Genomic DNA, 144,179 nt, shown 5'->3' with positions numbered 1-144,179 from the left:
GTCAAACCTGGGGATTTGTCTTCTGTAGGCATGTCACTCATTTGGGTTGTTCCATTCACTTGACAGCAGTGATTATAATTTTGCTGTGGAAAATGGATGTGATAATAATGCTGTTCACTAGACATAATCTCTTGGGGGCATATTTTATCTGCATGCATAATAGCATAGAGGTTAATAGTATTGGCTTTGAATCATAGAGTATAGGTTTAAATCTTGACTCTAACCCTCAGTAGCTCAGAAATATCTGCCAAGCTGCTTAACATCTCTGAGTCATTATCCCAGGGTTGTCATGTTAAATTATTATATGTACCAAGAATTTAGAACTCTGCTTGACACAAACCATGTGTTCACAAAAAAGTAGATATTAATTTATTTAGTTCTGGGACATCTTGGAGGGTTGTGGGAAGATAATGTTTTTGTTAGTGATTGTACAAGGTGGGGCAAAAGTAGGTTTACAGTTGTGAGTACACAAAATAGTTTATTCTTGTGTAACACAAGAATATGAACAACTATAAACCTACTTTTGTCCCACCCTGTATACAAAAATAGGACTAAAAATGTATGTTCAGGAAAGGTTTTTGGGGGGTTCTGATATGCAAAGACATCATTTCAAACATTTTCATCCTAGGCTTATTGGGGGGAATTTTGCAACGAAGTAAATTGTTCAAAAAATTGGACATTTAATTTTCCTCAAAATGTTTTATTTAAAATAATATCTAAACTACTAAAGATATTTGATAACTTTGTGATTTATATATGTGAATGATTATTGCAAGTGATATCATCACCCAAATTAAATAGAGAAAGCCATATCCTTAGAGAATTGTCACTATTTGACCTATCTGGCAAAACACACCAAGGTGCATTCTCTTATTGGCTTTATTAGCTCTGACCCTAAGCCCTGTCTGTAGAACAGCCCTAATCATTTGGGCATATTTTGAAAACAATCCATGGCAATTGTTTAATATTGCAGCTACCTCAACTAAACTAGACCTAACAAGATGTTGGGGGAAAAAAATAACAGAAAGATAAACTAAAAAATGAGATATCTAATGGGGCTTTAGAAACTTTCTATGTATTTTTGGGGATAGAAAATTTCCACATGCATATTCAGTGCTTTCCTATATGCCCCGGAGTGGTCCTCATTTCTCACATCTGTGTGACCGGAGGCTCCGCACCACCAGAAAGGTAAGATTAAAGCAGAGTTGTAAACTGCCAGGGGGAGCATTAGAAACATATACATAGCACTGTAAAAAGGGTGGTAGACTTTTTGTTTCAAGAAATGTAAGGAACTCTCTGTTTAAAGATTACTTACAGACTTGACAGAATTATCTGAGGAAAGTCATTACATAACCAGTAGTAACAAACCTGGGGCTGGTTTGACTGGCACATTTTATATGTTTAAACTGTCCAGTTAAAAAGTGCACATGAGAGGAACAAAGAATCAGAGAAGTATGCCACACACATTAGGGGAAAAAAACAGTAAAAATAAGCTGTTCCTAAGGAAAAAAATATTTTGGAACTATTAATAATTTACTTAAAAATCATCTATTATATCCCGGCCAGTGTGGCTCAGTGGTTAAGGGTCAACCGCCCAGTGGGAGGCATGTAGGAGGTGGCCAACTGATGTTCTCTCTAAAATCAATAAAGAAAAAATAATCTACTATAAATATATGAAAAGAAATAAATGAATCATGTTGGAATAACTATGGGAAGTTTAAGATGATGTCACACCAAATACAAAATAAAAAAAGAGACATATTACAAACAAATCCTGGAGTTGGAAATTAAAATAAATTCATTAGAGAGCCTCAACTGCACATCACAACTGAAAGAAGAACCAGTGAAGACAGGACAATTGAGATGAAGTCTTCTGAGGAACAGAAAAATAAGCAGAACCCTGAGACCCATCAGTCCTATCAGCTTTCCCAGAATGAGAAGAGAAAGTTAGAGGCCTAGAAATATTTGAAAAAGTAGTGGCCCCACATTTGATGAAAAAAAAACAAAAAACTTTGGTAACCAAAGAAGCTCAACCAATTCAAAGTACTATAAAATTAAAGAAACACGCTGTCAGATACATCATAGTCAAACTGTTAAAAACCCAAGATAGGATCTTGAAAGAAGCAAAAGAGAAGTGGTTTATCACATACAAAGTATCTTCAATATATTAATAACTACCTTCATGTCAAGAACTATAGAGGCCAAAAGGCAGTTGGGTAACATACAGTTCTCTGAGTAAGAAAGACTGTCAACAAAGACAATTCAAAAGTAAAAGAAATTAAGCAAATTTGTCACTAGAAAATCTACAAAAAATATTAAACAAGTCCATCAGACTGAAATGAAACATAAAGCACTGCTAAAAGTAACTACATAGTAAATATAAAACAGCAAAAATGTTTTTTTGGTTACAAAAAAGTAGTAACAATAACTAAACAATTATTTATCTGATGAAAAAGAAAAATGCATAGAACAATAAAAGTACAATTGCGTAAAATGTACGAAGATGTAGTTTTTATCATAACCAAATTATAGAAAAGGGGAAAAGAACAGAGTTAATATTGGAGCATAAGTTTTTGTGTACTATTGAAATTTACTTGATATTAACTTCAATTAAATGCTTTGAAGTTTCTTGTAATTCCTAAAAGTAACAATGAAGAACATAACTAAAAAATACAATAAAAGGAACAGGAAAAATTAAAATGTAATACTAAAAATATTTAACACAAAAGAAGGCATTAATGGAAGAGTAGAGAAATTTAAAACAATATATAGAAAACATCATAGCAAATGGAATACATAAAACCTCCTTAATCAGTAATATATTCAATAAAAATTACATAATTCATATTGTGTGTAAAAAAAAAAGTACAGCAACTTATCCAACTATATGTTCTGTATGAAAGTCATACTTCAGACTCAAATGCACTAATAGGGTGAAAGCTTGGAAAAGGTAAACTATGCAAATAATATCCAAAAGAAAATGCAGTGTTGTTATGAATATGAGAAAGTCAACTTGAGACAAAACTTGTTAAAGAAATAAAAAATGTAACATTATAATTAAAATGACAAGAGGTAAGGACAATGAGAGAATCTTAAAGCAGCAAGAGAAAACCAACTTGTTACATATAATGGAACTTTCATACATCTTTCAGCAGAAATGTTGCAGGCCAGAAGGGAGTGACATGATCTATTTAAAGTATTAAAAGAAAAAGCTGTCCTTCAAAATTGAAAGAGAGATAAGGAGTTCATCACCACGGAGTGGTCTTAAATGTTAAAGGGACTTCTTACAGCTGAAGCATAGGACACTACTGATAAAAAGTGAACATATGAAAGTATAAATCTCACTAGTAAGCATATATATATGTACAGTAAAACTCAGAATAATTTAATGTTGTAAAATTGGTGGGTTAAATACTTAAGCCAATATAAATATTAAAGACAGAAGTAGTAAAAGTAACGAAGTAGTTTTTAAAGGAATATACAGAATAAAAATGTGAGTTACAACATCAAAATAGGAGGGTAGTGAGATATAGGACTTCAGAATGGATTCAAATTTAAGTTGTTATCAATTTAAAATGGACTGATATATATTTTGTTTTTCTAAGCATACCCCTAGAGAAAATCATCAAATTCTGAGAGCAGAGAAGGAGGAAGTAACAAGGAATTATTAAACAGTCAGAATACAATGAACAAAAAGGCAGTAAGTAAATAGTTCATTTTTAAAATTATTATTTGTAGCTATCTATTCTAACCAAAAGGCATAAAGTGGCTGAATAGATAAAAACATAAGATCCATCTATATGCTACCCATGACATACTCACTTCAGATGTAAGCATACATACAGACTGAAGGTGATAGCATAGAAAAATATATTTCATTAGAATGCAGACAAAAACAAAACTGAGTTACCTATACTTATATAAGACTTTAAGGCAAAGACTGTTCTAAGAGGCAAAGCAGGTCATTCAGGTATCAATACAGTAAGATGATATAACATTTGTAAATATTTATGCACACAAAATTGGAACAAATAACTATATCAAGTAAATATTAATATAAATAAGAAGAAAAATAAACAGTATTACAATAATAGTAGAGGACTTTTCTATACCATTTACACCAATGGATAAAGAAACATTGACCTTAAAGAACACAATAGACATATACCAAACATTGGTCAAAGAGAAACAGAATGCACTTTCTTCTCAAGTGCACATGGGACATTCTTCATGTTAGGCCACAAAACAAGTTCTAATAAAATAAGAAGATTAAAATCATATCAAGGATATTTTTCAACAACAAAACTAGAAAATTTGAACATAAACAACATGCCACTCTACAAACAATAGGTCGAAGAAGATACTTTAAAAATTTAAGTACCATAAGATGAATGAAAAATGCTATACAACATACTAAAACTTAAGATGTAGCTAAATCAATTCTAAGAGGAAAGTTCATAGCAATAAACAACCTAATATTAGAAAAGAAGTTAGAAAAAGATCAATGAAACCAAGAACTTAAAAAAAAAAAAATCGACAAAACTTTAGCTAGACTAAGAACATTCACCAAAAAAAAAAAAATCAGAACTGAAAGAGGGTACATTAAAACTGATACCCCAGTACTACAACAAATCAGACACCTCAAAAGAGATGGATAAATTCCAAGACTGTTATCATGAAAAAAAAAATTAACAGAACAATTACTATTAAGGAGATTAAGTCAATAATTGAAAACTCTAACCAACAAACAAGTCTAGGACAAGAGTGCTTCACTGGTGAATTCTACCAAACATTTAACGAATACCAACCCTCTCAAACTTCCAAACTCAATTTAGGAGGCCTGAATTACCCCAACAGCAAAACCACAGACAAGTTACAGGCTATTATCCCTGAAAGACATAGATGCAAAAATACTCAACAGAGTATTAGCAAATTGAATTTAACAATACTTTAAAAGGATCCCGGTCAGGGCACATGCCCAGCTTGTGGGCCCGATCCCTAGTGGGGGGCGTGTAGGAGACGGCCAATCAATGTTCTCGCTCATCAATGTTTCTCTCTCCCCCTCTCCCTTCCCCTCTCTCTAAAATCAATAAAGAAAAAAAATAATACAAATAAATAAATTTGAAACTGCTTAATCCCTGACCCACATTCCCCAAATCCTCTATTTAAAAAAATAAATAAATAAAAGGATCCTACATCATGATCTAGTGGGATTTATTCCAAGGGTACAAGAATGGTTTGACATCCACAAATCTATTAATGTGATATACCACATTAACAAAAGGCAAAAAAGAAATCATACGATCATCTCAATAGATGCCCTAAAATGTTTGACAAAATTAACATCAATTTATGATTAAAAAAAACAACTCTCAATAAAGTGGATATAGAGAAAATGTAACAATGGCTGTATATGACAGCTCCACAGCTAACATCATATATAACATTATAAAAGGTAGAAGGTATTTCCTCTAAGATCAGTATCAAGACAAGGATGTCCACTTTCACTGCTTTTACTTCAAGTATTGTAAAGCCTAGCCTGAACCATCAGGCAAGAAGTAGTAGTAAAACTTCACTATTTGTAGGTGACATAATTATATATTAAAAAAACCCCATATATTCCACTGAAAAACTATTAAAAGTAAATAAATACAGTAAAATTGTGGGGTATAAAATCACTATAAAAATTTGTGTGGTTTTGTTCACTAAGAATGAACTATTAGAAATAAACATTTTTTTAAAATTCCCATTTACAATTTCAACAAAAATAATAAAACACCTAGGAATAAATTTAAACAAGCGGGTAAAAGTCCTGTACACTGAGAACTATAAGACATTGTTGAAAGAAAGAAATGGGGAAATATCCCATGCTGATAATTAGAAGAATTAACAGTGTTAAAATGTCCATGTTACCTAGAGCAACACATATATTCAGTGCATTCTCTATCAAAATCCCAATGGCATTTTTCACAAAAATAGAAAAAACAATCCTAAAATTTGCAGGGAGTCACCAGACCCTGAATAACCAAAGCAGTCCTGAGGGGGAAAAAGAATAAAGCCTTTGGAGGGATCACAGTCCTTGTGGATCAAACAATACTACAACAGTATGGTACAGGCAGAAAAACACAGAGAGATGGTACAAAAGTGAGAACCCACAAATAAACTCACACATATGTGAATAACTAAATATGACAAAGGAACAAAGAACATAAATAGAGGGAGGAAATTCTCTTCTTTAAACAGTGCCAATAAACTAGACAGCCATATGAAAAGTAAGACTAGAGCTACCATATTACCCAGCTATTCCACTTTGTGCATTTGTCCAAAGATTATGAACACACTAATTCAAAAAGATATATGCACCCCTGTGTTCATTGTAGTATTATTTACTATAGTCAAGATATGAAAGCAACCTAAGTGCCCATTGATAGATGCATGGATAATCAGGTTTTAAACATACACACAAAATTGAATACTATTCAGCCATTAAAAATATGAAATCTTACTCTCAAGTTCCATCCATGTATTGTAAATGGTATTATGCTAAGTGAAAACAACAGAGAAAGACAAATTCTGTATGATTGCACTCATGTGACAAAAACAGACAGCATATTGGTGATTACCAGAGGGTGATACGGGTAAAGAGGGTCAATTATATAGGGATGGATAGAAAGTAGACTTTTCATGGTGAGCACAATGTAATATATACAAATGTTACCTCAACCAAAATAATATTAATAGTAATAAATACTCAAAGTTCATCATTTTATAATTTTACTATTTTATCTCCATAAAAAAGATACTGTATATCTCTACTTAACTCTGCACTGGTTGGCATCATAATGTTAAATTTAAACTGGACTCCGCTGGAATATTTGCATCATGGGAACTGGTAAATATTACAAAGACTCTTTTGTGTTGATTTTTTAGGCTTAAGAAGGTGATGAATAAAATATTAATTCATATTACATTGAAACTGGTGTCATATCTGTAATAACCACATTGTGATTATCACAAAATAATGAGGACATATTATTTTAGTACATGGAAAGTATCAGATTTTCTAATTTACACACTACTGTAAATTTTGCAGATAAGAAGACTGAGACCTAGAGCAGTAAGTCACATGGGCTATGAATAACATCGAGAAGATTTGAACTTCAATCCCTAAATCATAATACATTTTTTTCAGCCTTCTTTTAAAGGACAAGCAAGCACAGACTGTGATTGAGGGGCAGGCATGCATATAAGAGCCAAGAAAGGATCACTTCAGTGACTTCTGAATTAATATCTGAATTATTAGAAATATAACCAATGAACATCTGATGCAACACAGAAGTCACTTAAGTCACTGATGAATAAATAAAATTCCAAAGTACATGAGTTGTTTCATGCTTATCTTACTAATTAATGTCAAAGAAAATATTCATGCTGCTAGGGCACTGGATCAGCATTTGCAACCATGAGTTACCAACAAATACAAGGTTTTGGCAAAAAGCAACAAAACAATTGTTTGAGAATCAACAGTCTATAGGCAGTTCACAATCAAGAAAATGGTATGCTTTAGTACTATCTAAAAGTTGTAGAGTATACATAATTTATAATAAATTTTGTCTTTTGAAGATTTACCAACATGCTGCCCTCCCCTCAGTACTGCCTAAATACAGCAAAGTTGCTTTCTTCCATTGTCTCTCTCTGTGTAGCTTTCTATGTTGATAGCTTCTCACTGTTTGACTCTTATTAACACTGGTCCCTCCCCCTGCAGTCTTTCTATAAACCCATACCTGCTGACCCAGACTAGCAATTGTTTCATTAATTTCTCCCTATGTTCCATTCTGCACAGGAGCTAGATTGTCCCTTTCTAATTAAAAATCAGACTCATCACTTCCTGTATACAATGTTCTATTGTCTTCTCTTTACACTTAAAATAAAATCCAAACTCTTCCCTGGGCTCACAGGGCTCAGCATAATGTCGTTCCTACTTTTCCAGCCATATCTTGTTTTTCTTCTCCCCTTATCACATCCAGTGTTGTTTTCCTGTTCAGTCACACAGGGCTCTGTGCTCAGAAAGACTTCAGTTTGGTTGAATCACCAGCTGTTGCTGTCTTGGCAGACTTAATAGTTTTAAACAAGGGGCTCTATATTTTCATTTTACTCCAAGACCTGCTAATTATGAATGTGGCCTTTCCTCCAATGGAGCACTCTTTTCCACCTTAGAATAATTGCCATCCACCTTCACACTCCCTAGAAAGCTTTTCCCTCGGCCATATGCCAAATTGTTTATTCTTATCATTCAAATCTCAGTTCCCTGTCAACACTTTTGTGAGGTCTTACCTAAACAAGCAGCTCCTTAGTATGCATCCTCCATGACTCACTTTTTATTGTCTCCATAACACTAATCCTTTGCCAAAATAGTTTTCTTGCTTATTATTTATCCTTCTTCATTTGAATTTTAACTGAGTAAGAGCAGTTTTAGCTATGGAATTTCACACTCTACTAGCAGAAGCTCGAACTCTAGGAAGCACATAGCAGTCATTCAATAAATAGCTGCCCAATAAATGAATCTATTCTGTTCTATCGACACAACTCTAGGTGCCTCATCTGGAAACCTTCCATTTGTGACATCATCAGACTTCTCTCACATCAGTCCTTGAGCTGAGCCTTCAGTGTCTGTTATCGTTTTGGGTTCTTGTTTGTAATGTACATTTTTTTCTGTCCAGTCAAAAGCACTTTTCTTAGTGATGTTATCAGACACTATAGAAGGCAGTTTGCCACAGTTTTTTGTAGAGCAGGAATGACATTCAAATCTTGGTTTTCCCACCTATAGCTCTTGTAACAGTGGGCACATTATGTTATTTAACTGTTCCAGGCTCCAGTTTCTTTAGCCATAAAACATTTTAGTGTTGAAATTATATGAGAAAAATGTGTGCAAAGAACTTAGGAGAGTCCTGGCCAGTGTGGCTCAGTAGGTTGGGTGTCATCCCATGCACTTGAGGGTTGCAAGTTCAATTCCTGGTTAAGGGCAATGCCCTGATTGCTGGCTCTGTCACCTTTTGGGGGCGGCATGCAATTGATATTTGCTCTCTCATTGATGTTTCTCTCTCTAAAAGTAAATAAAATATTCTTAAAAAAAAAACTTAAAAAATTAGTGGACAGAAACTCCTCACTACATATTAACCTTGATTCTTACTACAATTTTTATTTCAATTACTAGAATCAAAGCTGTCAATGGGAGGTGCATGTCCTTACTCATCCATAAGGTGTATCTAACTGTGGCCTCACTAAATTGTTTGGTTAACTACAAATAAAATTATGCATATATAAATAATATGTATGTAGAAATACATTATCTCTACATATATATATACACACACACACTACCTTGTTAATGTTGAACTATTTGTTTATATTTTGTTAGTATGTTCATAGATATATGTACAAATGATATTATAATTCTGAGAAGTTTAAACAGCATTCGGCTCCAATATTGCTTGCTGTCATTCCACTTTTGTAGCACACTAAAGAGTGACAGAATTGTTTCATATTAGACCTAATTATATTTGCAAACCTTCTGTAAGTAACAATAATATTCTGTAGAGACATTTTTAGATCTCTTCTATTTTTGAAACAAACTTTTTCATCACTAAGGAAAAAACAAAGAAGTAAAAACAAAAACATCAACTGGGTTTTCTGGCAATGCTTATTGACAAAGATGCCATAACATGTTTTAAATGGAGTTGAAGAGCCGAGTTGAAATGCTGAGAACATAGTTTACTGTAAGTGCCTGAATCAAAGCAGACAATCAGTGAAAGGTCAACATAACAGCCCATTGATCTGTACAAGCACATTTGCTAAACCTGGTAATAAATCCCTTCAACAGCCACAGCAGCAATTCCTTCAGATATTTGTGTTATATTTTTGTATGAGGCAGCTGACCAGAAGTAGAGCAGAATTTGCCCTTTATCAGTGTTAGCACAATGTCAGTAAACTATGGGCCACCATAAGGATTTTTTATTCCTAGCCATTTAATTTTATTGAACTCACATTTTGAGCACATGTCAGTCAATGATCTGTGCCCTGTGGAAACAGTAACTAACAATACCATTAGTAATATATTGTTCCTGTCATTCAGGAGTTCAGTCTATCCAGGTAGAAATTATGTGATGATGTGACAATTGCTACACTAGATGTATATAGACTGTTATTGGAAAACTTGGGTAATCTCTGCATTTTCCTCTTTTTATGGTGATGGATTTGTGTAGCTTGTAGAAAATTTTACAGAAGAAATTACTTTTGAGTTTTCTTTGAAGTATAAGTAGGAAAAATGCAGAAATAAACCTGACCCAAAAGAGGGTAGGACACTGAATAAAGAAGACAAAATAAAGGTGCACTGTCAAGAAAATGGAGGGCTTACTTAGAGAATAGCGATGGAGCAAGACCGCAGAACTCCCGCGGCCCGTGCTATCCCTTTCCCCCGTTATTAAGCTGTTCAGTAACATTAAATAAGCAGTAGCAAATGAATAAACATGTGAAAGCCAACAACAAGAAACAAAGTCTCAACCCTTTACTACCCAAGAGTGAACTATTTCGGTTATCTCACTGAGCTCTCTTTTATTCTCATCTCTAGTGCACCTGATCATTACTCAATGCTTTCTATCTAAGGTAAAGATTTTACCATGTTTTAAATATATGGTATATCTTTATTATTAGTGGTAGGGTTGCCATATAAAATATAGGACATGGTTAACTTTGAATTTCAGTGAATTTTCTTTCAGTTCTCAGTATGTCCCATATGTTGTCTAAACTCAGGTATCCTATAGGTAATCTTATATTTTTATTCCTCTAGCTGCTTTTAATAATTTCTCTCACCACAGTGTTCTATAATTTGATTATGATGTACTTGGAGTGATTTATGTTTATTATAGTTTACTTCAGATATTCTCTATGCCTTCAAATTCACTGTTCCTTCTACTGTGTCTCATCTGTGTGCCCTGCACAGTATATTTTAGAGATTGTATTTTTACCTCTAAAAATATGAGGATAAAAGATATGAATATCCAGAAAGTATCAGGAAGGAATTAGGGTGTATTTTTAACACCACACAAACTGGTTTCTATATATTATGAATATTCATTATTACAGAATCCTAGTCATTAAATCACAAAGCACTTTGCCAGATAATTATGCCATGCTCCTCACAGCATAATGTAAACCTCTATGAAGATTTTTAACAAACAATGCACAAAGTGTGGGTATATATTTATGCACATACAGACACAACCATACATATGTGCATACCCAGTTCTGAGGCTCTATCTAGAGGCCAATCAGTTCTAGTCTTAAAAGGCCAGTTAAGTCATACCGCCCTTTTTTCTCACTCTCCAGGACACTATAGAGCTGGCCCAATCCCCGGGACCCCTACTAGGGGCAGCCCTATGCTTCCAAATTAGAATCAAACATTTATTAACTAGTGTCACCCCAATAAATACGATAAAAAGAAAAAAAAGAGAAACAATCATAAACCTGCTTGCCTAGCCTCACCCTTTCCTCCCTGAAAAACCATAATAAAAGCACTTGTCCACATCCCCCCCTTTCCCTCTGCCTGTCTCCAGCCCTGTGCTTATCTGGGTGTCTCTCTGTGTGTCATCTTGGGTTGTCCTTAGGCAACCACGGGCATAACAAAACTGTCAAAGTCTTCCCAGTTTCTCCCTCTTGATCTGCATCTGGTCTCACCGTACCTCAACCAAGGCCACGTGCCATGTGGGATCTCTGTCCTAAGCCTTGATCCTCAGAACCAGGCAAATGACCAGACTTCCAAACCTTGAGATCATAATTTTAATCAAACAATGACAAATGGAATGTGCTTATAAAATTTCTTACTTCCGGTGTTTTCCCCTGCATATTAAACATGAGGGTATTTGTAACAAAGATAAGTAGGCATGACTTTCCCTTATCTACAGGAGAAAAATTACTATTTTCAGAATCTCTAAATGACAAATTTCACTATAAGATAAATCAAGAATGCAGTCTAGTTTGTTAGATAGAACAGGACTGAATCTAGATTTAAAGCAGATAGAATTTACATCAGAATATTAGAGGCTTGCAAAACTTTAGAGGCACAGCAGTAGTGAAGATAAAAGTAAAGAAAGTAATATCTAGCATTCAGCAATTTATAAAAAGTAGAAATCACTTCTGATGAACTCAAGTCTCTGTAGTACCAAAGTGCATATTTGCCACAGGCTGTTCAAAGCTACTTGCGAAAAAAAAAAAAAAAAATGTTTATAGTGCCTACTGAAGCTGTCATATTCTTGCCAATGCTATAGCAGAAATAATAGTTTCTGCTTGTCTTTTATTTTTCAGATCTTGTAGGGAATGCTTTTCATTGGCAGTTTTGAATTTGAAACCTTAATAGCAGAGTTTCTGAAATATGCAGTTTCTTAACATCTAATCCCTGTGATAGGAGAGCATTGAAGACACTCTGGCCAATTCACCCCTTTCCCTGTCAAGCATCTCACAGTCTCTTATCAATATTTAATTTTTAAAAAATGGCAAATAGAGTGTTTTTCTTTACAACAAAATTATACATTGAATAAATTAAGATACATTCACCTTCTCCCTGGAAAAGGTGAGCCCATAGCACAATCAATAACTTTCCATTTAAAAATGTTGTTCACTTCACTCATTTTTCAGTCAAAATCTTCCTTTGGTTATCTAGAAGACTTATTATTTGAACTTGCACTAGCATAGCTCATATACAATAGTTTGGGGAAGAGGAGGAGAATAAAGGAGTTAATATATATACAAATGAATGCAGAAAAACATAGAAGACAATATGCTTGGTTATTATAGACCTTGTTTTAAATAGTTAATGAGGCCATGATTGTTAATAATTGCTTTATTCTATTACCCCACCTACCTGATTTTGGTTCATTATTTTAGTAGATGATAAAAAAAAACTCATTCTTGGAGAATCTGAGTCAAGGTCAAAATTCTTTTCTTCATTACTTCCTACCTATTTATAATTCTAGTAATTACTAATGCCATTACTTCCATTAATATAAGCTATGGGACTGTGAAAAGGTGTCCTGTCTAGATTTCAGACCTACCCCTCATCATCATTATGCAGCAGTGCCCATACTTTCACTTGATAACCAGGCTTAATACTCGGAAGTCACAGCATTTTGTCCCTTATTTCAATGGCATAAAGAGAGAAAGACTGTCTAGTTATAGCTCTGGCCAGTGTGGCTCAGTTGGTTGGACCATCATCCCATACACTGAAAGGCTGTGGGTTTGATTCCCAGTCAAGGCACATACCTACATTGTAGGTTCTGTTCCCAGTCAGTGCATATGTGAGAGGCAACTAGTCAATGTTTCTCTCTCTTCTCTCTCTAAAAAATAATTAAAACACATCCTTGGGTGAGGATTACAAAACAAGGGGGGGGATTATCTAGTTGTTAGTGTCATATTCCAATTTAATAGAAATAATGTATGCATTATGGTGGAAGCAATTCTATGCCTACAATTACTAGCATGAATTAACAGAGTTGAGGATGAAAGGAACATATTAGTGATTGTGTTATTGGGCAATAATTCAGGGAACCAAATTTTAGTCTCTAATTCAACAAAGAATAGATATCATATATTGGTCACTATTTAAAACATAATACATCTTGAAGGACAGCACCACAAACTTTCAAGTCATCAACTCCTTGTGGGTTCCATTCATAAGACTTGAGTATTATATTACATCCTTCTCACAGGTTAGATGTTTCTCCATGATTTGTAATATAGCAATATTAGTGAATTCTATTGGTGCATTTATATTGATTCAATATTTTGGTAGTAAAATGTATTTCTTGGTCAAAATTAAAGTATTTAAAATCATGATAGTGACTAAAGCATTCTATAAGAACACAGATTTTGGTGTCTGGTGGAATTTTGTATGACAGTCAAGAAAGGCAAATTCATATTTAGAATAATTAAAAGTTCTAATGACAAACTGCTATCATCTAATTCACAGACATGAGTACTGCTGACTGACCAGTTTAAAGTCTATTTTGTCTGCTATCAATATTATAGTTCAGACCCTGCCTTTTTTGTTTGTTCGTTTCCGTTTGCTTGAAATATCTTTTCCATCCCTTCACTCTAAGTCTACGTATGTCTTTAAGGCCAAAGTTAGTCTCTGGTAGGCAGCATATCTTTGGGTCTTGATTTTTTTTCCCCCTTCACTCTTCCATTCTAGGTTTTATTTCACTGGAAAATTAATCCATTTATGTTTAAAGAAATTACTGATAGGCAAAGACCTACTTTAGCCATATTGTTGTTTTATGGCTCTTTTTTAGATCTACCATGCTTCTTATCCTGCTGTATTTTTTTGTGTATTTTGATACGTCTTGATATTTTGGCTTCTTAATCATATATATTTAAAAATAATCATTACAGGTTTTTCCCTTGTGGTACCACATGGATTACAATAAAAATAAATAACACCCTATTTTAAACTAATAGCAACTAAAGTTTGAAAACATTCCTGAATTTTACATTTACTTCTCCTCGACCTTACATTTTAGGTTAGTGACATTACAGCTTACTTTTTATTTAATGTTGTGTATCCAATAAAATACTATTATAGTTATGATTATTTTTACACATATATTGTTTTAAACATTTAAACTACAGTTTTAAATAAATTTCATACTACAGAATCTAACTTTGATTATTTATTTACCATTACTATTGAGATTTACATTACTGGTAATGGTAAATAGACTTTAAATGACAAATGGGGCAATATATCAAGATGATATAATAATTGTAAATATTTATGCACCCAACATTGGAGCACTTAAATATATAAAGCAAAAAGTAATAGAGTTAAAAGGAGAAATAAACAGTAATATAAAAATAGTTGGGGACATTAAAACCCCATGCTCAATGATGAATAGATCACCCAGATAGGTAGTCAAAAAGGGAACAGGAGAAAGACAAGTATCACATGATCTCACTTATTTGTAGAATATAATGAATAAAATAGACCCAGAAACATAGAAGTAGGGTTCAGACTGACAAACTTCAAAAGAAGGTAGTGTCAATTGGCGAAAAAGGAGCAATATCTGTAACAAAAATAAATTGTTTAAATAAATTAAAAAAAAAAGAAAAACACCATAACCCAAATGAACTTAACACACATATACAAAACATTCTACCTGACAACAGAAAATCACATATTCTTCTCAAGCACATGTGGAACATTTTCTAGGATAGACCATATGGTAAGCCACAAAACAAGTCTTAGCAAATTAAAGAATACTAAGCCCAATTGGTTAGAGCATCGTCCTGATACTCAATGCTGTGGGTTAGATCCCTAGTAAGGGCACATACAAGAATCAACCAATGAATACAAATATAAGTAGAATAACAAATCATGTTTCTCTCTCTCTAAAATCAATCAATAAATACAAAATTAACAATGAAAAAGTTAAAATCATTCCAGGTATCTTCTCTAACCATTGTGATATGAAATTACAATTCATGATTATTAATGGTAAATAATAATCAAAATTAGATTCTGTAGTAAGAAATAACAGGAAGAAAACTAGAAATTTAAAAATACATGGAAATTAAACAACACTTCCCTGAACAAATGATGAGTTAAATGAGAAACTAAAGGGAAGATAAAGAAGTATTTTGAGACAGACAAAAATGAAAATACAACATACCAAAACCTATGGAATGCAGCAAAAGAGTTTTCATTATGGAAAACAATACAAAAGCGCTTCAAAAAATTAAAAATAGAACTACTATTGACCTAGTAGTCCCACTTCTGTGTATATCCCTGAAGAAAATGAATAAAACTATGTCAATGAATTATCTGCACTCCTTGTTCAAGCAGCATTATTTATGATAGCCAAGACATGCAAACAACCTAAGTGCCCTTTAGAGATTCTGAAAATAGTTATAAGATAAATAAGAGCTGGGGATATAATGTATAACATGACTATAGCTAACACTGCTCAATGATATATATGAAAGTTGTTCAGAGATTTTAAGAGTTCTTATCACACACATATATATGTTACCATGTAATGATTTTGATCATCATCCTCCATATATGCAGTACTACACTTGTTAAAATTTTTTTGATTGAGAACAACTCACATGCTTTAACTGATCATTGCTAATTTAACTCTGAATCAGGAAAGAACATGGATATCCTACAATATGCTGAGTATTTATATGGCCATATGAATCCTGTTCCTAGAGTAATAATCAAAGCATATTAAAAAACCCACTGAGCTGAATTTTGAGTGGGCTCAGCAGCATTCCATTTGTCACTGATGTCCATAACCCCCACACCGATAGATCTCAATTATAACCTCTGCAAATATGCATATTATTTCCTTCCCTTAATAACCATCCAACAAATTGCTACAGATCACGATTTACAAGTCTAGGAGAATATTTAAGGTAAGTATTTATTAAAATATTTTAGGGTCTCCCTTTAGGAATACCGGTCTCCTCTTTATTAAGAGGCTCTGAATCTATAGACTTAGTTCTAGGAAATTGTTTAAATTCCATGGCCTACTTTTAGAATAGGTAAATGATCTCTTCCTAAGATCCAGAAGATATTTTTAAAAACTTGATCACAGATCAAGTAAGAATTTAGAACACCATCATCAAACACTCCACAAATCACATACTATGGTTCTACTCCAGTTCTTCAATATAGTTACAATGTATTTCTTGTCTCTGGGGTCTGAGAGCCATGGCCTTACTGTTGCCCCTCTGGGATATTATCATTTCCATTGAATCAGGGTCATGCAGTACCTCCTAGTATAATTGACATGCAGTAGAGCCTTAGAATAGTTTAATGATGATGTTCTCCTGAATACAACGTACTACAATATCTTGGTGAAAATAGTTGAAGGCTAAGGTAAAACCCCCCTTTGGGCAAAATCACTCCTTTACTGTATACTGGTACAAAATAAGAAATAACACTAATAAAGGGCAATAACAATCCAGAATTCATAAAATATACCTACAATGTTCAATATTCAATTACATTTGCAAATCATATAAAGACACAGATGTATTGAACAGAGAAAATTTTAAAGCAGCTATTATGTATATGTTTAAGAATTAGTTAACATAATAAAATAATTAAAGGTGAACAATTTTGCCCTGTCCGGTTTTGCTCCGTGGTTAGAGCATCAGCCTGCGGTCCAGAGGGACCCGGGTTCAGTTCCCGCTAAGGGCACATACCTCGGTTGCAGTTTGTCCCCGGCCCTGGTTGGTCGTGCAGGTGGCAGCCACTCAATGTGTCCCTTTCGCATGGATGTTTCTCTCTCTCTCTCTCTTTCTCTCTCTCCCTCCCACGCTATCTGAACAAAAAATAGAAAAAAAAAATGTCCTTGGTGAGGATAAGAAAAAAAAGGTAAACAATTTTAACTAGCATACAGATTGGGAATTTTTTTTTCTTTTCTTTTCTTTTTTAATGTGCCCCTAGCAGGAACTGAACCTGGGACTCTCTGGTCCTCAGGCCGACGCTCCAATTACTAAGCCAAACAGGCAGGACTAGATTGGGAATTTGAGCAGAAGAAAAAAACACAATTGAAATTCAAAAGTAAATTATAAAATTCTGGAAACCTAATGTTTAGCATGGCGACTACAGTTAATAATTATATATTTGAAATTTTCTTCCAGAGTACATAGTAAGTTGGCTGACCACATAAATCAATCAATCAATCAATCAATCAATCAATCAATAGATAAATAAATGGATAATAACTATGGGAAGCGATGAATATGCTAGTTTGATTGAAGTGATCATTCCACAATGGTACATATACCAAAACATCACATTGTGCAGTGCAAATATGTAGAATTTTTAATTTGTCAAAAATAAAAATATTTTTTATAAAACTACCACTTTACTTCTCCACAGTCACTTTTGCTCTTCTCTGCTTTACTTTTTCTCTCTAGTTACCCTTTACTACTGACACATTGCTTATATACCTTATTGCTTTGACTCTCTTCTACCCTAGAATGGAAAAATTTCATAGTGGTAGGAATTTTTGTACTTTTCTATTCATTACTTTATTCCCAGCATTTATATCAGTATCTGCTAATATACTAAGTACTCAGTAATTATTTATGAAATAAAAATTAGAATTAGAGCCCTGGCCAGTTTGGCTCAGTGGTTAGAACATTGACCCACGAACCAGAAAGTCCTGGGTTCTGTTCCTGCTAAGGGCACATACCTCGGTTGTAGTTTGTCCCCAGCCCTGGCCCCGGTTGGGGTTGTGTGGGTGTCAACCACTTGATGTGTCTCTCTCACAATGATGTTTCTCTCTCTATCCTCCTCCCTCTTTCCCTCCCATTCTATCTGAAGATAAATGCAAAAATGTCCTCAGTTAAGGAAAAAAAAAAAATATATATATATATATATATATATATATTAGATAACAGAAAGTTATGGTAAAAAATTTAAAGGTCACTGAGAAGAGCAGTGGGAAGCCAGAGCCTGAGAGAGATTGGTGGGATCTAGCTGCCCATCCATGGGACCTGCAGGGTGTGGAGGCACAAGAGAGGCATGTGTGACCCTGCAGAGACTGTGCGATCCAGTTACCCACAGGACCTGTAGGGTGCAGAAGCACCAGAGTCCTATGTGACCCAGCAGGGACTGTGCCATCCAATTACCCATAGGATATGCAGATTGCTGGAGCACCAGAGAGGCTGTGCACCCAGCAGGGACTGCACAGTCTAGTTACCCATGGAATCTGCGGGGTGCTGAAGCACCAGAGAGCCTGTGCAACCCAGCAGCCCATGACAGGCATAGAGTCTGGACCCCAAAGGGACTATGCCATTAGGTTACCCATGGGACCTGCAGGCCTGTGTGACCCAGCTGCGCACAAGACAGGCTTAGGGGATGTGAAAATGGAGGTGGAATAAATAGAAGCTACACAGACTATTTCCCAGGACAAAATGGGAATTACAACTAAAATAAACACAAATCCTCGGAAAAAAAGCAACAGAAAAGCAGCAAGACAGGACCATATAACCAGGGACACTGATAGAATCTGCTGAGGGGTGAGAGGGTGGTGGGCTGGGAACCCACAAACAGCAGCAGTCTTAGTTGTGAGCAGCGCCCTTGGGGAATAAAGACCAAGACAGCTCCACAGCACAGAGAGCAGAGACAGAGCTCTAAAATAGCCACAGCCACTCACCTGGGGGCTATTGCAGAGGGAAGGCAGATTGGGCTGGAACTCTGTGGAGACAACCGGGATTTGGAGGACACTCAATATTTGCTGAGTTGCGGCCATAGACAACTGTGGCCAGTGTGCTCCTTCCCAGAGCTGTGGGAAAAACCAGCAGCATTCTCCGCCCCTCAGAGACTCAGTTTTTCCACGGTGAGGCAAAAAAATGCAAATTGAGGCTCATTAACAACCAGCATCTATCCCAAACTCTGGATATCCTCTTATGCACAACACCAGGGCTACATTCCAAGGCACTGAGTAATTGAGACTACTATCCTCCAGGAAAAAGCTAGAGGATAACTGAACCTTACCTGGGCTTGCAAATCTACTTAGGAAAGTAAGACTTGACAGTGGTGTTTAATGTGGGACCTCCTGGGCCCATCCAAACCCAGTAGAGGGAGCCCCAGTAGTGGGAACACCAGCACCCACGGGGAAAATTTTGCAGGCTCCAAAGTCCACTGAGATAGCCAAAATGGTGAAACAAAGAAACAAATCCCAAATTAAAGAACAAGAAAACTCTATCAAAGATGAGATCAATGAAATGCAGTTAAGCAAATTATTAGAGGTAAAGTTCAAAGCCATGATCTTGAAGCTCAACAGCATGAGTAAGGACATCAGCACCATGAGTAAAGATATAGAAACTCTGAGTAAAGATATAGAAACAACCAAGTGGAAATGAAGAATGACATAGGAGAAATAAAGAATACATTGGAAGGACTAAGCAGCAGACTAGAGGAAGCTGAGGACCGGGTCAGTGAATTAGAAGACAGGGTAAAAGAAAAAATCAACCAATCAGAAAACCAAAAGAAAAAAGAAAAAAAAAAAATAATTAAAAAACAGGAAGATAGCTTAAGAGAACTGTGGGACAACTGGAAACGTAATAATATTTGCATCATAGGAGTCCATGAAGAGGAAGAAAATGGGCAAGGGTTAGAAGATATATTTGAAGAAACAGTGACAGAAAATTTTGTAACTTTGTGAAGGAACAAAACATTCAAGTTCAAGAAGCACAGAGAGCCCCAAGGAAGAAGAACCCAAACAGGCCCACACCAAGGCACATAGGAATTAAAATGCCAAAAATTAAAGACAAAGAGAGAATCCTAAAGGCAGCAAGACATAAGTAACATGTTACCTACAAAGGAAACTCCATAAGGCTCTAAGCTGACTTCTCAACAGAAACACTACAGGCCAGAAGGGAATGGCATGAAGTAATCAAAGTCATGAAAAACAAGGCTCTGAATCCAAGACTACTCTACCCAGCAAGGCTATCATTCAAAACAGAAGGTCAAATAAAGAGCTTTCCAAACAAAAACAGGCTAAGGGAATATATTAACATGAAACCAGCACTGCAAGATATGCTAAAAGGATTGTTGTAACTAGTAGAAGAAATAGGAAGAAAAATATAACCACACTAATCAAAAATGGCAATAAATAAGTACATAGCAATTATCACCTTAAATGTGAATGGTTTGAATGCTCTGATAAAAAGACACAGAGTAGCTGACTGGTTAAGAAAGCATGACTCACATATATGTTGTTTAAAAGAGACCCACCTCACAACAAAAGACTCACATAGGTTGGAAGTGAAGGGATGGAAAAAAATCTTCCAAGCAAACGGAAAGCAAAAAAAAGCTGAGGTAGAAATACTCCTATCTGATAAAGTAGATTTCAAAATGAAGGCCATAACTAGAGACAAAGAAGGCCACTACATAATATTGAAAGGATCTATCCAACAGGAAGATATAACCTTGGAAAACACACATGCACCCAATATAGGAGCACCAACATACATTAAATATCTTTTGGAGGACTATACAGGAGAAATCGACAGCAATACAATCATAGCAGGGGATTTCAACACCCCGCTGACATCACTGGATAGATCATGTAGACAAAAAAATTAACAAAGAAACACAGACTCTAAATGAAGTGCTAGATCAAATGGATTTAATAGATATCTACAGAGAATTACACCCCAAAACTGCAGAATTCACATTCATCTCAAGTGCACATGGGACATTCTCAAAGATAGACCACATGTTAGGGCACAAACTAAGTCTCTACAAGTTCAAGAAGATTGAAATCATATCAAGCATCTTCTCAGATCACAATGGCATGCAAGTAGAAATCAATTGCAACAAGAACATACAAAGACATTTGAAAACATGGAGGCTAAGTAGCATGTTATTGAACAATGAATGAGTTACCATGAAGATCAAGGAAAAAATTAAAAACTACCTGGAAACCAATGAAAACGAACACACAACAACACAGAAACTATGGGATGCAGTGAAAGCAGTTCTGAGAGGGAAGTTCATAGCACTACAGGCCTACCTCAAAAACAAGAAAAAATTTCTAATAGATTATGTAACCTCACAACTTAAAGAACTAGAAAGCAAACAGAAAGAAAACCACAGACCAAGTGGAAGAAAGGAAATATTAAAGATCAGAGCAGAAATAAATGACATGGAGACCAAAAAAATCAGTTCAAAGGATCAATAAACAAGAAGCTGGTTCTTTGAAAAGATAAACAAGAATGATGGACCCTTAGCTAGACTCATCAACAAACAGAGAGAACCCTAATACACAAAATCAGAAATGAAAGAGGAGGAATAATCACTGACACCATAGAAATACAAAGAATCGTTAACAAATATTATGAACAATTATACAGCAACAAATTGGACAATCTAAGCAAAATGGACAAATTTCTAGAAATGCATAGTCTCCCAAAACTGAACCAGGAAGAGATAGAAAACTTGAACAGACTAATAACAACAAAAGAAATTAAAGATGTAATCAAGATTCTCCCAGCAAACAAAAGCCCAGGCCTGGATGGCTTCACGGGGGAATTTTACCGAACATTCAAAGAAGAACTAATAACCATTCTCTTCAAACTATTTCAAAAAATTTAAGAATATGGAAGACTTCCAAACTTGTTTTATGAGGCCAGCATAATTCTTATTCCAAAACCAGAAAATGACACTACAAAGAGAGAAAACTATAAGCCAATATCCCTGTTGAACATAGATACCAAAATCCTGAACAAAATACTAGCAAATCGATTCCAACAATACATCAAAACAACTTATTCACCATGACCAAGTGGGATTCATCTTAGGGATACAAGTCTGGTACAATATTCACAAATCTATAAATGTGATACACCACATAAACAAAATAAAAGATAAAAATGATATGATCATATCAATAGATGCTGAGAAAGCATTCAACAAAATCCAGCACCCTTTTTCCAATAAAAACACTCTGCAATCTGGAAACAGAGGGATCATATCTTGACATAATAAAGGCCATATATGAAAGACCAACAGAAAACATCATACTCAATGGGCAAAAACTAAAAAAAAATCCCCTTAAGAACAGGAACAAGACAAGGATGCCCATTTCCGGCACTCTTATTTAACATAGTACCGGAAGTCTTAGCCACAGCAATCAGACAGGAGAAAAAAATAAAAGAGATCCAAATTGGAAAGGAGGACGTGAAACTGTCATTATTTGCAGATGACATGATACTATACATAGAAAACACCAAAGACTCCATCAAAAATTTACTAGACTTAATAAATAAATTTGGCAAAGTAGCAGGGTACAAAATTAACCTTAAGAAATTGACGGCATTCTTATACATCAATGATGAACTCACAGAAAGAGAAAATATAAAAAACAATCCCATTTACTATTGTGGAAAATAAATTAAGATACCTAGGAATAAACTTAACCAAAGTAATAAAGGATCTATTCACAGAAAACTACAGGTCATTGAAAAATGAAATAGAGGAAGATAAAAAAAGTGGAAGCACATACCTTGTTCATGGATTGAAATAATTAACATCATTAAAATGTCCATACTACCCAAAGCAATATATAGATTCAATGTAATCTGTATCAAAATACCAATGAAATTCTTCACAGAACTAGAACAAATACTTTAAAAGTTCATATGGAACCAAAAAAGACCCTGAATAGCCACAGAAATCTCAAAAAAAGCAGAACAAAGTAGGAGGGATCACATTACCAGATTTCAGGTTGTACTACAAAGCCACTGTAATCAAAACAGCCTGGTACTGGCACAGGAACAGGGAGATAGATCAATGGAACAGAATAGAGAACCCAGAAATGACCCAAGACAATATGCTCAATTAATATTTGACAAAGGTGGCAAGAGCATACAGTGGAGTAAAGACAGCCTCTTTACTAAATGGTGGTGAAAAAATTGGACACCTATATGCAAAAAAATTAAACTACATCATCAATTTACACCATACATAAGAATAAAGTCAAAATGAATAAAATACTTAAATGTGACTCATGAATTCAAAAAAATCCTAGAAGAAACTGTAGGCAGCAAAATTTCAGACATCATACGCAGCAGAATTTTCACTGATATATCACCTAAGGCAACAGAAACAAAGAAGAAAATGAACACTTAGGACTACATCAAACTCAAAAGCTTCTGCATAGCAAAAGAAACCACCACCAAAATGCAAAGGCAACCCACTCTACGGGAGAGCATAATTTATAATGATATATCAGATAAGGGGTTAATTTCCAATATATACAGAGTGCTCATACAGCTCAACAAAAGGAAGACAAAGAACCCAATTGAAAAATGGGCAGAGGACCTAAATAGACACCTCTCCAAACAGACATACAAATGGCCAAGAGACATATGAAAAAATGCTCAATGCTACTAATAATCAGAGACGCAAATTAAAACAACAATGAAGTATCACCTCACACCTGTCAGAATGGCCGCCATCAACAAATCATCATACAACAAGTGTTGGTGAGGGTGTGGAGAAAAGGGGATTTTAGTACACAGGTGGTGGGAATGCACACTGCTGCAGCCACTATGGAAAACAATATGGTGTTACCTCAAAAATTTAAAAATTGAATTGCCATTTGACCCAGGGATTCTACTTTTAGGAATATACCCTAAGAAGCCTGAAACACCAATCACAAAGAATATATGTACCCTCATGTTTGTGGCAGCACTATTTACAATAGCTAAGATCTGGAAACAGCCCAAATGTCCATCAGTAGACGAATGGATAAAAAAGCTGTGGTACATATACATAATGCAGTACTATGCAGCTGTAAGAAAGAAAGATCTCTTATCCTTTAAGATGACATGGAGGGACCTGGAGAGTATTATCCTAAGCAAAACAGGCCAAGCATAGAAAGACAAATATCACATGATCTATCTTATTTGTGGAATATAATGAACATAACAGTCTGAGGAACGAGGTAGTCCCAGAGATGTGGAAGTGGGGTACAGACGGACAGTCCCCTGAAGAGGGGGTGGGTGGGGAGAGATAAACTATAGAATTTATATGCATGTATGTATGAACAGTGGACATGGACAACAAAGCTGGGGACAGGGCGGGGAGGGTGTGGGAGGGGGTCTCAGTGGAGGGAAAAAGGAAAAATATCTGTAAGAAAAATAAATTAATTAATTAAATTAAAATAAATAAATAAATAAATGGTCACTGGAAAATTAGTAGCAGATAGGACCTGGTAAATATCAGTCAACTTGAAGACAATTTTAAAAAAATTATCCAATTTAAGAAAAACAGGAAAATAAATAGTCTCAGAGATTTGTGGGAAATAAACAAAATGTTCATTATTTATTATGGGATTCTTAGAATTATAAGAGAATGATATTGAAGTAAAATAATAAGAAAAGCTAGAACCTTATAAGATTTGATGAAATAGACAAAATTATTGATTCAAAATTATCAGTGAACCCCAATCTGAATAAATATAAAGTGAACCAAAGCTAATCACATCACAGTACAACTTGTGGACAATAGAGAAAATAAACAATTTGACAGGCTACAAGAATTATAGTGTCTTATTTCTATCCCAGAAACAATGATCTATAACAAATTTTCTATCTGTAATAGTACTTTGGGATTGTGGCTAAAACCAAAAGACTTCAGTGTTTTTATTTTTCCAATTTGGTGTATGGGGTTGGATTGGAAAACTCCCTAAGGCATAGCTTGGCCAAATTTTGAGACAGAGTATGGGAGACAACTCCAGAAATTAGAAAGAGAGTAGAGTATATGTGTGTCTAATAATATTCAGGCTGGATTTCTGTAATTTAAAAATATAATAATAACTAATTTTTATTTATTTGGGGAATGAAAAGAATTTTACTGTCTTATCAGAAACAAGGAGACCAGAAAGGAAACAAAGGAATGGCACATTTACAGAGATGAATTTCTTTTTTAATCTCAAAATCTATATCCAGTGAATGTATCCTTCAAAAATTAGGTTGGAGTAAAAACATTTTCAGATATATAAATACTGAGAGAATTTGTTGTCAACATGGTTATACTACAAGAAAAAATAAAAGGTGCCTTATAACAAATGAGAACATGAATGTACTACAGGGGGTGAAGAAGCAGAATTAATAAATGTGAGCAAATATAAAAATTCTTGGTGCTTACTCATTTCAAATTTCAAGTATTTCAACATTAAATGATAGTTTCTAACCTAAAATAAAGTGCTATAAAGCTACTTTCATACATTTTTTACTTTATACTTAGCCTATTGCTTAAAATAGATCTGCCAAGATTATGAACTTGAGATCAGAGAAAAATAATCATTATATTATGTTCAATTTGGTGATCCAACTTGCTAAATCAAAGATGGAAATTTAAATACACATACTACATCAAAAGTAGATTTAAAGATTGTTTTTATAAAATGTTATATGGTTCTTTAAAACAAATTGTTTTTTATAATTGTCACTCATTACTTTCAGGTAAAAAAAGAAAATAATTTTCATTTGCTATTTGTTTATGTACTCTTGACAATTACAAGCTGTGGGTAAAATGTGCTTTACTCCCATTAAATACAAAATATACCTTGAAATAATTACTGTATTTTCTATTTAAAATTGGATTTTAAAGTGCTAGAGACATTTGCATGCTCTATGTAAAATGTTTTGATTAGATAAATGTGATTTACAGAGCTGGAAAATGTGAATTACCTCACTCACATACCTTACTTGTTTTATTTTAATATTAAAACCCACCATGCTTTCTATCTATACTGGAGAGACTCAAAATTACATATGGGTCCAAAATCTGACAGTATTTAGCAGATTGGTAAAGGCCAGTCCTTAGAGCCCACTTCCCCTGCAGTAGTAATGGAACAGAAAATATTCAGTGAAGATTGCTTTACTTATCAAATGTTGGTGTTTAGCACACACCGGATCCTGGTGATATTCCCTTTGAACTAATCTTTGATTCAAATGCCTGTCATTATTTAATTGGCAGATGACAGAGAATGCTACTTGTGCTTTTAGCTCTAACATGAAGAGGTAATAAATAGGTGCAAATACTCTCAAGGGAAGGAAATAGATGAGAACCTCATGCTTTAGTAGTGGGTGTTTGATGGTAGAAGTTAGGAAAAAAAATAAATAAAAACTGTTCTTACAATAGAATTTTGGAGAAATTGGAAAGACAGGGAAAACATTCAACACTGCCCCAGCAAACACTTTCTTGATGTTCAATTTGATCACCACTATCCCTTCTTTTCTTTACTATTTAAACAGAATGGGAATCATCCCGGGATTCCTGGAGTAAAGGTGGGTATGTGCAATCCATTATCATCATCGCTGGCATAATATGCATTAGCATCTTCATCAATATTTACTTTAAAAAATATGTGTAATATATAGGACTTATGAAGTTAGATTGTTTCATACACATTGATATTTGATATGATGCAGTAGTAATTGCAACATACTTTATAGATAAATATACTTCATTGGTATTTTGTAGTTAGGATCTATAATAAGACAAATTATTGTGGTCAAATAATGCAGGTCTACCATTATTTGACCACAATAATACCATTATTTGGCTGCAAAATATAAAGAATATTACTAATGACAATGGTAAGTACCTCTTTTCAAGAATCCATCTTTTTTAAAGAATATTTTCTATATTTTAAATTTTACCTATTTTTGCCTTTCTTTCAATCTTAATTTCTTTTTTACTTTCCAAATATTACCCTTTGTGTTTAAACACTTTCTTCAGCACCTCTCTGTGATTTATTTGAGTTTTGCATGCTGTTCATGAATATAATACTTTATCCATCATGCAGAAAAATGTTCTTTTATCTTAACATCAGACAGTTAAGGGATGCCTTGCCTTCACTCTTCGGTTGGATCAATGTTTAGACTAAAATCAAACTCTTGATTATACATGTATTTTTGCAACATAAACTTTTAGTTTTCCAACTTAATTTATTTTTTCAACTTCGGTTTGTTTTTGATATTGTCACTATGTTACTTTTATGTCCTGTTCTTGTGGTCTACGTGTCTAATTTCCACACATTGAATATTTAATTCTATTGTTTAATATTTTCTTTTGAAATAGTTGTGCTTTTACTATTATTAATCTGCTTTCTTTGCTCTTTGTTCTCCCGTCAGTGGAGTTTGAAAGCTGAAGGCACCTTTTATCATCACAGCTGCTCTTGCATACCTCTTGTTTGTCAAAGAGTAAGTATTTGTTAAGAACGTCAGGAATTTATTCAGGTAATATTAATAATTATAGCTAGAATTTATTGGCAGTTTAATATGTTCTGGATGTGATGCCAGTCATTTTATGGGCAATTTCTCACTTAACCCTTAAAGTATTATGAAGTTTTACTATAGGCATTTAGAAGTGAGGAAATACTCTGGGTGTGTTGTACAGCCAATGTTTGTTTTGTTTTGTTTTCATCAAATTGTTTGATTTTTGTTTCTGAGCACAGAGGAAGTCTTTGTTACCCAATATTCCTTCTAGATTATAGGCATATAACTGGGTTCTGACAATGAGATATGAGCAGGGGTCATCAATGTCATTCTAGATCAGTCATAATTTCCTGAGGGTTTTTATTATAAATATTTTCCTTTTACAATGACCTCAAAGGCCACGTAATATAAAGGCAATACCATAAAATGAAAAATGCCTGGATTTCTAAGCCCTCATTTGGAAAAGTGTTCCTTGATAAACATGAAACAGAAGTTAATAATGTTAAGCTGTTGAATTTTCAACTGTTTAAATTGCTGAAGTCTATTCTGACTACTAGCAAGTGAGAGTCCAGTTCCAGGTAAACAAACAAACAAAAAACTATGTGAAATCATTCATGACTAACCATAGGCAACTGCCTCATGGGACAGCTGCTCTCACCACAGGTGTGGATCACGCTGGTCCATTGTGCACAGTACTGAAGGGAGTTTCAGTTAAAAGACTCAGTCCCCCTGGGAAGCCATGATCAGACCCATATCTGTATCCCAGCTCAGTCACCTATATCCAGAGATTCCTTATCAGGGGCTTCCGCTCAGGTACTCTCAGGAGACCTCCTTATCAGGGGGTCTTGCCTAAAACACGTATTCATTCTGACTCAGCACTTTCCCACTCCTAGCCTTTCACCTCCGCCTCCCCTTTTCTTCAGCCTCCTCAGAACTGAGACAAGTTCCTCCATCTGCACTGATCCACCTGACCCTCACCTGGTGCCCTTCCATGAGGGGAAATGGAACACTGTGCAGTCAGTGCCACTTTTTGCCTCTTGCTTACACTGTCATAGTAAGTGAATAAAATCTTGGTTCTTATTTTCAGTCTTCTCACTGTACTTTTTGGATCACCTGAACACCTAGCTAACCAGCAGGGACAGGTTAACTAGTTCTTAAGGGCCAAAGTTGTGTCATGAATACCCCAACCCTAATTCTATAACCATATTTTCCTTAACAACTTCTTATTCTTTACTCTCCATAAAATGAAGTGTTAAGTCTGGGTAAGAATTAGAGATACACTAATTTAACAGTTGCTCCTATGGTTGTCAGAGTTGAAAATTTATGTAGATTTGGGCTTTGAAAATTCCTAACAGGATAAATGTCTGTAGCCACCTAAGATGTTCTTATCACTTTGTTGATAACTTGCTTTTTTAACAGTTTTAGAATGCATGGATTAGGATGGCTACATGATAAACAAGCACCCATTTTATTTAAAACAAGACAGCTGTTTAATATTTATTTTCCTCAAAATGAACACATTTAACTCTATGAATCACTGGAAATATAAATACTATTAAAGTTCCAAAGGAGAAAGTTGGAATATTCATATAAATGCTTTTATTCTTTCAAAATAAAAATTCATCAGGTAGTGATTACTCTCTGATTGACTTCCCATTCTGTGCTGTCCCCTGTAGGCAGTGCCGATGGTTATACCATTCTGTGGTAGAAAAGAAAGTTCAATAATGTTGTCTTACATTTCTTCTAAAACAAAACTCATGCTAACACTGTAAAAGGAGCAAAAATAATTTTATTTCAACCCACACAGTTTATTGTGTTACGGACACTAGGAAATATTTAGATTAGGTAAACGTTCTGCTTAAAATGAAAGAACTAGTTAGACTCGTACCAAAGTGTCAAATGCAGCTTTTAGTGTTGTGAACCACATTTAATTCTGCAATAACATGACCTCAGTCTGAACAACATCCTCCCACTTACGACCTTTTTTGTGTACGTGTGCAACACAATTGCAGCTGTAGCCATAAGAGAGGTGATCCAGAGAGAAAAACAAATAGTGGACCAAACACAAGTCATCTCAATAAGTAGTCTACTATGGCTTACTAGAGTGCTCTTTCTCAGAAAACCTCTTAAAATGCCACATTAATCACTGAAATCAACATTCCCAGAGATTTACTCAAGTGACATGTACCTTAAACTGGACCTGATACTTTAGACATCAGAGGAGAGGGACAGAGAAAGAACAGGAATATATGAGGGAGACTTATTGGTTTGGTTGAACTCTCCTGTAATCAAGGATTTAACACATTGGCCATAACTCTAGAAGACAATGCTAACATATTCTTGTAGACTGAGTTATCTTTGAAGGAGGTCTCAAGATGGGATTTAGAGTATAACATTTTTATTACATGGTGCTCTTCAGATCAACACTTGTGGAAGGAAAGAGAAAAAAGCAATATTTGGCAGAAGAAGAAGACAGGTCTGTACCAGCGCTCAGCTGACATCCTATGGAGCTCCTGAATAAAGTGACTGTGGGGTTATCACAAGTTAGGGAAAAATGGCTGGACCATTGTACCACAAAGTCATTCAATGTGAACTAGCCTAGGAAAAGACATACTTTTAAGCAAGATGGCTTTCTGCATCTGAAGCAATCCCTACAGTGGGTGACTGCTAAACTATGCTTGCTGACAGTGCTCCCAGAATCTGTGGTCTGTTCCTTCTTAAAGGGGTATCTGGATTGTATACCATCATATGCATAACGGTCAACTCTTTGCTCTGCTTGGACCCATTTCTTAATATATTTTCAAGAAGTAGCTGTTCCATTGTTCACGTGGTCATCAGTCCCTGGGACAATCTGAAAAGAAGAAAAGTGGGGAAAACTACAACCACTTCTGCTGCAACTGGTCTCAGGTTTCTGCAGAAGCTCATTATTTTCCTCCTCTCCTATTCAGCTTAGATTCGCTTTCGTTGCCTAGGTAAATATTCCTGACACATGCCCTCTGGTCACCATACCTCTCTCATACCTGGTTACTGCACTTGCCTATTCACCATCACAATTGGTCAAAGTAGTACCAAAGGCACCTGACTGGATCCACCTGGGTGTCATCCATACTCAACCCTTTCTTGATTATGTAGCATAGCCCTGTAATCTTCTGATGATCAGAACACAAATGATATGTCTAGGCCATCATCATATCTTTTAATTGATTCAGAATCTTATTTTTTTCCATAGCAGAAATATTTCACGTTTTGAACCTGGACTTCTAACCCTGCACAGTGCAGAGTTTCAAGAACAGTGCAGAGTTTCAAGAACAAGATCTACTCAGGTAGATCACTGCAGTGACAGTGAATGCCCAACCTGGCTTCCTGGAACCATGTGTTTACACTTAGAGACATAGCAGTGTACACAACTTATAAAATAGTTTCTATGCCCGTTGTAATATATTACCAAAAGCTTAGTGGCTTAAACAACTTACATTTGCTCTTTTACAGTTTCACAGGCCAGAAGTCTGAAATTTGTGTCATTGGGCTGAAATCGAGGTTCAAGCAGGACTATGTTAGCTGCCTCTGGCAGCTGTAGAGAACAGAGTTTGGTGCCTGCAGGCATTCATTGGCCTGTGGCTCCATCAGCCTCATCTTTAACTCCAGCCTCTTTGAATCTCTCCCCGCTCTGCCTTCTCTTCTGGGTGTGAGTCATCTTCTTTGGCAGGCCTCTTATAAGGACATATATGATTGCATTGAGGGCCTACTGAATAATTCTGGTTGATCTCTTGATTGCAAAATGCTGTATTTAATTATATATACAATGATACTTTTTACAAATAAAGTACCATTTAGCAATTCTAGTTATTAGAGGGCATAGTGGTGGGATTCTGCTCATTGTGAGCCCTCCCAGACCACAAGGAGCCTGAGCCACACAGTGGCAATGGGCATCCAGCCAGCACCAGAAAGAAAACGGGAGGCCAAAGGAAAAAAAAAAGAAATGCTTTTTTATTAGTCCCATTCGCATGTCAGCTTTGCTCGGCATCCCCTTCATGACATGGGTAATGAGGGTGCCCCAAAAACATGTGTATAAGTATATCCACAGACTCACTGTGAGAATCTGGCTCTTAGTGAAAAATGACAACATGAAGAAGTGAGGGAATGAGGGTTAAAGGCAGAAAAGTGTATCACAGAGGAGGCTGGAGATGAATCTCCTCTGGGTCAGAGCATGCTGACTAGTAGTTCCAGCTATGCAGCTAAGGCAGAGTGAACTAGGGAATGCAGGGACTGCAAATTTAGAGTTCAGCTTAGAAAGAGTTGCTCCTACCTCTTGAATTGATAAGTAACCTGCAGTTTCCTCCAGTGTGTGTGTGTGTGTTCAGTCTAGGTGCCTGAAAAAAAACTGTTACATAAGGATAACAAATCAGAAAAACTGTATCAAAAGTATGAACCTAGGAGGAAAAAACCAAAACTATCCATCACCCTGGCTGGTGCTCAGTGGTTAGAGCATCGGTCAACGGACCAATGAGTTGTGGGTTCAATTCTGGTCAAGGGCACATACCTCCACTGCCCTGGTCGGGGTCATTCAGGAGGCAACCACTCGCTATATCCCTCTCACGTCCATGTTTCTTTCTGTTTCTCTACTCTCCCTTCCTCCTTCTCTATCTGAAGATAAATGGAAAAGTATCCTCAGGTGAGGATTAAAAAAAAAACAAAAACTTTATGCATCCAAGAATGTTTGGAAAAAATCATGATAATCAAACAGAAATAGAAATCTGGTTTTCTGTGTTTGTTTTTTTTTCAGGTCAAATATAGTTAAATTTGGGATTTATCATTTTCATTGATTAGAAATGGGCAGATATGCTGTGTCATCTGGCTTTGATGGGTTTTGTTGTATGGGGTGAAGTGAGTCACTTCATCTTTCTAAAGCTGATCTCATTAGAAGAATTAAATAAATTTTAAAGTTATTTTCAACCAGACATCCAGCAACTTATTTTGCTATTTCTGATATAGTGAATACAAATGAATAATGAAAGCTGTTGTTTTTCTCGCCATATCCTCCTCACACATTTATAAAATGGCTATAACCTGAAATAAATGCTAATTATACTGCTGTTAATTCTGAACAACACAGGAAAGAGAAATATATGCTGAAGACATGGGAGAGTACAGGAAAGAAGTACCTTATAAAACTACAAAAAAGAAAAATCAGAATTCACACAAAAGCCTCTAAGTAGGTTCACATCACATTCCTTTATAATGATTAAACTGAAAGAACCATAATCTTTAATGGTTAATTCAAAAGCCAGACAACATCACAATTTTGTACTGAAATAAAAAAATTGCATATGTAGGAAATCATTGTAGCTAGTGCAAAATCATTCTGCATAAATATCACTTGATAAATAAAATTCTATAAATCACCCTAACATTTTGGATAACTACCATCCAGGTTTTCTTCTCATTCTCCAGATATATGCTGTCCAATATGTGCCTATTAAAACTTGTTAAAATAAATGTGAAACCTCAGGTTCATAGTTATATTAGCTGTATGTTCGTTGTTATCATGGCTACTGGCCACCACATGGACAGCACGTTCCTGTCACTGGCAAACTTGTTATTGACCACACTGCTCTAGATTATTAAAAGTAGTGACTTGTCTATCCTGACCTCATTCTTCCAAATAAATCATTTGGGAAAGAGACCCACTTACGCCTTCATTGATCTATATTAACTAGAATTATAAGTTTTATAGGTAATAAAGCAAATTTTTGCAGAATTATAGTGCAAAGACTGCTCGCTTTTAGCACGTATCAAAAACAATAACAAAGGAACATAGTTTTAAATAGTTAAAAATATAACTGCTACATGTCTCAGTGATTCCTCTTCTGAGTATTTATCTGACAAACTCTAAAACACTAATTCAAAAAGATATATGCACCCTTATGTTCATTGCAGCATTCTTATAGCCAAGATTTGGAAGCAACCTAAGTGTCAGTTAATGGACAGGTAAGTAAAGAGGGCATAGTACATATGGAATATTACTTGGCTATAAAAAAGAATGAAGTCTTACCATTTGTGACATGGATGGACCTCGAGGGTATTATGCTAAGTGAAATAAGTCAGGCACAGAAATACAACTACCACATGAATTCACTTATATGTGGAATCTAAAGAACAAAATAAATGAACAAACAAAACATAAACTTACACAGAAAACAAACTGGTTCTTGCCAGAGGGGCGGGGGTTTAAGAGGATGGGTAAAAAAGGTAAAAGGGATTGAAATACAATTTGCCATATATTAAAATAGTCACAGGGATGTAAAATATAGCATAGGTAATGCAGTCAATAACATTGTAATAACTATGTATGGTGTCGTCTGGGTACTAGATTTCCTGGGATGATCATTTCATAAGGTATGCACATTTCTATTCACTATGTTGTTCATGTGAAACTAATATAGATTGTATGTCAACTGTCACTGAAAGATAAATTTTAAAAACGACATAAAAAAAGTAACACTGGCATACAATATTAACTGTAAAAAGACATTTGAAATGTTCAATGTGATTTTAAGTTTTCAGTGCCTGGAGATTTGGTGTATCCTTTATAATAAAAAATCTGAGATTTATTAGAGGGGTAGTTAATACTATTGTTGTTACATATCTAAGAAGTCAAGAAAACTAAAGGACCCAATCAGCTCTTAGGTGGTTAATCACCTGGGCAGGTGACATACACTGAGAACTCAGGAAAACACAGCATATGCTTAGATCAGTGCCACTAATTGACAATTGGCAAGGAGATAAATTTTCTATCTGTAAAGTTTGTTCTATGTCACTGACACTATTATGCAATTTTCCAGAAAGCCTGTCAAATTAAACTGTAAACATAAGATGTGTTGTAGAAACTGAAGTCATGAGCATGTTACGTGGTACAGTGACATAGACAAACAGACCTGCGTGTCAATGTGCTCCTTTGCTTTCCCTTCTCATTCTCCCAATTAGTGACTTACAAATGAAATGAGATGCAGTGGTGTAGATGTGAGCACTGATTCCATCATGACAACTTCAGGATAACAGAAGTGTGGAATCTGCATCTCCACCAAGCAAAGAAGGGAGTACGAACTTCTAAAATAATACACTAATTTAGAGGGCAAAGGAGAAAGTATTTTGGGAGACATTCTATAGGCAGATTGCTATTTGAGAACATATAAGAGAAACTACCCAAATGTGATAAGGTGAATTAGGTCTGTAGTTCCAGTCTTTCCTTATCATGGCTGAGGCCGAGATTTTTTAAATTAAAATTTTATTTTTTAGGATTAATGAAACAATAATTTTACAGTTTTCAGGAATAACTGAAATGTCTCTTTTACATCTGAAAGAGTGTTTTGTCAATATTTTCAGAATATATTACTTATGTGAAGATGCGTATTCCTGAGATGCATTTGTGTAACTGATACAGGGTATCAAATATCACTCGCTTTGGACCTACTTCTTTCTCTTCTGTATATTATATTTGATATTTACTAGTATATAATAATTATGTTGGGAAAAAATAAATTACTTAATTCAGACTAATATGTTAGGTATTAAGAATAAATTATCCCATTATTCAAGGGAATAAACTTGAGTAAGATGGACCAGTAAGTACTAGGTCCACTAATATTAAAATTGGTAACTGTGCCCTGGCTAGTTTGGCTCAGTGGTTAGAGCATTAGCCCACGGTCCAGAGAGTCCTGGGTTTGGTTCCCACTAAGGGCACGTACCTCAGTTGCAGTTCGTCCCCGGCCCCGGCTGGGGTCGTGTGGGTGGCAGCCAGATGATGTGTCTCTCTCACATCGATGTTTCTCTCTCTCTCTTCCTCCCTCCCTCTTGCTCTATCTGAAGATAAATGCCAAAATGTCCTCGGGTGAGGATAACAACAAAAATTGACAACTGGAATTAATGGACTTACTTGGGAGAGTTCCATTTATATTCTACATATATATTTTCTGAATAATGCCCCAAAGTCTATATGATCCCACCTCTCTAGAATTCTTCCTCTTTTGACAATGAAGTCTGATAAATGATCTTATGATATAGGAAGAGCAATTTACACAATATCCACCTTCTTTTTTTTTTTTTTTTTTCCATAGAATTCAATAGTATCATATCCTGGGATCAGGGTTTGCTAAAAGGAAGCTGGGTGTAGCTTTCTCCCCCAAGACCTACAAATGAATGTTTTTTTCTGCCATGACAGCCTGGGTATAGTCAGTATTTAGTTTCTTCTCAATGAGTGGTTTACGGAAAAAGAATAAATAACATGTTTTGACAATGTATGTTAATACTTCCTTGAATTCTTTACCCAGCCCAGAATAAGCTAAAGGATATTGGCTAGGTCTGGCAAATGTTAACCAAAAACAAAAAGATGCAGTGGAAATTGTCACTGGGGAAATGAGAGTCATTAGTACCTGAGCTTTTCTAAGAGGGGTTTGGATTTTTCATGTATATCATGCATCATCTCTCAGTAAGTGACTTAAACCACAACTCTAAATAACGATGTCCTCTGAACCAAGCATTCTATCTCACGTGTATCTATGTTTTACATTTACTTACCTCTCGAGCAAATTGGTACCAGATGCGGAGTAGGATACACTTCAACAGACAGTTGAAAATAAGTGGGTTATTTAATACAGAATCTGTCAAAGCAAGGTGAACTGTGTTAGTTTCTTTTTGATCCTAAAGAAAAAGCTGTCAATAGCTCACCATATTTAAATAAGTAGCTAGACTGTGATTAGTGAAAAAAAAGTATAAAATCAAGAATCATACATAAAAATTCTGTATGTTAAGTTTGAATTGAAATTGGCCCTGACTGGGTGGCTCAGTTGATTGGAGCTCTGTTCTGTACACCAAAAGGTTGAGGGTTCAATTCCTGGTCAGGGCACATACCTAGGTTGTGGATTTGATCCCTGTTTGGGGCACATATGGGAGGCAATTGATTAATGTGTCTCTCTCATATCTATGTTTCTCTCTTTCCTCCTTCCTCTCTCTAAAACCAATAAATATATCTTCAGGTGAGATAATAAAAATATGAACTGAAATGGTATGAATTCATGATTTCCTTTCTTTAAAAAAATGTGTATAGTATTCCCATTTCTTTAAAAATAGCTAGAAATGACTGACAACTCCACAATGATAATCACCTCTATTGCCCAGATTGTGGTATGTAAATACTATTTCACACCATAAAAAACTAGAGTCGGTTGAAAATATGGTTAATTAAAAGTCTGAGAAGATATGCAGTATATGCCTGAGAATGCTTGTGTTAGAAAGCAAGGGTATGAAATTCTATAAAACAAAAACAGAAGTCAACATGAAAAAGTATGGTGTAAGATGGGACAATTTAATGATTTCAATTTATAAAACATAAAAAATATGTAAACCCATATAATTTAAAACTTAAAAAAAAATCCTCATTGTTCACTAATAAATGTGGCTAGGCTAAAATTTGAGACAATAGGAAAGGAATCGAGTATGTACTTTATATTAGTATAAAATGATATTTCAAAGAAACATAATAATTGATGAGGAAGCCCTGGCTGGTTTGGCTCAGCCTTTAGGGCCTCTGCCCGCGGACAAGATTATCCTGGATTCAGTTCCTGCTAAGGGCATATACCTTGGTTGCAGTTTGTCCTCAACCCTGATTGGGGCCATGTGGGTGGCAACCAGTTGATGTGTCTCTCTCATATTGATGTTTCTCTTTCTCCTTCTCTCCCTCCCACTCTATCTGAAGATAAATGCAAAAATGTCCTCAGGTGAGGATAAAAAAAATTGATGAGGAAAGTCCTTAAAGAAAATGTTAGTTAAGGTAAAAGAAAAGATAAAACTAAAAAACTTTTCTGTTCACTCTTGAACAGAACCTGGCAGTAATCATTAATGGATAATAAAGCTATTACACAAAAGTTGATAAGGAACTTTATAGTAAATGGATCTGCTGATGGTATCTAAATCCTGTGATCAATTTTACCATTAATATGAGAGGGAGAGAGTAATGTTCTCAAGATGATGACATAGGTCCTTCCTGACTTCCATTGTTCTAACAAGAAGACAACTAGGAACTCTCCATAGTTCTTTTTTTTTATCCTCACCCAAGGACATTTTTACATTTATCTTCAGATAGAGTGGGAGGGACAGAGGGGAGAAGAGGGAGAGAAGCATCAGCGTGAGAGAGACACATTGACTGGCTGCCACCCACACAACGCCAACCAGGGCGGGGACAGACTGCAACCGAGGTACGTGCCCCTAGCGGGAACCGAACCCAGGACTCTCTGGTCCACAGGCTGATGCTCCAACCGCTGAGCCAAACTGGCCAGGGCAGAACTCTCCATAGTTCTAATCCCAGAACCTGAGAGCGAGGCCCAGGTACCCCTGGGCACCACAGAGACTGAGAAGGACGATAATGGGAAATTAAGAGGAACAGCTACACTCTGACCACATTACCTTACCTGAGTGAATGCCTTACCAAATGAAAGCCCCTGAGCTTATGGGCTTTCCAGTAAGAAAAAGAGCCTAAGGTAAATACACAGCTCCCCCAGCATTGTGAGGCTCGTTTGGGTCTCGCTTCACAGGAATTACTGGGTAGTCCATAGTACTTCATCACTGAAGATCAGATAGAAATACGAAAGGTTTATAGCAACGAGTGCTCAAATCAGCGTTCTTCCTTGCACCTGCACCTAAGCAGAGATCACAGCCAGCATCTCCACACAAGAAGTTCAATGGCAAGTTCTGCCTGGTACAGATGACCAGCCAGTGAGATATGCTGGCTGTGGATCTTATTTTATAGCCCTCCCTGGCCAGGGAAACACATCTGAAGCCCCACCTACTGTTAAATATAACACGCAGCCCTGCCAGACCAGTGCATCTGGGCTGATGTGTAGCCCACCTGATAGCCATTCTTGCATCATGATGCACCTGAGCAGAGATCTTCACCAGTGGCCCTATCTGGTCAGGGCACCTGTTGGGCAGTTCTGCCTGATTCAGGTCCGCAACTGACAGACCACACAGGCTACAGAACCTGCTCTACATCTACACAGAGGCAGGAAAACACATTCGAGGCCTTGCTGAGCTGCTCAGTATAGCCTTCAATTCTGCCCAACCAGGAAGCCTGAGCAGATAGTCTGGATAGCCACGGAGTGCATCCTATAGCCACACTTGGCAGGGAACCAAGCCAGCAGTACTGCCCAACTGTGAGGTACAGCCAGTGCGCCTGCATAACCAGGGAGCCTTAACAATGACTCCAAATAGCCTCAGAATACATCCTAGGGTACCACCACCCAGGCAAGAGGCTCACTTACAGCCATTCCAGCATATGACCATACCCAACTACCGAGGCCTTGCCCAGATAGGAAGTCCAGCCAATGACCAAGTCCAATGTCAGAGCATAGCCTGTAGTCCCACCCTATGAGGATTCCCAGACAGTGGCCCTGCCCAACTGCAGAGCACAGTCTTTTGACTCACCCAAGTGAAGGATTGAGGATGTAGGCCTCCCCTGACCAAAAAGTCCAGCCAATGACCTTGTCCAACAGCAGTGTACAGCCAGTGGCCTACATGAAGTTGAACCCCAGCCTGCAGCTTCACTCAAATTCAGAGCATAGTCTGTGTCCCCACCTGATTGCATAGCACACAGTGAGTCCCTGTTCAATGTGAAGTCCTGCCTGGAGCTCTGCCCGAACACACAGTCTAGCCAGAGGCACCATCCAGTCAGGGATCACAGACTGAGAGTACAGCCAACCAGGAATGATTGTGGAGCCAAGCCTGTAGCACTGCCAAAATGATAGCCCATCAGTGGCACCACCCTGCCAGGGACCACAGTCAGCAAACTCGCCCAACCAGAGTTTACTGTAGAGTCCTGTAAAGGCTCCACCTGACCACAGAAAACTGGGAGCAATTCTACCCTATTCCACCCACAGGCCTATTTGAATGTGGCGCTCAACCTATAGGCCCACTCAAGCGAAGAGACTACAACATGAGCAGTGACTGTGCCCAGATAAAGACCTGACAACAAGTCTTACCTGTGCAAGGCTGCTACCAGCTGAGCCATCCAGAAGCCCAAGCTGAGCCAACATATGAAGGACTACCCCTGCCAAAGAGAATCTGTAACCTTGGAAAAGGAGAGTCCTTACTCAAATTTCACAGATACCAGCACAAAAAATAAAGGGGCATGAAAAATTAGGCAATATTATACCACCAAAAGGAAACTGCAGGCTAATATCACTTAATAAATATACAAAAAATCTAAAAAAAATTAGGAAACAGAACTTAGCAGCACATTGAAAGGGTCACATACTACAGATGTGATTCATCCCTGGGATGCAATGCTGTGTTAAAATATGCAAATCCGTAAATGTGATACATCACATTAATGAAATGAAAGATGAAAATCACATCATATTAATAGATGCAGGAAAAACAGTTGACAAAAGTTGACATTTATTTGTGATAAAATTCTCAACAAATTGGTTATTGAGGGAATGTACATCACCATCTTGAGACCACACAACAAGCCCGAAGCTAATGTTATACTCGACAGTGGACGTTTGAAACGTTTTCATCTAAGATGGGAAACAAGAGTGACCATTCTCATCACTCCTACTCAACATGGCACTTCAAGTCTAAAATCCTAGCCAAAAAAGAAATAAAAGGCATTAGAACAAGAAAAGAAGAAGTAAAATTGTCTCTGTTTGTAGATAACATGATCTTACAGATCTTCCTCAAACCATGCACTGATTAAAGAAATTGGAGAAGAAACACACGGCAAAAAAATTAAAAACTTTCTTGTTTCAGGATTGGAAGAATAAATATTGTAAAAATAACCACACCATGAAAGGCAAGCTATAGATTTTTTTTTTTTTTTGTCTTTTAACCATTTTGAGTTTATTTTTGTGTATGCTGTAAGTTGGTGGTCTAGTTTAATTTTCTATTTTTATTTTATTTTTTTGTTAATTTGTTTTTGTTACAGATGTTTTTCCTTTTACCCCATTGACACCCTCCTCCCTATTTCCCCCACCCCATCCCCAGCTTTGCTGTCTATGTCCATAGGTCATGCACACACGCATATAAGTTCTGTGGTTTATCTGTTGCCCTCCAATCCTCCCTCCTCTGAGGCTTGAGAGTCTGTACCCGACCTCTATGTCTCTGGGTCAATTTTGTTCATCAGTTTGTTTAGGTCATTATATTCCACAAATAAGTGAGATCATGTGATATTTGTCTTTCTCTGCTTGGCTTGTTTCGCATAGCATAATAATCTCCAGATCCCTCCATGTCATCTCAAAGGATAAAAAAATCTTTCTTTCTTATAGCTGCATAGTATTCCATTGTGTACATATACCACTGCTCTTTTTTTTTTTTTTTTTTAATAATGAATTTTTATTTATTTTTTTGTTACAGATATTTTACCTTTTTACCCCATTGGCACCCCACACCCCACACCCCCTCCACCCTGTCCCCGGCTTAGTTGTCCATGTCCATTGGTCATGCATATATGCATATAAGTTCTGTGGTTTATCTCTTCCCACCCTCCCCACCCCCCATCCCCTCTTCTGAGGGATGTCAGTCTGTGCCCTACTTCCATGTGTCTGGGTCTACTGTATTCCTCAGACTGTTAAGTTCATTATATTCCGTATAAAAGTGAGATCATGTGGTATTTGTCTTTTTCTGTTTGGCTTCTTTCACTTAGGATAATACTTTCCAGGTCCCTCCATGTCGTCTCAAAGGATAAGAGATCTTTCTTTCTTACCGCTGCATAGTACTCCATTATGTATATGTACCACAGCTTTTTTATCCATTCGTCTACTGGTGGACACTTGGGCTGTTTCCAGATCTTAGCTATTGTAAATAGTGCTGCTATGAACATGGGGGTACATATATTCTTCCTGATTGGTGTTTCAGGCTTCTTAGGGTATATTCCCAGCAATGGGATCACTGGGTCAAATGGAAGATCAATTTTTAATTTTTTGAGGTAGCACCATATTGTTTTCCATAGCGGCTGCACCAGTCTGCATTCCCACCAGCAGTGTATTAGAGTTCCCTTTTCTCCACACCCTTGCCAACACTTGTTGTTTGATGATTTGTTGATGGCGGCCATTCTGACACGTGTGAGGTGATACCTCATTGTTGTTTTAATTTGCATCTCTCTGATGATTAGTGATGTTGAGCATTTCTTCATATGTCTCTTGGCCATTTATATGTCCTGTTTGGAGAGGTGTCTATTCAGCTCCTCTACCCATTTTTTAATTGGGTTCTTTGTCTTCCTTTTGTGGACTTGTATGAGCACTCTATATATATTGGAAATTAACCCCTTATCTGATACATAATTGGCAATGATGTTCTCCCATAGAGTGGGTTGCCTTTCCATTTTGATGAGTGTTTCTTTTGCTGTGCAGAAGCTTTTTAGTTTGATGTAGTCCCATGTGTTCATTTTCTCCTTTATTTCTGTTGCCTTAGGTGATGTATCAGTGAAAATTCTGCTCCGTATGATGTCCGAAATTTTGTTGCCTACATTTTCTTCTAGAATTTTTATGGATTCACGGGTCACATTTAAGTCTTTTATCCATTTTGAGTTTATTTTGGTGTATGGTGTAAGTTGATGGTCTAGTTTCATTTTTTTGCATGTAGCTGTCCAATTTTCCCAACACCATTTATTAAAGAGGCTGTCTTTATTCCACTGTATGCTCTTGCCACCTTTGTCAAATATTAATTGAGCGTATTGCCTTGGGTCCATTTCTGGGTTTTCAGTTCTGTTCCACTGGTCTATATGCCTGTTCTTGTGCCAGTACCAGTCTGTTTTGGTTACAGTCGCTTTGTAGTATAACCTGATATCTGGTATTGTGATCCCACCTACTTTGTTCTTCTTTTTCAAGATTGCTGTGGCTATTCGGGGTCTTTTTTGGTTCCATATGAACTTTTGAAGTATTTGTTCTAGTTCTGTGAAATATGTCGTTGGTATTTTGATGGGGATTGCATTGAATCTACACATCGCTTTGGGTAGTATGGACATTTTAATGATGTTAATTCTTCCAATCCATGAACAGGGTATGTGCTTCCACTTTTTTATATCTTCCTCTATTTCTTTTTTCAATGACCTGTAGTTTTCTGCAAATAGGTCCTTTACTTCTTTGGTTAAGTTTATTCCTAGGTATCGTATTTTTTTTGGAGCAATGGTAAATGGGATTGTTTTTTCAGTTTCTCTTTCTGTGAGTTCATCATTGATGTACAAGAATGCCGTCGATTTCTTGACGTTAATTTTGTATCCTGCTACTTTGCCAAATTCATTTATTAAGTCTAATAGATTTTTGATGGAGTCTTTAGGGTTTTCTATGTACAATATCATGTCATCTGCAAATAATGACAGTTTCACTTCCTCCTTTCCAATTTGGATCCCTTTTATTTTTTCTTCATGTCTGATTGCTGTGGCTAAGACTTCCAGTACAATGATAAATAAGAGTGGCGAAAGTGGACATCCCTGTCTTGTTCCTGTTCTTAATGGAAATGTTTTTAGTTTCTGTCCATTGAGTATGATGTTGGCTGTAGCTCTTTCATATATGGCCTTTATTATGTCGAGATATGATCCCTCTATTCCTACATTGCTGAGCGTTTTTATCAGAAATGGATGCTGAATTTTGTCGAATGCCTTTTCAGCATCTATTGATATGATCATGTGGTTTTTATTCTTCATTTTGTTTATGTGGTGTATCACGTTTATTGATTTTCGAATATTGTACCAGCCTTGCATCCCTGGAATGAATCCCACTTGGTCATGGTGAATAATTTTTTTGATGTATTTGTGGATCCGATTTGCTAATATTTTGTTCAGGATTTTGGCGTCTATGTTCATCAGGGATATTGGCCTGTAGTTTTGTTTCTTCGTAGTGTCTTTTTCTGGTTTTGGAATTAGAATTATGCTGGCCTCATAGAACATGTTTGGAAGTCTTCCTTCTTCTTGAATTTTTTGAAATAGTTTGAGGAGAATGGGTTTTAGTTCTTTTTTGAATGTTCGGTAAAACTCCCCCGTGAAACCATCTGGGCCTGGGCTTTTGTATGCTGGGAGAGTCTTGATTACCTCTTCAATTTCCTTAGTTGTTATTGGTCTGTTCAAGTTTTCTATCTCTTCCGGGAATAGTTTTGGGAGACTGTGTGTTTCTAGAAATTTGTCCATTTCGCTTAGATTGTCGAATTTGTTGCCATATAGTTGTTCATAGTAGTTGTTAATGATCTTTTGTATTTCCATGGTATTGGTTGTCACTTCTCCTCTTTCATTTCTGATTTTGTGTATTTGGGTTCTCTCTCTTTGTTTCTTGGTGAGTCTAGCTAAGGCTCCATCAATCTTGTTTATCTTTTCGAAAAACCAGCTCTTTGTTTCATTGATCCTTTGAATTGTTTTTTTGGTCTCTATGTCATTTATTTCTGCTCTGATCTTTACTATTTCCTTCCTTCTACCTGCTCTGGGGTTTTCTTTTTGTTTGCTTTCTAATTCTTTAAGTTGTGAGGTTAGACAGTCAATTAGAAATTTTTCTTGTTTTTTGAGGTAGGCCTGTAGTGCTATGAACTTCCCTCTCAGAACTGCTTTCGCAGCATCCCATAGATTTTGTGTTGTTGTGTGTTCATTTTCATTGGTTTCCAGGAAGTTTTTGATTTCTTCCTTGATTTCCTCGGTGACCCATTCATTGTTTAATAACATGCTATTCAGCCTCCATGTGTTGAAATGTCTTTGCATGTTCTTGTTGCAATTGATTTCTAGTTTCATGCCATTGTGATCTGAGAAGATGCTTGATATGATTTCAATCTTCTTGAACTTGTAGAGATTTAGTTTGTGTCCTATCATGTGGTCTATCTTTGAGAATGTCCCATGTGCACTTGAGAAGAATGTGTATTCTGTATTTTTGGGGTGTTATTCTCTGTAGATATCTATTAAATCCATTTGGTCTAGTGCTTCATTTAGAGTCTCTGTTTCCTTGCTAATTTTTTGCCTAGAGGATCTATCCAGTGCTGTCAACGGGGTGTTGAAGTCCCCTGGTATGATTGTATTGTTGTCGATTTCTCCTTGGAAGTCCTCCAGAAGATTTTTAATATATTTTGGTGCTCCTATATTGGGTGCATATATGTTTATCAAGGTTATATCTTCCTGTTGGATAGATCCTTTCAATATTATGTAGTGGCCGTCTTTGTCTCTAGTTATGGTCTTCATTTTGAAATCTATTTTATCAGATATGAGAATTGCTACCCCAGCTTTTTTTTCCTTTCCATTTGCTTGGACAATTTTTTTCCATCCCTTCACTTTCAACCTATGTGAGTCTTTTGTTGAGAGGTGGGTCTCTTGTAAACAACATATAGATGAGTCATGCTTTCTTATCCAATCAGCTACTCTGTGTCTCTTTATGGGAGCATTCAATCCATTTACGTTTAAGGTGATTATTGATATGTAGTTATTTATTGCCATTTTTGTTTAGTGTGGTTCTATATTTCTTTCCATTTCTACTGCTAATTACAGCAGTCCTTTTAACATTTCTTGCAGTGATGGTTTGGTACTAATGTATTCCCTTAGCCTTTTTTTGTCTGGGAAGCTCTTTATTTGATCTTCTATTTTGAATGATAGCCTTGCTGGGTAGAGTAGTCTTGGATTCAGATTCTTGTTTTTCATGACTTTGATTACTTCATGCCATTCTCTTCTGGCCTGTAGTGTTTCTTGTGAGAAGTCAGCTGAGAGCCTTATGGGGTTCCCTTTGTAGGTAACCTGTTGCTTCTCTCTTGCTGCCTTTAGGATTCTCTCATTGTCTTTAATTTGTGGCATTTTAAGTACTATGTGTCTTGGTGTGGGCCTGTTTGGGTTCTTCTTACCACAGCTCTTTTATCCACTCATTTACTGATGGACACTTTGGTTGTTTCCAGATCTTACCTATCAGAAATAGTGCTGCTATGAACATAAGGGAACATATATTCTTTCTGATTGGTGTTTCAGGATTCTTAGGGTATATTCCTAGAAGTGGGATCACTGGGTCATATGGAAGTTCAATGTTTAACTTTTTGAGGAAACACCATAGTGTTTTCCACAGTAGCTGCACCAGTCTGCATTCCCACCAGCAGTGTACTAGAGTTCTCTTTTCTCCACACCCTCGCCAACACTTGTTGTTTGATTTGCTGATGGCAGCCATTGTGACAGGTGTGAGGTGATACCTTATTGTTGTTTTAATTTGCATCTATCTGATGATTAGTGATGTTGAGCATTTCTTCATATGTCTCTTGGTCATTTGTATGTACTTTTTGGAGAGGTGTCTATTTAGTTCCTCTGCCCATTTTTTAATTTGGTTCTTTGTCTTCCTTTTGTTGAGTTGTATGAGCACTCTGTATATTTTGGATATTATCCCCTTATCTGATGTATCATTGGCATTTATGGCCTCCCATATAGTGGGATCCCTTTCCATTTTAATGGTTGTTTCTTTTGCTGTGCAGAAGCTTTTGAGTTTGATGTAGTCTCATGTGTTCATTTTTTCCTTTGTTCCTTTTGCCTTAGGTGTTGTATCAGTGAAAATTTTGTTGCATATGATGTCTGAAATTTTGTTGCCTGCATTTTCTTCTAAGATTTCTATAAATTCATGAGTCACATTTAAGTCTTTTATCCATTTTCAGTTTATTCTTGTGTATGGTGTAAGTTGGTGGTCTAGCTTCATTTTTTGCAAGTAGCTGTCCAATTTTCCCAACACCATTTATTAAAGAGGTTATATTTACTCCACTGTATGCTCTTGCTACCTTTGTCAAATATTAATTGAGCATACTTTCCTGGGTCAATTTCTGGGTTTTCTTTTCTGTTCCATTGATCTAGCTGCCTATTCTCGTGCCAGAACCAGGATGTTTTGATTACAGTGGCTTTGTAGTATAAAATGAAATCTGGTAATGTGATCCCTCCTACTTTGTTCTTTTTCAAGATTGCTGTGGCTATTTGAGGTCTTTTTTGGTTCCATATGAACTTTTTGAATGTTTGTTCTAGTTCTATGAAATATATCATTGGTATTTTGATGAGGATTGCATTGAATCTATAGATTGCTTTGGGTAATATGGACATTTTAATTATGTTAATTCTTCCAATCCATGAACAAGGTATATGCTTTAACTTTTTTATATGTTCCTCTAATTCTTTTCTCAATGAACTGTAGTTTTCTGCAAATAGGTCCTTTACTTCTTTGATTAAGTTAATTCCTAGATATCTTAATTTTTTTGCCGTGATGATAAATGGGATTGTTTTTAGTTTCTCTTTCTGTGATTTCATCATTGGTGTATAAGAATGCCATCAATTTCTTGATGTTAATTTTGTATCTTGCTACTTTGCCAAATTTATTTATCAAGTGTAGTAGGTTTCTGACGGAGTCTTTAGGGTTTTCTACGTATAATATCATGTCATCTGCAAATAATGATAGTTTCACTTTCTCCTTTTTAATTTGGATCCCATTTATTTTTTCCTCCTATCTGATTGCTGTGGCTAAGACTTCCAGTAGTATGTTAAATAAGAGTGGTCAAAGTGAACATCCCTGTCTTGTTCCCATTCTTAAGGGGAATGCTTAATTTTTTTCCAATTGAGTATGATAGCAGCTATAGGTTTTCATATATGGCCTTTATTATGTTGAGATATAATCCCTCTATTTCCACATTGCTGAGCATTTTTATCAGAAATCGGTGCTGGATTTTGTCTAATGCTTTTTCAGCATCTATTAATATGATCATATGGTTTTTATCTTTCCTTTACTTATATGGTGGAGCACATTTATTGATTTGCGAATATTGTACCACCCTTGCATACCTGGGATGAAACCCACTTGGTCATGATTAGCTTATATTTTGTTAAGGATTTTGGCATCTGAGTTCATCAGGGATATTGGCCTGTAGTTTTCTTTCTTTGTGGTGTCTTATCCGGTTTTGGAGTTAGGATTTTGCTGACCTCATAAAATGAGTTTGGAAGTATTCCATCTTCTTGCATTTTTGGCCTAGTTTGAGAAGAATGGGTATTAGATCTTCTTTGAATGTTTGGTAAAACTCTCCCCTGAATCCATTTGGGCCTGGGCTTTTGTTTGCTGGGAGTTTCTTAATTACTGCTTCAATTTTCTTTGTTTTTATTGGTCTGCTCAAGTTTTATCTCTTCCTGGTTCAGTCTTGGGAGGCTGTGTATTTCTAGAAATTTGTCCATTTCTCCTAGATGTCCAATTTGTTGGTGTACGATTGTTCATAGTATATTTCGATGATTCTTTGTATTTCTGTGGTGTCAGTTTTTACTTTTCCTCTTTCATTTCTGATTTTATTTATTTGGTTTCTCTCTTTTTATTTCTTGGTTGAGTCTGGCTAAAGGTCTATCAATCTTGTTTATCTTTTAAAGAACCAGCTTTTTGTTTCATTGATCTTTTAAATTGTTTTTTTAGTCTCTATGTCACTTTTTTCCGCTCTGAACTTTACTATTTTCTTCCTCCTACTAGCTCTGAGTATTTCTTTTTGTTTACTTTCTAGTTCTTTAAGTCATAGGGTTAGAAAGTCAATTAGGAATTTTTCTTGTTTCTTGAGGTAGGCCTGTAGTGCTATGAACTTCTCTCTCAGGACTGCTTTCGCTGTGTTTTATAGATTTTGTGTTGTGTGTTCATTTTCTTTGGTTTCCAGAAAGTTTTAATTGCTTCCTTGATCTCGTTAGTAACCCATTTGTTGTTTAATAACATGCTATTTAGCCTCCAATTGTTTGAATGTTTTTGTGTGTTTTTATTGTAATTGAGTTCTAGTTTCATGCCACTGTAATCTGAGAAGATGCTGATATGATTTCAATTTTTTTGAATTTGTAGAGACCTGTTTTGTGTCCTAACATGTGGTCTATCTTTGAGAATGTCCCATGTGCACTTGAGAAGTAGGTATATTCTGAAGCTTTTGGGGTGAAATGTTCTGTAAAATCAATGAAGTCCAACTGATCTAGTTTGTCTTCTAAAGACTCTATGTCTTTGTTAATTTTTTGTCTAGAAGATCTATCCAATAGTGTCAGTGGTGTGTTAAAGTCACCCACTATGATTGTGTTGCTGTTGATCTCTCCCTTGAAGTCCTCCAGAAGTTTTTCAATATATTTTGGTGCTCCCGTATTTGGTGCATATATGTTTATCAGGGTCATATCCTCTTGTTGAATTACTCCTTTTAATATTATGTAGTAACCTTCTCTGTCTCTTATTATTGCCCTTGTTTTGAAGTCTATCTTGTCAGATATAAGTATTGCTACACCAGCTTTTTTTCCATTTCTATTTGCTTGAAAATTTTTTTTCCATCCTTTCACTTTCATCCTGTGTGAGTCTTTTGTTGGAGGTGGGTCTCTTGTACACAGCATATATATGAATCATGTTTCCTTATCCAATTGGCTACCCTATGTCTTGATTGGAACATTTAAGCCATTTACATTTAAGGTAATTATTGATAGTTATTAGTTGGCATTTTAATTTTATGCCTGTGTCTCCCCCCTCCCCCCCATCTTCTTCTTCTTCCAACAGTCCTTTCATCATTTCTTGCAGTTCTGGTTTGGTGGTGGTAAATTCCTTTAGCTTTATTTATTTATTTATTTTATTTGTGAAGCTCTTTATTTCTCCTTCAATTTTGAATGATAACCTTGCTGGATAGAGTAGTCTTGGATTCAGACCCTTGTCTTGCATTACTTTGTACACTTCATGCCACTGGCCTGCATCATTTCTATTGAGAAATCAGCTGACAGTCTAATGGGAGCTCCCTTGTAGGTAACTTTCTGTTTCTCTCTTGCTTTCTTTAAGATTATTTCTTTGTCGTTAATGTTTGCCATTTTTATTATGATGTGTGTAGCTGTGCGTCTTCTGGGGTTCATCTTGCTTGGGACTCTCTGTGCTTCCCAGACTAGTGTGACTTTTTCCTTTTCCAGTTTAGGGAAGTTTTCTGTCATTATTTCTTCAAACAGGGTCTCTATTCCTTCCTCTGATTCTTCTCCTTCCAGTATCCCTATAATGCGAATGTTGTTACATTTTGTACTGTCCCACAGCTCCCTTAAACTTTCCTCCTGTTTAAAAAAATTTTTTTTTCCATTTGCTGCTCTATTTGGGAGTTTTTCTCTGCCTTTTCATACTTTTAGTCTACTATTGAACCCTTCTAAGGTATTTTTTTTTATAACAGCTATGTCATTCTTTATTTCCTCTTGATTTTCATGCATAGCTTCTACCTCTTTTTTTTTTTTTTTTTTTTTTTTAGCTGAAGTAGTTCCCAGTGAGCTCTTCATAATTCTTATTAAGTTGCTTGTAGTTCTCACCAAATTGTTTGAGCACCCTTAAAATCATTGCTTTGAATTCTTTATCTGACAAATTGCTGTCTTCCATTTCCTATAGTTCTTTTTCTGGTGATTTCTCTTTTTCTTTTATTTGGGTGTTCTTTGTCCTCTCATTTTAACCATCTTGTAGCTCTAGACCCAGTGAGGGATATTTGGAGGTGTAGGCAGTTCACTGAATATCAAATAAGTCTACTTTGCCTCCCAGGCTGTTTTGTTGTATGTTGCCTCTTGCCTGCTGTGGATCCTGGAGGATTGACTACTGGGGGCTGGTATTGGTATGTCCTGGTAAGTGCTGCTGCTGGATCATGTAGGCCCTTCTGGAGCTGTGTTCCCAGCTGGTCTCTGGTGCCACCTGTAGCTGTACAGCATAGTTAGTCCCTGTTGGAGCCGTGCTCCCTGTCCCTACTATGGGCAGCTGGGTTGTACAGGCCCTATTGGGGCCCCCACTTCTGCTGATCTCATGGGAAGCTGGTTTGCATAGTCCCTTCTGGAGACCTGACTCCATGCCTATCTTGTGGGCAACTGGATCACACAGGCCTCTCTGGTGCCCCAGCACCCCACAGATCCCGTGGGCAGCTAGATCATATCAGTCCCTCTGGAGCCCTGGCTTCCCAACACTCTTGTGGGCTGCTGGGCCATACAGGCCTCTGTGGAGCCCCATGTCCCACCACTGGCAGCTGGGGAGTGCTGCTGCCCCATGGGGCTCAACTCCTGCTCAGCTTCTCCTATAGTTTTAGCGGATGGGTCTCATCTGCTAGTCTGTGTTTATGTTGCCTGGGAATGGATGTCTGCTCCCCAGCTTCTGTTGCTGGGGTTATATCTTGACTCTGTTCAGGCTGCTACTGTGGGGGATGGTGCTGGGTTCTCAGCCACTTTTGGCTTCCGCAGCAGGCACCTTGACAGCGGTGCTACTGTGCACTGCTCTGTGTTGACTCAGAGGTGTCCACTGGTCCAACAATGCACTGGTGGGCTTAGGTAACTGGGACCTATATGCTCCTGCTGTCTCCTCCCAGAGAAGACCAGGGATCTTCTAAAATGGTGGGGCCTCCCCACTGCACCCTGAAGAGCAGCTTACTGAAGTGGCCAGCTGCTCCCCATCCATAGCACAGGAACCTTTTGCTTCACATTTCTGCACTGCACAAATTTTGTTGTCCACCCTCACATCCACTCACTGTCTCACACACTAGCTCTCTCACACCCTCACCCTCCCTCCAGTCCTGCCTGCTGCCATCTTCCCTGCCTGCATGCTATTGATTTAATGCAATCCCTACCAAGATTGCAAAGGCATTTTTTTCAAAAACAGAAAAAATATCCTATAATTTATATTAAATCACAAAAGAACTTGTATAGCCAGAGCAATCCTGAAAAAAAAGCTATATTGCAAAGCTGCAGTAATCAAAAGAGGATGGTACTGGCAGAAAAACAGACACATAGACCAACAGAAACGAATTGAGAGCCCAGAAATGAACCCATGCATATATGGTCAACTAATACCTGAAAAGGGAGCCATAAATACTCAATGGGGGTAAGATTGTCTCTTCAATTAATGGTTATGGCAAAACTGGATATTCAAAAGCAAAAGAATGAAACTAGACCCCGTCTTATACTACCCATTCATATTGACTTGAAATGGATTGAAGACACTGGGCATAGCGATGATTTTATGGATACAACACTCAAACAGCAAAAGCAAACATAAATTAGTGGAACAACATTAAACCTCTGTTCAAATACCAAACAAATTTAGCCCCATTCAATTGGACGCAAAGGTGTATAACAATTTTGCTGAGTCATCTAAACTACACTGACAAGAATTGTCCTGGAAGGATCCAATTTCAGTTCAGTCTCCAAGTAAAAAGGGTCTTTTCCCATAAAATTTCCCTTACAATTAGTTGTTTTTCCCCTTTCATTTCATAGAAATTCTATTTCTGTGGAAAAATTTGACCACCAAAGAGAATACAAGATATGGACATGTAGGACTCAGCTGTATCTTTACACACAAATGTAGCCAGTCTAGAAAAGTGGGAACATATGAAGAAAGAAAGACCTTCATGGAAATCTGATAATGTTACACTTAAGGGTTATGTAAACTGATACCAATTTTTAAACAAACACTGTGAATAAAGAGAAGAGTGCCCAGACTAAAATAAAATGTGAACTCAACTATATCCATTCAGGGTTAATTTACCAGAGAAAAAGAATGTGAAATTGTAACAGAACCTACTACATGATGTCCATATGTGTTGCACACAAATTGTTTAAAAATGTTTAATTCTCGTTTGAGAAGCTTGGTTCAACCATTCTGTCCAAAGTTTAGCCACTTTGACCAACTAAAAAAATTTAGTTATGATCACCTATTGATGTCTTATATAGAGGAATATTTCTATTTGAAACAATATTTTGCTGCCCAGATTGACTAGAATCATATGAAAAACTTCCTATCTCCCTGAGCTGAAGAGAAATGCCATAAGCACATTTAGAGCTCGAATCTGTAGTCAGCTTGGGTTAGACTTTAGCCCCTCCCATTTATTGCATTTCTTTCTTGGGGTAGGTTGCCTGATTTTTCTAAACCTCAATTTCTTCTTTAGTATGATTAATATTATCCAAATCATTAATTAGTAATAAAGTAGATAATGCATGTAATTGCACCATATTTGCCTATAGTAATATCTCTACATTAGCTGATAGCTATTTATTATCATTAGTAATATTATTGTTGTTAGTGAAGTTTTACAAAGCATAGTGTATATGTATGTAGCTAAGCTCATGTTAACATCGTCTCACATATTCTTACCTCTATGTAAATCCAGCTTTACACTTTAATGTTCAGATAGTTTAAAGTGTTAAGAGTCCAGTGAAAAACTTCAAGTTTCCACTTCAAGGGGAGATAATCATATTGCCAACATTGGATTCCTAGATGTACCAGTTTATCAGGATAAATATAATTTTGAGAGAGAAAGGTACCTGTTCCCTGTAACCCTCTGTCCACAAAACTATTCTATAGATTTTCTCTGCTCATGGTCTTTGAGCTCCAGAGAAGGCAGTCCAAGAATGCACTAGAGATGTATGGATGTAGATGGATGAATGCTATCAGAATCTCTTCTGTTTTACTATTCTCATAACTGACACAGGATGTGATAATCACAAAAATCATAAACTCCAATTTATTAAAGATACAAATTCTTGACTTTCTGCCTGTTTTTGCATAATTAAATGCCCAAAGACCTAAACATTGCCTTTTTTCTTCTCAAAAGTTCATGCAGGTTAGAAGCATCATTTTAGAATAAAAGTTTATGTGTTTTTGTTTTTTCACACACACACACACACACACACACACACACACACACATACACATACTTGTGATGATTGGTTAATTTCATGGGTAAACTTGTCTGAGGCACAGGGTGCCTAGATATTTTGGGTAAACATTATTCTGGGTGTGTCTGTGATGATGTTTCTGGACGAGATTAACATTTTAATTGGTAGACTGAGTAAAAAAGACCACCTCTATAATGTGGGTGGGCCTTATCCAATCTGTGGAAGGCATAATTAGAAGAAAAAGCCTGAGTAAGAGAATTTGTTTACTCCACCTGACTGTCTTTCAGCGTATTATTCTCTACCTTCAGACTTAGACTCAGACCGAAACTTACACCATCAGATGTCCTGGGTTTCAGGCCTTTGGACTCAAACTGGAATTAGATCATTGGCTTTCTTGAGTCTCCAGCTTGTGTGTGTTTGTGCAGGTGTGTGCATGTATGTGTGCGTGTGTATTTCATGTACATTGAACAATGAGAGATGCAGAATATGGGGATAAATCCATTAATATCTATCTGAAGGGATCACAGCTGAATAGAAAAGGCAACTAACCATAACGAGTTCCAAAGCCGTTAAAAAAAAGAAAGAAAAAGAACACTCCTTGTGCTGCTTCTAAAGAACTGCTGTAGCAGAGATTTTGGTGCTTTCAAAAAGGCTCCTTATTGGGAGCAGTGCTTGAGCCAGCTCTAGAAAGGATAGAAGGCTGAGAAGATGGACATTCAGCGTGCTTGCTTGCGGGCAAGGCGGTGTGGAGAAGCAGGGCGCAGTTAGGAGACTACACGTCGGGCACGGCTTGATCTTCGGGAAGCTGGTGGATGCAGAGGAGGGGAGGTGCAGGTCTCAGGAGTCCTCTACACTGTGCTGGAGGGTTTAGACACCTTTCTGCCCGGTGATGGGTAGCCACTGGTTTGGTTTTAATCAGTGGAGTGACAAAATCTATTTGTTCCCTAGAACAACTGCTCTGTCAGAGGGATAAAAAATCGCACAGAGGACAAGAGGGAAGAGTTCACACATTTTTATTTTTAACCTCAAACCTATTTGTTTGCTTGCTTTCCCAAAGATTTTGAAGGGAAAAAAAGTTATTTAGACACTGTAAATATAATATGTTCATAAAAATAAACTTATGTACAGTGTTAATTGCAATGACTTTTTGTATTAAGGCAACGTGTTTAAAACATTACTGGACTACAAATGTCTCAGTGGAGAAGTAGTGTATTCTTGGCTCCTTCAAATATAACAGAAATTTATTCCAAATCAGAACCTAACTCAATGAGCTGCCCTGGGCCATTTGGGAAATTCTTGGTTAATAGTGTAATTTGTATAGAAATATTCACATGTGTGGCAGGGGGCCTCCACTGAAAACTACAGTTTCTTCTGAGCAGGAAAGCAGGATCCTTGACTCCAGAAAATAATTTAATATAAATGAAATATAAGTGGGAAAGTGGATATGAACTAGCCAATTTGTAGTTCAAGTAAAATTCCCACAAGGTGGCACATTACTTTGAAAAAGTAGGATGGTGCTCTTGTGGGAATAAGTGGGTAAACAACCAGAAGTAATTAAGATGAGATTAAAGCTTGAGATGCTTTCCAAAAACTCAGGCCATATTACCTTCAAAAGGCCACTAAGAAATGGCTCACCTTCCATTTGGGCCAGGGTTTATGGTTGAACCAAGAAGTATATAGCTTTAGGGATGATTCCCCTGGAAGTAGGTGTTAAGGAAATGTCTCTTGCTTATGTCAAACCCATCTTTTCTTCTGGCTCCTTTTCTAGTCCATTGAATAGGGACAGAGCATTGGAGTGATGCAAAGACTATAAAGGGAAAATATACCCATTCAACTAAAAAATGCCCATTCTGTGCCCTTTCGGTATTTATACATTTCACCCCAAACTTTTCATGGGCTCCAAAATCAGGCTTGAACCTTGAAGACAGAGAAATTATTCAGCCTCTAGATATTAAACTTTGAGTTTAGTGTGGGGAGTAAACAGTTTATTTCTCTGAGCCAACTATCTAAATGTAAAACACTATTATTTGTAGATTGTTATGTTTGGGTCACCTAAGAAAATACCGACTTGAAGATACACTGTTTACACCTTTAGTCGTAGTTTTTCCAATAAGGGAAAATTTTCCAATGTATGTTGAAATTCATTTACTACTGCTCTGCATCCAATATAGAATGTGTAAAAAATAAAAATGCTGATTTTCTAGTGCTAATGCTCCAACTCCTGACATTACCACTCACTCTAAGGCAGGCTTGGTAAAATATATCATCCTTATGGCTAAGTTGCCCTGTGCTTAAAACACACAAAGCTTTTATTCTCTAAAGCCATGGTTGTCAGAGACCTGTTTCTCAGTCACGTGTAGGGAAGTTACCAAAGCAGTTAATGGATGATAATAGCAATGTGAAGACCCGTAATTGCCCACCAATGAGCATTTGGGCCAGTCATTTGGGCAAGTAAGAGTAAAGAGACATGGACCATTTAGAAATATCTAACAAGGTTATACTGAGAGAAAATGTTGCTGCACTTTTGCAATGGAAACTCAACTTTAATGACATATTTTTTTTTTAAATGGGTCTATAATTATTAATAATAACTTTTAATTATTAACAATAGTTACTCTATAGGGACATTTAAGATAGGCATCTATGATTTTCAGGCTTGGTTTTATAACTGCAAACTAGCAGGCTTCTAATTACATCTTGATATCTGTGACATGGATCAGAAAAGAATAAAAATGTTGTAAATTTCTCAGAGCACTAATTTTAGTTTATTTTAATTAAAAAAAAAATCACAGCACTTTTAAAGACCAAGAATGGTATTGCAAAATTAAACTGAAACTTTCAAATATCACTGGTTTAAACAGTGACATATCAGTGAAAATCTCTAATTATTTACCTAATTATGAATTACTTTATCAATTTTCCTTTTAATTTTTATTTTATTCATTTTTGTATGCTTTCTTTCATGATATAATTAATTACCTTTAATGAACACTATGTATGGAGTAATACATGCCAGTGATATGTGTAAAGGGCCATGTACTTTACGTTCTGTGGTAGAGAGGGTTATTTAAAAACCCTCTCATCTAGGGGAGTCATGTAACTAACCCTGAGCAATCAAGTGGGAGCTGATTCTCAGTATAGCAGTTTTGGGTCAGTGTACTTATAAAGCTGGTGTTTCTTCTTCTTTCATGGAAAATATGGTTATGATGTGATGAAAATGGCTACATTATAGATGAAAGAGGCCCGGATTGCTGCATTACTGTATGAAAAAGTACTGTCCAATCAGAAACAGCTATGCTGGACTTTATGCAAATCAACAATAAATGTATATATTGTTAAACTACTGAGATTTTTGTTTCTGTCTTTTTGTTGTTGTTTAATTATAGCAATTACTCTGACCTCAGTAATATATATGCATAATCCTCAAAATACCCTGCATTAGGTAAAATATTACTCCCATTTAAGAGATGAATGAATTGAGCTCAGAAAAAAATATTTGCACAAGTTAGTAAATTTCAGGGGATATAGTAAACTGAGGGTCATATTAATTTAAAGGCAATACCTTTAACTAAAATTGACATAAATAATTTCTCTACTTATAGAATTCACTGATTCAAAGATATTCTAGGCAGTAAGAGACACAGACATGAAAGAAGATGGGTTATTTGAGTGCTCATTTGATTGTATTCACTTTCACAAATACCCATTTCTTCTCCCATGTCTGCCATGCTGCAATGTGGCTAGTTTAGACTACTTGACCCAGTGATTTGGGGCTTGATCGTATCATTTTCTTTGACCAAGACACGCGCATGGAAGTGATGTGGGCTGTTAGAGACAGGAGCTTTAAAAGGCACCATAGGTTTCTGCATCCCTTCTTGAGTTTCATTTCTGTACATGAGAAAATCATTGATAGTGGCTGTTCTGTGTAACAAGGTTACAGAATGAAGAGACAAATGGAGCAGACTTGAAGCTAGTCCAACTGAGCCAGGCTAACCCCACCTAAAATCAGGTGAACCATGCAAAATTCAGCTGAGTGGTAGATAATGCACACTGGCATGGATGAGAAATACATACTTCATTGTGGAAAACACTGGTTTTGATCTGATTATATAGTATATGATTAAATAGGGTACATCTAGAAGTATGGACTGCTGATATAGGAAGGAGATGACTACATGGTAAGTTGAGGCTCGATTGTGATTGTCCTTATCTACGCCATGCTAAGTAGTTTCATATATGTACATATATACATATATATACGTGTGTGTGTGTGTTGCAAGAACCAGAGAGTTATTGGACTGGCATGAGTGTATTCTCCATTTGGATTTACTGATATAAGCAGTTTATCCTCTGATCATTGTGAAAATTTAAAATAATAATAATTAATTATCTTAAAAAATAACCTGAAAGCTTGCTGAAGGAGGCAAGCATTTTAGAAGGAAATTGCATGTGCCAACAATTCCTGTGTCAGGTGTATCATATTCGGTTTGTTCATCAGCCCAGATTGGCACCTTTACCACGATTTCTTACCACTGTGGCCCTGGCACTCACTGGTCCTGTCACTGCCTTCATGGAAGCAAACAGCTACTGCTAAAGCCATGGCTGTGACAGCTTAAGAAGCACCATGCGCAGTGTTACTGGTAAAGAAAGATGGTTTGCTTGTTCACTGGCCAGAGAGTATTCTCAGCTGCTCTGTCCTTTCCTTTGGTCACCTGGAAATGTCTAGGGAAACAAACTGGAAGTTCAGAGAAATAAATGATCCATAGGACAGATGTTGACAAAGGAAACATAAAAGATGAGAGGGAAAAGACAGAAAACTACATGCCCTTCCTGTTCTGAGATGACATTGCACATACTGCCTTCTCTGAAGACATCCCAGGATAGTACACTCATATGTCACGGCCAGCCTAGAGACTCACCCTTTACTATCGTGTTCCTTCTTTTTCCCCCTTAGGGAACCAGGATGAATACAGGGAGCTAAACAAAACACTGTATTGGTTTGGGCCTTCAGGTCAGAGAAGAGAGCTCATTAATATAAATATTGGCTTGGCATTAGAAGATATGAATTTGAGTCTAAACTTAATCAATTATTATTTACGTATACTCAGATAATTCCCTTACACTGTCTAAGCCTTACTTTCCTTATCTATCAAAGGAATTAATCCCTTCTCACAACTGTAAAATAACATGAGTTAATCTGTCTAGAATATGTATTCAATGGCATGGTTTATGTTCTGAAAGTGTCCAAATATGCCTTGGCATGTAAGATTGGGCATAATGTGGAACAGCAGAGAAATGCGTGGTGATAACTAAACAGATATATGATTTGGATGTGTAATAAGGATTTCTTTTTTAAGGCATATAGCTTAGTCCTGGCCGAGTGGCTCAAATGGTTGGAGTGTTGTCCCATATACCAAAAGGTTGCAGATACAATCCCAGTCAGGGTGAGTATAAGAGGCAATCCATTGATGTTCCTCTCTCTCTAATCAATAAATGTATCTTTGGGTTAGGATAAAAAAAAAAAAGAAATGCAGATCAGTGCTTATTAAGTATTCAGAGGACTTCGATATAATAACTCTACAAGAGGCTCATGAAAACTGGAGAACAGAGATGGTGGTACATGTATCCCCAGGCTAGAAAGTGTGGCTCTGGAACTCGAATCTAAGATGTGTCTGTAATCATCATGATAAACTGACAAACATATTTTGAAAAATTTTTGAGCTCTTTCAACTAAAGTGGCTATAACAAAAAGGCAGTCTCTATACCCTATGTTTTTGGATTACTATTTATCATCATTGCTTAAAATCCCACTTTATCTCATACACTGAAGCTATGAGCAATAGCATTTGTCATCTTGGACGACATTGCTTAGAAGAGGACAAGGATCTCCCCGTGACAGATCCTTGCAAATCTTTTTCTATAAACGGGAGGAGAAAAGTAGACTATGCCTGATGTTGCTTGATATTTTAATGCAGGATTTATTAAATCAAAGCCATGGATATTATGGACTAGTGCTCACTTTCATGTAATGTATACCTATATGTTTATAACCTTTAAAATGTAGTTTTAATAGTATTAGAATACTACTAATAAATACACAAAAAATGGTTTCTTATTTTTAAATTTATCAACTATCATTTCTAATTTTTAGAAATTCAGCTCTATTAAAGTATAATTGTATACAATTAATCAATTTTAAATATAGAAATTAAAGAGTTTTAACATATATACACAGTTGGGAATCACATAATATAGAATATTTTCATTTTCTCAAAATTTTCCTTTGTTTTGCTCTTTGCTATTAAGTAGAAGGGCAGAAAAGCTGCATACTGAAAGAAAGAAAATGATGGGTTTATATCCAGAATGTATAAAAACATTTATTTATAATTGAACTCAATTATAAATAAACAAGTATAGAAGGGGAGTTGAATACATACTCCCCAACATAAATATTATTCCTATCCTAAGAGATAAATCTAGGAATTAGAAACAATGAGTAGCCTGGCTGGTGTGGCTCAGTGGTTAAGCGTCGACCCATGCACCAAGAGGTTGCCAGTTCAATTTCCGGTCAGGGCACATGCCCAGTTGTGGGCCAAATCCCCAGTGGGAGCCATGCAGAAGGTGGCCAATAGATGTTCTTTCTCATCAATGTTTCTATCTCTCTCTCCCTCTCCCTTCCTCTCTAAAAAATCAATAAAGGAAAAAAATTATTAAAAAAAATTAATAAAATTAAATCAATAAAGAAAAAATATTTTTTAAAAAATGAGTAACTGGTCTGTTTACATTTGGTAAGTGGTGGATTTGGCATTCAAACTGAGGTCTGTTTGAGAGTGAAGTATGCATATATATATATATATTTTTTTTAAGTGAGAAGAATGTGGTAAAACGTAAAAAAAAAAAAAGAGTGGTAGGGAGTGAATAGGAAAATGTAATTATTTAAGGTGGTCATAATATGAATGCCCTACAGTTTTAGTGCACATCATGTTGTCCCAAAGGATGGCTGAGTCAATAGTAATGACAGCATCGAATTACATTGTTCAGCAACTAGCACTTACAGAAACAAAGAGAAAGCTTTCATTTCAATTTGTTGTTGTTAATCCTCATCAGAAGATTTTTTCCGTTGATTTTTAGAGAAAGTGAAAGGAAGGGAGAGAGGAGGAAAAAGAGACAGAGAAAAACATTGATGTGAGAGACACATATCATACTTCGATTGGTGGTGTCCCACATGCACCCAGACCCAGGCTGGGGGATTGAACCTGCAACCCAGGTACATGCCCCTGACCAGGAATCAAATGCTCAACCCTCTTGGTGTGTAGGTCAACACTCTAACCATTAAGCCACATCAGCCAGGGCTCATTTTAGTGTTTACCAAGACAAAAGGAATGCCTTTTTAAAAAATGTAATGTATCTTTCTCTGGTGAATAAAAAGGTGATGTAATCACATGGCATGGAAAAAATATTTCTGATGGTGATGTTTTTAGGTTGAGAGATTCTAAAAACAGAGAACAAGTAAACAAAAGAAAAGTCTAGTAACTTCCAGTTGATTTGCTTTTTTTCCTAAGAGTATCAAGTAGAGAAAGTAAGAACGTTTTTAAAATAAAATTTTGCAATGTACTTTATCAGATGTGTACTAAAGAAAAGTAAAACGAAAATTAGGCTGTTAATGTGTCATAAAGTGAGAAGTGTGGTTCAGCCTTCCTTTTGGAGTGGTGGTGCTATTACTGTTTAATGGTGTTAAAGGAGCATAAGCCAATGACTAAATGGCGTCAATACATTTTATGAGTCATAGCAACTAGTCTGTGTGTATGTGAACAAAAATGTCCTGTGACTGCATGATAGAAAGAAGGAACGACTGCATCTTATCTGGGCTCTTACTTAACTGTTTTAATTTGTGAGCTCTGAGCTGTGAATTTCTTAAACTGAGTGAATTAAATTCTTTAAAGAGAAGAGGTCCTGAGACAAAGCCATCAGTTAAGAACAAAATATAAGAGTCTCAAGTGATCATAGCTCTTCACAGTACCGGGTTACCGAGTCTAGGAAATATTCATATCACATGAAGAAGGCTGAAACAAGAGTTGAAATGGTTTAAATATGGTTACATTGATCAAATGAAATCTTTTATCTTCAATACAAAGAATTAATAGTCATTCATATCAGCACAAGTCTTTCAACAGTTTTTGGCTCTCAGAAAGGAGTTTATTTAATATTAACATTTTGAATGTTTTAATATTTATTTACTCATCAGTTTTTCACTCTGTTCTTGTCTATGCTGGCTACTATAATAAAGTACCATAGATTGCATGGCTTATAAACAAAGGAAATTATTATTACTATTATTTCTTGATTGACTTGAGAGAGAGAGGAAGGGAGAGGGAGAAAGAGATAAAAACATCAATGAGAGTCCTGGCCGGTTTGGCTCAGCAGTTAGAGCATCGGCCTGCGGTCCAGAGAGACCCGGGTTTGGTTCCTGCTAAGGGCATGTACCTCGGTTGCAGTTTGTCCCCGGCTTGGGTTGTGAGGGTGGCAACCACTCAATGCGTCCCTTTCATGTCGATGTTTCTCTCTCTCTCTCCCCCACTCTATCTGAACAAAATAAAAAAACAAAACAAACAAAAAAAAAAACAAAACATCAATGAGAGAGAACATCGACTGGCCACCTCCTGCATGACCCTCGCTGGGGATTTGGCCCACAACTTGGGTAGGTACCCCAACTTAGAATCGGACTGGTGACCTCTTGGTGCACGGGTCAGTGCTCAACCACTGAGCCACACCGGCCAGGCAGGCGATTATTTCTTACTGTCCTGGAAGCTGTGAGTCTCAGATCAAGGTGTCAGCATGGTGGGGTTTGGGTGAGAGTTCTCTTCCAGGCTGCGGACTGTCAACTCACTGTATCCTCACATGGCAGAGCTCTAATCCTATCATTAGGGGATTTACAAGGACACTATTTCCATTCATGAGGGCTCTGCTCTTATGACTTCATCTAATCCTAACTACCTCCTAATGGCCAAAACTCCTAATACTATCATATTGTAAGGTAAGGTTTCAACATATACATTTTGAGGCAACACAGATATTCAGTATACAATGCACTTCTTCACATAAAAAACATATTGTAAGGTGAGAAGTATCCACATAGATAAGAGGGAGGTGAATTCTATTAATGGTCCCGTGAAATGTAGTCGCCCAGGAGTAGCCTTTCTTCTCTGGACCTTAGTTTTGTGATCAAAAGTATAAAAGGGCTGGATGGAATTATTTCATCCCCTTCCTGGTCTGTATGAATGATTCCCATCAATATAATACAATTATATGAATTACACATGGCACAATAGACAAGATTTTCAATTTCTAATAAAGTTTTTATTTCTCAAAGTCTCAAAACACATGCTCTGTCTAACTATATATTAGTTGATAATCATTTCTTTATAATTTTATAAGCAAAGTGCAAATCAAATAAGTTTTGTGAAGCTGGTAACCTTATTATGCTGCTAGTTCCTTGACATTTTGACAGCTATTTATATTATTTTTGCATAAAATAATGTAAATAAAAATGGAACTCCATTTCCCAATCTTTATAACTTGACTGAAGGCTACACCTTTACTAGCTTCTATATTAGAAAGCTCAGATGACAAAGGAAATGGGCAAGTTATTGCTAAATAAAATAGATAGCATTGGATAATGGAATTTACTGACTAGTAATAGGAGAAAGAAAAAATCCTTTGATACCATAAAATGCTTGTGATAAACTTTCCTCAAGAATAGCAATGCACCAACTCAGCACTTTGTTTTGTTAAGTAAAGCCCTAGAAGAACCCTAGCCCCCAAACATGGTTTACACTTCTTCATCTATAGTTTTGCATTGCTCAGTAAATTTCTACTTTCTTGGGAAATGTAGGCTTGTAATTTAGTACTACAGAACTTTTCTCAGTCAAAGTGAATAAGAGAGCTTAAAGAGTATTTAATATAATGCAGGCAAATTTTTTAAAAGCCCTTATTATTGAGGAGAAATCTTTTTAATGTTCTTTGGTCAGACTGACTGTCTACCATGATTGACCTTGATGAAAAAAAATGTGCCTGGATCATATCTACAGTAGGAAAGAAAACCTAGCAATTACATTATCCTTTGTTTGGACCTCAAACAAACAAGCTAATAGCTTCTCATTTAGCTAACTGTTTGTGCTTTGATTATCGGCCATTAGAGGACATTAGAAAATGAAAATGTTTGCTTAGACTTCTCCCATGGATATTCCAACTTCATATGAATGAGTCAAATTTAGTCAATTATTTCATATGTTAAAACCTTAATAAAGCAGCATGGCTAAACTCAAGCTAAATAGCAAATGGTTATCCACGCTATATAACACACTTCACATTTCCTCAGCTAAGATCTTTGCTTTCAAGGTCAAGCAAAAGTTCAAACTTGGGATCTGAATTCCAGCAACAGTTACTAACAAGAGAAAATTTGACCTATCTCAAGGATTTAGTCTGTCCATTTATATTCTCTAAGGATACTCTTTTAAGTGCATAGTTCTATACCACTGTTTATTTTATCTGTACTTCTTGCCAGTTTTAAAGACAAGTAGAAAGAACTTGGTTGGGAGTGCTTGAGTATGGCAGGGTTCCGTGGAGAAATAATGAATAATCAGCAGTGGATTCACCCAGGGCTCCAGCCCACACAATGGCCATTTATATGTGGCTGGAGGAGGTAACTGGGGGGTTGATTATGTCAGGAGGGGAGAAAGACATTGTCTAGCTGAGAAGTGAGTGGCAGTACTGCCTTTTCTTTAAAGACAGCTGCCCAAGCAGAGAAGACTTTCAGTGTTTAAGTACTTAGGAACAGATGTTCTACCTCCTGTTCTTCTTATTTATTTCACATTGGGAAACACTTTTCTGTTTCTTCATGCTTCTCTACTTTGAAGAAGTAAAAGCTAGCTTTTGAATGTGATTTGAGATACATCACAAACTATGTTTCTCCAACTCTAGAGTCTTTCTTCCTTCCCCATTCAGCCCAATATTCTGACTACTGTATCTCTATTAAACAAAAATAATTACAATTATTAAAATCGAGGTCATGCCTTCATCATGCTTTCATTTCCATAACACTTTACAATTAAAAGGGTATTAATATGTGTAGTATTTTTTCACACACACACACACAAATATGTTAATATAACTTTTTTTACTTATAAAAATATGTGGCTCGGAGATTATTGAATAGTCTGACAGATATCATAGTGCTAGGACCAACTGTCCAGCTTGCTTATGGAATCTACATCTTCTGAAACCTGATTTGTACTCCTTCAGCACACTGCTAAATAAGATACCTAGTAAGCAATACATCCATGCATCCTAACCATTCTTAAGTGTTAAATTACTTGGATGATACCGTAGAAGTGAAGAAGGAAGGTGATGGACTTCAGATTACTAAGAAGCCATAAAGAAATCCTGGAGGGCACAAGCAATTAATGCTTTACTAACGAATTTTTAAAGAGAGATGTGTCGAACAGACAGATGTTCAAACGTCTCTCTGATATGGGAGTCACATGCAGAGGAGCAGACCTTAAGGTAAAAATAATCAGGAATGCTTGATGAGGAAGGTGGCGTTTTTCTTGTAAGACAATCAGGATTCTGACCTGCAAGATGGAAAGGTTAGGACACTGTGATTAAAGAATGGCATGAATGAGTCTAAAAGTTATGAAGCACAATAGGTAAGTGCTGTTACAATTAGAATGAAGGGCATGTCAAAAGGCTATAAAATACATTAATACACAGATATAAAGTTGTGTTAAGGCAGCAGCACTGAGTTGTTTAAACAACAGATAAAATATTTTAGACATTAGAAATTGGTACAGAATTTGATCAGTTTTGATCTGATTTTGATCACTTTACCAAATTTTGAACTGATGCAGGTATGTTAATCTGATAAGAGCCCTGACAAGACAAAACTAAGGTTCAGTTAAGTTCTGTGTAGAGATGGAAAGAGTCCAGATCCCATGGAAAGGCCACAGGACCGTCTGATGGCAGTATCTGGAGATGGTATAAGGATATTGTTTGTGTTGTGTTTATGATTATTATATAGGTAGGATGTGTGACCCGAATTTTTCATCAAGCCTGGGCTCTGTTTTGAATAACCTTTGACATTTCAAGTTAGTTCCTTTACTATTTGTATAAAATAGGGGCAAATTATTGCTATTTATTTACAACCCCGATAGATGTGCTTAATGAATAATTATGAGCTCCTCTTGAAATCAGAATGTGAGACTAGAAGCTGTTGGAAATTGAGTGTAAATGTAGCCAATAGCAATTATGGCAGTGCTTCTTAAAGAGATCCCAATGTTGCCTAGACAGTATGCAGAGAATTAAAGAACAGATTCAGATCTATTAGTCTAATGCCAAAAATAAATATTCCACAGGGATAACAAATAAAATGCTATGGTGGCTTTTTTCCCCCCAGATTTGGCAAAAAGTTAACTCAATTTAAATATGCAACAGTCATATTTAATCAGAACTATCCTGGTTTTAGCACTAAAACTCTCACAGCTAGAAAACCTATCATCCCAGGCAAATCAGGATGGTAGATCACTAATATTTCACTATACTCAGAAGTAACTGAGTGTTTGTATCTAGGATAAAATTGATCTTTTTTTAAAAATTATAAATGGTTTATTGTATTCCCTGGCATTCTCAAATGAATCAAATGAGAGGCTTTAACTTTAAACTTTTAGCCTACTTTTGAATGATCAGTTTAGCCCTTTTCTGTTAGAGCTAAAACCCAGGTTGTATTATAAACTATCAACAATATATATGGAGGTTGCTATTTTAAACTGTACGGATACTATTCACTCTCTATTATTTTAGTTTATGTATAAATGTAACAAAGGTAATCTGGTTTTTGTTGTTGTTGTTGTTGTTTTTAACAACATAAGAAGAGTATAATGAACAGAAATCTAACCAGGATACCCAATTCTACAGATAAAAAGTGCCTCCTTGTTTTGATTGGGGAATAATTCAGAAAAATAAATTACTTAAAAAGCTGAAATGAATCCAATATTTTGTTACAAGTGGTCTATTACTTGTAATGCAATGCTTTTTCTTACATCTTATGTACATCTTAGTGTTTGGTTTTACAAACTAAACTGAGATAGTTCTCATTGAAATGGTGATATACATGAAATAAACCTGTTGACATAAAGAAAGCCATAGTATATAGAATACACTGGATGTTTTCTCTCTCTCTCTTCTCTCTTTTCTCTCTCTCTCTCTCGGAAGTGCAACAAGACCAAGGTAAGCTGTTTCAAAATAACTGCTCAGGGTAGCAAGTCTCTCTCTCCAATATTTCTTCTCCTGTGTGTCTTGTGAAAAGAAATGCAGTTCCTTGAAAAATAATCCTGGTTGGAGATTGACTCAACAAGTGCTGAAATGCGTGGTGATTGCCCCTGGCCGGAAAGCCAGCTGGACTAGTACAGTCGGATACCTGCAGCTCTGGGGGCATTCTAGCTCCCTTCTTTCCTTTATGTTTCTCCCTCCCCTTCTAAAGAGAATATAACCTAAACATGTACTCAAAGCCAACATATTTCTTCTAATTAATAATCTGCTGATAATGTACATTAAAATGAATTTTAAAAGTTACTGGTTTATAAGAAAGTCTAATTGCTGAAATAGAAATGAGTGGGAATAGACTGGGGAGTTAAAGGAATGCTTCTGTCGCAGGGCACACCACACAAGCACAGTGAAGCTGACAGCCAAAGCAAACTCATGAAGTCAATTTTAGTGAGAAAGATAACTTCTATTCACTACTGCCGGTGCCAAATCTCTGAGACATATTACTCCATTAATACAAATACAGCCTTAATTTATTTAGTTATTTATATGTGGAAAAACCTCATGAAACACTATGAAAACTACAGACACCAGTACATTTTTTTTATAACAGTAATAGTGTATGTGTGAAAATTGCATTGGCTATGGTTTTTCTTCTATTATTAACTAATTATATGACCTTGAGGCAAATCACTTGAATTCTATGTACATGTATATCCAGGAACCTAAAATGGGTGGTGTGCTTTGAGGTCATTACCAGGTTAAAAAATAATACACTCACACACACATAAATATATATATATATACACACACACACACACACACACACACCCCCCCATACACACACAGAGAGATATATCTTGGCTCACACACACAAAAAAATCCCAGCAAATTACCCTCTCTTATGGTATCCACATATCCCCAGTTGTATGTTCTTGGGGTGATTTGCTGTTGCTACTCTAGGATGCTAACTGCTTATCCACTGACTTGCATACAACCACAACCATATTGACCCAGGCTATGTAACTTCTCAATTTTTTTCCCTCTACTTCTCACAGTGTAAAGAGTATTTTCCTTATGAGCAGCCTGACTGCCTAGGTTCCACACGTGCTCTATCCTTCTAGCCTTCCGCTTCCTCAAGGAGGATACCCCTGCCGCTCAGAGCTTGGCTCTAATTTGGAAAGTCATCTAAAGCCACAGTCCTGTCAAATATCTAACTGTGAGCAATGCCACTGCTCATCTTCAGTGATTTTATTTTGAGCTCAATATTCAGAGAAGTTCATTTTACCTGGAGACATCTATAAGGAGCATCAGATTTCCAGAGGTATATGAGACCTCCCAAAAGTGTGTGAACCATTGGCCTCCACACCCCTGCTGAAGTGAATGCAGATGTGGGCTGAGCCAAGTCTGTGTTCTCCATGCCCATTTGGATGTGAAAACCTGGATTAGTGTCCACTGAGCTTTGGGGGTAACGATTTTTTCTGCATAAGTTCTTTTGGTTTTGTTTCTAACATCGTTTATATTTTTTCTTTTCCCCAGAAGTTAGCCCATGACTGAATTCCTAGCACACCTTGTATCAGAGCATGTAGAGGTTGTGATTTTTAGATGAAAAGTCATTGGGACACATACTCACAGTGTCACATCATAGATTACTTGGCAACAGCAGAAGGAAAATACAAATTTATAGTAGTGAGATCTGAAAGTCATCACCTTAACCAAATGGTAAAACTGCAGTAGTCATCAAATAATGTAAAAAACCTAACACTATGTACCTCTGGATACCATTCCCTACTGAGTAGACAACATTGCATATATAGTTTTCTTTCCACAAATACATAACCTGAATATAAGTCAAGCCTCTAGACCAGTGGTTCTCAACCTGTGGGTCACGGCCCATTTGGGGGTCGAATGACCCTTTCACAGGGGTTGCCTAAAACATAACAGTAGCAAAATTACAGTTATAAAGTAGCAACAAAAATAATTTTATGGTTGGGGGTCACCACAACATGAGGAACTATATTAAAGTGTTGTGGCATTAGGAAGGTTGAGAAACACTGCTCTAGACCAAACTAACTTCCAATTTACAGAAAACTCAAAGAAACAAGTTAAATGACATCACGAGGAAACAAAGAAATCAAGTATAGGAGACATTCTTCAAAAAAGCTGGCCCATCCATAGATGAATGGATAAAGAAGATGTGGTACACACATACACACATACACAATGTAATATTATTCAGTCATTATAAGGAATTAAATCTCGTCACTTGCAACAACATGGATGGACCTCGAGGATATTATGCTAAGTGAAGTAAATGATAGAGAAGAACAAATATATGATTTTACTTATATGTGGAATCTACAAATAATGAACAAATTAAATAAAACAGAAACAGACTCAGACATAGAGAACAATATGATCTTTACCAAAGGAGAAGGGGGTTGGGAGGAAGGTGAAAAAAAGTGAAGAGAACAAAAAGGCAGAAACTTCAAGTTGTAAAATAAATGTCATGTTTATGTAATGTACAGGGAACATGGTCAATAATATGATATGGTGTTAGAGGTGCGGTGTCAGATGGTAATTAGACTTATCTTGGTAAAAGGTGAAAGATTTATAAAACCTGAAGAGAAACCAGAGTATGTGTTAGGTATATAAATGTCGAATAACAATGTTACACACATAAAACCAATATAACATTGTATATTAACTATATTTTCATAGAAAAAAAGAAAAAGAAAGCTGGTTTGGACATTTGTCTAAATCAATGTCAGAAATTTCCCCAAATTAGGTCTACCTACTTAGCATAAAAGAGACTATAGGAGCATAAAACCAAAAAAGTAATAGATAAATATTAGTGGATTTTTGTTCAAAAATTTTAATAAAAAATATATTTTGGGGGCAATGGGGGGCTATTAAATTTGAATTACTTAAATTGTAATGTGATATTTGTATCATAAAATTTATAATATATTGGTGATATAAATAATGTAAATTAATATAATGGTATCTTTGATAAATTGTCTCTTAATGAAGTAGTGGTAGATAGTAATTTAGCGTTACTATACTAATTTGGTTAATAATAATCATATGCTTTAAATTTTACTTGCTTAGAATTTTATTTCTGAATATTATCTTGAATTACATTCTTTGGTTGTTCAAATTTAAAATAATTTCCTATGCAGTAGGAGTCTAGTGTAAAACTTGTCAATAATCATAATTATATTATGTGGGCTTGGTGTGATATTACATATAAAATGCAGCTAGAACAGATGTCTCAGTAATACTTTTATATTTTCCTTTTGATTAAATGTAAAGTCTCAAAAAGAAATAGCAAAATAGAGAAATGTAAATAGCGCTTTTGAAACAATTCAAAATAATAGTATTTGTATCTACTTTTTTTGTTTAATGACCTCAATAACTTTTTTGAGCTTAATAATATGTAAATTAAGATTACACTTCATTGTCAATTCTCAGACAAAAATTAAGATAATTCTAGTTCTTCCTGTTAGACAAATGTGGCACTTAATTTTTTTTTTAATTTGCATTTTTAAGTCAAATACATATGTTTGTATCACCAGAAAATGTCAGTTCCCATAGAAAAAATTCTCCATAATCTGAGAAAATCTTTCTTTAATGTTAATTGAGAATATATTTCAACTGAATTACAAAATTTTTTAAATGACTGAATACTACATAAAACGTGTGTGTGTGTGTGTGTGTGTGTGTCATTGATTAGCATGATTTATGGTGTATGGTCAGTCATCAGTCCTTGCTTAATAAAAAAATGAAAATCCTTCAAATGGTTGACTACTCTTACCTTCACCTCTTCCTTCAGTTTCCATGACACCACACTCTTCTTACTTTTCCTTTGCTCTCTTTCAACCTCATTTGCTAGCTCACCTACCAATGAAGTACTGTGCAGTTTTAGCTAGTCAGACACAGTGACATTCATGTTCATTCAAGTGTAACTGAGATAATGATGTAAACCAAAGGTTTTCAAATTGTGTTCTACATAACAATAAGATCTCGCACAGGTACATTGGGTGTGTTTAGCGGCTGAGTCAGAAAACCTCTACTTCAGCTCTATCATCTCTAATTTGACTAAATTTATAGGTAGCTGTGATGTCCCTCAATAGAACATAGCATACAGATAATCCAAGCCCACTTCCCCCAGCTACAGCAATTTAGAACACTTGCATATGATATGCCCAGATCAGCAGAAGTCCCCTTTGTCTCTTGGACATACACTTCTCCAAAGCAAAGCACGCCATCAGAAAGACTACCATGACTTCACTGACATAGTTGAATCGTTCTACTTGACTATTTAGTTCAAATCAGTTCTGAAATCTTCTTTCAGACAGAACTCTTCTGAGTTCAGACAGTTCTGTCTGAAATCAGACAGAACTCTTCTTTCCTGTCCACATTCCCTGTTTCTCTTCCCTTTTCTCCTTCCTCATCCTGCTCTTTCTTTAAATGACTGTAATGACTCTTATCTGAAGAACCTCACAGTCCTTTGGTATCTGTCAGTTACTATGCCAAATCATCCCAAAACGTTCTGGTAATCAGATCAATGAAAAGGAGTTGTCATCAGGATATCTCTATACTCAGGTTAGTTATGCAAATTTTGCTGACCCTTAGCCATACATCACAAGTTTTAAATATTAAAACTTTCCAAAAGCAAGGAAAGAAAAAAGGAAGGGATGGAGAATAGGAAAAGATAGCTAGACACAGAAGATTGCAGGTCCACCATAGTTGATATTTATGCACTTAGTTATTATCTTACTTATTCCTTTTTGGGGTGCCATAAGAGATTTATTTGAATAAAATGTTCTTTCAAAAATTTTTGAAAATTAGTCCTCTAAATCCATTACCTTCAAATTTGATAAATTTATTCTAATCTAACCACAACACCCATCTTATAGTTCCAATTATTTAACTATACCCAAATTGACTGTTTTCTGATTTTCTCTGCTTTTCAACTTAAAAATGCCCTCACTATAAAACTTTGTAAATATAAAATCACTTAAAAGACAAATAAAATTTAAATTTACCTATCCTTACTACCAAGATAAATAGTAATTTTATGATATGTTATTTCACCATAAAATCAGGACACAAGCTTTTGCTTACCATTTCTCCATTTCCTTTTTATAAAAATATTCTTGAAAACAAAACTCGAAAATGATGTATATTAATCCACTGTATAACTAGCTATAATTTAGTTATTTATTCAATGTTGTGATAAAAACTCATACTCTCAAATATGTTTATTTATGCATGTATACCTGAAGTACTAACCCTTTGAAGAAAATTGGAAGATAAAATAATACATATATTTTTAAGGTACTTGGTACTATTGAAGGAATGTGATTTTCTGTGACTTTTACATAGTAGTTATCAACTTTGGGCTTAAATTACCAGGTTGTTGATGAAGCCAAAATGAAAGAATTTTTTTTCCTCCTGGATGTATGTAAAGCAATGATTTTCTTAATAACTCAAAAGAGAGAATGTAAAATTTTTTTAACTTGCACATCCAAAGTTTATACGCTTGCTTGTGAAAACCAGAACTGAAATTTGGCCTTGTCAATAACCCATGTCACTGTTTCCCATTCCTTTTGTGTGACCATCTAAGTGCCTATAACATGAAATAAGGGGAATCACCAAATTCATTTGAAAATCCAAAGCAAGTGGACTCCCCATTTGAAATGTATTGCTACACCTAAAAACAACCTCTTAAGGGTGTTCCTTGAACTTAAGGAGACTAGGTCACACCATTTTGGTCATCTTCTTTCCGGAATTTCTACTGATATATTTAAGCAAATTTTATTGTATTCTTTAAATTAATTCTTCTTAATTAGTAAACCCATCCATACACTTGTACTGCCCAAAATTAAAAAAAAAAGAAAAGAAAAAAAAAAGATCTTTTCTGGGGGAAATGCCAAGGACAAAAATCCTATACAATTTTTTTTGCTTCAGAGCTGAAAATATAAAAAGTGCAAACTTTATAGCTCATGGCAGAATAGAGAGTAAAGCCTGGAATACACACCCATCCTGAAAGCTGTCAGTCCAAGTCCATTCCCAAATGTAATGCACACTCTTTTAAATGAATAACGGTGTCCAAAATCACCCCACCAAGTAATTTGCATGGAAGTTTCCGTTTTGTAACCCACTGAATAAGAGCGATATAGGATTTGACTAATTGATTTTTATGTCAGTAGGCTTCTTTGATATTAGACATTGCTTTATTTCCAAGCCCTCAATTAAGAATAACACATACAAAAAAAAAAAAAAGTAACAAAACATACAATAATTCAGAATGCCATTTCAAAAAGCTTAGATTTGTAAACTTGAGTTATAGAAACTTTTTATAACTTTTTAAAACTTAGTTACTCAAGTCTCAAGGTGTTGCAGGAATGATGCCACTGTAGCATTTTGAATATTTTCAGCTTATCTTTCTGAATTTTCCTCTCTGCAAAATTATTGTTATCAAAAAGTAAACATGTTATAATTTCCACTATCTTAACACAAAATCTTCTCTTTTTTCATCACATTCCTCTCCAATGACTATCCAATTTTCTGCTCCCTTTCAGAGCAAAATTCCTTGAGGGTTTGCCTCTGCCTTTATCTCTGTGTTCTTCTGAAGCATTGCTGTCAGGCTGTAACCATCGATGATTTTTGTCAAGGTCTCCCAAGATCTCCACACTATGAAATCCCACAGTCAGTTCCTAAGTATCATTTCACTTCTCTGTTGCTAGCATTTACTCCACTTGTTATACATGACGGCCGGGGACAAACTGCAACCGAGGTACGTGCCCTTAGCGGGAACCGAACCCGGGTCTCTCTGGACCGCAGGCCGACGCTCTAACCGCTGAGCCAAACCGGCCAGGGCCTGAGTTTCCTATCTTTCTGGTTACTCTTTCTCTATTTCTTTGTCCATTATTTCTCATCATTTGACTTCTCTAAGTGTTGGAGGGCCCAGGATTTACCTTTGGAATCATCCTCCCTTGGTGACCTTATTTAGTCTATGGTCATCCACATGGTTATATGTTCTGAATATATGTTCCACATGGAATGTTCCCATGAACATCAAGTTAACGTCATCCACTGCTTTTACTCAACATCTTACCTCAGATGATTAAAGAAATTTCAGCGTTAGCATTGCCAAAGAAAATTTTTCATCTTCTTCATTACTGCTCAGTCTTTCTTCTATCAGAAAGTGAAAAATTGTTCCAGTTGCTCAGATAAAAACAAAGAAAACTCTGAAAAACATTTTAAAAAACCCACAAAAATTGGTATCACTATTGACATTTTCTTTCACACTCTATTTCCAATCCATCAGCAAATGTCAACTGGTTCAAACCATTATCATCTTTCATGTGAGGAAATAACTTTCCTACCTGTTTTTTTGGTTTTTGGTTTTTTATTGCTTTCAATATTATCCCTAGAGACAAGCCAAACTTATCCTGCCTCTCTCTTAAATGTTTTTGTCCCAGTGATTCTTATATTACAGGGGGAAAATCTGTAAGTTCACAGCAAGTCTCTTCTAGAGCTATCTCCTTATCCTCACTTTCTTTTCTTTCTTTCTTTCATCTCTACAAATCACCCTCTGAATCACTTCTTTGGAGGCAAACAGATCTCTACCATTTTGGAAAAGGTCAGAAATCTGTGTGTATGTGTGTGTGTTTTGTTTGCTTCCCCATGCCCAGCTCTCAGCATACTTCCATGAGATATAGTAGATGCTAGTAAATATTTGCCAATCAGTGAATAAATACATCCATGATGAATAAGATAAGTAAATCTTATTTCACAGTGAATTTCTTCCTCAGTGTTGCAAAGTCAACGTTGTCAGATATAGATAACAAATTTTAAATGCAATGGTAGTTATCCACTAACTACACACTTAAATAAACTGGCCCGATATAAATACAACTGGTGTCTTTCTAGAACATGCAGCTATGGCAACTTTTTACTAAGAGACTGTTGACCAGGACTAATCAGAGTATCTCCTTTTTACAATCTATCTTAGGTTGTTAATGTTTTAATAAACGCTTATGATTTTAGATATTGACATTTTGCTACATACCCTTAAATATTTTGAATGTTAAAATTTAGTAAATATATTATTATTCAGGAGGAAATGATGTCTGATTATGTTCAGTTAAATTCTCTCTGACATTAACCATCAATTAGGACTGAAGTTCATGCTTGATATTAGTGGGCTGATCTGAAGAACAAATGAGCCGATGTTCTTTACAGACTATCTTTAGTAATAATTAATACAGGACTTACTAAGATGTGTGACATAAAATAAGCCAATTTGAAGGTTAACACCATGGAAACAGCAATCTTATTGAAACATGTTCATAATTTAAAGAAACAATATCCTGTTATAGCACGTTCCTAGTTTCTGCACGAATCAAGGGTGATTCCAATGTATCTAAGACTGAGCCACACATTTTTGTCTTTTTCTTATTTCCCTTTCTTTTGCTTTAAGTGTACATATTCCCTGCTCCTGTGACACAAACAGGAACTGACATCATTGATCTCCTGATAATAGCCTTCTCTGGGCCTGAATTACTTTTTCTAACTTTACTTAACAGGGAAAGAAGAGGAAAAAGCCTCCCAGACCTCCTTTATGTGTCATTTTGGCTCAATTTCCCTCTTCTGGGGTTCCATTTGTTTGCATTCTTCTAGTAGTTGCTTGAGATACCAGGGCTTGCTTAAAATGCACAGAACAGAGAGATCTGCTTCTGGCCCCTGCTGCACATTCGAGATGAAGTATAAACAATATCTATAGCGAGCATGAGGGGAAAAGCTAAGTTTATCTAATGCCTGGAAGTCAGACAGAAAAGAAGTGTTCCCTGGTGAGGTTCTTACTCTGTGTGTAGATGTCCTGCTTCATTTTTAAAGGAGAGAAACTTGGATTGAATGAGCAATAAAATTTAGATGTCCTTTAGTCAGTTTTACACTTAACCAATAGGGAATTCATAGAGCAACAGTTAATTATGTCTACACATTTGGCCAATTTTAGAATATTATACTAAGTCTTAAATATGTAATTAAGTGTGTATCTGAAAAAAAATGTGTGTAGTATAGAATATTTGTTTTGTGGAAATGACATGTAGAGGAGATAGTATATTTAAGTTAGTGCTTACAATTAGATATTTATTTCATCTGAGACCAAACTAAAGCAATAAATAGCATGATAAGTTTATATTATATTTTTATGTTGAATTCATTTCTTGACAGATCAGTCATAGTAAGGACTAGATTTAAGTCTGTTTTAGACCCCGTCCAATTAGTGTAATGCTATATACAATAATGCTCAAAATAAGACCTTATTGAATGAATTAATAAATTTAATATATAAATGTATAGTCATCAAACAGGATCATTACATAGATTTCAGATACATAAATGTAAGATGCATGACCATGTAAGCAAAATCTGTACAATTTTTATTCTTGAAGCAAAATATGTGCCATAAAATCATATAAAATACATCTTGTTCAAAATATCTTTAATGTATCTAAATATATCCTACATATATATTGTGCTGCAATTCAATATGATTGGCTGTAGCAGGAATAGTTAGAAATATGGACTGAAGATTGAAATAGGCCTGCTTTCAAACCTTAGTGGGTAATTTTAGTTAGGTCATCCACTCTTATATGACTTGTTCATAAAATAGTGATAACTTTGTAAATTGTTGAGAATTTTAAAAATATGTTAAAAATGCTTAGCACATTATGTGGCACACCATAATAGGACCCCAATAAGCAGTAACTCTTAGTGCTAATATAAATATAAGTCAAATTTCGTACTTTAAGATTTTTTTATTTTACCTTTATCTCATTTAATCCTGAGATTTTTTCTAAAGTAGATAGGATGGTTTAACAGGGATATTCTGCACACAAAGAAACTGAGGCTCATTGAAGTTAATGATTTTTTATAATTATATAACTAATCAGGGTAGATTAAGAATCATGTCTTATACATTATAATTCTTTCATCTTCTAACTAGATATCACACTCTCTCTCCTGCTAATCCAAAAGCTCGATATTCCACAGTATCTTTTATGTTAAATAGACATTCTAATATACTTTCATAAAAATTTTAATTTGAGGTTTTATTAATAAGTTATTTCAGTTGCTATTAATGTCACTAGCAATAATGGTATTACTTATTAAAAGTATTATGTCACAAGCCATGTTTAAGTTACACAAGTATTTTTCACCTCACATTTGATATATGACACAAGTCATATACTGACTTGCTCAATAACGAATTGAATAATGAATTTAAATAAATCATCTTGAATAATTAGACATCCATAGAGAAAAACAGAAAATTGAACTTCAACCTCATTCTAACCCCAAATCAATTTCAGTTTGATTAGTAGCATTCATGTAAACCATAAAATATAAACATTTTAAAATATATTATAAAAAATATGTATAGCTATAGCTTACTTTGAGTAGAGAAGTTCTCTGAAACAAGAATCAGAATATGCTTACCCAATTAAACAACTTTTTTTTTTTCCTTTACTGACCTCTAGAGAGAGAGAAAGGGAGAGGGAGAGACAGAAACGTCAATGAGCGAGAACAACAATTTGCCGCCTCCTGTATGCCGTACACTGGGGATCAGGCCCACAACCTGGGCATGTGCCCTGACCCAGGATTGAACCGGCACCTCCTGGTGCATGGTTTGATACTCAACCACTGAGCCATACCAGCTGAGCAAACATCTTTTTTTCTTTTTTTTTTTTATCCTCACCCGAGGACATTTTTCCATTTTTTGTACAGACAGAGTCGGAGGGAGAGAGAGGAAGAGAGAGAGAGGGAAACATCGATGTGAAAGGGACACATCGAGTGGCTGCCACCCGCACGACCAACCAGGGCCGGGGACAAACTGCAACCAAGATACATGCCCTTAGCGGGAACCGAACCCGGGTCTCTCCGGACCGCAGGTGGACGCTCTAACCACTGAGCCAAACCGGCCAGGGCAGAGCAAAAATCTTTTATTCAATAGATATTTTAAAGAAAGAAAAGAGGCAAGATGGAGATGAGGGAATGACATTAACTACACATATTACTGACAGGAAAATTTTGTATATATAAAAATTTTTCTGCATATCAATAAGAAAATTAGAGCAAACGCAAAAGAAAAAAATATAGGCAAGTGACTTTTATAGGCACTATCTAAAATTACTAGAACATATATAAAAATCATTAGTAATTAGACATTTTCATTAAAATGAAAAAGCAATGCTACTATACACATCAGATTTGTAAAAATGAAAAATAGTAATACTGAGAATTATTGATGATGGAGAATTCTTTTACATTTCTGGATAAAGTGTAAACTGGAAAAGAGGTTGGCTCATCTAATAAAGTTGGAAGTAAATATCTACAACCTAGAGAAACTTGTATATGTATATAAAAGAAAACACAACTAAAAAATGCTTATGGCAATGTTGTTTACAATAGTTAAAAACAGAACATCGCAAGGGTTCATAAAAAATAGCATGACTAAAAACATTGTAGTATGTGCTTTCAATGTAATTTCATGTAGAATAGAAATACATAATGCTACATAAAACAAAATAGCTGTGTCTCCAATACAATGTTGAGTAAACAAATTAGAAAGAATATACACAGTATGATTCTAACCATAAATAGATCACAAGAGAGAAAACTAAATTATATTGTTTAAAGTTATCACATTAGTTATATTAATTAATAAATAATATATTAATATTTAGTTATATTGATGAAACTAAAAAGCAAAAAGAAAATACTTATAGACTTCAGGACAATAAATGGCCTTAATACCTAGAAAAGTGAAAAATAGGCTTGGGGAGCAAAAGAATCAGGCTACCTCTGTTTTGGGGCATTTATTTTGATAACTTTATTCATTTCAAGTCAATATATATTTAAAAATCTGTAATCAGAATAGAAATTAGATGCTGAATATACAGAAATCAATAAATTCTCAAAGAACATGAAAGCAGACCAATGTAGAGACATGAAAAAAGAGTGAAAGATAATCTTTCAGAACAAAAGATCTCATAAGAAATGTCAATGATACATAACACAAGGCATTAATTTCCAAAATATAGAGAATGCTTATAAAACTCAACAAAAGGAAGATAAAGAACCCAATTAAAAATGGGCAAAGGACCTAAATAGACACCTCTCCAAACAGGACATACAAATTGCCAAGAGACATATAAAAAAAATGCTCAGCATCACTAATCATCAGAGAGGTGCAAATTAAAACAACAATGAGGTATCACCTCACACCTGCCAGATTGGTCACCATCATTAAATCATCAAACAACAAGTGCTGGTGAGGGTGTGGAGAAAAGGGGACTCTAGTACACTGCTGGTGGGAATGCAGACTGGTGCAGCCACTATGGAAAATAATATGGTATTTCCTCAAAAAATTAAAAATTGATCTGCCATTGGACCCAGTGATCCCACTTCTAGGAATATATCCTAAGAAGCCTGAAACACCAATCAGAAAGGATATATGTACCCCCATGTTCACAGCAGCACTATTTACGATAGCTAAGATCTGGAAACAGCCCAAGTGTCCATCAATAGGTGAGTGGATTAAAAAGTGGTAGTACAAATATTCAATGGAACACTATGCAGCTGTAAGAAAGAGAGATCTCTTATCCTTTGGGACAACATGGAGGGACCTAGAGAGTATTATGTTAAGCAAAATAAGCCAATCAGAGCAAGATAAATACCACATGATCTCACTTAGTTATGGGATATAATGAACATAATAAGCTGATGAACAAAATAAGCCCAGAGACATAGAAAGGAGTATGGTTCAGACTGACAACCTCAGAGGAGGGGGTTGGGGGAGTTGGATGAGATAAACCCAAGAACTTATATGAATGTATGCATAACCAATGGACATAGACAACAATGCTGGGGAGACAGTGGGATGGGGAGGAGGGTATCTAGGGGGGAAAAGGAGAAACATCTGTAACAAAAATAAATTAATAAACATTAAAAAAAAGAAATGCAAAAAACTGTATATAAGGGAGGAAAGCATTAGTATGACTAGATGGAAATTCACTAACTCATTATATTTGGTCATATACAAATTTACTCAACAAATGCTTATTGAGCTTCTATTCTGAAGACTGGGATTTGGGAAAAACTGGAGAAGCAGACAGTGGAGAGGTCTGAGACACTTTGGATATAGAATTAATGGGGGTTTAATGGTGGCTTGATATATAGCAGAATAGAAGGTAGTCACAAGGATGATGTTCTAGTTTTCTCTCTATACCTCACACGGAGTGGGGACCACTGATAGGGATAGAATAATTGGTGAAGCAGCAGATTTGGCTGAGGAGTACAAGGGAGGAAACAGAATTAGGAAAAAAGAGAGAATGCTTTAGTTTAGTGGGATGCCTGCCAAAATTGAAAAGCAATAACATCAATTATGTGATGGTATATTTGTGTTTGGAGTTTTTATGAGAGGAACAGTTTGGAAATATACATAGAGGGGTTATTGATATAGAAATGCTATTAAATGTGTAAGAATATATACAATCATATAAGGAAAGAGTGTACAGTCTGTCATTAGAAGCTCCAAGGGCAAACATTTCTGAAAAAATCCAGTATGTAGAAGTGAGACTAGGGATGAAGACTTGGCAAAGGCGATGGCGAGATAGAAAATGAGGAGTGTAATTTCACCAAGAGAAGAGTGTTTCAGGAAGGAGAGGTTACCTGAGGACTTTTTTGAATAGTTGATATTTAAAATGTTGCCTAAATCTCAAGTGGGATTCTGAATGGTAGGTGTGATAGTGGATGTCATTCCCTGGAGAGCAAACACTGGGAAAAGGGAAAGAAGTGGAACCACATGACCTGTCCCATAGGTATTTGAGCTTGAATTTTAGGTGGATATTACCTAAACCAGAGGGAGCAACTCTACACATATGTAGTTAACAAAATAAGAGATTTATGTTTTGTATGTTTCACTATTTTATGGTTTTCTTTAACTTTTGTAACAACATGACTAAGAAAAGAGTCAGAAATTAAAGCAGAAAGAAAGCTTATAAGAGATTATAAATTTTTGATAATGCAATATCATACTATATCTCTATGAGTTCAAGAACGAGTTTGATGAATCTTAGGACTCAGCCATTTTAAAGGATAGATAAGTTCTGAGTGGAAAATAAATACTGATTGACTGATTGTTCTCCATTTTCCTGAATTAAAAGAGTCTGGTTTAGGGTTTCCTCTCTCACAGTTTCACAATCTTTTTGAATAGACTCATGCACAGGGTCTCTTAATAAATAAAATTTCCAATGGTAATTTTTGTTCAAAACAAAAATTTTGTATTTGGTTAAAAAATAAAAATTCTCATCATACCATTTTAGATCATATATAAAACATCCTCAAATCATGCTTCTCTGCTCCATATTCAAATTGTGCCCCAGAATGTTAAAATTCAAATGGATTTGTGATTCCTCTTTATTTGCCTGTTAAATTTTGGGGAGCTTTGGAGTTTTCCAATACCCAAAAACAACTTTAAGGAGTCATTGAACTGTACAAAATGTTTCCTTCATTTTTATCAAAATGTCTACAAAATCTCAAATTATCCTCTAACTTTATAAAGGAATAGTGTGGGCTGATAATCAAATGCTTGCTAGTTAGATAGAAAATACATTGATAATGTTTCTGTCATTTTTTAAATTTTGAGAACTATATTTAACAAAATGCTCTACAAATTTGCAAAACTATTTTCCTGAGTTATTTGCATTCTATACAGTTTTAGAAATTATGAATGTTGGCTTGACTTTTATGGCAGGATACCAGAGAGAGAATCCTTTGGGTAATGCATCAGGGATTTTTTTTTTTTTTCAAATTTGTTAACAGATAAATATAATCATATAGGAGGTATTTTCTTCTGTAAACAGAATTACAATTATGTTAGACTATTTGCTTGATTCGGGTTTTATCTGCTGAAACTGATGTGATCAGAGATGCTAAAAGCAGTAGCTGTTTCTCCTACCCACTAGGTGGTGCTTTCAACCAGAGATTATAATTCTGGCTCTGCCTCCATTCTCTAGCTCCTCCTCAGTTTAAGAACTTTCCTTCTTAAGACACATTTGAAACCAACTGATTTGAAAAATGCACTTATCTTTTCATTGTGATTCTCAAAGTACAACAATGATGGGAAAATACTACCATTTAATAATACTAACATCTACATAAACATATTTTAAAAGAAATAAAATACAAAACAATGACAATAAAAATAAGATTCTTCCTTCTTCCTGTTTTAACTTTTTCCTTATTTTGTTTTTTTGTTTGTTTTCACTTTTTAAAAATAATTCTTTATTTTTCAATTACAGTTGACATATTAGTTTCAGGTGTACACCCCAGTGATTAGACATTATACAACTTACTAAGGCATCATCCTGATAAATCTCATACCCATCTCACACCATACATAGTTATTAGATTATTGACTACATTCCCCATGCTGCATTTCACATCCCCATAACTATTCTGTAACAAACAATTTGTACTTCTAAATTCCTTCACCTTTTTTACCCTTCCCAACCTCCTTCCCTAACATTCAAATTTTTCTCTGCATCTATTTCTGTTCTGTTTGTTCATTTGTTTCAGATTCAATTGTTGATACATATGTATTTATTGCCATTTTATTGTTCATATTATTTTTCTTCTTAAAAAAGACCCTTTAACATGTCTTGTAATACTGGTTTGACAGTGATGAACTTTATCTTTTTTCTTATCTGTAAAAGTCTTCATTTTTCTTTCAGTTTTAAATGATAGACTGGCTGGGTAGTGTATTCTTGGTTGTAGGTCCTTGCTTTTCATCACTTTGAATATTTCTGGCCTGAAAAAGTTTCTGTTGAGAAATCTGCTGACGGCCTTATGAGAGCTCCCTTGTGGATAACTAACTACATTTCTTTTGCTGCTTTTAATAGTCTCTCTTTCTCTTCAACCTTTTGCATTTTAATTATGCTATGTCTTGGTCTGGGCCTCTATGGGTTCATCTTGTTTGGGACTCTCAGTGCTTTGAAATTATGTCTATTGCCTTCAACAGAGTAGGGAAGTTTTCTGAAAAATTTTAATAGGTTTTCAATTTCCTGCTCTTTCTCTTTTCCCTCCACCACTGCCATGATGCAAATGTTGGGTATGCTCCAAGTTGTCCCCACGGCTCTTTACTTTATCCACATTTTTTATGGATTAGTTTTTCCTTTTGCTGTTCCAATTGAGTGTTTTTTGATTCCTTATGTTCCAAATCACTGATTTGATTCTTGGCTTCATCTACTCTACTGTTATTTTCTGTAAATTATTCTTCATTTCAGTTAGTGTATACTTAACCTCTGACTGGTTCTTTATTAGGGCTTCTGTGTTCTTTTTTATACTATTGAAGTTCTAAGTTCAGTGAGCATCCTTATAACCAATGTTTTAAACTTTGCATCTAGTAGATTGCATGTCTCCAATTTGTTTAATTTTTTCCTGAAGTTTTTTGTTGTTGTTGTTGTTGTTCTCGCATTTGGTGGCCTGCCTGTTTATGTGGGGGTTTTTTTGTTTGTTTTGTTTTGTTTTTAATGTATTATGTAGAGCTGCTACATCTCCCATGCTTGGTAGAGTGACCTTATATAGTAGGTGTTCTGTAGGGTCCATTCACACAGTCTCCCCAAACATCTAAGCTACATACACCATGTGCACCTCTAGTGTTGGCTGTGCACCCTTCTGTTGTATGTGAGCCTTGATGGCTGTTGGAATGTCAATGGAAGGAATTTACCTCCAGGCTGATTGACTGTAAGGACTGCTGTGACCACCAAACACCATGGAGGGTCAACTTTGAAAAGGCTCACCCCACAGAGCAGGACTTAACTTCAGTGAAGCTTGGGTGCCCACTCATTTCTCCCCTTGAATGTGTCATTTGTGGAGGTGGTTAGGTGGTGCTTTGACATAATCTGAAGCTGTCCACCAGGGGCACTGGCTCCAGGCCTCCTGGGAGGTACAGGCCAAGGTTAGCCACTGCCTGTGCTCTGCCAGAATCCACCTAGCATGACCTACAAAGTGACTTGTAGGTGGCTGCTTCTTGTGCTGGGCTTGGAGGTGCTCAAAAGAGGCCAAAGTGGGAACCAGCCCGCTGCTACTAGTGCCAGGCCTGGAGCCACTTAGCAAGAGGTAGGGGGTACACTGAGGCCAGATGCTGCTCATTTGAGAGATTTTAGGAAAGTTCAAAGTATGAGCTAAGACAAGCCATTCATATGGAACAATCACTGCAAGCAGCTTGGGTGGATACACAAGTTGGTTAAGGTGGGAGTCTCAGGAATTCCCTAGGGCAAGGCAAACAGTGTGAGCCAGGTTGATGGTGACTCAGTTATAGTGCCTGCCTTCTGGCTTTGTTGGGGAAGGGCTTAGAAGAGGAAAAATGGCACTTTTTTTTCTAGCAGAAAGCTGACCCCCTCCCCCCATCCCTTTGATGCCAGACAATTCAATTCTTCCCTGTGTGTCCCTCGTACCTTTTGAGCTGTTTCCCCAGCACTGGAGCTCAGGAGGAGTGAGTACCATTAAGTCTGTGTTCTGTCCCTTTAAGAGGAACACCAGAAGTCTTTTGTCTCACTCAGCCAAAACCCCCTCTGGTTTTTACAGTGAGAAGTTCTGGGGACTTCTCTTCCTAGCACTAGAACATTAGGGCTGGGACTTCTTGTTCCTCAGGGGGGACCTCCACAGCTGAGATATTCCCCCCGATTTTTAGCCAGCTGTTACATGTGGGTGTGAGACCAACCAGTTCTGTGTTCCCTATCCTGCTATCAATCTCAATATGGCTTCTTCTTCTTCAAATCCCTAGTTGTAGGATTTCCATTTAGCTAGACTTCAGGCAGTTCTGAAAGATAGTTGTTTTGTGGTTTAGTTGTAATTCTGATATCGTTGGGGGGGGAATGAGGATACTGCATTTAGCTATATCTCCATCTTGACCAGAAGTCATCTTTATTTCTTTTTCAGGATTAGCATAGCTACCAATTAAAAAAAAATAGGTTCCTTCTTTTTTTTTTCAATTTCCTCTTTAAAATTCTTTATATCAAGAATGTTCTATATGCATGTATGCATGAACAATGGACATGGACCACAAAGCTGGGGACGGGACAGGGACGGGGAATTTAGTGGGGGGAAAAGAAACATCTGGAACAAAAATAAATTAATTTAAAAAATGTTCTTGCCCTGGCCGGTTTGGCTCAGCGGTTAGAGCGTCGGCCTGCGGTCTGGAGAGACCCGGGTTCGGTTCCCGCTAAGGGCACGTACTTCAGTTGCAGTTTGTCCCCGGCCCTGGTTGGTTGTGTGGGTGGCAGCCACTCGATGTGTCCCTTCACATCGATGTTTCTCTCCTCTCTCTCTCTTTCTCTCTCTCCCTCCCACTCTACCTGAGGATAGAGGATAAAAAAAAAACAAAATATAAAAAAATAAAAAAAAAATAACAAATGTTCTTTCCCATTATATTAATACCACTGCCACTTAATCTCTCTATGAAATAAATGAATATCTGTATATCTCCATGTAAATATCTGATATGTATCTCTATATCTTTTCCCACAAAATTGTCCCTAACTTTGTAGAAATGAGTTGCTACATTTTTTTACTAGCCTCATATTCTGTTATTTAAAAAAAATTTTTTTTCCGTTATTGATTTTAGAGAGAGAGGAAGGAAGAAGGAGAGAGAGATAGAAACATTGATGAGAAAGAACATTGATTGTTCACCTCCTGCATGTCCCCCACTGGGGATCAGGCCCACAACCTGGGCATGTGTCCTGACCAGGAATCAAACTGGCGACCTCTTCATGGGTCTACGCTCAACCACTGAGTCACACAGGCTGGACTAGGTTTCTTTTTATTGCATTCATTTTACCTGTTTCTGATACATTTGTCAAACTTCCCTCCACAAAAGGAGATTCTTGGTACTATGACAAAAAGCATAGGATGTTCCATCCATTTTCTACTTATAAATGAGAGAGACATTTAACTTCACAATGTTTTCTGAGGCTTTGATAATAAGGGAGGCTATATATAGATTACACTTGCCAAGAGCCAAAGGTTCACCTCTTGTAGTGAGTCAAATCTCCCATTCTAATCACTTTCCCTTGTATTATAGAATTTAGTGGGATAATGTGTTGCTGTTGTTGTTTATTAAATAAAGGTATAGGACCAAGGAAAAGAAGAAATTGGTTGGGTTTAAATTCTCTTGTATTGTGAAATACCACATATAATTTAGATCAGAAAAATCAGGAGGGGTCAGGCAATGACTAACTTGTATTTACATTTGATCTCAAGACTTCCTAATCTTTAAACACTATTGAAGAAGACAATTATGGTTTTTAATCTTACTTTTTTTATTTTGGTCTGATACCAATTATGCTTAAACTTTTCCTACAAATTTGGAACTTAATGATTATACATGTAGGCATGTGTTTCCTGGTGAGTGTCAAACTTGTTCTGCCTGAGAAAGATCTGCACTGTCTTCCCAGTCCCTGAAATCCATATTTTAAAGCTGAAAACTCAGAATTCTTATTCAGTAGATCTGGTATGGAGCCAGAATCACAGGTAATGTTGAGAATAGCATATTCTGAAAGCTGCTGTTTGATTGTATTACCTTCCATGAATAATTCTCAGACAATCAGATTTATAAAATATTATTAGAATAACCTAGTCCTCCTCAGTCATTCTGGTGAGCATCTGAAACATGAGCTCTCTTTATACTTGTCAGCATTCAGAAGCAACCCCCCTCACCAGTCATCAAAGTTTAATTACGTTAAGTATATTCTATTTCTTTCACAACATAAATATAACCTATACCTTTTGTGCATATTCCCTCAGAAATGTGGATGTTTCTTGAAGAAGAAAAGGTGTACCCAGATTTAGGGTTCTCTGACTTGCAAAGTTACGTGTCTGAATCCAAAGGAGGCACGTGTGCCACACATCCTTAATTCTGCCTTGCTCAATCTGTGTATCCATGAAGTTCAATATTTTTTTGTGCCCTTAAATGTGGGAATTTAATTACTGAAGTGATATCAACCTCACTTTCCATTACAAAATAATAATAAAATATTAAGAAGTTGCATTAATGCAAATTGTTACATATCATATACATGCAGAATAATCGTTAATGTTCCCCATTCGACTATGAAACTTCCTGGATTTATAAAATGTTAAATGTTTCACCTATGACTAATAATATAAAGACAAAACAAAACAAACAAACAAACAAAAAACACCACACACACACAAGAAAAGCAAAACAAAATGTGAATATTCTGTTTCATTTATGCAACTTCATGTCCATGTTTTCAAGTAACTTTTTAAAACCATTTTTATTGGGTTTGGCGGGATTTGAAGGGGCCCAGTTCATAGTACTTCTCCACCACCACAGTGGCTGAGCTAATTTACAAAACAAACACAGGTTTGAGCTATGAAGATACAAATATCAACTCTTATTTATAAAATTTGACATTGGAGAAACTGGATTTTATCTCTGCACAAGTGGTCTGATAATACTGAACCCAAGTCAGTCAGTTACCCACCCACTAATAGGCAGGCTGGAAGGCTATAGTCGTTTCCCAAGAGGAGAGCTTGCTCCTGTCTTGAAGGCACAAAGCAGAACACATGTTTGCTGTGTGTAAAGGAAGGAAAAATGAGCCAGACCACAAATTTAAAATTTATTCTCCTAAATTTACTAGTCAGGCTAAGTCACATCTCCATTTTTATGACACAGAAGAGCAAGGGATTGCATTCAATTAAAAAACAAACAAAAAAGTAAATAAAAACAGCAGAAATAGGGAGAAAAAGTCCTCCTGACTGTCCCTAGATATATGTTCTTACAATCATTTGTGTATAACAATGAATTCCTTAGTTAACCAGACCAAGGAGATGAGCAGCTTATCAGGATATGCTCTGGAATCTTTGTCCAACAGTTTAATTTTCTCCAAAAAGAACTCTAGATAAGTCAGAAGAGAACATTAATCCAATTATCCTCTACCCGAGTTTACGATGTTACTCTATATTATATTTCCCATCAAAAAGCATGTCCAACCACATCATCCTAGAGAGACTATCAGAAATTCTGCAGGAGGATTAAATTTTAACTAGACATTTTAATAATAAAATGCCAAAATAGAGATGTCCCAAATTTGAGTATAATTCTTTTTTCCATTATCATATCTCAGGTAAATGAAAATTCAAATAGTTTATCTCATGGCAAATTAATTCCTAAGGCATTCAATTTCCATAAAATTAAATCTAAAATCAAGTATCATGATCTTGTGAATAAAACATACAAGAAACATTGTTCCCTCATTTTTTATTCTTTTCAGTCTCTACTACAAGTTGTACTAATGTCTGAATTCAGTAGGGAGCTATTCACCAGTTTTAGCCTATGCTGTTTTATAGTATACTGAATATAAATTTTTTTCAAAGTGTTAATGTTTTATTATTTCAGTTCCCTTTTAAGATTTTTTACCCTGTACCTGAAAATCTGCAATTCTTCAACATTCATTCTACTTCCAACAAATATTATAATCTACTTAAATACCCAAAGAAAACATATCTGTGTCTTTTCCATGATTTACTTATTCTCTACATCCATTCACTAACCAATTTCTGTGACCCTACTCACACCCCACATCTAGTCAAGAACTAATTCTTGTTCCTCTAATTACTCTCCTTCGATTACTAATTTGTATCTTCTCAAATCTCCAGACTTCTCAAAGTCTGAACCTTAATTGAGACTATACTATTTTGTTATCCTTTTAGAAAAGATAAAACCTTTTCATCTCTATCCAAGGCATCAATCTTCACCTGGGTTTTAAAACATTCTCTTACCTTCTCAAGAACTTTAATTCTGCAGTATTCCCTTCCTCTGCTTATCAGATAATGTCCATTCCTCCAATAAAGTGTTATAATTTTTCCACCTTCAATTTTGCTTTTCAAACTTATCAAACTACTAATTTCTCTGATCCACGGTACAACAAACCATCGCAAATGAGTTTTCATTACCAGAGCGCTCTTGTGTTTCTGCTCACATTGTCTTCTGCAGTCACTCTAGTACAATTCTTATCATGAGCATTTTGGTACCTGCTCATGTCACCGTCTCCTCTTCCTTCCATGTTGTCAAATCCAAAGTCAATTCTTAGGGATTACTCAATTCCCACTTTCAGCAGCATCTGTCATATTTGATCATTCTCTCCTTTGTGAAACATTTTGTTAATCTGATAACCCATACTGTCTTAAGATTTTTTTCCTGCCTTTCTCACTTTCTCTCACTTCTTTTTGAACTTCTCTCCCTCTTTCAACCCACTGCAATTTTAGTGGTACCAGGGCTCAATTTTCAGACTTGTGTTTTTTCTTTCTTTACTCTCTGTCATATTCAGTGATGTCAGGTAGTGTCTGGACTTTCAATAAATTATCTGAGAATGACGTCCATATTTACATGTTAAACTCTTGTACCTTGCTTTAACTTCAAACATGAATTTGTTGCCTATTTATTTCCAATAGGATACGGAGTAGTCATCTCTAACTTAATTCCAAAAAAGAAACCCTGTTTCCACTTGTCCCATATCTTTAAGTGTCTCCAGGGCCATTATCTCAGTAAAAAGCATGGCCAATCACACATCTATTGACACCAAAACTTTTCTATCTCCCTTGTCTTATACCCCAAATACGCAAATCATATTTGAATTTGACTAGTCTTCCTTAACTTCTCCTAAATCATCATCACACTGTTCCAATTCATAATCATGTGTCATCTGAATTGCTGTCATGCCCATTATTTGATCTACTTCCATTCTTGTATTTGTTGGTAAAAAAAAATTTAACAAAAGATATTTAATTAAAACAAATAATAATTTTATCATTATTTCATTATTCCCTTTTAATATTTAAATGCCCACTTTAAAACTATCAATTAAAAGTCACTTGATTGTTAACCATGCCAATGACTTATATTGTTTAAACTATTCTTTAAATTAATATATTTCTAAATCATTACACAATGGAATACTATGCAGCTGTGGGAAAAAAATAAAAAATAAAAGGATCTCTTATCCTTTGCAACAGCATAGATGAACCTGGAGACCATTATGCTAAGTGAAATAAGCCAGTCAGGGAAAGACAAATATCACATGATTTAACTACAATGTCGAATCCGGTGAACAAAATAGGTTCCGAGGCATGCATGCAAGGAACAGACTGACAGATCTCAGAGGGGTGGGGTGGGAGAGACCAAAAGAAATTAACCCAAGCGGGGGATATATATATATATTCATAGCCCATGGACACAGACAATAGTGTGGTGAAGGCCTAGGGTGGGAGGAGGGTTGGGTGAAGGGGGAAGGGGCAGGGGAAATAAGGGGCATCTGTAATAATGTCAACAATAAAAAATAAACTAAAAAATATATATTCTTAAAAGGTTAAAAAGTTAAGTTTTAGAAATTTTACTGTGGACGGTAACTTTACTATTATGAAATAAAATTTAAATGTCAAACGATATATTTTTTAGATTTTTATTTTGAAATAATTATAGATTCACAGGAAGTTTCTGAAATAATAGGAAAAGGTCCCATGTATCCCTTACCCAGTTTTCTACTGGTTATGTCTGAATAGCCATAGAATAGCAAGGCCAGAAAGTTGATATTGGTAACTCATACATGTATAGTTTTATGGCATTTTATCATATGTGTGAATTCATGTCACCAAAAACCAATCAAGATACAGAACAAGAGTTCATTTTAAAACCTAAGATGATCATGTCACTTTTCTCGTCAAAATTCTGTAATAGCCTCCTTTGTACTCTTCCCTAGTTTTTTTGTTTTTTGTTTTTATTTTCTTCAGGTAGGGCCTGTCACATTCACCACAACATCAGTTCCAAGAGGAGTGGCTTATTGTTCACCTTGCTGCTGTTTACCATCGCTTAGAAGATTGCTTCTCACAAAGAAACCCTCATTACATTCTCAAAATATTCAAGGTAGTATTTATACAAGAGCTAGACTAATTTGTCTAAATCACATAATATATTTTGCTTCAAAATTCTTTCGTGGATCCCCAGTGTCCTAGAAATAATGTTATAGCTCCTTAGTGAAATACACAGAGCTTCCAATGGTCCAATCCCAAATTATGTGCTCAATATATATATGTCACTTAATATATATAATTATGTCACTTTCACCTTATGTGCTATACTCCTGTTACTGTGAAACATCGTCTAGTCTGAGCATATGCCTCACTTTCTTTCCTGGACTGTTATCTGTGTCATTTTCTTTGCCAGGGCACACACCCACATTTCTAATCTTTTCCTTAGGACCTAGCTCAGTTGTGAACTCTGAAGGCCAAATGAAGATTTTTTTGTTTTCCAAATATGTTTCAACAGGAATCAGCATCACTATTGACCCAGTTATTACACAATATAAAAAGTGTATGCTAAATTAGATAGGGTCCAATCACAAATAATAGAAACCCACTTACCTAGTTTAAAAAAGAATAATTTAAAATTGATCATTAGATACTTAGAAAATTACTCAAGCGTAAACACTTCCAGAAGACTATACCTTCAGATCCATGCCTTGCCTGCTGTAATTTTTTTTTTGCTGCTGCAATTTCATCCCTACTCAATTTGGGTCCAAATTCACTACTTACAAAACTGCATTTTATTGAAACTCTTCATTTACATCTAAATCCCTAGCATCAAGATAGACTAGAAATTGCATCTATTAGTTTTCTAGTTTCTTTTATACAGGAAGGCACATTAGAAGAAAATTGAAATAGATATGGAAAATTCCATCCCCTCTATCTTTTAGCAATATGTTTTCCCTTCTATTTTCTCACTAGATTGTAAGTGCCATGACTATTTTCTTTCCTTGTTGATATATCAAAATACAGGTGCTTGAGCATAATATTTTCTTAAAAATAACAAAATCATAATGTTAGGATTTTTGCTCACTTCATCTCAGTACAAGATTCCGTACTCAGAATTCATTAAGTCAAAGTGGTAATTAAAAATCATGTGTAAAATGTCCTAGCAGAACTGCCACAAAATATAACAGAAGGAAGCCAGTATTAAATAGTTATCACTGGCTATCTGGCCAAATCTCTTAAGTATTGTCTGGGTCCAGTTAGCTGAGCCTGGAGCAGAGGATGCTGCTGCAGCAGCGCTGGAGCAGGCGGATCAATTCTTCACTTCCAAGTGGCCACGTTGCCATAGTTATTTCTCAGATTGGCAGAGAAAAATTTTTAGGACCCAATGAGACCACTTTATCTTGATAATTTTCTTGAAGTCTCTGCTCAGTCTAAAATCCCTGAATTTCTTGAATGCAGCACAGGGCTTCAGATACTATTTGGACAACTTAAAGCCATCATTTTTCTCTCATCAGGCTTTTTTTGAGTGCAAGACCCCCTCCCCTCCAAAAAAAAACAAAAACAAAAAAAACCAGCTCAAACTGACTGAAGCAAGAAAAGTAAAATAACCAAAACAAGTAAAGTAGTTCTCTGTGAGACATTATTGTACTGATAATAAATTTATTCAGAACATTTTTCCTTATTCTCTTATTTTTTCTTTTCACTTTATCTGTTAAACACATTTTCAGACATGCTTCCTTCCCTGTCAGCTTTCTCATCAACTGACAACACCATTAGAAAGAAATAGTCTCTTCACATTAGTTTAAAAGATTTTGAGAATTAAATATCATTGTTCTTGCTCTACTACTTTGATCACTCACAGTAGTCAGAGAGTAAAATATGCGGATTAGTGATCTCTGGGTAATATAAGCTGCCCCATGTGTTAGGAGCTATGAGGTGGAGTATATCTCATCAAATCCCAATGATTATTTTTGATAGATTAGGGTAGTAGTATTTAGAAAATTAAGTTTATTTACTAGAATGAAAGGAAATAGATAATAAGCAGCTGAGAAAAAAACAAACCACTAGTTTGTGCTTCTCCACCTTCCCCAGCGTCCCCAGTTTGTGAGCACTACACTGGATGGTTTTCTTTCTTTTTTTATGTTTGGTGGCCTTTCAGATCTATTCTTTAAAATACAGTGAGAACTTCAATAAGAGACAGAAAATATTAAAAAGCACCAGATAAAAGTCAGAGAACTGAAGAATTCAATACAATAACAGAACTGAAAAATGCACACTAGACGGGTTCAACAACAGACTAAATAAAGTAGAAGAAAAATCAGTCAACTCCAAGACAGGACATTGGAATTCACCCATCAGAGCAGCACATAAATAAATAAATTAATTAATTAAAGTGAAGACGGCTTAAAGGACATATGGGACAACATCCAGTGAAATAATATTCACATTATAGGGAGTCCAGAAGGAGTGAAAATAAAAGATGTGGAAAAGTTATTTGCAAAAATAATGGCTAAAAGTTTCCCTGACCTGGAGAAGGAAACAGACATCCATCTCTAGGAAGCCCAGACAGTTCCAAACAAGAGAAATGCAAAGAGATTCACACCAAGACATAAGTAGTAAAAATAACTATAACTAAAATACTTAAGGAATACATAAGATTAAAAAATGTAAGATATGACATCAAAAATCATGGGAGAGTGAAGATGTCAAACTATAGACTGTGCTTAAACTTATGTTAGTACCAAGTTAAAATAAATGGATATATAGATATGTATGTGTGTATATATATGTTATATATATTATATATGTATGCTATGTATATATTATATATATGTTATATGTAACACTTGTTATATGTTATATATGTAACATATAATATATATATATGTGTGTGTGTAAGCCTCACGGTAACCAAATAAAACCTATAGTGGATACACAAGAGGTAAAGAGAAAGGAATCTAAGCATACCACTAAAGAAAGTAATCAAATTACATAGGAAGAGAGCAAAGAAAGAAGAAAGAAACGGAAGGGAATTATAAAACAACCTGAACACTATTCACAAAATGGCAATAAGTAAATACCTATAAATAATTACTTAAAATGTAAATGGACTAAATTCTGCAATAAAAGTACATAAAATGGCTTAATGTATTTAAAAAAGAAGATCCATCTATATGCTGCCTACAGATAAAAGGATACACACAGACTTAAAAGTAAAGGATGGAAAAAATATTCTGTGCAATATTCTGTAAAACCAAAACAAAGCTGGGGTAGCTATACTTACATCAGACAATATGGACTTTAAAACAAAAATTGCAATAAGAGATAAATAGGCATTAATAATGATAAAGTGGTCAATCCAGCAAGAAGATACAACATTTGTGAATATTTATGCACCCAATATAGGCACACCTAAATATCTAAAGCAAATCTTAACAGAGCTAAAGGGAGTAATAACAATATAATGATAGATTTATATATTTATATAAACATATAGATCATCCAGACAGAAAATCAATAAGAAAACACCAGCCTTACTTAGAGCAGATAAACTTAACAAATATTTAACAGATATATATATATAGATATATATATAGATATATATATAGATATATATAGATATATATAACATTCTATTGAAATGCAACAAAATATTTATTTTTCTCGTGTGTGCTTGGAACATTCTCCAAGATAGATTATGTTATGCCACAAAACAAGTGTTAATTAATTCAAGAAGATTCAAATCATATCAAACATCTTTTTCTGACAATGGTGGGATACTAGAGATTACAAGAAGAATAGTGGGAAATTCACAAATATCAAGCAACATGTTACTAAACAACCAATGGGTCAAAGAAGAAATTGAAGGAGAAAGAAAAAAACATCTGAGAGAGATGAAAATGGAAATAACAATGTACCAAAACTTATGGAACACAGCAAAAGCAACTCTAAAAGCAAAGTCTATAGCAATAAATGTCTACATCAAGAAGCAAGAAAAATCTCAAATAAAGAGTCTAACTGTACCTCTCAAGGAACTAAAAAAAGAACAAATGAAGCTCAAAGTTAGTAGAAAGTAGGAAATAGCTAATATCAAAGCAGAAACAAATGAAATAGATTCACTCTCCATCATTCCTCTTTAATTCTTCTTGCCACTAAAGCTTATGTAATCAGCATCAGTGGGCTGCCTCACCCACCAGTTTTAGTTGGCTTTTACTATTAGAACTCCCTCAAAAGGCATCATAATTAGGGAAGAATTTGAGATTGCTAAAGTTATGTCCCACACAGCTGGAGTGGCTCAGTGGGCTGAGCGTCATCCTGTGCATGGAAGGGTTGCCAGTTCAATTCCCAGTCAGGGCACATACCTGAGTTTTGGGTTCAATTCCCAGTAGGGGCACATACAAAAGACAACTGATCAATGTTTTTATCTCTCACATTGATGTTTCTCTCTCTCTCTCCCTTCCTCTCTGTAAGTCCTCAGGTGAGGATTAAAAAGTAGTAAAATAAATAAATAAAAGTTATGTCCCAAAATCTCTCCTTATGGAGTTGCTCTGTACTGGAAAGATCCCAACTCTTCATAAAATGGCTTTCTTTCCAATAATTTCTCATTCCCCTTTATCATTAGAATTTCAAGGATGTATGTCACTTTAGTCTTCCAAAAGCAGATGCCAAGATTGTAAAAGAGGAGCAAGAGATTTATGGGGGGAAATCCCTATGAAGGATCAGTACAATAGAGAGGGGGAGTTCAGAATATGATGGTGATCTGAGAAGTGTTCATGAAGGAGAAGAAAGGAAAATGAGTATGTAGGATCTCATATTGGAGCACATTCCAAAGAAAAGTTCAACCAGACTGATGGGGAGTGTCCTAGTCAATGTTACCTGTTAGGGGACTTCTACATCTTATAGGCTTAGGCCAGTTTTAGTACACTTATCTTACTCAGACATTCACTGGGAGCAGTAGAAAAAAAGGGTAGCTTTGGTGCAAAAATATGTGGGGTTGAGTCTAATAGTATGGAAGCAGGAGTTGTCATCCATGTCTGCTTCCTACAATGGTTTTTCTGGAAGGGAATCCAAAAGGGGCATTTCTACAAGTGTCACAAGGTTGTAATATTCGCTGTGTTATTGTACTTCACTATCATTTTTGGATTCACTACACCCTGTTCATATCTTTGTAATATATAGCAGTTATCTTAATTTGAGTGTACCATTTGTTTTCTACAGAAAAATTGTCTTGGGTGTGTGTGTGTGTGTGTGTGTGTGTGTGTGTGTAAAAAAAAGACCTGTCCAGTTGAATGGCTCTTGAATGGCTCTTTCAACTTAAAAGAATAATACTGAAAAAATAAATAGTAATTGTTGCAGAAATCATCATTCAACAATTCAATGAAATTTTTTAAAACTTTATCTACTTTAATAAAAGCACAATAAAAATATATATTAATGAGACACAACACTAAAGGAAGAATATTAATGTTGTAAATGTGATCTCAGTAACAATTAACTGTTGAAAAGTAATTAGATCCTTTTAAATGATTATTTAGAGTTAATGGATTTTATGCAAAACCAAGACCTCTGTTATTAGTGTAATGCAATCCACTGATGAAAAACACTGAAATATTTATAAACATAAATGGTGGGAACAGAAGAATGATAACTGGTATATGACAGAGATAGAGGTATGAATCTAAATATTAGGTTTAGATTTGTGGAGAGTATATAGGATTAATTTATTCATCCTTTGAAACAAATTTTTATTGTCTATGATGTGCCAGGAAAAAATATCTAAAGAATGGGCTAACATCTGTTCAAATATACACACACTGATTTCATGAGGTTTATATGCTAGTGAAAAGAAAATTAGAATGTAAATAACCATGTAATCCCGATATATAAGAATCATGTCTAAGCTATCTGATAACTGCAAATCCATCATCTAATTTAATCATGACATTATACAAATGAACAAAATAAAACAAAATATTTTAAAGGGAGAGATAAAATTAGTACTTTAATCTTCTGAACCTGAGATCAGGACAGAATGTACAAACTGGACCAAAAGAATCTGAATGGTTTTTACAGTTCTGAGCCTTAACTTCCCCAACTTTATCTTCCAAAAACTAGTAATGAGGTTACACAGCAAATACCAATTTAAAAAACAAATCTGCTCTCTATTTCAAATTGTCCTACAAATTGGCACTAGTTTCCCTTTTATTCCATGAGAAATAGCCTTTTTACGCCACTTATGAGTCTGGAGCCTATCTTAAAATGTATTGCTTGAACTTTTTAAAAATTTATTTTTAATTTTTTAATCCTTACCCAAGGATATTTTACATTGCTTTTTAGAGAGAGTGGTAGAGAGAGAGGGAGGATATGAGGGAGAGGGGGAGAGAGGCAGAGAGGGAGAGACATCGATTTGTTGCCTCTTGCATGATCCTGTCTGCAAGATCCTATCTGGAAGATCCTGTCTGGGGCCGAGGATCAAACCTGAAACCCAGGTACAAGCCCTTGACTGGGAATTGAACCTGCGACCCTTTGGTCTGAGGGCCGGTGCTCTTTCTGCTGAGTCAAACCGACCAGGCTGTTCCTTGAACTTTTATACATGATTCTTCCAATGGTTTATTCTCTGTCTCTCCTTCACTCCCTTTATGTTAGCTCTTCTATGACACACTGTTTCATGTTTTTCTAAACCTCTCACTAATATTTCAGTAAATCATCTAGATATAATTTATTACAGTCTATAAAGGTTCTCAAGCACAAGATAAATGGCCGAGATCCTGTCATTTTTCTGTGTCAAAAGAAGGGCAATGCCATATTAGCTCATTACCTAACAATTCTCCTTCACTAAACTGCCTTTTATCATAAGCTTAGCTTTTATTGAGAATCAACAAAAATAGCCATATGAAAATGCATTCTGCATTTTCTCTGTAAAGGTGAATGGAGCCATTATCTACTTTGTAGTTTAAATATTCTATATTAGGTTCTATGTGGAAACCTAAATGCGTTAAAAAGCATGAGCCCACTTTTTCTCCACTGAGAAAGTCATGGCATGCAATTTCTGGAGATTTATTCTTTTATTTTGGTTGCTCAGATTCTAATCTGATAGTCCATTATAGTTAATCACAGTGTTCAATATTTTGACCATACTCCATTTTTAGCTTAGTAAATAGGGAGATTGTGGGACTTTTAGCTGGACATAAAAATGGGCCTGGGCCTCTAAAATAAATCCTTAAGATTATCTATCCATCTATTTAATGGAGAGATAGATTATAGATAATTTGAGAGATACCTTCAGCTAGGATGTAGTTGAATAAAAGTGAATAATATGAATGCAAGGGTAATATACCTGGCCATCACTGTTTCAGAACTTTAAGATGTAGTGTGTCCACCTGTATTACCCCAAAGCCTATGAGGAAGTCAGGGCATTGAAGGCCAAACAGCCAAGCAGAACCTAGGACTGCAACACTGGTGGTAATTAAGACCGAGGGCTGCTATTTGGAGAGCATCTCAGATTATTCCTCAAAGCCTTGGCCTTTTGGGGGACAGTATCAAAGAATATTCCAAAAAAATTAGGAGCCATTTTAGGGCAGTGTATGGTACCAGACTGCCAAAGTAAACCTCTTGATAAATGAGCCAGTTTATAAAAAGAAACAAAGCTGACAACCCTGCTAGTTGTTGAGTACTTTGTAGAGAGCCTTCCTCGTGGACACTGTTCTCGCAGATAATGGGGAAAGCTACAATCCAGAAACAAGCACTTCCGGGTGACATCTCCCAGACTCACTAGTCTTTTTCTTCCCAGTTTTAATGAGACATAATTGATCTGTAACATTTTATAAATACAATGTGTACAATGTGATCATCTGATAACACATGTTAACAAAATGATTACCACAATGAGGTTAGTTAGCATACCCTTCACCTCACATAATTACCACTTTTTGTTTTTGTTATAAAGAGAACACAAAATCTATTCTTACCAACTTTCAATTGTACAGTAGTGTATTATGAATGACAGCCACCATGCTGCACACTAAATCCTCAGAATTTATTCCTCTTATAACTGGAAGCTTGTACACCTTAACCAATATCCCATTTACCCCACACACTAGTCCCTGGCAATCACCAGTCCAGCCATATGAAATCTGTTTTTATGAGCCCTGCTCTTTTAGATTTTACATTTAAGTGAGTTCATATAGTACTTGTCTTTGACTTATTTTATTTAGCAGCATGCCCTCAAGATTTCTCCATGTTGTCATCAAAATGCAGGATTTCTTCCTTTTGTGCGGCTGAATTAGATTTTACTTTATGCACACACACACACCCTCTTTATCTATTCATTCATAAATGGACATCTAGTGTTTGAGGAACATTCACACACTGTCTGCTTGGGTTTCTTGGGCACATATTAAAGAAGATGCTCATGCCTTCTGTCCCCGCTTGGAAGACTCACTTCTTACTGACTCATCCTGCTGGCCTCTTTAGGGACATCCATTCAAGCTAGCTCAGCCCCTGAACTTTGATGTGCGTGCCCTGTGGCAGTTACCCTGACTAGAACTTTTCTTGCTAACCACCTCAGGTTCTTCAGTTTGCTCAAGAAGTACTTTCAATTTCTCTTCTTGGGTAGGATACCAAAGCCCAGACTCATGATTTCAGAATAAGTCTTTATCTTTTAGAACTCCCCATACTCCTGCTACATTCCTTAGCCACTTCAACAGTAAGCAGGTTCAACTTCAACCACTCACTGGATGACGGTAAGATGTATATTTTACTGAAAGTTCAGCTTTCTGGACTCTGTCAGAGATTTCTACAGAAGAGCTTCTCACCAGAAGCTCTTTTGGCCAGAGCTGGTCTCTGAGAACAGGGTTTACCATTTACAACCCAGATCCACGCTCTGTACTTGCTTACCTTGTTTCGTAGCCCCAGTCCCAACCCTTTGTAGACTCTTCTTATTTTTTATTTGAGCCCTGATTAATCCCCCCATAATTCTCTCTAATAAATAGGGACCCATGGAGTCTAGTGAGCACTAGGACTTGGAGTCCTACCTGGAACCTATAATGTGTTTTTTTTTTTTTTTTTTAATTCTGGTTTATGCCCCTCAGGTCCACTGTGCTGAACAGTACATAGTTCTCAACTTAAAATAATATGTCTTTGCAAAGCATGTTCTGTTATAAAACTTTTCACCATATATTAACTTCATTAACCACCCCTTACTTCTACCTTAGTCACCATGCTATTGTTTTTGACAGAGCATATATTCTCTGGGCATATATTTTTATAAATGCTGGAAGTTTCTCTCTCTATTTTTTATAGTACATCTATATAATTTACATAAATATATATGTACTATAAATCTTACTCTATATTTATGCCTTTTATTCAAGATAATATTTTCCATATCTATCCATAACTATGTTTTCCATTTGTTGGTATATATTAAAGTACTTATGTTATATATTTACAATTTGCTTTATATACCCCTTTCTTTCCTAGTATTGTTTATTTGCATTTTCCATTTGTTAAAAAAAAAATCTTACTAGAGTTTTGTATACTTAACTAGTTTTTCCCAAGAATGAACTTTTCCTTGTTAATCCTTTGCTGTATCTTCAATTTTATATTTGATAAATTTATCTTATCTTCAATTTTTTTCTTCTCATTTATTTGGGACTTATTTTTAATAGTATAACTTCTTAATTAGGACATTTATTTTATTAACCTTTAGACTTTATTCTTTTTTAACATGAGCATTTAATGTTATTAATTTCTCTTTAAGTACAGTGATACCTCGGTTCTCGAACGCCTCGGTTTTCGACCAAATCGGTATTCGACCAGGAGATTCGAGAAATTTTGTCTCGGAATCCGAACAAATATTTGGAACTCGAACTTCCGAGATGAGCCAAGTTGAGCCGAATGGCGTTCATTTGGCCCAGCGCGCCTTGCTTGCGTCATCAGTGTGAGTGCAGAGAGAGAGTCACGCTTTGTGGAGTCACGCTTTCCTATTGGGTTTCATTGCTTCGGTTCTCGAACAATTCGGTTCTCGACCGTCCTCCTGGAACGAATTATGTTCGAGAACCGAGGTATCACTGTATAGCAATGCAGCTATATCCCATACTTATGATATGTACTATTTTCTAAGCAGTTACTATTTATTAAAGTAAAAAATCATGCTGCTTTTACAGTTTTATGCTACTATTGTAAGAACATTGAATGTACTAAAATAGAGTTTCAAAATTCATTTTATTAACAACCAAATGCACATGTATATATGCCTTGCTAGTCTCTGATTGGTCCTTTTTAGGAATTCTGTCTTAGAAACATCTAATGGTTTAAAGCTTGTGTTTCTTGCCTGACTAGGTTTAGCCCTGGGTCATCTAGCCATAAATTCATATTACCCTTCTGGAAAATGCATATATGGGCATCACTGATTTAATTTTTTTTTTTTTTTTTTTTTTTATCCTCACCCGAGGACATTTTTCCATTTTTTGTTCAGGTAGAGTGGGAGGGAGAGAGAGGAACAGAGAGAGAGAGAAACATCGATGTGAAAGGAACACATCAAGTGGCTGCCACCCGCACAACCCAACCAGGGCCGGGGACAAACTGCAACCGAGGTACGTGCCCTTAGCGGGAACCGAACCCGGGTCTCTCAGGACCGCAGGCCGATGCTCTAACCGCTGAGCCAAACCGGCCAGGGCTGATTTAAAAAAGCTTTTCCTATCAGATGAATTAGGGCAGATTTGATTAGCAAAGCTAGATACTGTCCCATAACATTCTCTAGTTGGAAGTGGACAGGTTCTGATTTAAAAACAGACATTAATTAGGTATTCCTGACACTTGCACAGAAGTTTTACTCCCAGGGAAGGGACAGGTTAGTTGGGTGTGGTCAAGAACAAATAAAGTAGCCCCAAGTATCTATAGGGGCCTTAGTGGTTTCCTTTTATTTGATATGTTCAACTTCCCCAAGAATATTAGTGAGGAGGAGAGGAAACATTCTTGGAGCAACCCTGTGCTTGCTTTTGGTTTCTCCACCAAATTCAACCCTGGTTTCCTATAATCCTTTCTAAGGTAACCTGGCTTTCTGCAGTAGAACCCACAACTCTACAGTTTTCCAGCAGAACTCATTCAACAATCCTGTTGCCTTGCCTGAAACCAGCCTTTTGGGTTTTGTTTTGCTTTGTTTTTGTTTTTGATATGTAATTGACCTGTGCTCCTTCCAGGAGCTTCTAATTTGCATTTCTTTAAGTGGGATCTGGGAGTTCTGACCTTGGAGGCACAATTTCCCATCTTTATTTTAGTTTTGAGATCTGTAGAGTTTGAATAAACCTCTAAATAATACTTTGTACTGTGCTGCCTGCCTATGTGCTGAGCCCCAAGTCATCTCAAACTTCCCACATGTCTCAGCCTTCCCTTCCCGTGGTCCCTCACTGCCTCAGCTGCCTCTATCTCCTCAGTGGGAGAAGAAAATGAGAAGAGTTGTGCAAAGGTATAAAAAACAAAGGCACACAGAAAACTTTTAGAGGTGAGGTATATGTGTACTACCTTTATTGTGGTAACGGTATCACTAGTATATGTATGTGTTCCAACTCATCAAGTAGTATACATGACTTATATGCAATTTATTTTTTTAATTACATTTCTGGGGGTCATCACTTATTAACTTATATAATGTCTGGTCACTGGGGTGTTACACCTGAAACTAATATAATGATGTATGTCAACGATAATTGAAAAGAAAAAGGATAAAAAATTTTTTAATAAAATTTTTAAAAATTGCATTTCTATATATAAAAAAAGCAAAAAGAAAGTTAAATGTAAACTATATCACAATAACATCAAAACATTAAAAGTGTATAAGAATAAGGTCATCTTGCTACGGGTCTGGGCATCTGTTTTCACTGAGCTTGCAAGGTTGATCGTGAGCTTCAGCCAAGACAAGGACGAAACAGCTATATAATGATTTACAGCAAAGTGCCACATAAAATTTCTGTCACAAATGGGCCACATATATGACAGTGGTTCCATAAGGTATAATGAAGCTAAACAATTCCTATTGACTAGTGATGTCATAACCATCATAACACTGCAGTGCAATGTAATACACATCTGCAGTGATGCTGGTGCAAGCAAACCTATTGTGCTACCAGTTGTAGAAAAGTATAACACATACAATTATGTACCATATGTAATACTTCACAATAATAAATGATTGTTACTATACTATATTAAACTATACTATACTTTTAATCATTATTTTAGAGTGTACTCTTTCTACTTATGAAAATAGTTTGCTGTAAAACAGTGTACCATGTTACATTGGTAGCAGCCTCCTATATGTTACGTTTACCGCATTTCTCTCTTGCTCTTTTTTTTTTAATCATCACCCAAGGACACGTTTTTTTATGACTTAAAAGAGGGAAGGGGTACAGAGAGAGAAAGAGAGAGAGAGAGAGACAGAGAGACAGACAGATATTGAGTTTCCCAGAACTTCACATTCACTCACCACTTACTCACTGACTTATCCAGAGAAACTTCTAGTCCTACAAGCTCCATTATGGTAAGTGCCCAATACAGGTGTGGTATATTTTTATACCACTTTTCCTATGTTTAGATATGTTTAGATTCACAAGTACTTACCATTGTGTACAACTGCCTACAGTAGAGTAACATGCTGTACAGGTTTGTAGCCTAGAAACAACAGGCCTTACCATCTAGGTCTGTGTAAGTGCACTCTATGATATTCACAAAGCAATAAAATTGCATAGTGACATTTCTCAGAAATAATCTCCATCATTAAGCAACACATGGCAATATAAAGTTGAAACTCCTGTGAAGGTATTCTACTCTAGCTTATCTACATTATTCAGGGACTTATGGATTGATAATTTTCAGTTGGTTTAACCAGTTAAACAGCCCATTTTTTAGTATGCAAGTAGAAGGGTATAAAAGATCCCTCAGTGGAGTTGTGCCTGGACTCCTCTGGAACGAAGATAGCAAATGCATAACTTAGTGGTTCATAATCCAAAGATGAAGTATATTCTGTGAAACAGAGAGGACCCAGGGGGTTGTGCCTGGAAGTCTTCACTCCTCTATAATTGCCAATACTTTCTCTCCCCTGCTCTATTCAGCTCTCCTTCAGCTTTATTAAAGCCTTATGTGAGTATCCTGTGCTGATTTCATGAATATTTACTAATTCTGTGTGATTATACTTAGTAAGAAATATATAAGTTCATATATTTCACTTTTACAAAGAAAATTAAAAAGTATTTAAAAGAAAAATAAATTTAAATAAATAAGAAAATACAATGTTATTTGATTGAAAGTCAAATATGATCAATATATTAATTTGCCCGTCACTGATCTATACTTTTAATGCAATTCTTATAAAAATCAAAATTGAAAGTTTTTGCCAAGATATTATAGAGTCAGGATTGATTCTCATATGCTTACTAAAAATTATAAAATCATATAAAATATACGAAACAATGATTTTTTAGATAAACAACAGGTGGCATGGGAATATGATCCCTAAGAGGAGGGAAACAAACAAGATAAATCCTACAATTCACACATTGTACTGCTTTCTATCGCATAAGAAGGTGGATCTAAAGCAAGCCTTGTACTTACATTTAGTTGAGGAAAGATAGATCACATTTTGGGGCTTGAAGTTAGTTAGAAATTGCAGGACAGAGTACCAGTGAAGAAGGAAGTATAAGTATGTATGCATGTGTGTGAGTACACACACACACACACAAACACACAGGTATTTTTTCTAAATCAGCAGACATTTCCCACACGTGTTAAGGTGGCAATGACTGATGGGTGCAAAGGAAATATCTCAGGCTGAAGAAGAAACCACTGAAAAGCAGTAGATCAAACAATTTCCAGAGTTCATATAGTGCTAAGAACTACTGGAGTTGCCACTAGAGTGGAAATAATGCATAATATACAGAGTATAAGAGAGACTCTTCAGAGATTTATCTCAGGAATAGAGCTAAATTAGCTCTACACCAACAGCTGCTCTGGAACCACCCTAACAAAATTGAAAAGCAAACTTTGAAAGTTCCCAAATGATTTTTTGTTTTTTAATCCTCACACAAGGACATTTTTTCCCCTTTTTGTTCAGATAGAATGGAAGGGAGAGAGAGGGAGAGAGAGAGAAACATCAATGTGAAAAAGACACGTGGACTGGTTGCCCCCTGCATGACTCTGCTGACCAGCGCCAGGTACAAACCACAACCGAGGTGTGTACCCTTGACTGAAATTGAACCCACTACTCATCAGTCTGCGGGCCAATGCTCTAACCGCTGAGCCAAATCGGCCAGGGCCCAGTTGATTTTTAATTAACCTCTGTGCTTAAACAAAACTTTCTGCATTTAGAGTAATAGAACAAAAGAAAAAAACATGAAAAATTTATACTTGTCATCCAAAGTTTTGAAGCATACAGACAAACATAAAAATATGACCAAAACAAAAGACCAATCCATCAATAAAAACAGGTCTATAAATTACATAGAAGAACTGAAAACCAGAGATAAAAATACAATATCAAAGCATGCAGAGATAAAATATAATAACTGATTAAATATAGAGAAATAAAGAGATGATGGCAGATTTTTCAGAAACTACACAAGTAAAAATTAAATGAAGTACCATTTAAAGAACTGAAAAAAAAAAATACAACACAAATCTCTTGCATCACAAAAATTTTATTTAAATCTGAAAGCAAAATAAAGATGTTTTTAGACAGAAACAATCTGAGATCATTTATTGCCAAAAGATCTGCACTATAACAAATGTTAAAGAAGTTATTTTGATAAAAGGAAAATAGTATCTGATGGAAAATTGGATTTACATAAATGAATAAAGAGTGACAGAAACGATAAATGTGTGGGTAAATGTTGCTTCTCACTTTTAAAATATTTCCTAAAGATAAGTGGGAGAAGATTCTTGATTACAGATATTCATCAGTGATGACAATTCTGCTTAATTCTGCCCATCAAAACTAAATATAAAAGTAATACACTAAGACAAAGAGAGAGGACCATAAATACAATCAGAAATAAAAGAGGTGAAGTAACAACTGACACCACAGAAATACAAAGGATTGTAAGAAAAAACTATGAATGATTATATGCCAACAAATTATACAACCTAGGAAAAATTCCTAGAATCATACAATCTTCCAAATATCAACCAGGAAGAGTCAGAAAACCTGAAGAAACCAATAACAACTAAGGAAATTAAAGATGTAATCAATAAACTCCCAGCAAACAAAAGCCCTGGTCCAGATGAATTCACAGGGGAGTTTTACCAAACAATCAAAGAAGAACTAACACTTATTTTCCTCAAACTATTCCAAAAAATTCAAGCAGAAGAAAGACTTCTAATCTCTTTGTATGAGGCCAGCATAATCTGAATACCAAAACCAGAAAGAGACACTACAAAAAAAAAAAAAAAAAAAAAATACAGGCCAATATCCCTGATGAACATAGATGCCAAAATACTCAAAATATATATTAGCAAATCAAATCTAGCAATATATCCAAAAAAAATTATTCACCATGACCAAACAGGATTTCTCTGAGGGATGCAAGGATGGGACAATATTTGCAAATAAATAACTGTGATATACCACATAAACAAGGTAAAAGACAAAAATTATATGATCATATCAATAGATGGTGAAAAAACATTTGACAAAATCCAGCACCCATTTCTGATAAAATTCCTCAGCAAACTGGAGAGAGATGGATCATACCTCAACATAATAAAGGCCATATATGAAAAAAACTATAGCCAACATCATACACAATAGGCAAAATCTAAAAGCATTTCCCTTAAGAACAGGAACCAAAAAAGGATGTCTGCTTTTGCCACTCTTATTCAACATAGTACTGGAAGTCTTAGACACAGCGATAAGACAAGAAGAAACAACAAATGACATCCAAATTGGAAAGGAGGAAGTAAAACTGTCATTATTCACAGATGACATGAAATTGTACATAGAAATCCTAAAAATTCCACCAAAAAAACTACTAAATTTAATAAATGAATTCAGCAAAGTAGCAAGATACAAAATCAACATCCAAAAATCAATAGCATTATTATGCACTAATAATGAACACTCAGAGACATTTTTAAAATCCCATTTAGCATTGCAACAAAATAATTAAGATACCTAGGAATAAACTTAACCAAAGAGGTAAAAGACTTTTCTCAGAAAGCTACAGGACATTGAAAAAAGAAATAGAGGACAATATAAAAAAGGGGAAGTACATACCATGTACATGTTTTGGAAGCATTAACATCATTAAAATATCCATACTACTCAAAGCAGTCTACAGAGTCAATGCAATCCCTATGAAAATACCAATGGCATATTTCACATATCTAGAATAAATATTCCACAAGTTTATATGGAGTCAGGAAAAAAAATAGCCACAGCAATCTTGAAAAATAACAAAGTTGGAGGGATCACAATTCTGGATGTCAGGTTATACTACAAAGCCATTATAATCCAAACAGCCTGGTTCTGGCATAAGAATAGGCACATAGATCAATAGAAAAAAACAGAGAACCCAGAAATCAACCCAAGACATTATGCTCAATTAATATTTGACAAAGGAGACAAGAGTATACAATGGAGTAAACACAGTCTCTTCAATAAATGATGTTGGGAAAATTGGACAGGTACATGCAAAAAATGAACTAGATCCCCATTTACACCATACACAAAAATAAATTCTAAATGGATAAAAGTTAAATTTAAGTCATGAAACCATAAAAATCATAGAAGAAAATGTAAAGCAGCAAAATTTCAGACATCACACATAGCAGAATTTTCACTAATACATCACCTAGGACAAGGGAAACAAAGGAAAAAAATGAATAAACAGGACTGCATCAAACTAAAAAGCTTCTGCACCGCAAAAGAAACTATCATCAAAATGCAAAGGGAACCCACTATTTGGGAGAACATATTTACCAATGATACATCAGATAAGAAGTTAATATTGATAAAACATAATGTATTCATATAACTCAACAAAAGGAAAACAAAAATCCAATTAAAATATGGGCATAGGACCTGAATAGACACTTCTCCAAAGAGGACATACAAATGACCAGGAGATATATGAAAAAACTCTCAATGTCCCAAATCATCAAAGAGATGCAAATTAAAACAACTATGAGGTATCCCCTCACACCTGCCAGAATGACTGCCATCAGCAAATTATCAAATAACAAGTGTTGGCGAGGGTGTGGAGAAAAGGGGACTCTAGTACACTGCTGGTGCGAATGCAGACTGGCGCAGCCACTATGGAAAACACTATGGTGTTTCCTCAGAAAATTAAAAATGGAACTTCCATTTGATGCAGTGATCCCACTTCTAGGAATATATCCTAAGAAGCCTGAAACACCAATTAGAAAGAGTATATACAATCATCCCTCATTTATCGTGGTTAATTCGTTCCAGACTCCAGTGGTTGCACCTGGCGTTGAAGGATTCCTGAGGTGCTCAAACACATAGGCCTACAGTCCATATGTACAGTAATTTTAATTTTAATTGTAATACAGGGTGTATAATTGACTCAGACAACCAAGCATACATTGCATCATTTTCACTGCCTCGATCAATTTTTTTTTTTTATCCTCACCCGAGGACATTTTTCCATTTTTTGTTCAGGTAGAGTGGGAGAAAGAGAGAGGAACAGAGAGAGAGAGAGAAACATCGATGTTAAAGGAACACATCGAGTGGCTGCCACCCTCACGACCAACCAGGGCCGGGGACAAACTGCAACCGAGGTACGCGCCCTTAGCGGGAACCAAACCCGGATCTCTCAGGACCACAGGCCGATGCTCTAATCGCTGAGCCAAACCGGCCAGGGCTCGATCAACTTTTTAATGAATATATTTGAAAAGCCTGTGATAGAGTGAAGCCACGAAATTCAAAGCACGAAGAGGCAAAGGATGACTGTACAACCCTATGTTCATAACAACACTATTTACAATAGCTGAGATCTGGAAACAACCCAAGTACCCATCAGAATATGAGTGTATTAAAAGCTCTGTTACATTTACACAATGAAATGCTATGCAGTTGTAAGAAAGAAAATCTCTTATCCTTTGAGACAACATGGATGGACTTGGAGAGTATGATTCTAAGTGAAATAAGCCAGTCGGAGAAAGATAAGTATCATATGATATCACTTATTTGTGGAATCTAATGAACAAAATAAGCTGATGAACAAAATGGATCCAGAGACATGGAAGTAGGGAATAGATCGACAAACCTCAGAGGAAGTACGGTGTGTGTGTGGAGGGGAGAGATAAACCAAATATATGCATATATGCATGACCAATGGACACAGATAACAGTGTAGTGAAGGTGAGGTGGGGGGCAGGAGTCTGGAGGAAGGTGTCAATGGGGAGAAAATAAGGGATATCTGTAATACTTTTAACAATATTTTTTCAAAAAGTAATACATCAGAAGTGTACAATAAGTATAAAAATTATTGTTGTACATTGCAATTATTTCATGGCACTAAATACTGATCAAAAACAAACAAATTAAGAACAGTTTATTCAAACCTGGCTGGTGTGGCTCATTGGTTGACTTATTGACCTCTGCACCAAGAGGTTGCTGGTTCGGGCACATGCCCAGGTTGTAGGCCAAATCCTCAGTGAGGGACACGCAGGAGGTGGCCAATTGATGTTCTTTCTCATCGATGTCTCTCTCTCTCTCTTTCCCTTCCTCTCTCTAAAATCAATTAAAAAATGTTTAAAAAGAATACTTTATTCTTTAATAAAATGCTAGAATTTTCGGTAATAACTGAAAATATGTTATCTTCTTGTTGCTCCCACACCAACCCTCGGGTTAGTCAGTAGCTTTGCCAGCATTAGGCAGGGTGGATCAAAAAACTAGCTTTGCTGAAGAGGTGGTGGAGTTTTTTGAGCCTTGGACAGAAACTGGTATCATTATAAACAAAATGTTGTTAAACGTGGATTTGAATAAATGGGGAAAACTGACAGCTTCGATATTATAAGATTGTGATCTAATTAGGGCAATAGTGCACCAGAAATAAATTTAATGGGAAGATCCTGAAACTTAGTGAGCAGCCAGGAGGGTCAGAGATAAGCTCTGTTCACATCTTTGGCTAACTGAGAATCTATGAGTATACACAGGGTATGCGTGGTGCCGGGGGGTAGGGGAGATGGGTGAACCTGACAGAGCCCAGTGGGAGTAAAACCAAGGGAGATTTGAGAATGTGCTGCAACTTTGAATGTGTTCCCCAGTTCACACAGCTATGAATCAGAAGAGGGCAGAAATCTTATGGCCTTAAAGTGCTTGAGCATAAACTTTTCATAAATCACTAGTTTACCAATGTGCTATCCAAAGGAACCACTAGAAAGCTAAAAATATAAATATGATTTTTTAAAACCCAGTATATATATCAGTGGTCACATGTCATGAAAAAGATTGATAAGTTTAAGTGTAAGCAAGTTACAAAAACATAAATAAACAAACCAAACTTCAGAACAACAAAAAAACACAGAGTTGCTATAGTACATAAAATTGCATCTAAGTTGAGACCCACATTAAAACTGGAAAATGAGACAAAATTTAGAAATTATAATCACTAGAAACTAAGTTTGTGTGGGCCCAGATATTAGATTCCTTCATAGAAAATGAATTAAAAACTATTAAAAATATATCAAATAATGTTTAAAAGATTGTTCAAAAAATATGACAATTATTCAACAAACAAGGTATCTTAATAGAGAAATAAAAGTTGTAAACTACAGCAAATGAAAATTCTAGAGCTAAAAAGTACTACGCCCAAACTTAAAAAGTACCAGATGGATCCGACAGCATATTACAATGACATAATCAGTAAACTTGAAGATGAATCAACAGAAATTACAAGTATCAAGCAATAACGAGAACAATAATTGAAAACACTGAATAAATCTTTAGAAAACTCTGGGACCACATAAGCATATCAAAAAGGAGATTAAAAAAAAACAAACAGAAAAGTACTTTAAAAAGTAATGACTGAAAACCACCCCCATTTCACACCCCCACATATACATTCACACACACAAAAATCAACCGATCCATGAGGCTTAACCATCTCAAGCAGGTTACTCACAGAGAGACATTGTAAACTAATAAAAAACTTAACACAAAAATAAAATATTGAAAGTATTCAATCCAAGAGGAAATGACACCAGAGAGTAACTTGAACCCATGGGTAGGAATAAAGACAAAGAAATGATAAGTAGGGGTGAAATATAATGCCATTCCTTTTCTTCATTTAAAATTGTAACTTTATTTAAAGCAATAATTCTAACTTTGTATTTGTGTATACATGTAATAGTACATAGAAGGAGTAATAGAAATATGAGAGTTATACTGAATCAAAGTTGGTATATTGTACTAGAATTAATTTAGTATTAACTTGATATAGTTCTGGTAGTTGGAGATACCAACTAAAATTTCAAGACTGATCATGAGATCTATGTACAATATATGGTAAAAATAAATTTTAAAAAATGTCAATGGTATGCAAAAAATAAATTTTGTAATATAAAACCATAGAAAAGGACTAGAAGAATGAATAGATATGTCTATAATAGAACTAAATAGCAGATATAATCCAATAATATTAATAATTACGTTAAATATGAATCAGCTAAATATCTCAATCAAAAGACAAATAGCTTCAAATAAAACAGGATCCTAAATAAATAAAGGTGTTAGGTTTTTCTTATTTTGTTCATGATGACTATTTCCAAATGCAATTATGTTCTACTTTCTGTAAACTTTATATAACGTTCTGTACCTTTTGCCTAACAAAATTTTATATCAATTAAAAAATGGCAAGATGAACTATATGATGTGTATAAGAGATATACTTTAGAGTCAAATAGTTTAAAAGTAAAAGAATAAAAAAACACATACTATGCTAAAGTAAATTCTCTTTAAGAAGAGAATGGGTATATTATCAGAAAAAAAGTAGACATTGTACCTAGGATTATTACTGGAGAAAAAAAGCAATTTATAATTAAATTGTTACTGCAAATGTGAATTAAAAATCTATAGGTGGCAATAAAGCTCTAAAATATATAAAGAATATAGTGACTAAACTAAAAGGGGAAAAAACTACAGTCATAGTTTTAAGGTTTCAATATTCTAAGTTAGCCCGGCCCGGTTTGGCTCAGCAGTTAGAGTGTTGGCCCACCGTCCAGAGAGACCCAGTTTCGGTTCTGCTAAGGGCACATACCTTGGTTGCAGTTTGTCCCTAGCCCCAGTTGGGGTCATATGGGTGGCAACCAGTCAATGTGTCTCTCTCACATTAATGTTTGTCTCTCTCTCTCTCTCCTCCTCTCTCCCGCTCTATCTGAAGATGAATGCAAAAAGTGTCCTCCGGTGAGGATTAAAAAAAAAAAAAATACTCTAAGTTATATAACAACGAGACAGAAACTCAGTAAGGACATAGAGAACTTCAAAAAAATTAATGGACATAGGACATTCTACCCAACATTGAAAGAATACACACTAATTTCAATTACACATGGAATATTTAGAATAGTAATATAAGGACATAAAACAAGTCTCAATAAATTTAGAAGAACTAAAGTCATGCAAAGTATATTCTTCAAAAACTATGGAATTAAATTAGTAATCGACCATATAAAATATATAGAAAGTTATTAAATATTTTAAAATAAATAAATAAATAAATAAATCTAAATAACCACAGATCATACAAAAATCAACTTAGAAACTAAAAATTATATGTACTTGAAATATATCGCTAAGGTAATAGCAGTAAAAAGCTTGCTGACTACATTATTAGCAAATGTTAAACACTTGTTTAGAATAAAACAGATTATTAGTACAACTCACTTTTCTATTTTTTTCTACATTTTATTCATTTGAATACAATCCATTTCAAGTTGTATAGTCTTGGCATTGTGTGTGTGTGTGTGTGTGTGTGAATTGGTGTATCACTTAAAACTACTTTTGAAATGCTTTAGATGGATATTGGTCACAAGGATTAGCAAAAAAGGTGCAATTTTTTTAAATTAAGAAATATATGCAATTAAAAAGATGTAATTATTTGATGCTGGTTTGAGATTCTTTGTAATTTTTAAAGTAATATGGTGTTTTTTCTGTGTATTATTGATTAAATTAGTAAAGAAGATCAATTAATTTTAAGTTAACTTACTATATTTAACTTTTATCCTTCAAAAATTGTTCTAGTTAAGATGTTGGATATTATGAACTATGGAAAATGCATTTTTCAGCACTGATGCAAGGAGCTAAAAAAATTACCTTATTACAAATAATTTTTGTTAACCTCAACATTTTTAGTATTCCTTCAAATAGTAGAAACAGCATGTCATATTAATGACAGTAATGAATAATGGTAAAGTAAAAATATTTTAAATAATAATTAAAACCATTCAAAATTTATATATATAGGACAAGAGTAAGACTGTTTTTAGCTCTCTACTATATAAACTTACTTTGTAAATGTGATAGAATGACATTTTTGCAGAAAATTAGTATTAGTGTGCAATCTGATTTAAAATGCCTATTTAAAAACAAATAAGGACACACCCAGCCAGTGTGACTCAGTGGTTGAGCGTCAACCTATGCACCAAGAGGTCACCAGTTCAATTTCTGGTCAGGACACATGCCCAGGTTGTGGGCCAAACCTCTAGTGGGGGGCACGCAGGAGGCGACCAATCAATGTTCTTGCTCATCATGTTTCTATCTCTCTCTCTCTCTCCCTTTCTCTCTAAAATCAATAAAGAAAAACAAATTAGCCCTGGCTGGTTTGGCTCAGCGGTTAGAGCGTCGACCTGCGGTCCTGAGAGACCTGGGTTTGGTTCCCGCTAAGGGCGCGTACCTCGGTTGCAGTTTGTCCCCGGCCCTGGTCGGTTGTGCGGGTGGCAGCCAGTCGATGTGTCCCTTTCACATCGATGTTTCTCTCTCTCTCTCTGTTCCTCTCTCTCCCTCCCACTCTACCTGAACAAAAAATGGAAAAATGTCCTCGGGTGAGGATTAAAAAAAAAAAAAATTATAAAAAAAAAGAAAAACAAATTAAAATAAATAAATAAGGACAGATGCTAAGGGTATGCAATTTCACTTATGGTAATGCATCTGAAATGTTTTAAAGTAACAATAGTATGAAATATATGCCATGGTTTTGGCAAGTGACTAAGGGATTCCTGACCATAAAGTTAGCCTTTTCAATTAAGTGTACAATAATTTTACAACAGTGACTTCATAACTATTATCTGGTGTTTACAGAAATAAGTTTATATTAGATGGCACATATTTTCATCTCAAAGTAGAATGGCAATCTATTGAATACAATAAAAGTCAACTATGGGCAATTAACTATTGCTAATATTGGAAATTGGGTCTTTTGTAAATTAGAAGCTGATGTGTACATGAAATGTATGAATGTTCAAGTTTATCAAATGGAATCATATTTGTTCATGAGTAATTAAAAAATTGATCTGAAGAATATATGTTTAGACCAAACCTCTCTTTTCTATAGTTAAGAGCAAGTTGTTCTAATTGTTTCATGTATGTTAAGTATGAATACTTACATGTATGTGTACATGTGTATTCACAAATACATATATGTATACATGCAAATTTATTTATACACATGTGTGTATATGTATATTTGTATGGCTCATAGCTGATGATCTGGTTTCAAAAATCAAGGGGAAAATAAAGGTAGGCAGATTTATAGAAAGTTCTTTATCCTCGCTACATTCCACATATCTATCTGATGAACTTGTATTTGCATTTTGGCCTTTCCTCCTATAGTAATGGATAAAAAAATCAACCCTTCCATTGTTATGTGTTCATTCACATATTTAAGAATGTCATTCTTAAAATTAGCCCTTCGTCTCCTTGTAATATAGTGGTATCCAATTTACCTTCATCAATTCCTCTTTCTTTGGAATACTTCCATTTCATCTCATCAGCATTCTCCTGCTCTCGTGTTCTTATCACTTAAAAATCCCTTCATTAACTGTCTGTCAGGTACCATCTATCTTTTGAAAATATTTTGCATTTTGAAGGAAAAAAAAGATCATCATGTTTTTATCCACATTTAAAGAATCAAATAACAGAAACTTTCAGTTCAATGTCACTGTGTCATGTTATCAATTTTAAATACAGTACAAGGAAATGGAATAAAACCTCTTTTATTCAGGAATAAACTACTATACCCCAGGGAACAAAACAGAAGTCAGTGCTCCTGATTTTTCACATCTAGACATCTTGAACACCTGATCTTTGTGAGGCCTACAGGTTGTTCTGTGTCATTTAGGATCGATCTATGGCACTTGTCCTGCTTAACACCTGCAGGCATGATGTTAACTAGACAGGCTTTCTTCCTAAAGTACTTAAATAGAGAAATAGGACATTGCAGTGAGGTGATAGATGCCTTTGTGGTTTATTCAAGAGGCTTAATTGATAGAAAGGGTCAAGGATTAATATATATCTCTATTACTATTCATCTTCCTTTTGAGTAGCATGGCCAGTGGGAACAGATCAGTATCAAAGCAATCCCTGGTGACTCTGCTCCCATTATCTCTCCCCTTCTGGGAAGTTAATCAGCCCTTGTTCACAAACTGATCTGTGAGAGATAGTTGTCAGATTGGAATATGTGGTGTCAGGTAGCGAGAATAACAATCTCCCTTTTGTGTGTTATCTTTCTCAGGGCAAGAACTGACATCATTCAACTTCCCTTCACAAGACACTTGTGATGCAAACCCAGAGACAAATGCTGTTATCTTTGATGATTAAATAAAGGAACTGTGTACTGAGAAGGCAAGTGACAACCCCAAGGTCACTCGAATAATGAGCATGTAGAATGCTCCTTGATTCCAATACTTTGCTTTGTGCACTTTCCAAAGTGATTTTATCAGAACATAAATTAAATCATGCCACTCTTTATAAATACCATCTCATCTCATTTTCAACTCTTTCCCATGAACTACGAGATTTTATACAAATTGGCGTCTGCCTATTGTCCACCCTCATTTTGTAACTCACATTTATTCCACTCTAGACTCCACGCTTTCCAAATTTCCCTCCATTTTGACTGACATAGAAAAAGATGCTATTTTTCATGGAGCACTGTCACAGAAACTGCTCATGACTAGTAGGTTTGGTCCCAGCTGCCTTAAGGACTGAAGTTGCTGATATCTCTGCCTGTCTGTTAGCCATTTGCCGGGTGCTATAGTGACTCGGTCCCTCTGGGGAGCTCAGCTCTGGTCTCACTGCCCTTCCTCCTATCCCTCAAATGTGTGGAGCTTGTCCCTGGTTCAAATATTTGTACCTGCTCTTCCGTCCGCCTTGGATGCTTGTTTTCTAAACCCTTGCATAGATCTCTATTAATTTAAGTCCCAGGTCAAATAGAAACTTGACAGAGAGGTAGGTCTGAGCCTCAGTCTGAAGGAGCCCCTTAGTCATCCTTCCTCACATCCCCTGCACTGCCTTATTTATTTCCTGGTATTTGTGGTTATCTCAGTTATCTTTGTTGACTCATTTATCTTTTTCTCTCCTAAGAAGGTAAGCTCCTGAAAGATGTAACCTAGTTTGTCTTTTGACTGCTGTAGTCCCAGTGCCAATTATATTTTGGGGTATATAAGAGGGGCACAGAATTTGTTGCTAATACTACATAAACTCTAGATGTTCCAGAAATTCTTGTTTGAAATAATATTGCTAATTTTGTCAACAAAGAATGACAGAAAAATGGTGTACACAGCTGTAGGTCCTCCACTGAGTTCTGACAGAAATGGATTGCCCTATCGCTGCATTGAGATGGATTATTTACTGTGCCATAATACCTTAGATCATAAAGTTCTCACTGAAGATCCATGGAGAAACCCATCTTCCTGTAGCAAATGAATGTTCCAATCTCCAGAACAAATTCACATTTGCTTTCTGAAGATTTAAACACTTCTATAAGAACTTTCACAAATTCCTTGTTAGATTACTTTACTGCGTTAAGGGGTCACATCTTCCTTTAGCGTCTCTCACTTGCTTTTATTTTTAAGTGCATGCTAAGAGTTTATATCAGCACTGTGAGCTACGACAGGAAGTACGTATACTACAGAGAGTCAAGATTCTTTGGTGCTAAACTTGGCTTTGTCTTAACTGGGACCTTGGAAAAAACTTAAGAACATCCCCTCCATCACCTCAGGATGCTCAACTTTAAATTTAGGGATTAATGTACAAATTGGAATGTTATGACAAAAACTGATAGCATACAGAAATTAATGCTTTATAGATATAAGGGAATGCAATCAATGCTATGCATGTGCAAGTCATGTCTTTATAGATTAATCAAGCTGTTTCTCCTATTGTTCTGATGTTAATTCTAGCTAAGTTTGTGATGCAGCTCAGTTTCTTTTTATTGTGTTTTTCAGTTTCATGCGTTTAGATCTAGGTTGCTTTCTAAAATGTTTAGATTACTAATAATTTCACCAACTTTAACTTAAAATTTTGTCAAATATTTCATGGGAATGATTGAAAAAGTTAACTAGTACTAATAAGAAAGGCTTGCAATACAATAAAGCAGTACTTTATCTTTAACTATTCCATAGATTCTATTCTCCTCCTCATCATACCGTGCCATTCTGAATAAATACTCTCAGTTCCTTTGTTCTGAGGACATTCCTAATTGATAGTAGTGTACAACTATGTTTTGATTAATTAATTGAGAGAAACTGATATGTCACATTCCAAGTCAGGCATTTACTACCAGAGTGATATAGGGTTTCTTATTTGGCATTACTGTGCATCAGTTTTCTCATCTGTAAATGGAAAGAGTAATTTTTTTTTTTATCCTCACCTGAGGATATTTTTTCCATTTATCTTTAGACACAGTAGGAGAGGAGGGGAGAGGGGGAGAGAGGAAGAAAGAGAGAGAGACACAGAGAAGGAGAGAGAAACATCAATGTGAGAGGGACACATCAACTGGTTGCTTCCCACGCAACCCTGACCAGGGCTGGGGATGAACTGCAACTGAGGTACGTACCCTTGGCCAGAATTGAACCCTGGTCTCATTGGTCTGTGGGCTGACACTCTAACCACTGAGCCGAACAAGTCAGGGCAATTTTTGTTTGTTTTGTTTCAGAGAGAAAGGAAGGGAGAGGGGGAGAGAGAGAAACATCGATATGAGGGCAAAACATCTGCTGCCTCCTGCACACCCCCAACTGGGAATCCAGCTGGCAATCCAGGCAAATGTCCTTACCAAGAATCAAACCGGCAGCCCCTTGGTGCACTGGAGGGCACTCGACCAACTGAGCCACACCAGCCAGAGCTGGGAAAAGTAATTATATTTTAATTTTTAAAATATTATGTTTTTCATCACTTTTGCCCCTCTATGCCCTTGAAAATAATTTTAATCATCTTTTTTATCTAGATGAATTACATTAATAAATTTATATTATCCAGAACATTGTAAAACTCATAGTAAACATTCAACTGATGCTGGTTCTTTAAACTTTTTTTTTTTTTCTCATTTTATGTGTGTTTTTGTTTATGTTTTTTTGTTTTGTTTTGTTTATTTATTTTTGTAACAGATGTTTCTCCTTTTTTTTCCCCATTGACACCCTCCTCCCCATTCCCCCACCCTGTCCCCGGCTTTGTTGTCCATGTCCATTGGTTGGTTATGCATACATGCATATAAGTTCTGTGGTTTATCTCTTCCCTCCCCCCACCCCACCCCCTCTTCTGAGGGTTGTCAGTCTGTACCCTACTTCCATGTCTCTAGGTCTACCCTATTCCTCAGACTGTTATGTTTATTATATTCCACAAATAAGTGAGATCATGTGGTATTTGTCTTTTTCTGCTTGGCTTGCTTCACTTAGGATAATACTTTTCAGGTCCCTTCATGTCATCTCAAAGGATTAGAGATGTTTCTTTCTTACAGCTGCATAGTACTCCATTGTATATATGTACCACTGCTTTTATATTCATTTGTCTACTGATGGACACTTGGGCTGTTTCTAGATCTTAGTTATTGTAAATAGTGCTGCTATAAACATAGGGGTACATATATTCTGTCTGACTGGTGTATCAGGCTTCTTAGGGTATATTCCTAGAAGTGTACTCACTGGGTCAAATGGCAATTCAATTTTTAATTTTTTGAGGTAACACCATAGTGTTTTCAATAATGGCCATACCAGTCTGCATTCCCACCAGCAGTGTACTAGAGTCCCCTTTTCTTCACACCCTTGCCTCCCATTTTTCTCCCACTGACCTCCTCCACCCTGTTCCTGCCCCAGCCTCGGCCTTCACCACACTGTTATCTGTGGCCATTGGTTATGCATATATGCATAGAAGTTCTTTGGTTAATCTCTTCCTACCCCCTACCCCTTTCCCTCTTAAATTCATCAGTCTGTTCCCTGATTCCATGTTTCTGGATCTATTTTATTTTATTTAATTTTATTTTTTATCTTCACCCAAGGACATTTTTCCTCTGGATCTATTTTATTTGTCAACTTATTTTGTTCATTACACTCCACACATAAGTGAGATCATGTGATACTTGTTTTTGACTGATTTATTTTGCTTAGCATAGTACTCTCCAGGTCCGTCCATGCTGTCTCAAAGGGAAAGAGAGAACATCTTTTTATTTTATTATTATTATTTTTTAATAGCTGCAGAGTATTTCACTGTGTAAATGTATCACAGCTTTCTTATACACTTATCTACTCATGGGCATTTGGGCTGTTTCCAGATCTTAGCTATTGTAAATAGTTCTACTGAGAACATAGGGGTGCAAATATTCTTTCTGATTGGTTGAACTCCCTTTTCTTATACCTCATCTTCCCAATAAATAAAATATCATTATTTGGTTAAATACATTTTATTTATTTTTATTATGCTGATATAGTTATCCATTATTCCACCAACTAGTATACTAAATACACTTGTCTTTCTCATACAAAATTTAGGCTTTTTTTTTTCTCTCTCGAGTTATTCCAACTCTCTGTCTTGTTTGCTCTATTTTCAAAGGAAACCTAAAATGACAATCTGATAATGAATTTTCCTTAAATTCTCTAAAATATTTCTCTGCTCAATCATCCACATGATTCTCTCTCTCAAATAATGCATCGGATTTATTTGCTTTCAGAGGAATATCCATTCTGAAGCCCTCCAACTTTCTGCTCCTGTCTAGCCTGGTAGCTTTTGAGAATTGCTACATACTATTATCCTGGGACTTCCTATCTTGCTGCCATTTCATGAACAGTCGAACCTCATTTCTTTTCCTTATCTTTTGTCTTCTAATTCTCAATCTCACCCTGATTTTATTGAAGCACAATCTGCAGTAGCTTCTAAGAGAAGCTTATTGGGAAATTTTCTTTCTTTATTATATGTTAAAATGCCAATAAGATGAAGACCCTCAAGTTCCTATTATAAGGTGATATTTCCATGGTTACTGCCTTAATTTATTCCAAATTGTTCACTGACTTTAGATAAGTCACATTTTGTTGTTGTGTGATATTTGTCATTATTGCTTGTGGGTCAGAGGGAAACTGTAGAATCCTTATTCTATAAACAAAACTTTTGTTCATCCATTATCTAACTTCTTCCCAGTTCGGCATGGTCTACACTATTGTTCGTTGCCATCTACTTTCCTCTTCCAGATATTTGCCTATAAAAAGGCATGTGACCAATTTTATTACTGGCATAGGAAATATAATCAATATCATAGTAACAATGCATGTTACCAGATGAGTTCCAGACTTATCATGGTGATCATTTGTATGGCATATAAATGTTTAATCACTCTAGTGTACACCTGAAATTAATATTGCATGTCAACAATTTTAAAAAGTTTATAAATCATGGGAATGTGTGCTTGTGTATATGTGTGTGCTATAAACATAGTTGTGTTAATGACCAAATAAAATATTTCGAAAGATTTATATACCTACATAAGTAGTATAGAAAAATGTATGACTATTCTTGTCCGCTAATAACTTTACTTGATTGCATTAAAAATTTACTTATATCTGTGTAGCTCAGTTGGTTGAGTGTTGTCCCATGGACCAAGAGGTCCTCAATTCAATTCCCAGTCAGTCCCAGGTTGAAAGCTCAATTTCCAGTAGGAGTGTGCAGGAGGCAGCTGACCTTGTTTCTCTTTCACTTATGTTTTTCTCTCCCTCTCCCTTTTTAAAAGCAAATAATATATATATATAATATATATATATATATATATATATTATATATACACACATATACATACATATATATACACACATACACACACATTTATATATGTGTGTGTGTGTTCATAGTGTTTTATAACTGAGATAGCTTCTCCTTTGTTTTGCTCTCATTTGAACGTCAAACAGAATTCACTCAACATTGGAAATGCAGGGGTTGATGGTGGAAGCCTGTTTACCTCACAGAGTTTCAGATTGCTCTGTACCCATTTCTTGTGACAGGCTTTCCTATGAAGGAACGCAGGAGCTCCTCAGCCCTGCTGGCTGTCACCTCTGTCCGAGCCCCAACCAGATGGGGGCTCAGTGGCTGCAGCTGTGAGGGCCTTGGGTGCTTGGACTACAAAGGGCAAGTGGGGCATCCACCTGCTGCATTGTCTGATAAGCCAGAAGGTGTTGACATCCCTAGAATGTGCTGGCCCATATTCCCATTGTCATCTGATAAGAGAAAGAAAGCTCATCATTCAAAGTGGTAACCAAGCAAGCAGAGACAACTACACTGGGGAAAAATGGAAATTCAGGAGGTTCCAGTGGTCACCTTGGTTATCCCACCGAAGCATGAGAGTGAGTTCATTTCTGAAAGAGCAAACTATTTACTAATCTAGAACGTTAGTGTAGCTTATATATATATATATATATATATATATATATATATATATATATTTAAAATGTACTTATTTTTCTAATTACCATTAACATACTTCCTGTGTCGCCTCTTCAACTACCACACATTATGCAAATAATGATGAGGCAACATAAATTGATGCATTATTCTCCTATTGAAATGGGGTCTGGCATCTGTGAAAATAGTGCTTTGTTGATATCAGAATCACTTTGATGTTTTTAAAATACAAACCAACACAATCAACCCACAGAGATCTTGAATCAGTCATTCTATGGCAAGGACAAGACATCTGTACTTCAAAAATAACTTCCTATGCTTATGCTGATCAAACAGTTTTTGTTGGTATCCTGTAGAAAGCTATTATTTTTGGCCTCCATGCTTTTATGTGGTTTCATAACCAAAGCCTGAATTCTTCGAAATTCATTACCTAAAGTGTCACAAATATTTTTACAGAGCTATAATGTTTCTACATAGGCTTTCAAATTATACCACTTTAAAATGTTTTTTTTTTCATTAAATAACCAAACAGTATTATTTTTGAGAAGAAATATGACTCTCATTGACATATCACCTACATTTTTTTAAATGCATGACCAGCAGAATACATTTCCTAATTTTCCAGTGCTAAGGACTTATTTTGAAATACATTTGGTTTATCTGTACATAAAGCAATGGGGAGAGAAAGTTGTTTTAATGCGTATAGTGTTTATGCAATAACTGTTAGTTTCTATTACTTTTAATTTTGCTAACTAAAGTTCCTAAAGGGAAGATACACTCATCTTGCCATATGCTACTTCTGCATAGATGAACTACTTGGATAAATAACTATGACAGATCAATTAAAACTAGAAAATAGTGACATCACTAAGATGACAACCTATGTGATTCTTGACTTCACTCCCCCTAAGAACAACCAACAACTATTCAAGAATAAGACACAACTGGGAGAATGTGAGCACACAGGGATGAGGCTGAAGCACACCCCTGCACCAGAGAGACCAAGATGAACTACAAGAGGAGGTAAGAGAAGTAGGTATGCATTGACTGCATTGCCTCTGCCCCAAACTAATGCAGCGACACGTGGAGAAGTCTTCCCTGAGTCTCTGGTTCCTCCAGTGGGAAGAGAGATCCTCACCCCCAGCATTCTCGGTCACTTTGAGGGAGGCCCTACTCTGGTCTCACACTACACTATAGGGCTCAACCATTGGGAATCTGACTGTGATGCAGAAGGGGGAAGGAGCTTGCAACAACCAGCACAGGGACCAAGTTTACACCTGCAGTGCCCAAGTAGTAATCCCAACCAGAGGCTTTGTTCATCTTCAGAACCATGTCAGAAGTGCACTCTGAACAGGGAACCTGGCAAAGTGCAGATCTGCCAGATTCGGGTCCTCAGACAAAGAGTTTTGTCTGCCCTAGAGTCAAGTTTGCCCATGCCTAGGCAAGGAGCTGAATCACAGCCCCACTCACTGTGAAGAGTGTCTTTCTGCCATGCTGACCAGAAGGGCAAGTGACAACTCCTTGAAGCTGGATAGCCCAGCAGCATATGACACAAGAGGCAGACAGGCAGAGTCAACAGTTTGCAAAGAAAAGCCAGTGGCCTTGTTTGCTCCAGGAACTTGGGGTGGAGGTCAGCTCAAGTTAAAACAACAAACAAAAAGCTTTATCAGCTTTAGAGGTACTTCGCCTGCTGTGCCTGCGCAGGGAATCTAATTTGTAGTCCCACTCATCTCTGAATATAGCCTTTATAGTATCTGACCAGGAAACCTAAACAGAGCACTTGAAAAGCTGCATAACCCATTCAGTAACCCTATGTACAGTAGCACTTGAACAGAGAGCACATTCAGTGGTTCCCCCATGTGCAGAACAAAAACAGTCACCTCACCTGACCAGGAAATTTCACACTTTGGCCTCATTCAGGTCCCCGAATAACAAGCTGTGCAGGCCCAGTGTCACATTTTGCTGCCCTGCTAGAAAGAGAAGTGAATGTATAATACTAACACTGAACATACTACCTAGTTCTGAAAATTTAGTAGGCCTAACCAGAGAATCCAGGCAAATGCAAAGTCTACCCTACAACTTCACTTGTGTAGGGAACCAGGCCCACAGTCTTATCCAACTGTTTTCAGTCACTGAAACAAACCCTATCCCTGTCCTCAGAGCTCTAACAGTTGTCTCAAAACAGATCACAATGAAATAACTTACCCTAAAGAAATTGAATCTATGAATTGTCAGATGAAGAATTAGAAATAAATTCTCTTAAGGAAGTTTAGGGAGCTATGGAAAACAAACAAACAAAATAACTTAACAAAATTAGGAAAACAATGCATGCACAAATTAGAAATTTGACAAGAAAATAGCAACCATCAGAAAATAAAACAAACAAAACCCAGACCCGAAATCCTTAAGTTGAAAAAAATCCTCGAGTTGAAAAATACAATTCAATTGAAGAATTCAACAAAAAATTTTAAAGTACACTTATTCCTGAAGGCTAGGATACTGGAAATTATCTAATCAGAGGAACAAAGAGAAAAAATGAAAAAGAGTAAAGAATGACTATGGGAAATTTGGGACACAATGAAAAGAAGCAATATTTGCATTACAAGAATTCTAAAAGGAATTGGATGGTTTGTGTTTTCTTTGGTGTTAAGTTTTATAAGTTCCTTATAAATTTTGGGTACTAAGAATGGCTATCATAAATAGATCAACAAACAACAAGTGCTGGCAAGGATGTGGAGAAAAGGAAACCCTTGTACACTGTTGGTGGGAATGTGCAGATTGTCCCAGCCACTGTGGAAAGCAGTATGGAGTTACCTAAAAAAATTAAAAATGGAACTGCCTTCTGACCCAGCAATTCCACTTCTGGTAATTTATCCAAAGAAAAACAAAAACACTAATTTGAAAGAATATATGCACCCCTATGTTCATGGCAGTGTTGTTTATAATGGCCAAGATTTGGAAGCAGTCCAAGTGTCCACCAGTAAATGAGTGGATAAAACAGTTATGGTACATATACACAATGGAATACTACTCAGCCATAAAAAAGAAGGAAATCTTACTCTTTGCAACAGCATGGAGGGTATTATACTATGAGAAATAAGCCAGTCAGAGAAAGACAAGTACCATGTGATTTCACTTATATGTGGAATCTAATGAACAAAATAAACTAACAAAGTGGAGATAGACTCATGAATACAGAGAACAGATTGACAGCTTTCAGAGAGGAGAAGTTTGGGGGCTGGTAAGAATGGTAAAGGGATTAAACAAATAAAATAAATAAAAAAAGACTTATGGACACAGACAACAGTACGGTGATTGCCAGAGGGAAGCAGGGTAAAGTAAGGTAGAAGAGAATAAAGGGGGAAAAATGGTGACAGAAGGAGACTTGAATTGGGGTAGTAAACACACAATACAATATACAGATGATGTATTGTAGAATTGTATACCTGAAGCCTATATAATCTTATTAAGTGATGTCACCCCAATAAATTCAATAAAAAATAATTTTTAAAAAACCTAACTCAGTATCTTAAAAACTAAAAAATAATGAATTGAGCCCAAAGTTAGCAGAAAAAAAGAAATAATAAAGATTAGGAATAAATAAATAAATGAAATGAAAAAGTAGAAAATGTTAACCAACCTAAGAGTTCTCTGAAAAAAAATAACAAAATTGAGAAATTATAGCTAGATTGATCAGGAAAAAAATTAAAAAATATCCAAATAAACAAAATTATACATAAAAAAGAGCATTACAATAGATACCACAAAAAAATCAAAAGATCATGACACTATTATGAACAACTATATGACAAGGTGAATAATTTAGAGAAATATAAAAAATTCTTAGAAACATACAACTTACCAAAACTAAATCAGGAAGAAATAGAAAATCTGCACACATCAAGTATAAGTAAGGAAATTAAATTAATCAAAACTGTCCCAAAAAAGCTGAGGAACAGATTACTTCACTGGTCAATTTTACCAAACATTTAAAGAACTGAAACCAATTCTTCTTGAACTCTTCCAAAAAATTAAAAAGAAAAAAGCACTCTCAAACTCATTGTATGGGGCCAGCATTAGCCTGATACCAAAACCAGAAAAGAATATTACTAGAAAATAAACAAACTACAGGTCAATAATTTTTAATGAATAAAGATGGAAACAACTCAATAAAATACTAGCAAACCAAATACAATAGCACATTAAATAGATAACTCATTATAATTAATTGGAATTTACCCCTGAGATGAAAGAATGGTTCAACAAAGACAAATCAATGTGATGCATATCATTAATAAAATATAGAAAAGAATCATATTACAATCTTTACAGATACAGAAAATTCATTTGGCAAAATTCAACATTCATTCATGATTTTAAAAAATACACAAAACAATTCTTAACAAATTAGGCATAGAAGGAACATATCTCAAAATAATAAAGGCCGTATATAAACCCCACAGCTAACCTCATACTCAATGCTGAAAGGCTGAAAGCTTTTTCAAGAATATTGACAAAAAGTGTGCCCACTAATCCTCTCCTATTCAACATAGTACTAGAAGACCTAGCTAGAGCGATCAGACAAGAAAAAGAAATAAAAGGTATCACAACTGGAAAGGAAGAAGTAAAAATGTCTCTATTTGCAGATGACATGATTTTATATATAGAAAACCCTAAAGACAATCAAAAACACTATTACATCTAATCAATGAAGTCAGTAAAGTTGCAGAATACAAAATTAACATACAAAAATCAGTAGCATTTCCATACATTAACCACATTTTCTTTAGAAAAATAAAGAAATCATCCTATTTACAATAACATCAAATATAGGAAAATGCTTAGAAATAAATTTAACATGATGAAAGATCTCTACTCTGAAAACCATAAGACATTAATGAAAAAAATAGAAGAAAACACAAATGAATATAAAGGTTTCCCATGATCCCGTATTAGAAGAATTAATATTGTTAAAAAGTCAGTACTACAAATATCTATCTGTAGAGTTAATGCAACACTATCAATATCCCACAGGCATTTTTACAGAAGAAGAAAATACAAAAGTAAAATTAATATGGTACTAGGAAAAATCTTAAAAGCCAAAAAATCCTGAGGGGGAAACAAAGGAGGAGGCATTAAACTTCCCCTTTTAAGCTACACTCTAAAGCTATTGCCATCAAAACAGTATGGTACTGGCATAAAAACAGACAAATAGATGAATGGAATAGAATTAGGAGCTTGAAATAAACCCAAGTATATACAGTCAACTAATATTTGACAAGGGATCTAAGAATATACAATGGAGCCCTGGGCAGTGTTGTTCAATGGTTAGAGCATCGGCCCATGCACCAAAGGGTCTCAGATTCAGTTCCCAGTCAAGGACACATACCTGAATTGCAGATTTGAGTCCCAGCCCTGGTCTGGGCGCATGTGTGAGGCAACCAGTCGGTGTATCTCTCTCACATTGATGTTTCCCTCTCTCTTTTCCTCTCCCACTTTGTCCCTCCCTTCCACCCTTCAATCTCTGAAAATCAGTGGAAAAAAATGTTCTTGGGTGACGATTAACAACAAGAATATAAAATGGAGAAATAGACAATCTTCTCAATAAATGCTACAGAGGTCATTGTATATTTCCATGTAAAAAATAAAACTGAGCCACTGTCTCACACTACTCACAAAAATTAACTCAAATGGATACAAGACATGAAACATGAAACTCCTAGAAGAAAACATAGAAGAAAAGCTTCTTGACATAGGTCTTGGCAATAACTTTTTTGATATAACACCTAAAATACAAGTAACAAAACAAAAAATAAACAAGTGAGACAATACCAAATTAAAAAGCTTCTGTGTAGCAAAAGAAACAAAGTGAAAAGACAACTTAATAGAAAAAAATATTTGCAAACAATACATCTGATCTGATAAGGGATTAAAACAAAAATACATTAAGAACTCATACAACTTAGCAGCAAAAAAAAAAAAAAAAAATTAAATACAACTTACCCAAATAAAGAAATGGGCAGAAGACCTGAATAAATATTTCTCCAAATAAGATATATAAAAATCCAACAGGTACATGAAAAGGTGTTCTACAAGGTGTTCTACTTACATATCACTAGTAATTAGGAAGATGCAAATTAAAGCCACAATGAGATACCACCTCACATCTGTCAGAATGACAAGGACAAGCTATAACAAATGGTCCTGTGGAGAAAGGCAACCCTTGTGCACTGTTGGTATGATTGTAAATTGGTAAAACCACTATGGAAACCAGTACGAAGAATTCTCAAAAAAATAAAAATAAAAAAATTACAAGTAGGTACAACCACTATGGAAACCAGTATGGAGGATTCTCAACAACAACAAAAATTACAAATAAAACTACCACTGATCAAGCAATTCCACGTCTAGTAATATTTCCAAAGGAAACAAAGACACTAACTCAAAGAGTTTCACCCCCATGTTTAAGCAGTATTATTTTATTTTATTTTTTTTATCCTCACCCGAGGATATTTTTCCATTTTTTGTACAGATAGAGTGGGAGGGAGAGAGAGAGAGAAACATCGACGTGAAGTGACACATCGAGTGGCTGCCACCCGCACGACCAATCAGGGCCGGGGACAGACTGCAACCGAAATACATGCCCTTAGCGGGAACCGAACCCGGGTCTCTCCGGACCGCAGGCCGACGCTCTAACCACTGAGCCAAACCGGCCAGGGTAAGCAGCATTATTTACAATAGCCAAGACATGGAAACAACCTAAGTGTCCATGGATGCATGAAAAGATTAAGAGGTTGTGATACAAACAGATATAGACACAGACATACTTACAAACAATGAATATTACTTAAGCATTCAAAAAATAAAATCTTGCCCTGACCAGGTGGCTAAGTTGATTGGAGCACAGTCCCATACACCAAGAGGCTGTGGGTTTGATATACGGTCAGAGCACATACCAAGTTTGTGGGTTTGATCCCTGGTGGGGGTGCATACAAGAGGCAACTGATTGATACTTCAATTGTTTCTCAATAAAATTAAAAAAAAATAATAATAGGAAAAAAGTCCTCTTTTCAGGAGGTTGGATTTTAACGTCATTAGGAGTTTAAAAAATTTACTGTGACTTGAGTCCCCTTTAGATTGCAAGCTTTAAAGAACTAACCATGTATCTTTTTTTTTTTTTTTTATCTTCCCTTTCTGAGTACCCAGCGCTATATAAAGAAAGGGAGTATGGAGGACCTGTTTTTCATTCAGGGATCACTGACGTCAGGCAGTGAGCTTAGCATCTCATTTACCTTCCTCGTTGGCACTTTTAGAAGGGAAACTGCAGCTGTGCTTTGAAAATCTAGTGTAAGATTCAAAGGGGGATTCATGATTCTAAGTAAAATAAGTATGTTTGAAGAAGGAAGACACCATGGGCTAGAGGATACCGAAACTGTGCTGTGTGGGAGATAAAGCGAAAAACTGATGGAGAAACAGGACTGAAGGAGAAAAGGTGAAGAAGTGAAATGTAAATTCTTCCCATAGTTGATTCTAAAGAGCCAGGATATACATGTTCCTTTTTAAGCACACAGCACCTGCCAGTGACTTACAGAGTCCTCGAGACAGAGTAGACGCTCTATAAAGTATTTTAGAATAAATGAACAAATTACTCAAAACATATATTGACTAACTCCTCTGTAGGTGAGTTGTGAAATTCTTGCTTGTTATTTAGTAATTTGGTGGGGAAATTTGGTGGGGAAAAGAATATTGATCTTTTGGATCAATATTTTTCTCTATTTCATTGTTTTCAAGAAATGCTAGACTACAGACTTCTCTTACCAGTGAGTAAATATATCTTGCCAATTTTACAAGTTACAAAGCTATTTAAAATATTACGTTTGTTCATGAAAAGCAGTTATTTGATGAATGAAAATCATTTTTTCTTGTGTGTTTTAGGAATATACAGATAATAGATACTATGATTTGATGATTTATCCTTTTTTGAGCTGTTTAATAGTATAGTTATCTATATCTGGCCATTAAGTTATAATTCAATCAATCATACTCAATATTGTACCAGCTCTTGCAAAAAATTTTACTTTGCCTAATTTAGCTTAACTTCAGATCATGTCCATAAATTACCTTCTTCATGGAGAAGTGCATGCACCTGTGTTTGTTTAAGCCCCTTCTCAGGTAATGGGCATGTAATTTAGATTGTCAGTTATTGTTACAGTACCAGGTAATTTGGTATCAAAGTCAGACATAAAATGAATGTGGCACTTTTATAGGAGACATAATTTAGACTCAAGTCTAATTCTTGAGATCATGGAGATGACTCAGTATGTAGACAAAGCTATTGTCTATTCTTAGTTACTTAAGAGCTGTACCAGTCACTTGATTTCCAGATTAGAGTTGGATGGCTGCTATTGTCGTCACCCCTCAGAGTGACAGAGAAGACTGTCAGTACCAATGAAGATACCACAGACAGTCTGCAAAGGAAGCCCTTCAGGCCAATTTTTTTGTAGGGAGAAGGGGTTATTAGACCTATAAACCAGTGCTTTGTCAGGACAATTTCTCAGAAACATATCAAATGGAATCGATCCCCAAACAAAGGTCTGTGCTGGAAGTATTTGAATTAATGCTAGTAGGCTTCTAAGTATATTGTATTGACAATTATTAAAAAGAAACACCTCTTTGCTTATATTAGGGCACACCTGCTAGATAAGCAAGTTTTAAGCAATTTAAAATTACAGGATATAAGAACAGTAAATATCCATGAGGTCACATAGAAATAAACTGCTTTCACTTGAATATTTATGTTGCACTGATTTCCCTACTGTGTCCACTGACAGAAATAATTTCTAATGCTGAGCTTGAGTTTCATTTTTTTGATGTTCTTATATCATGCCAATGTTTTTATTATAAAAGCTTTAAAGTAGACTTTACATAGTTAAAACGTATGTGCTTTGAATATCGGTAAACAAAATTGACATGTCTTTCTGGCTATCACTTAGCTAAAATATGTAACTGCTATTTTTGTAAAACTGCACTCAAATAGATATTGATGTTTTCAAATTCTTTGTTATTTGCGGAGTGGAAATAACACTGTACTGGTCATCAAGATATGCAAATTATGATCCTGGATCTCTTGCGAGTTATATGCCCTTGAGCAAGTAATTCATTTCAAGTTTCTAGAGCCCAATTTTGATTTTTCTTGGAAGAAAAGAGGGAGAGAGAGAGAAAGAGGAGCAGTTAAAATTGGATGATTATTTTGGATAAAGTATGATCTCATTCATATTTTAATTTTTGGAGGAAGGTTTTTTTACTATAAATGTCGTCCTTCTTTCCAGTAAATTTAGGGTATCCATATGATCTAGTGACCTATTTTGTCCAACCTACATCTGTGTTCTTATATGATTATTAATAGTACCTACTTTTACTCTAAAAAGTAGATAAATTATATGCTCATCTTAGGTTCGTAAACTATTTTGAGCTAATTTCTTTGTCATGCATTTCAGGCCAAATAACAATGTAAATAGTTTTTATTATGCTCTAAACATCATTAGTATCTAGTTTTTAAAAATTTGTGGGTTTTGAAAAAGAAAAAATTGTATACACAATTTGCATCCCTGTATTGGTGAGTGAGGCCTGTACACTAATAACAAAAAATAGCGAAACCATGAACCGTTCCCACTGTTTAAAAAAGAAAAACATAGAAATTGCAAAAAGGGTCTGTCATCTGTTGTTACTGCATCACCCGATTTCCAAGCATTACTTTATATGCTTTTTCCATGTTTTATTTTTTATTATAAAAAATCTCAACATATACAGAAAGAGAATTTTATAATGAACTTCCACATACCCACCAATTCTTCTCAACTGTCAAACATTTGCCAAACTTATTTATTTATTTGTTGTCCTCCCCTAGGTTTTTTGTTTTGCTGAAGCATTTATGAAGAAATCTAGACATAATGTAATTTCATACATAAATACTTTAATGTGCATCTCTATCTAATCAAGATAACTTTTATTTCTAATTCAATTAATAAGACTATAAAATGAAATCCTGCAATATATTTATGCAGTTTTAATGTGCAAAATAGAGGGTCTTTTTTTCTCTATAAAACAACCTCATACCAAAATCTAAAAAATAATTCCTTTCATGGCAACATGTATTCAAATGTTTCTTTTTTTTTTAAATTGATTTTTAGAGAGAGAGGAAGAGTGAGGGAGAGAGAGAACATCAGTGAAAGAGAACATCAATTGGCCTCCTTCTGCATGATCCCCACTGGGGATTTAGCCCACAACCTGGGCCTGGGCCCTGACCAGGAATCAAACTAGCAACCTCTTGGTACATGAGTCGATGCTCAACCACTGAGACACATTGGCCAGGCCAAATGTTTCTACTTTTAACCTTCACAATATGACCAAAAAGCGAGTAGGCAATCGATATTATTTTATCCTGGTTAGAAACAGAATGGTATGCAATCTTACATTAAATTTTCATTCCTAACAGGCCTTTCCTCCATTATTCTTTCTAGAGCCTGACTCAAACACTCACATTTATGAAGAAAGCTAATATTTTCCTTATATAAGTATTTTCTAGGTATCCTTTTACCATAAATAATAATATATTAACACATACTTTATTTATAAAATCCTTGGTACACATTTTCATATTTAATCTTAAAGATCACTCTGTGAATAGGTACTGTTTCTTCATTTTATAAATGATGAAAACTAAGGTTAGGAATTCCACCTGTGGGATGTCAGTATAAGGAGTTACACAGACCCACTCCCCAGCAAAACCATCAAAGCTAGTACAAATTGTTATTTTTAAAACTTAACCACTTAATCTCTCTCAAAATTGTCCTAAGGATGTGCAGTAAATAAAAAGCAACAACAACAACAACAAATTTATTCAAGAAAATGTACTAAAAGTCAGTAAGAAGAATAAGATCACTTGTCATTTGAGACATGACACTCTCTCCCATCAAAAATAGCTCAGCTTGGCCGAAGCTGCACCCTGGCCAAGGGTGGCTGTGGAGAAGGGACGGGCCTTTCTCTTCAATTGATTCTCAATTAAGGCACATCCTATATATCACCAGGAGGAGCAGGATGCCAGTATTTCTCATCCTTTCCAACTCCAAGTTGAAGAGTACAGTCAAGAGGTTGGGGCTTCTTTCTACCACCCAGCTCCTACCCAAGAATCAAGGCTCTACCCCAGGTTGAGGCAAGGGGAGAATAATGGTAACTTGATAACTTTCACCTCAGGTTCCTTTTAGAGTGGAGAGTCTACTTAGGACTGGGATGACTAGAAGCTATTGTCCTGTGCAGCACTCAAAGTATATCAAAAAGTAACTCAGAAATTATTCCAGAAGGAGAAGAAGTCCATATGAAAGACCACTTCAAAACTCTCCCTAAAGGAACTGATTATATTAGAAATAGAGTGTGAGGAAGGAGAAGCCTAAAAGCATTCTCAAAAAAACAATAGTTATTCTTAATTAAGAGCAACAAGCTAAACTCCAGTCTAGAAAGTTCACCAGAGAGAAACAGAGAAAGAGGCAGCTAAGAAGAAACATGCTGGGCTAGAAAAATTATCAGACTGGCTTCAAAAATTGCCATTGCTCAAATTTAGTTGGATCAGATGGCTGAGAAATTTATACTCCCAGACACTGTCAAAAACAATAGAACATTAGGCTGCTAATTAGTGGAGCTTCACATGTGGGGTGCTGTACAGAATGATGCAGATAGCTAACAGAGAGATCCAGGAGAGGGACAGTCAAAGAGAAAGCTGCTGAAGTACAGTTATCCCTGGGTGACTGTGCACATATCCACGGCTGAGTCCACTGATGAATGACACCAAAGGCTCCACAATGTGGGAAGTGTATATGTCATTAAAATAGTCTAGGAAAGTCACTAAATAAGCCAACAAACAAACAAAAATATAACCCTGCCAAGAGAGAAGGGAGTTAGTATTCAGAGACTTCCCAAGATATTACTTAAATGTCCACTTTTCAATTAAATTTTGAGACATGTAGAGAAGCAGAAATATGTGATCCATGCGTAGGATAAATAAAAATACCCCAAACATTGCCTATGAGAGGAACTAGATGTCATGTTGAACAGAGAGACTTCAAAGTAGCCATTATAAATATTGTCAAATAAGGCTAAGTAAAAGATGGTATAAAGATAGTGTATAATCATATAGGGAATATCAATAAAGATGCAGAATTCATGAAAAAGAACCTAATGAAAATTCTAGAGTTAACAAGTACAATAATTGAAATAAAAAATCCACCAGCGGGGCTCAAGAATAAATTTGAACTGGCAGAAGAAAAATCATTGGACTTTAAGATAGATCCATGATAAATGCAATCTGAAGAACAAAGGGAAAATAGAATGATAAAAATTAAGAGAGCCTCAGAGAAATGTCAGAAACCTTTAAGTACACTGATACACATAATGGTAGTACCAGGAAAAGTAAAAGAGAAAAAAATACACAGAAAAAATATTCAAGGAAATAATGGCAGAAAACTCCCACCATTTGCTGCAAAACATTTATCTACACATCCAAGAAGTTCAATGACCTCTAAGTAGAATAAATGGAAATTAATCCATCCTTACACAAATCAAATGAAAAATTATGAAAGCCAGAGACAGAAAATATCCTGAAAGCAGCAAGAGAAAAACAACTCATCATGTACAATAGAAGCAAAATAAAATAAGCTGCTGACCTCTCCTCAAAAACAATGGAGGTCAGAAGGCAGCGTAAGGACACATTTGAAGTATGAAAACTAAGGGGAAGGGATTGGGCGTCTTGCCTAATTTACAATAAAACTGTAAAAGTTAAAAAAATGGGAATTGAGCCTAGCTTTCTTTTCTCCAAATCAATGAGGTTAGTATTGAATACTGTGTCTCTGATCTCAATGGACATACAATTTACTTGAAATATTAGACTAAAATGCAGATATCTGGACTACCACCATAGGGATTCTCATGCAGATTTGGAGTGGGTATCAGGAATGTGCATTTCAATGTATTCCAGAAGGAATTTTCATCTGGGTGGTTTCAGAATCACAGTGCAAGCTACACTGGGATAAAGAAAAAAGTGAGTTCTGAGCCTCACTGATGAACATTTGAATCCTCACTCATTACCCGCCTACTTAACTGGGACAAGAACCGCATGTCTTTTGCAGTTTTAATGGTTTTTAGTGACAACAGAAAATAACTTGTAGAGTTGTGAAATTTAAATTAATGTGCACAAAATTGACACCCAAATCTATGGGTTCTTGTCTTTCTTCATACTCTCTATTTTATTTGCTCATTCCACTCTATTGTCATTTCCCTCTTCTGATGTTACCTTCTCCTAAAACCATAATTATTTCCATCTCAAAGCAATAACTTGACCTTCTCCTATAATCAAGAAAAGTATGTTTGAACTAAGACTGCCTGCTTAGATTATTGGCATAAGGAAGTCAGACACAGACTGGTTGAAAATACAAATATTTTTCTCAGTGAAAATATTTTTGTGGAAATACAAATGCTTGTTTTGGTTTTTAAAAAGTGCAATATTTGGCTAAAGCTTGTATCAGCAAATTAATGGATAATTAACTTATTACTGAAAAAGAAGAGCAATCATGTCTCCTACAGTTCTTTTGTTTGTTTGTCTTTAATAATTAGCTTGAAGCATGTCCTGGTATGATATATATATGTGCATGTGTACAAAAGCATGTATGCTTGAACACTGTGCTGGAGCATTATTTTCATATAAAGTGATTTATCTTGGAACACAACAGGATGTGACAATCAATATAATCAAAGTTCTTTGTTAACAGGCCAGGTATTACCATTCAGGTGTTGCTTTCATGGAAAAATCCCCAGAGACAATGGACAACATATAGTGAACCTCCAGGCCACTCCTTGTGTGGTGGACAGATTCTTGAATTATCCCATTATTCCTGTGTGATTCCATCTGCTCTTGAGTTTGTGTAAAACCTTGCTTCTAGTCAATAGATTGCAGCAAAGATGATAGGATGTAAGTGATTACTTGAGTTGATGATGTTATTATATCAGATATGATATTAACATTGCTCTGGAGATATCTATCTCCCTTGTTAGTTTTGAAGATATAAACTGCCACATAGAGGCTTCCTAACATGGGAGACTCATTTGGCAAGAAACATCAGGCAGCTTCTGGGACCTGAGGGCAGGCTGTATATGACAGCCAGCTAAAACCTGAAGCCAACATTTCTCCCCCACAGGGAAATGAAGTCTGCCAATAACTTGAGTGCGCTTGGGAGATCTTTCATTTGTTGAGCCTCAATAAAAAACCACAGCCCTAGCCAACACCTTGTTTATAGCCTTGTGAGACGCTGGTCATAGGATCCAGCTAAGTTGGGTCATATCCTGCCCTACAAACACTGAGAAAATAAACGTGCCTTGTTTAAAGCTGCTAAGTTTGTGGCGATTTATTATCTAGCAAGGGAAAGTTAATATACTACATTGTTTTATTTTCAATTCCCTCTATATATTTGATTATATACCCTTTGAGGACCAGATCATGTCTTTGGTGTTTTTCTTTGTTTTTAAGGGTCTGTAGAACAAAATTTCAAGGTAACCTTGACTAATATGCCAATACACAAATATTCATACTAATATATGTATACTATTTTGTTATTTTCCAAGTGCTTTAATATACATTGCTTTGTGTGACACACATGCTGTGAGGCATAGGCAGAAAGGGGATGTGCCTATTTCAAAGGTGGATACTGAAGGCCAGTGAGTTAGAAGTGGCTCCATTTAAGTCACACAGGAAGTGAACCAAGGAGTCAGCAAAAGCAAGTCAAGCCGGGTCACAGGCCTGGTCTCTAATCAAAGATGGGTTGGAATAACAAACTTGGTTCATGGTGGCTTCACTTTACTACCAAACTGGTGAACATGCAGTAAAAATACATAGACCACACAAGGAAACCAATTAATGAACAACTCACTGATGTCTCAGTTCATCAAGAATGGGTTTATCAGCCAATAAGCTTAATACTAATTAAGAAAACTACCATGACAGAAAAGCTCAGAACTGAAGCCTCTGCCTTTTAAACCGTTTTTTTTCTATGAGTTACCATATTAGCACTCAAGTGCCTACATTAATACTATATAAGGAATTCCTTGCTATATCATGTTACATAATACTGGTTCCTATTTCTCTGGATCATCAGATCTAAGGACTGCTTGGCCATGTCCTATCCACCCTAGTGTGATGCTATTCCAATTACACTGTTTATACCTATAGAAACAGACAATCTTTTTTAAACCAAGTGAATAAAATATTAAGTTAGTGTATTAACTTCTACATTTCATTTTTGTAACTTTAACTTACATTGAACATTTCATTTTTCTGCATATAATTGTTCACATATGACTTATGATATTTGAATCATGAAGTAGCTTAAAACAGCAGTAAGACAAATTTCAACTGCATAAAAATTTACATTTTTACTCTGCTTCTAGATTTGGAAGATACTTGAATTGCGAGATTGCAATTCCTTTTTCAGTGACTTTATATCCCATCGAGCTAAGTGAGCATATTTGGTAATTGTATAAATAATTCACTATGCATTGTAATGGACACTTCAGTCTTTGTGGTTTGTGTGGAGCTCCAGGGCATCCCAGTAGGAGAGTTGCCATGCTCCTGAGAGAGGCTGTCAGTCAGTGTGTTGGGTCAGCATGCTGCCATGTTAAAGGATATGTGTACAATTTGTGGATTTGCTCTGGTTTAGGTAAGACTCTGGCACACAGCAGGTGAGAGTCAATTTCCTTTACTCTGATGCTGTTGAAGTTCCAGGGCAAGTGCAGGAGAGAGAGAAAGAGTAAATATCTTCAATGATAAAAGAAACTCAGAAAGACCTTCCAAACTTCCCTAGGTTTCCCTGCTGTTATCTGTGACATCTATGTGAAACCAAAGAGCTTCAGCCTGCTCCCTTGACTAACCCATTTTTTTTATATTTTAATTTATTTTTGTTACAGATGTTTCTCCTTTATCCCCTCACAGACACCATCTTCCCTATCCCCCCCCCCAAGCATTGTAGTCTATGTCCATTGATTACGCATACATGCATGCAAATTCTTGTTTATCTCATCCCTCCCCCTGGTATCCCCTCCTTTGAGGTTTGTCAGCCTGAACCGTACTCCTTTCTATGTCTCTGGGTCTGTTTTGTTCATTATATTCCACAAATAAGTGAGAACATGTGGTATTTGTCTCTGATTGGCTTATTTCACTTCTCATAATACTCTCCAGGTCCCTTTATGTCCTCTCAAAGGCTGAGAGATCTCTCTTTCTTACAGCTGCACAGTGTTTCATTGTGTATCTGTACCATAGCTTTTTTATCCACTCATCTATTGGGCATTTGGGCTATTTCCAGATCTTAGCAATTGTAAATAGTGCTGCTATGAACACAGGGGTACATATATTCTTTCTGATTGATGTTTCGGGCTTCTTAGGATATATTTCTAGAAGTGGGATCACTGGGTCAAATGGCAGTTCAATTTTTTATATTTTGAGGAAACACCATATCTTTTTTTTTTTTTTTTTTTTTTTATCCTCACCTGAGGACATTTTTCCATCTTTTGTTCAGGTAGAGTGGGAGGGAGAGAGAGGAACAGAGAGAGAGAGAGAAACATCGATGTGAAAGGAACACATCGAGTGGCTGCCACCCACACAACCGACCAGGGCCGGGGACAAACTGCAACCAAGTTACGTGCCCTTAGCAGGAACCGATCCCGGGTCTCTCAGGACTGCAGGCCGACGCTCTAACCGCTGAGCCAAACCGGCCAGGGCGAAACACTATATCTTTATCAAGGTACTTTAAATGACCTTTGCTGATGTTTGTGTGTGAAATTTTCTAAAAAATGAAAATAATAAAGCATATTATGGTTTAATATCAGTTTCGACATGGTAATAAGTTCTTCTGATTCAATCATTCAGCAATAACTTTTGGACACCTATTACTAACCAGATTTGATATTGGGAACACAACAGTAGAAAAAGCAAAGAGTATACACATGTCATCATGTGTCTGACCTTGAGCCCTGGGCTTCTTGGGTAAGATGTAAAATTGTCCTATCCCACCACAAATGCCAAATGTGTTTAATAAGATGTAGTCTCTGCTTGTGGTGGGAGTAACATCTTCTGGGATAGTCAAGTGTAATAATAACTAGACTGAAAAGTTTAAAGGCACATAGACCCAGTAGAAATATTTCTCATTTCTCATTAAATTTCTCTGCTCATTTTTTTCAGTTTCATCCCCATCTTCCAACGAACTTCCTCTGTCTTACTTCCAGAGCTTAATAACCTTAAGGCTTATCAAAAATTGAAAACCAAGAACAAACATCTCAACCCTTATATTCACTTTATGTACAAGCAAGGCAATGTTGGTACAATGTAGCTAAGACAACATGCCATTGAACATGTTGGAAGTTACCATTCAGCTGGCCTTGAAGAAGGGCCTGGGGCTGCTCAGCCAGTAAACAAGCTGGTGCCTCTGAGTAAGACTGGGGCCCTTAAATAATTATTGCCATATGATTTGCACCCCTTTATTTTTTGAGATTTAAAGTAGTTTTACTTGTTTGCAGATAAGGGGTACATGCTGAGAGAAAGCTGTAGAAAAGTTTGGGCTGCCTTAGGAGATGTTTGAAGCACCTAAACAAACAGATGAGCAGAGAGAACACAGAGTGCAAATGAGATGACTGGTGAGAATCTGTTCAAAAAAAGAAACATTAACAACAGGAAGAGCAGAACCTAAGCCTCGGCACCTTTTCCCAATTCCCACATGTTCACTCTGGCCCAGCTCCAACCAGAAACACAATGAACCCTTTTGATGTGGACTTTCTGGAAAAATTATGAAAGAAAGGAGAATATCAATAATTCAATAGTGTGTAGACCTAAAGGGAAAAGTAAAAAACAAACAAACAAACAAACAAACAAACAGAAAACACCCAACAAAACTTATTTACCTTTGCCTATAACAACAGCAAATACAGATGAGAAACTCTAACAAAAGAGACCACCTCTTAAAATGTTAAAGAATGAGAGGGAAGAACCTAATACTGAGTAACATCTGTGTGATACAGAGTTTCTTTTTTCTTTTTTTAATTCTCAACTGAGGATTTTTTTTTTTTTTTTTTTTGCATTTATCTTCAGATAGAGTGGGAGGGAGAGAGAGAGGAAGAGAGAGAAACATCGATGTGAGAGAGACACATTGAGTAGTTATCACCCACACAACCCCAACCGGGGCCGGGGACAAACTGCAACTGAGGTACGTGCCCTTAGCGGGAACTGAACCCAGGACTTTCTGGTCCGTGGGCTGACACTCTAACTGCTGAGCAAAACTGGCCAGGGCTGTGTGGTACAGAGTTTCACATGTACTGCATTACATTTTAAAGACAACTCTGAGCTGTAGTAATTTTTCATCCCATTCTTACATAGAGTAGTGTTTCAGACCTAGTCAGTCCAAGTTGTGCCTCTGTGGTTTGGGGACTGTTTTGAGATAAGGACAAGTTTATAAGCTCAGGAGAAACTTCTACCCCTTCCTAACTACTAGGAAGAATCTGAATCAGGGGCCCTGCCTATAATGGGAGAACAGTAGAGTTAACTTCACTTGACCTATCTGTAGGGCAAGACAGACTTCTATTTACTAAACATCTGTTTTTATTATGATTCTGCAATGGCCCTTTGAAGCTCCCAAGGGACCTCATACAACCCCTAGCTCAAATGTCCTATATACTCGTTTCTTTTCTCTCTCTAAAACTCTTGCTTATGTGGGGTCCCTGATTCTCTCAAGTATGTGGGGCTCTCAAACACATGCATGTATTAAATATGTGTGTTTTTTTTCTTGCTAATCTGTCTTATGTCTATTTGATCATTAGACCAGCCAAAATAACTTTCAGAGTTGAGGAAAGTTTCTTTCTCCTTCAGTCAAAAAAGTGAGGCTCAGGAGATTTTGGTTCATCCTAGGTAAGGCAATAAACTGAATTTCAAGTGTGTATTTGTCCAAAGATAAAGGTAACACCTCCACTCAGTAAAATTCTCTATCATTCCATACTGAACAGTTCCTAGAAACATTCAGTACTCAACCTGACTCAATTTACCTATCACCTATTATTTAAAAAGTACATCCACCCACACAAAAATACATATTTTTTGAATAGCACAGAGTCATGAATATCAAGCCCTACATTATTTATTGGGCACTCTATGTGCTATGGCAGGCTCTGGGTAAGAAGCTCGGAGAGGCTGAAATGTATTACAATGCATGCAAGGATGAGTCACATGGGCAGATAACAACCTGGAGAGGACTTGAGTCTTAGTGTAATAACAAAAGCTGAAAGTGATAAGTCACTTATGTCTTACATGACCAGACTACAGGAATCATGGCTAGACAACAATTAGATATTTATTTTTAAAACCAAAAAATAAAATTAAAACTAATAAAAGCTGTACAGCTTTTCCACCAATGTATTTCCAGTGTGTACATTATTCATATGTAAATTAAACTTTTTTGAGCACCTACTATTTATGGACCCCGAGAAGAAATTTACCTACTGAGATGGAATCCTCATGGTCAACCAAGGGCCCAAATTTTGTGAATAATAAGTCTAACAGCCTTTTGCAAACGGGGGCTCCTCACATACTCTGTATACTAGAGGGAAAAAGACAGAATTCTGGGCTTCTAGCACCGTGCCCTGCTTGTTCACCCTGTCTCAGTCGACCACTGCCGGGAAGCCTTTCTACCATCTTTCTATCCCTGGACAGAGACCTGCCCTATCCGATCAGAACTGCACAATTTGGATATCTTGTTTACATAAAACAGACCTAATTGAGGACCTGGCTAGAAACTTTTGCTATAAAAGGTGGCCTGCCTTTGTCTCGGGAAACATGAATCCATGTCTCCCAGGCTGTAGGTCTTTTTACTCAATTAACTAATTTTTATTCCTTGTTACATTCTAAAATTAATTTTGGGTTATATATGTGACAAATCTATGATAGTCAACTGGAGTATAAGCATGATTAAGGACTGAGACTTGCTCTTCTAGCCACCAGAGAACACTATCTAATGAGGGAAATAGGCACATAAACTTCATTACTGAGATGCGTTAAATAACAGAATATGAGTCCAGCCGGTGTGGCTCAGTGTGGTTGAATGTCGACCCATGCACCAGGAGGTCGCCGGTTTGATTCCTGGTCAGGGCACATGCCCAGGTTGTGGGCCCAATCCCCAGTGTGGGGCATGCAGGAGGTGACCAATTGATGTTCTTTCTCATCAATGTTTCTATCTCTCTCTCCCTCTCATTTCCTCTTTTTCTAAAATCAATAAAGGGAAAAAAAAAAAAAAAACAATATGAGGCTAGTAAAAAAAGGTAGCAACTCATTTTTACAAAGTTAGGGACAGTTTTGTGAGAATAGATATAGAGATACATATCAGATATTTACATGGAGATTTACAGATATTCATTTATTTCACAGAGAGATTAAGTTGCAGTAAAATTAATATAACGGGAAAGAAAATTCTTGATATAAAGGATTTTAAAGAGGAAATTGGAAAATTTCTTGGTGAAAAATACAAATTTTTTTATTTAAGTCCTTGCTCCACCACCAAGTAACTTTGAAACCTCGGGTAGTGTCTTCATTTCTCTGAGATTTAATTTGCTTATCTATTAAATAGCTATAATATAATCCTCTACAAAAAATGGTTGTGAGAAATAAGCAGTATAACTCATGAGAAAGTTCAGCCTACTGTATCTGAAACTTCATGATGATTTCCCTCCAAACATTTTGCCTCCGTTCATCTGATGTTCTGTGAGTCAACACTGAGGGAGGACAAACTTATTCTCCTAATATTTAAAAATTCTGTTAGCTATTCACACCTATGCTATATAGACATAGTTCCAATTTAACATGATAATTCCTTTGCCCGTAGGATTGATCTTCTATTCCCTTAGATTCAAGTAATAGCTTGGGTTAATATTTTATATCATGTACAAATAGCAACATCACACACTTTAACTTTGGCATCCCTATATTAAGATATACCACAACACACTTACTTAGCTTCAGCAAATAGTGTTGTGATAGCTAAAATACATAAATTCTGAAGGAAAGTAAGAAGTTTATGGTACTCATTTGCATGTCAAAACCCAAATCTTGCTTCAATCTCATTTCTATTGACAGTGATTGTGTCTACCTGAAGGGAGCAACATGAAAGAGTTGTGAATTTCAATGAGCTGTTCAAATGCTTTGCTATAGTAGAGGCTGCAAATTAAAATAAAATTTTAATCAATTATCCTCCTACAAGTGCTAGAATAATAACAACAATTAAGGATCTCATTCTACTTTTTTTCTTCAAAAGGAGCTTGACATCCATGGGGAAAAAAAGAAAGAAACCAGAAAATTTCTTTATTTTATTGACAGTTTTCATTGAAATCTTAGACTGCTGGGAAAACCTGGAAATCTAACACTTTTCTTTATAGTCAGAGAGTACATTTTAAATTTTACTCTCTATATGAGCAAGTGTCTCTTGAGAAAAATAATCTTTATAAAAATTTTCCTATGAATAGTGTTTTGTTCATTATACATGTTGAATTAGAAATTACATAAATGAGTTATGGATGAAGAGTAAATAAATTAAAGAATACTATTGGATAACCCCAAAATTCAATACTCATTCCCAACTTCACTGTTATTTAATACCTTGCTGACCACAGATAGGATGTTTTTTTCTCTGTATTTCATAGTTTCTACCCTGTAAACTCCAGTATAATGGTCGTTCTTCCTTGTCTGCATCAAGGTGATACTATTGTATAATAGAAAAGGACCAGCCCTGGCCAGTTTTGCTTAGTGGTTAGAGCGTCAGCCTGCAGTCCAGAGAGACCCAGGTTCAGTTCCCGCCAAGGGCACATACCTGGGTTGCAGTTTGTCCCTGGCCCTGGTCGGGTGGCGCGGATGGCAACCACTTGATGTGTCCCTTTCATGTCGATGTTTCTCTGTTTCTCTCTCTTTCCCTCCCACTCTATCTGAACAAAAAATGGAAAAATTTCCTCGGGGGAGGATTAAAAAAAAAAAGAAAAGGAGCAAAGGGAAGGTCAGACATTATAGGCATGTCATTTGGGCAGCGTCACCAGGAAGCTGCAATTTCACACTCCCCAGGGAACCACCCATCCATTCCCTGCAGATTAATGTGGGAAGGGACTGGACAAGGGGAAGATGGGTGCATGAGCAGTAAAGTGGGGATGACATAAGGAAGATGCCTGTCAGTCAAACCCCGGAACAGAGATCATTAGCCAGAAGGGGCAGAGCCAATGCATGGCTGAAAAATGTGGGACACATTATCCCCTAGGCAAAGGAATTCCCTCTTGGCTCTCTGGATCCTTTGCCTTGCTCCTGCCTGTGTTCCCTCCATTAACATGTGGCCCTATGGACTCCACATGCAATGGACTGATGAACAGCCTCGGGGAATACAAATTCTCTGGATCCTTTGCCTTGCTCCTGCCTGTGTTCCCTCCATTAACATGTGGCCCTATGGACTCCACATGCAATGGACTGATGAACAGCCATGGGGAATACAAATTAAGCTAGCCTGGTGCTGGATTGGC

This window comes from Molossus molossus, unplaced genomic scaffold (genome assembly GCF_014108415.1).
Source record: "Molossus molossus isolate mMolMol1 unplaced genomic scaffold, mMolMol1.p scaffold_m16_p_13, whole genome shotgun sequence".
Lineage (NCBI taxonomy): Eukaryota > Metazoa > Chordata > Mammalia > Chiroptera > Molossidae > Molossus > Molossus molossus.
This window is presented reverse-complemented; position numbering follows the sequence as displayed.